Consider the following 144,179-nt stretch of genomic DNA (forward strand, 5'->3'; position numbering starts at 1 on the left):
GACCTGAGATACATATTGGGTTCGGATATTTACCGAGTATCGTGCCTTGATTCTTTCCTTCGCTATTCTGAAACATGGTAGTTCACAAGGAAAAGCTCGGGCATAATGCAAGGTACATATTTAGGACGTATGTAGTCAAGATAGAATTTGTCCCTCTTATTCGTTGAGAGTCAGATGTCTAAGGCCTGATAAAATTAAATCTAAAAGGGAGTGATCACTCTGTATCTCTTGGATTTAACATGACATCTAGGATGAAAGGATGTGATGAAAGATTCACCTATTCATATTTGAAATGGGAACTCGAAAGGGATGATGTTATTGAATGGCACTAAGTCATAACATATTGGGGGTGATGGACGGTTGTTAGGTGGTATCCATCACTTGCATTAATTTCTTATGTTTCTCGTGCAAGTGGGAGATTGAAGGTTTTTCGTATGCCCGAGAGACATATTAAATTAACATGGCTAATATGTTATGATCCAAGTCGGGTCATACCCAATAACAAGCTTACCGACACCTTAATCGTATTTAATCTTAATGAATGGATCATTAAATGAATACGCGACACTTGGATTTTAGAAAATCGATTTTCTAAAATATTATTACTTGAGCCGAAGTAATCGTGTTGTTAGACTAAATATTAAGACTGGTTATTGGACTTTAGACCATAATTAATATTTGGACAAAGACCGACACTTGTGGACATTGGACTATGAACTATTAATAGATGGGGGTATTGTCTAATCAAGTGACAACTCATTGGAGTCTGTCGAACCTATCTTCAAATTAATTAATCCAATAATTAATATTGATTATGGTTGTCCTATTTAGTGACGTTCATACGGAGTCTATTATAATCATTTAATTAATTATTTGAAGGTATTTCGTATGCCCGAGAGACATATTAAATTAACGTGGCTGACGTGTTATGATCCAAGTCGGGTCATACCCAATAACAAACTTACCAACACCTTATATGTATTTAATCTTAACGAATGGGTCGTTAAATAAATACGCGACACTTGAATTTTAGAAAATCGGTTTTCTAAAATATTATTACTTGAGATAAATTATTAGGATAATTTATATGATAAGCATTCAAATATTTACAAGTTTAAGTAAGTTATATTGTGATACATTTCATAATTGTTTTATAAAATGTAAGTAATAAAAGAGCATGACATGATATGTAACTAGTTTTATTAAATAATGCAAGTTACATAATTTTGTAACATATCCCCATGGGGGACGGTTTTGTGGAGACCAAGGGGGTCTCACCCATGCTCATTTTACTACTTTAATGTGGCACAATATCACATACACATGCTTAACATAGATACCCATTCTTTGACTCAAGTATTTTTTCCAAGACATGCATTCAAACATAACTACAACAAGAAACACACTCTCATGCTTGGTGAGCTGATTCTGGCCGAAATTTTCAGCTAGAGGAGAAGGTTCTTGAGCTTGTTTGAAAGCTTGTTTTCAAGTGATAATAAATCCTAACCATAGCATTAGGTGTTGGGTAAAAGTTTGGGGTATTTCTCCTTGAGGCTTCATTGTTTTGGAGCTTGCTTTCATCATCTTATTCCCTACTTGTTGCTGTCCAAATTCAGCTCAATACTCATCATTGTGAGGAGGTATAATCTTCTTCTTCACTCATTTTATATGTAAGCATGATTCAAGACTTGATATTTATATGGAATTTGACAAAATGCCTTTACAAATATACATGTTCTAATAATGCTTCCGCTTGTATTAACTATCTTAAAATTGGTTTTATGATTGTGCAAATTACATGAACATGTCATTTTGAACTTATTAAATTCCATCAATGGTATCTAGAGCCGAAGTCTATGGATTATGCTTCGTATATTGTCTTTAAAACCCACTATATTTGCATTCCATGTACATGCATGAATATGGAATGTAAAAATGTTCGGGTTTGGGTGGGTTTGGTAAGTTGGCCGAATTATTGGGGTTCCAAAAGGGTTTGGAACTTGTCATTTGGTCAATTTTATTCTATGTTGTTGTTCACAATCAATGCCTAGACCTTGTGTTTGTTTGGTTGTGTGTTTGAATGATTTGTATTATTCATTTGGTTTGTAAAATTAATTATTCATTTGGTATGTAATATTAATTTTGGCTATGTAATTTATTTTATATTTGGTATGTAAAATAGATTAGGTTGTATTTTCATTTTTTTTAGAAAAATGTATTAGGATATAATTTTGTAAAAATGAAGATAAAAGATGGTGTCAAAGGAAGAACACAAGAAGAATCTACTTGGATGCAAGATTAAGTGGGAGTGGTAAAATCTCCTACTTTGTGTTATGACCCATTACCCGGTGGCATTTTGTTTTCGGCTAAACAAAATGCTTACCAAAAGGCTTGATTGTGAACAAAATTGTTTTGCATGCATGTTGTGTTGTTTGATTATGGTTTGTATGTTTGGTTACTACAAGTTATCACACAAGTTTACAACAAGCACAACTACATTTAATTGGTTAAATTAATAATAGTTAACAACATGCAAAACGGAAAATTTAATTGGTTAAATTATTAACAAACATGAAATTTATCAAACCACAATTTAATCGGTTAAATTGTAATGGCTAAAAGGACATTAATAAGTGGTTATTAAGAACATGATGTATAAAATGGTTTATATCATGTAATTGGCTAAAATTACAAGACATGAAAATGGTTTTTCATAAGTACCATACACTAAATGCATGTTGGTGTATGGCATAAAAGTTTTCTCAAACTAGAATTAACGAAAACTCAAAATCCCTTTCACTAACAAGGTAAACAAGTTTAACGCCATCCTATTGTGTGACACTTAAAAGTATTAGGGAACTCATGATGGGATAAAGGTCACCTAACCGTTATGAGCAAACTAATATGATTAAGGTAAATTTCGCATGCTTGTGGGATAAAGGTCACCTAACCACATGTATGTTAAATTTACAAGTCTATACAAGTAGGACGACTTGATTTGGGAATCATGAACTTAGGGTCACCGAAGCATGAAGAACAAATAGGCGTTGATGGGATAAATATGCCATGCAAAAGGATTGCATGATCCCATACTCTAGAAGTTGCAAATGGATTGCAATTGTCATTTATTTGACTACCTAGCTAAATCAAATTGCGGGATAAAGGTCACCTAACTGAAATTTGGTTTACCGTTGGATTCTAGAATTTAATAATTCAATTTGATTTAAAGGGTATTGAATGTTAAATTAAAATCGATACTTAAACGAACTTTGTTAATTTTGTAGATGGCCACCAATAACAACAACAACATTCCTAACGCACCACTTAACCTAAACCACCTATCATTAAGGTCTCTCTTAGAGAAAGACAAACTCAACCATACAAACTTTATGGATTGGTTTCGCAATCTTCGGATTGTCCTCAAACAAGAGGATAAAATGTATGTGCTTGAGGACCCCATTCCCAATCAACCGGATGAGAATGATGTGGAGGCAATGGCCTCTTACGATAAGTATTGCCACGACTCCCTTCAAGTCTCATGCTTAATGCTTGGGACTATGATACCCGAACTCCAAAAGGATTTCGAACATCATAGTGCATACGACATGATAACGCAATTGAAGGAGATGTTCCTTCAACAAGCGCGTGTCGAACGCTTCGAAACGGTTCGAGCGCTACATGCTTGTCGTATGGACGATACCCAATCGGTTTCATCTTATGTACTTAAGATGAAAAGCCTTATTGATCGTGCTAACCGTCTTAACCTAAACATATCTAATGAGTTAGCCACCGATCTTATCCTTAACTCCCTATCAAAAAGGTTTGATCAATTTGTAATTAATTACAATATGAATGGGATGGATAAGAGCATAGGTGAGCTTCACGGTATGCTTAGAACGGCGGAAACTAGCATGGGTAAAAGGGCTTTACCCGTGTTAGCAATCGATCAAGGTGGGTCCAAAGGTAAGACCTCTAAGCCAAAGGTGGCTAAGAGAAAAGGACCCGCTTACCAAGGCAAAGGGAAGGGGAAGATGGTTACCCCAACCATCAACAAGGCTAAGAGGCAAAAGGTAGCCGAGAAGGCAAACCCCAAGGAAGACCCATGTTTCGGTTGCGGTGAAATGGGTCATTGGAAACGAAACTGTCCGATCTATCTTAAGGAGTTGAAGGATAAGAGGGATGCAGGGCAAACCTCAGGTAATATATATATGGTATATATAGAGCTAAGTATTACTTCTTCTAATACATGGGTATTAGACACTGGATGTGGAACTCATATTTGCAATTCTTTGCAGGGGTTCAAAAGAAGTGATCATAAGGCGGGAATATCAAGTCTCTATATGGGCAATGGTGCAAAGGTGCATGTTAAAGCTCAAGGAGATTTTATTTTAAAGCTTCCAAGCGGATTGGAACTTATTTTAGAAAATGTTTTGTATGCTCCGGATTTGTGTAGAAACATTATTTCTATTTCTCGCTTAAAACAATGTGGTTACGTTGTTAATTTTATTGATGATGATATTCATGTTTCTAAAGATAATGTATTCTATTTCAAGGCTTCGCCTTCAAATGGAATTTATGAATTGGTTCATGATGACACATCATCGAGCTCTATATACCACACTAGCACCAAGAAACTCAAAAGGGATTTGAGTGATTCCTACTTATGGCATTGTCGCCTTGGTCACATAAACAAGAACCGAATGCATACACTTCAAAAGAATGGACTCTTGAAATCAAATGAGATGGACTCGTTTGATGTGTGTGAATCTTGTTTACAAGGCAAAATGACTAAAGCACCTTTCAAAGGGACCTATGAAAGGGCTAAGGACTTATTGGGATTAATACATTCGGATGTATGTGGACCCTTTAAGCCCATAGCTAGGAATGGTGAAAGATACTTCGTTACTTTCATTGATGACTTTAGTCGTTTCGGATATGTCTACTTATTAAGACACAAGGACGAAACGTTTGAAGCATTCAAAGAATATCAAAACGAAGTACAAAATCAACTCAATAAGACAATTAAGGTACTTCGAACCGATAGAGGAGGTGAATACCTAAGCGATGCCTTCCAAGATCATCTTAGAAGTTGTGGGATTATCTCGCAACTTACTCCACCTGGGACACCACAGCTTAATGGTGTGTCCGAAAGGAGGAACCGAACCCTAATGGATATGGTTCGATCTATGATGGCTAGAAGCTCGTTACCTCTATCATTCTGGGGTTATTGTCTATGCTCAGCGGCTCGTATTTTAAATATGGCCCCAACCAAGAAAGTGGAACGAACACCTCATGAGATGTGGTTTGGAAAACCTCCATCTCTATCATACTTAAAGGTATGGGGATGTGAAGCTTACCCTAAGCGTTACGTCCCTAATAAGTTGAATGCTCGATCCACGAAGTGTATCTTCATAGGATATCCCAAGGATAATATGGGATACTATTTCTATGATCCTTCCGAGCAGAATGTATTTGTTGCTCGGAAGGCTGAATTCCTTGAAACTAAGTTCCTAATGGAAGGAAATAGTGAAAGGAAAATAGATCTTGAAGAGGTTCAAGATCAAGTAGATGATACACAATTGGTTGACACTAGCACTCAACATGAAAATGTTGATAGTGATCAAATGGATGATCAAAATACACAAGACATTCGTAGATCTGGTAGGATTAGCAATCCTCCTGAGAGATATGGGTTTCTCATAGATGGTTGCTATACGGTTGATTTGGATGAACCAACAAACTACCAAGATGCTTTATCAAGGATTGATAAAGATAAATGGCAGGAAGCCATGAACGCCGAGATGCAATCCATGTATGAAAACCAAGTGTGGGAACTTGTTGAGCAACCTCCTAGCTCTAAGCTAGTTGATTGCAAATGGCTTTTCAAAATGAAAACCGACATACATGGAAACTTGGATACATATAAAGCTAGACTTGTTGCAAAAGGTTTCACTCAAACTCAAGGGGTTGATTATGATGAAACTTTCTCGCCTGTGGCAATGCTAAAGTCTATTAGGATATTATTTGCCATTGCTGCTCACTACGACTATGAAATATGGCAAATGGATGTCAAAACCGCATTCCTAAATGGATATCTTATGGAAGATGTCTATATGGTCCAGCCTGAAGGTTTTGTTGATCCAAAATATCCTAAAAGTGTATGCAAGTTAAAGAAGTCAATCTACGGATTGAAACAAGCATCTAGAATGTGGAATCATCGTTTTAATGAGGAAGCCGAGAAATTTGGCTTCATTAAAAATGGTGATGAAGCTTGAGTATATAAGAAAGCTAGTGGGAGCACTATCATGTTCCTTGTACTATATGTGGATGATATATTATTATTTGGGAATGATATTACCACAATGCAAGGAGTCAAAACTTGGCTAAAGAGTTGCTTCTCCATTAAGGATCTTGGAGATGCACAATACATATTGGGGATAGGGATCTATAGGAATAGATCCAAGAGATTGATAGGTTTAAGTCAAAGTACATACATTGATAAAATCTTGAAAAGGTTCAAGATGGAAAACTCTAAGAGAGGTTTGGTACCTATTCAAAAGGGAACCGTTCTCAGTTCATCTCAGTGTCCTACCACGAAAGATGAACAAGAGAGAATGAAGAAAGTCCCATACGCATCTGCTATTGGGTCTATCATGTATGCAATGATATGTACTAGACCGGATGTGTCATGCGCTCTAAGCTTGACAAGTAGATACCAGAATAACCCAGGAAATAGTCATTGGATTGCTGTTAAAAGCATATTGAAATACCTTAGGAGGACTAAGGATATGTTTCTAATATATGGGTCTGGTGAGGAGGAACTCGCTGTAAAAGGTTACGTGGACGCGAGTTTTCAAACTGATCGAGATGACTCTCGATCACAATCCGGTTATGTCTTCATGTTAAATGGTGGTGCGGTCTCTTGGAAGAGTTCGAAACAGGAAGTTGTTGCGTTATCCACTACAGAGTCGGAGTACATTGCCGCCTCACTGGCAGCTCAGGAAGCTGCATGGATGAAGAAATTCATCGACGACTTAGGAGTGGTCCCTTCCATTCAGGACCCTCTTGAGATCTTTTGTGACAACGAGGGTGCGATTGCTCAAATCAAGGAACCTCGTGCTCATCAAAAGACTCGTCACATTGAGCGGAGATTCAACTACATCAGGGATGAGGTTGAAAAGGGAAAGATATGTATTCACAAAGTTCACACAGATCAAAATGTTGCGGATCCACTCACGAAGCTTTTACATGGGCCAAAACATGAGGGACATGTTTGTGCATTAGGGCTTCGATATTCTAGTGATTGGATATGATCTATTTTATGTATTGTACCGGAACGAAATTATTCAAACTCATTAATATAACTATGGTGTTAATTTATTTGAGTTATGTTCCTATTTTGCATATTTCATCCATGAATAAGCAACTATTCTAAATTTCCGTAGTCGATCACATTTGTGGGAACAAGTGTGAGGTTTAGACTATTATGAACTTGGATTGGTATACATTCATAGGTTGAATGTGGGGCAAGGTTGCAACCAAGGTTCATAGATATTTGTGGGAAACAAATATTGGAAGACCCGCTCTCAAGAATTACTGTATAGAGCCTTTGTGGTTGATCACATGTAATCTTGAGTAAAGGCGAATATCATCGTATCCTCTGACCTGAGATACATATTGGGTCCTAATATTCACCAAGTATTATGCCTTGATTCTTTCCTTCACTATTCTGGAATATGATAGTACATAAGGAAGAGCTCAGGTATAATACAAAGTGTGTATCTAGGACGTATGTAGTCAAGATGGAATTTGTCCCTCTTATTCGTTGAGAGTCAGATGTCTAAGGCCTGATAAAGTTAAATCTATAAGAGAGTGGTCACTCTGTATCTCTTGGATTTGACATGACATCTAGGATGAAAGGATATAATGAAAGATTCACCTAATCATGTTCGAGATGGAAACTCGAAAGGGATGATGTTATTGAATGGCACAAAGTCATAACATATCAGGGGTGATGGACGGTGTGTTAGGCTGTATCCATCACTTGCATTAATTTCTTATGTTTCTCGTGCAAGTGGGAGATTGAAGGTATTTCGTATGCCCGAGAGACATATTAAATTAACGTGGCTGACGTGTTATGATCCAAGTCGGGTCATACCCAATAACAAACTTACCAACACCTTATATGTATTTAATCTTAACGAATGGGTCGTTAAATAAATACGCGACACTTGAATTTTAGAAAATCGGTTTTCTAAAATATTATTACTTGAGATAAATTATTAGGATAATTTATATGATAAGCATTCAAATATTTACAAGTTTAAGTAAGTTATATTGTGATACATTTCATAATTGTTTTATAAAATGTAAGTAATAAAAGAGCATGACATGATATGTAACTAGTTTTATTAAATAATGCAAGTTACATAATTTTGTAACATATCCCCATGGGGGACGGTTTTGTGGAGACCAAGGGGGTCTCACCCATGCTCATTTTACTACTTTAATGTGGCACAATATCACATACACATGCTTAACATAGATACCCATGCTTTGACTCAAGTATTTTTTCCAAGACATGCATTCAAACATAACTACAACAAGAAACACACTCTCATGCTTGGTGAGCTGATTCTGGCCGAAATTTTCAGCTAGAGGAGAAGGTTCTTGAGCTTGTTTGAAAGCTTGTTTTCAAGTGATAATAAATCCTAACCATAGCATTAGGTGTTGGGTAAAAGTTTGGGGTATTTCTCCTTGAGGCTTCATTGTTTTGGAGCTTGCTTTCATCATCTTATTCCCTACTTGTTGCTGTCCAAATTCAGCTCAATACTCATCATTGTGAGGAGGTATAATCTTCTTCTTCACTCATTTTATATGTAAGCATGATTCAAGACTTGATATTTATATGGAATTTGACAAAATGCCTTTACAAATATACATGTTCTAATAATGCTTCCGCTTGTATTAACTATCTTAAAATTGGTTTTATGATTGTGCAAATTACATGAACATGTCATTTTGAACTTATTAAATTCCATCATTATTCAGGTTGGGTAATTGATTATTCAAACTGATCAAGTGGGTAAATTAATATTCATATCTAATTAAAATAGGGTTGGATTACATATAGTGATAACTGATGTAATTGTTGACAGAAGTGATAACTGCGTCACATTTTAAATCCTTAATTAGTTGGAATATTTGATTTCGGGTATAAGGGTAATTTGACGAGGACACTCGCACTTTATATTTATGACCGATGGACTATTATGGACAAAAACTAGATAGACGTATCAAATAAACCAGAACAAAGGACAATTAACCCAGGGTAATAAATTAAAAACAAAACGTCAAACATCATGATTACGGAAGTTTAAATAAGCATAATACTTTTATTTCGTATTTCATCACTATTTTATTTACCGTCATTTTATTTATCGCAATTTATTTTATTGTCATTTATCTTTACGCAAAATATAAAAATTGACAAATCGGTTGTTAAATGGTAAAACCCCCCGCTCCTTTTATAATAATAATAATAATACTGTATATATATATATACAAACTTATAATTTAAAATATATAAATTTATGTTTTTATAGACACCTAGAAGCTCCATGTGGAACGAACTGGACTTACTAAAAACTACACTACTCTACGATTAGGTACACTGCCTATAAGTGTGTAGCAAGGTTTAGGTATATCCCTTTTGTAATAAATAAATAAAACTTGTGTAAATTGTAGCGTAATTAATAGTATTTCATATTCATTTTAATATATATTCGTATACCCCTCGCTTTGCACATCAAGTTTTTGGCACCGCTGCCGGGGAGCTGTGGTTAAAGTTAAAACATAAAAAAAAAAATTTAATATATTTTTATTTTTAGTATTTATAATTTAAGTTTTGTAAATATAAAAAGTAAAATAAAAAAATAATCGGGCCTAGTACTGTAGCAGCCCAAAAAAATCCGGCCTGGGAACCGAATCCATGCGAACGTGTTAGGACCACGAAGTTGTATAGTGTTAATGTGAAATAAACTTAATTGAAGGTTCCTTAGAAGAGGGCTATATAAGGAACCTAAGTAGTCCTAATTAGATAGCCATTGCATTGTAACTAAGTTCTAGAAGCTGTGGAATGTAATTGTACCGATTCTCTCTAATACCGAGTCTCATGCTTACATACTGAATCTCTCTTTATCTTATCATTTCTCTCAATCTCAACATGATCTGACCTATCATTTGGTATCAGAGCTTCCAGGAAGTGATTCTACATCACTATATCGATCCAGAGATTGTATATTACAGAATCTGAATACTCTCGGTATTTTGAATCACATTCGGTATTATCGAATTTGATAATCTGACGTTCAGATTCTTATGATAAGTTCAGCGAAGGTGCATTAGGTATTTTAGAAAGAGTTTCGATCATCATTACAGCTTTTTAACTTCAATTATGGAGAATCAAGTTGATTTTTAGAGTTTGTGGCTAAAACTATCGGTATTGCTTAATTCAAGCTTAATTCTGGATTTTTGTGAAGATTTAAGGTTTCAGTTGTGTTCGTGAGGTGTTAAATCACATTTCTGACGGTTCAATTTCTTCAATTCATCAAGTTTTGAAGATTTGATCAACACTCGGTATCGTAACTGTCATACCGAGTCTGCTTCATTACTTAAATTCATCTTAAGTGTTGCAGATTGTGGTGTGATTGTGATTCTATCACATTCGGTTTGATTATACGTAGCTACTTGGTGTGATTTGAGAAAGGATTCTATCATATTTCTAAGTTTTAAACTTAGACTCGGTATTGTCAACTGCTACAGTTGACATTCGGTATCCTATACTTTCGGTATCTTTGATATTTTGTGTGATACTAACGTGTTTCCTTGTGCAGCAAGGTTACAGAATCTAATTCAAAAGGATTGAATTGAGTTTGAACTTCAAATTCATACAGAATCTTACTACCGAATCAAATACAGAATCTGAGTTTCTGTATCACTTAATCCATTGTTTTAAGTGGTTACAGGCTACAATTCTTGTGATTACCGAATCTATACTGAATCTGGGTGTGTCTCTTGTATTTCTGATCAGTTTCTTTTACAGAATCTGATATATAGAATCTTTACCGAATCTGCTACAGTACCGAATCTGCTACAGTACCGAATCTGCTACAGTACCGAATCTGACACAGAATCTGACATTCTGATCAGATTGTTGTGATTTTTCATCTTAGATTTGTGTAATACAGAATCTTTACCGAATCTACCTCATTTTCAAGATGTCTACTCAAGATACTTTGATCATTGGATCAGATTCCCGTCCTCCAGTGTTGTTTGATGGAAAGTACACTCAGTGGCTTCACCGTATCACTCAGTACATAGACTATAAGGGTGAGAAATCAAAGTACATTTGGGCTTCTCTGAGTGATGGTCCAGTTGTTGATTATCATCCGGATACTGGTATGCCAATTCCAGTCTATGAACTTTCTGGTGATAAGCGTGAGAGAGCTCAGGGTGACATAGAGGCAAAGAATATTGTTATGTAAGCTATCCCGTATGAATTGTTTAAAAATGTTGATAGCAACACAACAGCAAAAGATATATGGGATGAGATCAAACGACAGCAAGAAGGTTATGACATGTCAGACGTTACTAAATTGAATAAGGCTCTGGGATTCTATGAAGATTTCAAGCAGGAAACTGATGAACCACTCAAGGATACCTATCATCGTTTCAATGGTGTTCTCAATGAGTTGAAAAGGTGCAAGATCATAAAAGTAAATGCTGAAGTCAACATGAAGTTTCTCAAAAAGCTCAATGCTGATTGGCTTCCTTATGGAACCATTGTTCGATCTACTAAAGAGATTGACAAGTTGACTATTCATGAGCTTGTTGGAGTTCTTATGCATTACCAACCTGAAGTGTCTAAACTTCAAGAAGGAAGGAAAGAGTCTTCTCCGGGCGATCCACTTGCCCTAATTGCCAAAAAGAAGAGCAAATCGTTGACGTCTTCCAAAAGCTTGTCCAAGAAAGTGCTTGTAGAAGAATCAACCGATTCGGAAGATTTGAATCTTTCTGATGTTGATGATTCTCACCTTGAATTAGTCAAGATGGCAGCCATGTTCAAAAAAGCCTTGAACAAACACAAGTTTAAAGGCAAATCAAGCAATCAACGCAAAAACTCGTCATCTTCCTCGTACTACAAGAAAGCTGATCAATCTAAACAACAACGTGCTGATGATTCCAAGAAGGAAGATTCAATTTGTTTCAATTGTGGCAAAGCTGGTCATTACTCTCGTGAGTGCAAGATGCCTAAGAAGAAGGACGCAGCTTACTACAAGAAGAAAATGTTGATGGCTAAGATTGTGGAAACTGGGGGAGAGCTAAAACCGGTTGATGATACTTGGTTTAACTGGACTGACGATTCAGATTCAGAGGTGGAACATGCAAATGTTTGCAAGGTGACAAAGCTCATCAAAGCTAAGGAAGCAATGGAGAATTTTGACTCAACATTCGATGATGATGAGGTACAATCAACTAAAATCTCACCTGATTTTATAAAAATGCAAAATGACTTGATGAAGAATCTGGTCTCAATGTCAAAAGAAGTCAAAGGCTTAAAATCTGAAAACAAGGTTTTAAAAGATAAAATCAAAATGAATGAGACCAGACCTTCCTCATCCAAATTGCAAACGGATGTGCAACAATTGACTCTCCAACTCAACTCTACGGAAACTGAGTTGGAAGATCTAAAAAAGACAATTCATTCAATTAAAGTTGAAAGAACTGATTATCGTTTAAAATCGGAACGACTTGCAGAAAAAGTTCAATTTTTAGAAAAAGATCTTTTTGATTTGAAAAACCAACATGAACCCACACTTTCAAAACTAAACAAGAAAATCGTTCAATTGGAAAACACCATAATTGAAAAGAACACTGAAATTTCTTTATTGTCAAAAGAATCTTTTCAAATGAAAGCTCAACTTGCTCGATATGAGGAAAAACTCTATCGAACAGAGCAATCCAAAGCTATCATGGATATGGAACTTTCAAAACAAACGATTTTCATGAATAGACCAAAAACGATTCATGGTGAAAAGTGGGGGTTGGGTTACGAAGATCCGAAAATTTTGGAAGATGCTTCCAAAAAGATTCCAGGATTATATGATTCTGATTATTTACAAGCCGGTTTACCATCACATTTTGTACATGCTTCTGATGCTGATTTTGATGATATTATTGTAAATCATAAATCTAGGAAATACCATCAAATTAGCTTAATGTATGAAAAAATCAATGCTAAGATAGGTAAATCGAATCCTGATTTCTTGAAAAATCTAGTTGAAACTGAAAAAAACATGCAACGTGAAGATTATGTGCCTAAGCATAGACTGGTTTATATCCCAACACTCATGCTAGAGAAATACATTTTAATGCTTGAGAATGAAGTGTTTAACAAACCTAGTTCTAGCATTACTGCAATAGATGAGGTGTTTGATGAACCAATTTTTGATGTGAAACTAATTCTGCCAACTTTACCTGCATGTCCAGATGATGTTTTCTGTGAAGACCTAGCACATGAACTAACTGTCTTCTTTGAGACAGATTCTCTAGGTCAAAATTCTTTAGATGAAAAAGTAGAACCTCAGGATGAACCGAACATTGAACCTTTGATAGATTTTGAAAGTCAACTTGATCCTTTGCATGATTATTACTTGCATTTGCCTGCTGTACGTAATTTGAATCGTATAGTAGCTCAACTTGAACAGGAGAATATTGACTTGCAACTTAAGTGCCAATCATTAGAACAAATGCTTGCTTTGTGTGATAAATTTCCTTCACTGCCTAAGAAAGAATGTACTTATGCTTTTAAGGAGGGTGAAGTGATAGTTTCTGCTGAAGAATTATGTCTTGAGATTAAAAGCTTAAAACAAAAGATAATTCAAATGAAACAGGCTAACACACTTAAGCAAACATCTAATGTTGCAACTAATGTGCTTGAATGTACTGGTGGGATTACTAAGAAGGGGAAGGGAACAACAACATCTAAGGATGTAAAACTCATTACTATTCTTAAAAATCCTCTACGTTCTCAATTTGGCAATCGTGGTTCAAAAGTTGTTTCTACAACTCAGTATATTGTTAAAAAGGTTCATTCTCCAAATGGTTCTGTGTTAACTGAAAAGATTCCTATGATTACTATGACAAAAACTTCAAAAGCGAGTCTTTTAAAGAAATCAGTTAAGTCCACAACACACACAAGTTCTAAACCTGATTTAAGTGAGTATGATGCAAAAGAACGTACAATCAAATTGGAAATTCTGCAAAATTAGTCATCTCATGTGTCAACTGAAAAGTTTGAACGTCTAACTAACAAAGGTGTTTCTCGTGTCACAGGTCATAATCCAAACTTGAATTACAAATCTGTATGGGTTCCTAAGTCCACGACTAAGAAAGTAGCAACCAAACCAAAGCAATCTGCTAATCGGCCTAGGAAATCATCTCATGTTATTCAATTTTCGTCTGTGAACAAAACATCTACTTGGAATAAATTGTGTGTTAAGACTTCTGATAACAATGTAAAGATTGATATTGCCTATGATGCTTCATGTAATGTGGTTTTAAATGATGCTTTATTGTCTAAACTGCATGATGTTTTACGTGATTATTTCATCATTGATCCAAAGTTTGTTGTTAATCAAAAGTTTATTGCTGGTACTAACCAAAAAGGACCCAAGAAACTTTGGGTACCTAAACTCTAGGGAATTTACATTTACAGGGTTTCGACGTCTGTGTTTGGTATATCGATTCCGGTTGTTCTCGACACAAGACGGGCGATAAATCCTTGCTTGTCAACTTCATTGTCAAATTCCTAGGAACGGTTACATTCGGAAATGATGAGATTGCAGCAATAACGGGTTTCATATGTTGAGGGTTTGGGGTGCAGTTTATTTAGTGTAAGCCAATTCTGCGATGGAGATCTCAAAATTTTGTTTGAACGTCGACAATGCTCGGTGCAATCCACCGAAAAGGAATGATCTTCTTGTTGGTAAACGTTGTGCTTCACTATATGCTATTGACCTCAATGATGCACCATCACATGCAACCATGTGTTTGGCCACTCGTTCTACCAAAGAAAATTCATGGTTATGGCATAATCGGATGTCACACCTGAATTACAAGGGTATCAATCGATTAGTCTCTAAAGATTTAATTGATGGTATTCCAACCTTTCAATATGATAAGCATCATGTGTGTCGATCATGTGTGATGGGTAAGCTGAAACAGACTAATCATCCGCTTAAGAAAAACCCCAGTACTTCATCGTCTTTGCAATTATTGCATATGGATTTATGTGGACCCATGCATATTTCTAGCCTCGGTGGCAAGAAACATGTGCTTGTCATTGTTGATGACTAAACCCGATTTACATGGATTTTTCTTTTGCAAACTAAGTCAGAAACCCTCGCCATTATCATTGAATTCATTAAAAAGATTCAACGCTCTTTTAACAAACATGTTAAGAGCATCAGAACTGATAATGGGATGGAATTTAAGAATGACCCGCTTGATAGTTATTTCAAAGACCAAGGCATTGAACATCAGTTCTCTGCTGCTCGGACCCCCCAACAAAATGGAGTAGTCGAATGACGTAATCGTACGTTGTGCGAAGCAGCACGAACGATGCTTGCATACTCCAAATTACCTCCAAAAATGTGGGGGGAGGCCATTTCAACTGCATGCTATACCCAAAATCGTTGTATTGTAAACAAATGTTTTGATAAAACTCCATATGAGTTATTATATGGTAGACGCCCGAATGTCAAATATTTTCGTGTTTTTGGTTGTATATGCTATGTTCTTAACGATTTTGACAGCCCCAGAAAGTTTGATCCTCATGGTGATCAGGCCATATTTCTTGGTTATTCCTCGAACAAAGTTGCTTATCATGTTTATCATAAGCGGACAAAGATGATTAAAGAGAGCATTAACGTCAAGTTCGATGAATTTTCGGGAATGGCTTTTGAACAACTCAGTTCAAAACCCGATCCTAACCTGGCTACTACTTCTTCCGCGCAAAACTCAATTTTCTCGAAGAAGGGTGTTCCTACGGTTACATCAGAGGAACTGGATATCTTGTTTGATAGTCTTTATACTCCTCAACGGGATTCAAATGTTCAAGCCGTACCGGTTACACCATCACAGTCAACTACTGTGGAGACTCTTCAAAGTCTTTTTGATGAAGATTCAACACCAACTAATTCACCTGTTGCTTCTTCATCCTCCCTCCAACCTCCTGTTATTGATAATCTTGAACAAGATCAAGATTCATCATTTGATACAACTCCAGCTGTTTCTCCAGATACTCTATTGAATCCATTAGATACTGTTACATCAGATCAAGCAGATCAAGGCTCAACGTCAACAACGGTTGATGTTCCGATAGATACAATTGATGTACAATCTCTTCCACACACCCGATGGACTAAAAGTCATCCAATAGTTCTTATTATTGGTGACGCATCTGCTCCAGTTTCAACTCGAAGGGCTACTCAGAATATGTGTCTATTCACAGCCTTTCTTAGTAAGATTGAACCAACAACGGCTGCTCAAGCTTTACTAGATCCATACTTGGTAGGTGCAATGCAAGACGAGATCAGTCAATTTGAACGATTGAAAGTATGGCGATTAGTTCCAAGACCAACGGGTCAACGACCAATAGAGGTTAAGTGGATTTTCAAGAACAAGAAGGATTCTGATGGAATTGTGGTTCGAAATAAGGCACGTCTTGTGGCTAAAGGATATCGACAACAAGAGGGCATTGATTATGACAAAATGTTTGCTCCGGTTGCTAGGATTGAGGCAATTCGTCTTTTCCTTGCATTTGCTTCTCATATGAAGTTCACGGTGTTTCAAATGGATGTCAAAACTGCTTTTCTGAATGGTTATCTTCAAGAGGAAGTCTATGTTGATCAACCAGAAGGCTTTGTCGATCCCATTCATCCAAACCACGTTTACTACTTAGAGAAAGCTTTATACGGTCTGAAGCAAGCACCGCGTGCATGGTACGAGACCTTAACAAAGTATTTGCTGGACAATGGCTTCTGTTGTGGAACGATTGATACAACATTATTCATCCGTAAAAACCACGGTCACATTCTCTTGGTTCAAATTTACGTTGATGATATTATTTTTGGTTCCACGTCCCCGGCCTTATGCAAAGAATTTGGTGACCTTATGGCCAGCAAATTCGAAATGAGCATGCTTGACCAGTTAACTTTCTTCTTGGGGTTACAAGTAAAACAATTACCAAATGGGATTTTTATCAGTCAAACAAAGTATATCAATGATATGCTAAAACGTTTTAAAATGACTGCTTTAAAACCAATGACAACCCCAATGAGGACTTTACTGGATGCTGATACTAATGGGGAACCCTTTGATATTACGCTTTATCGAAGCATGGTTGGTTCTTTAATGTATCTGACTGCGAGTCGACCAGACATTACACTTGCCGTAACTGTCTGTGCCCGCTTTCAGTCCAACCCTAAGAAATCTCACTCCAAAGCGGTTGTTAGGATTTTTCAATACCTTAAAGGTACACCTAACCTTGGGATCTGGTATCCTCATGGATCCGATTTCAATCTCACTGCTTATACTGATGCAGATCATGGTGGTTGCCATGTTGATAGAAAGAGCACATCTGGATCAATTCAGATGTTGGGGAATAGACTAGTTGGTTGGTCATCCAAAAAGCAGAACTGTGTGTCTTTATCAACAGCTGAGTCTGAGTACATTGCTGCTGCTCACTGTTGTTCACAAGTTTTGTGGATGCAAACTCAACTCTTGGACTATGGCTTTAAGATTTCTAAGACCACGATCTATTGTGATTCACAAAGTGCTATTGCAATAACAAGCAACGCATTTCAGCATTCTAAAACTAAACACATAGATATTCATTATCATTTCATTAAGGACCATGTAGAGAAAGGGGATATAGAGTTATACTTTGTGCCTACTAAAGTGCAATTAGCTGACATGTTCACTAAACCTTTAGATGAACTTAGGCTTAATTTCTTGATCAAAGAGATTGGCATGGTAGAGTATAGTGCTTGATATTCCTTAGATCTGTTGGAACTTATTTTTTGGGATCTTGTGTTTAGGGGGAGTAGATACTTTCTAGGGGGAGCCACTAAGTTTCAGTGCTTTAGATAATTTTTCTTTAAGGGACTTCCTTTAGATTAATGATAACTTCCTAGATATATTTGTTCAATGGTTACGCAAGGGGGAGGTAACTCATTGATATCCTATTTCAAGAGGGAGTTAATTCATTTTCTTGGGAATATAATCAAAATGCTGATTTACTTTCTTGTATATCACATTTTGAGGGGGAGAAAACGGGAGAAAATGAGAAAATAATTCAAAAATATTGTTTTTTTCAAAAGTGAATTCAAAATTTCTTTGTTTTTATCTGAAATAATTCACTATGGCTTGTATACATCTCAGTATGCAACCCGTGTCAACAATTGGTATCACTGAAGATTTGTATTTTGTATAAAATTCAAAGTTCTTTTAAGTACAAATCTTATTTTGAAAAATTCATAAAAATTGGAAAAGATAAAATCCAAAAATATTTAAATTTTACTGATTAAATGCTATTTTTAGCATTTTACCGAATCTGACAACCAACAGTACAGATTCGGTAAGTTCAAAGTTTTCAGAAATTGTCTCAGAATTGTTTTTCATGAAAAGATTGAAATGGATTTCAAGAGGAAAAATCAATTTGTCAAAATTTGGAGTTAAATTGTTAAAGTTTTGAATAATTGGACTGTATTCGGTATTTTAGGCCCATTCTGTAAAGCCCATTCGGTATTTTACTTTCGGTATCTATAAAAGGAGAGTCAAAGTCAAACATTACTCTCTTACTGTTATTAATCACCTACCGAGTCTGTTGATTATACCGAATCTGCCTAATTCTACCGAGTCCGTCATTCTATTTCTTCAAATTCTTGGTAATTGTTCATTTTAATCAATGTTTAAGATATATAATTGTAGATCTGAGATAATTAAGATTTTATCAACCAGAAAAGATCAAAATAACTGGATTATGACCTTTAATTTTTGAAATCTTGTTGATTATACCGAGTCTGATTCGATATCAATTAATCTTTGATTAAACTTAATTGATTTGGAAAATCAACATGAAATCTTGTCTAATCTGAGTTAAATTGACTGATCTATTATTTGACCGAGTCTGATTACATGTTTAATTACTTATTTGATGAATTCTGTATCTACCGAATGTGTTCTTATCCTGATACCGAGTTTGTTCATACAATTAACATGTTAATATACTTGTAATTGAATGGTTAATTGGTCACGGTTGTGATATTACTTGATATATGATAGAATATGCATGTTTGAGTGACTTTCTGTTAATTGTTGAAGTTACCGAATATGGTTTTCTTTCTTGATACCGAGTCTGAAATTTGGTACCTTGAAATTTTCTGATTTTTATCTTCAAACACTTAACATGTTTATTCTATATCTTTCTGATATGAAAACTCAAGCTTATTTGGTTACAGAATCGAAAATTTCCATAACTACTGAATCTGCTTGAAATGTGTTTAAAAATTGACTAAGTGTTGTTCTGAGTCCTTGTGTTATATAATTGACTTTGCATGATGATTTTGTACTAAGATGAATATCATATGAATGTCATGGTTGTCAATTATTTGTTCATATTTGAGAATAAAAGACTTTTATATTCTTGAAAAATCATAAAAATCTTAAAATTTAAAAATATAAAAAGGATTTCAAAGGCAAATAAGAATAGAGATATATGTTTTTTGTTAAATATCTTGTGTTCTTCTATTTCTTATTTATACAGCTAAATGGTGAACAATCACTTCATCAACTCTGAAACCAGCATACCCTGCAACTACTGGATAGCAATTCTAGAGAGGCACACACTGTGGCCTGCTCTCAATACTACTGCCAGTGTAGCTGTAACAGATCTGGAGTTACTTAACAGAACAATTAGGTTTGTGGAAGCTACACAACCAACTACTGAAAATCCAGAGGGAACACAAGCTCGTTTTGAATTTCAACTAAGAGGAGTTCAAGGGAGGAGGAGTTTCACTAAAGCTGATTTCAGGAGGGTCTTCAGATTTCCTCTTGTACAGAATGCTCCTGCTTTTCCTGCTACTCAGCAAATGATGACTTCTGTCTTTGATCTTGGTTATGTTGGAGCTACCAACGTTCCACCAGCTAAGTTTCAGAAGAAATATCTGCACTCAAGGTGGTATGTGATCTTCTCAATCATCAACAGATGCTTGCTGATGACAAGGAGTGGATCTGATAGCTTGACTGTGCCAATGCTGAAAGTATTCTACTCTTTCATAAGAGTAGAGGCTCCTGACTATGCTGAGCTTTTATGGGATCTGGTTCAAGCTCAAGTTGATAAGCCAAAGGGTTCATACATCCATTGTGAAAGGTTTTTCTGTATCTTTATCCATGATGCTATAAATGCTTGCAGAAATGCAAATATATTTGTACCAGGTACACATGGATTACAGATGAAAAGGTTTGGAGAGCTGAAGATGAACACCCCTATGGTGTCTGATAATCAATCCACTGCGCCAATTCCAAATTGGCTAGTGAGGCTAGCTGAACCCCAAGACACTCGTATGCGTTCTTATTTTCAGGCTGTAGGAATACCTCTTCCGAACCCGGTACAATAAGAACAAGTTGAACCTGCCGTGGTTCCAGCCCCAGAGGTTGTAGAGGAACATGTAGTTCAACCATCCGGGCCAGCTAATCCTCCACTTAGGGTGAACCTCAAACGATCTAGGGTAGCACACCAAGTTCAACCCGTGAGGATCAGGGAACCTAGTCGAACTAGGATTGAACCAACCCTTTCCACAACACCCGAAGTAAGCAGTGACACTTCAGCAACAGCATGTGAATCATCTCCTGAACATTCACCTAAGAGAACTCGATACATGCCTGATGAGATGATTCAGACTCCGCCAACCCAACGAGTAACTAGATCTAGGGCTTCGACACCCATCGTCCACCAAACACTTACTCCAACCATTGGTGATACGGACCAAGACCAAGAGCCAATTAGGTCACCCTCACCTATCTCCGTATCACATCCAAGAATAACAGTAAGCCCTACGCTAAATGAAGCGCAAGCTTCGGTAGGCAAGAGATCTAAACGCACGGATGGTAAAAAGACCACTAAGCCCATCCAATCTAAACAGGACTTAATAATAAATCCTACAAAGCAAGGTGCTTCGGCATCTAAGGAAGTAAAACCTTCCTCTGCAGTAAAGTCTGCGTTGACTCAATCGATTAAGGAAACTCAATCATTGAAGTCCAGAACGGCCGAAGGGGAGCCGAAAAATATTGAAAAGGCACCCTGCGTATCGGCTGGAAATCCTCCTGTACCTCAACGTACAACAGGGTCTCGAGGTCCGGCTTATCTTGATGAGGAAGATCTGTCGCGTCCCATGGAAACGAGTCAACATGACAATCCTTCGGGATATTTATCAGACTTCTAGCAGACTGTTCCCTTGGTTCATGAAAGTGATCCATTGGTTCAAACCACTTCTCTTCCGGATTCTGAATCTCAGGGTCTGGAGGAAGAGTCTTTAACTGAAAGAGATGTGCCACCTCATGGTATATCAATGATTTTAGGAGTCGGGGATAGCAATATCTCTGTGAGAACTAAACTAATGGGTAGTCCTGCTACTTTGGCAGAGTCCCATGAGACCAAAGTCATGGAGGCGGATGCTTCGAAAGAAACTTTGCCGTTGACAACTCCGGTTGTTACCCAACCTCCATCAGAAGGGGATATCACGAATCTGACTAGTAGTATGTATAGCCCTACATATAAGAATAATACCGCATAATAATCCTTACCTACCCTCACGGCAACTCAAACAGTTCCACCAACGTCGCCTTCAACAGTTGCTGCTGATGCTGCTTTTGTTCATGGTTACACTGTTGTTTCACCAACTAGGTCACCTTCTCGAAGTTTAAATAGATATGGATTACAGTATCTCTCTGAAAATGAGGTGGAGGAGTTCTATCTTGCTGAGTTTGCTAAACGAACTGATCTTGATGAAGTTCGCGAAACTATGATAATTTATCTTGAGCAAGCAAGGATAGTGTATCCTTTATCTCCATGCAAGTCACCTGGACCAATTCACATGACTGATCATGATGATTTCGTTCCCGACAATCTTCATGAGGGGGAGAATAGACAAGGTGGTTATCGGTCCAGTGTTTTTCAAAGATCAACTTATGAAGCTGGTACATCCAGTCAACAGAAGGAAAAAGATGTTGTTGATATATCTGATTCCAGTGATGAAATTGAAGAAATTCAGTGTGAAAGTTTTCTAAATGAATCGGAAAGTCAGAGAGAGGGTGATTCAGGAATGTTAATGACTATGGATTTAGCTGATCAATCAGAGAAAAAGTTAACTCAAGAGGACAATCAAAACTTTGACAACATTGAAGATATTTTTAAGGGGTCATCAAGTGTCGCCAATGAATTCAATGATCATCAATTTGTTAATTTGACATCTCCAACTGACGAATTTGGAATACACTTCGAAAAGGAGATTTTCTCTAATGGCAAAGAAGATACCACGACTCCTCCCGATTTGAATGTTCCTTTTCAAATTGCAGAGATTGTTCTTGAATGTGATGCTAATTACCAACTGAGTGAGGATGAAGAGAAAGATATTCTTCGTTCACCATTCATTGAACAACAAGCATATAGAATTTATGGTGATTCTGATCTCGTCCTTTCTACATCAATGAGTGTTCTGGGTGCATGGAAATTTCATAAGAAACCAGAATATCTCAAAGCTTATCTGAGTGTTCGTGACAAATTCAAATTGAAGAATAAAGAGAAACTTCAAATTCAGCGGAGTTCAGAGATTAAAAGCATAAATAAGATTTTGATGATTAATAAAGATGGAGTGAAGATGCCATTGTTTTAAGTTACAAGAATGGATGATGAGGATTACCAATTCTCAGAAGCGGATTTTGATAAACTGAAGATGGATGACATTATTTTCATTTACAACTATCTGATTAACTTGAATGAATCTGCAACAATTTATCATGCTACTGCAATGAAGGCAGTCTACAGGTTTATTCTTGATTCAATGAGATGGATGTCAGTTCATGATTTTCAGTTGGGATTGGAATCTGGACACAAAAAGCTCGAAATCAAACCACCAAATCAAGTGATTGAAGAGCTAAGATACATGTCCTTACTTGAAGTGAGCGACTGTCCATATGGATTTGTATTTGTCAATTCTCACTATACAAAGATCTTCATCAGAGTCTCAGATTTCAGAAGATACTCAGACAGAACGTTGATGTATGCTTTCAAGTACATGAGATGGAGATTGATCAATAACTGCTATTCAACTGAAGATATTGAGATTGTCAAATACATTCTCACAAGATTAAAAAGTCGTCTCAAAACAAGAGTGAACATACGAAGATATGAGAATCTCAAGGGATTCAAATCCAAAGTTCACTTCAGAGGAACAAAGTTCCTTTAGATTACAAAATAGGATTATGTTGTAAAGTTCACATTTAACACTAAGGGGGAGATTGTTAGGACCCCGAAGTTGTATAGTGTTAATGTGAAATAAGCTTAATTGAAGGTTCCTTAGAAGAGGGCTATATAAGTAACCTAAGTAGTCCTAATTAGATAGTCATTGCATTGTAACTGAGTTCTAGAAGCTGTGGAATGTAATTGTACCGATTCTCTCTAATACCGAGTCTCATGCTTACATACCGAATCTCTCTTTATCTTATCATTTCTCTCAATCTCAACATGATCTGACCTATCAGAACGCATGGAACTCTAACATAAACCTCATGCGATCGCATGAGGTGATGTGACTGGTCTGAATCCTCGGTCGGACGAATTAGGGTTAGATTTAATTAATAATTATTATTAATTAATTAGATTTAGGGTTAATTAATATATTAATTAATTTAGTTTTTACTTTTAATTAGTAATTTAAGTTTATTTAGTTTTATTAATTATATAAAATTAATACTTTTATAAATAAACAAAATAATATTTTTATAAAAATTACATTTTTATAAATTTAGTTTTATTTTTATATTTTGTATCTTTTTATCCGTTTAAATTAGTAATTTTTATAATTATCGTTCGTAATTAGTTTTAGGTTAGTTTTTACCGTAGATATTTTTATATTTCTAGATTTCTAAGTTTTGCCGTAAAATCCCTTAAGTGCTTTTTCTTTAGATTTAAGAGTTTAGGCGCTTTAGAATTTTGCGACGCCATTTTAAGATTCTATATTTTAGTACATTTTTAAGTAATTGTCGTTTTCTGTTTAGAATTGCATTTTAAGTTGTATTTCCTTTAGGCGCAACTTTTTAGATTTAGTTTTTAGACCTTTTGTTTTTCGACGTTTAGTTTTCAACTTTTTGTTTTTCGACACGCTATTTCTTTTTCATTTGTACGCTCTAGTTTTTAGGACTAAGATTTTTCTTTGTTTTCTTTAAATTTCGGCGAAAAATTATTTTAAGCAATTAAATTAATAGACATCCAAATTTTCTGGTTCATAGTAATAGTTGAATTTGTTAGTGGCGAGTTGTGGACTTCCGATTTAAAGGGTCCAGGCTACCTGCTGCATCTTTTGGCTATTCGAAACGTTGGCAAAATCAAAAAAGTCTATTAATTTGATAACTTATATAATTTTTATCTTTATAACTAATAGGATATTCAGTGAATGCACCGAGCGAAACGTTGACCACCTTTCATACGTTCACCACCTGTAACTCGATCAAGACATCTTACCAATATTGCCGCCATTGATTTTTCTTTAGAATCATCATCTAGTCGAACAAGTACTCCAATTCAAATTTCTGATAATCCATTTTTTGGACCCGACTTCATAATTGAGAACCCGGAGGATATTCAGGGACAATTCCAAGATCCTGAACCACAATTTATTCAAACGGAGTTTGTCGAGGAAGGAACCATTAAATCGGAATCTTCTAGTGATTCGGATTCAACTATTAAAAATATGGAAGATCTAGAACCTCAAACTATGGAAGACCGAATGAGAGCCACACGTACGGGCCAAGGTTATGCCATTAATCAACCAGATATTAATGCACCAAATTTTGAAATCAAAGAACAAATCCTACACATGGTTACTAATCAATGCCAATTCGGTGGTACAGCAAAAGAAGATCCAAACGAACATCTTCGAACCTTTGCTAGAATTTGTACTCTATTTAAAATTCTAGAAATTGAGGATGAAACGATCTATCTTATGTTGTTCCCTTGGACTTTAATTGGGGAAGCTGAAGATTGGTTAGAATCATTATCCGAAGGAGCGATTGATACATGGGATGTCTTAGTGGAGAAATTTCTTCAAAGATTCTTTCTGGCATCTAAAGCCGTGAGACTTCAAATAGTTCAAATATTCTATAAAGGCGTCAACGTCGCTACAAGAAAAGACATCGACACAGCCGCTGGTGGTTCCATTATGAAGAAAACCGCTACCGAAGCTCACAAGATTATCAATAAAACAGCCTCCCACTCACATGAGTGGCATAAAGAGAAAGATATCTTACATTCATCTAAAGCAGCTAGATCCTATTCTAGCCATGACTTAGATTCCGTTTCCGCAAAAATAGATGCTTTCGAAAGACGAATGGAAAAGATGACTAAAGATATTCATGCAATACAAATCAGTTGTGAGAAATGCGGTGGACCACACTTAACGAAAGATTGTAATGTTGAGCAAACGATGGAACAATGTGAGAATGTTTCCTACATAAACCAAAGGCAGGGAAATAATTATCAAAATAATTATCAACCGCCAAGGCAAAACCTCAATCGAAATCAAAACATTCTTTACAATCCAAATGGACCCAACAATAACTCGAATAACCAACCAACTCAAAACAACACTTTCAATCAACAAAGGCCAGGCTTATATAAACCACCACAACAAACCGAAGAGAAAAAGTCAAATCTGGAAGAAATGGTATTAAAGCTAGTTGAATCTCAAAAACAATTTGTTGCATCTCAAACCCAAATGAATGAGAGGTTTGATCAGTCATTTAGAACTCAACAAGCTTCCATTTTAAATCTAGAAAAATAAGTAGATACTCTAGCAGGCCTGATAAGTGAAAGGAAACAAGGAAAGCTACCAAGTAAAACTGAAGTACATCCTTGAAATGAGTATGTTAACATGTTTTCAACAAATTCTGAAAAACCAAAAATAAAAGAGGAGAAGATTTTAGATATGAGTGACGATGAAGAAATCACACTACCACCAGGTTTTGAAAAAACAATGTATGCACCATACAGACCACCTATTCCGTTTCCAATGAAAGTTGAATATGAGGAAGGAATAGGTAATAAAGTTAGTGTTGGTGATACCTCGAGAAGGAAGAGGAAGAATAAGCAAGAACAAGAAACTAAAGCTGTAAAAATAAAACCATTAAATATAGTTCCACCGGAATTTCCACCCAAGTCGGGTGATCTGGGTGAATTTATTGTTCCTTGTTGACTTAGTGATTGTGTCATGTATAATGCACTAGCAGATTTAGGTGCAAGTGTGAGTATTATGCCTCTTTCATTATATAAGAAATTAGGTGTAGGTAGGTTAAGTCTAACAAAAATGAGTGTTCGATTCTTTGACCAAACCATTAGACACCCAGTTGGAATTGCTGACAACCTACCCATTCAAGTAGGTAATTTAACCTTTCTAGTCAAATTTGTTGTCATAGACATAGAAGAGGACTCAAACTTGCCTCTACTTTTAGGTCGACCATTCTTAGCGTCCACCAAGGTGTTAATTGATGTAAGAGAAGGTAGAATGAAACTTAATGATGGTGAAAAATCGATCACCTTTGTGAGTCGAAAATCTAAATCTCCACCAACCAAAACTGTTGAACCAATAACTCCAATGGTAGTGCTTAACAATGATAAAACGCCTAAGTGTGGGGAAGATGAAATAACACCTAATGATGACCTGATAACAAAGAACCCCATTATTGATACGAAATTAGATTACCTCGTTATTAATAGTTCAATGAAGAAGCTTTATAAATGACTTCACGATGCTAGGATTAAGGGAAACTTTAAGTTATGTAACCGATTAGTATCCAATCTGTCATCCAAAGGAAAAGAGAAATTAGTTGATTTTGTGAAGATTACAAAAGAAACTGACCAATGGCTTAAAACAAAAATCACAGATATGCAAGTTGATAATGGTCCAATGGAAGTTGACGATGAAGTTAATCACAATTTCGACACCACAGCTAACTAAGTGTGGGGAGATTCAAAAATTTTAAATATAATTTCATGCTATCTAAAAGTTAGATATTCTTTTTTCGTGTAGTTTCCGAGAATGGAATCCGATTGGTCTTTTCTACTAGCAGACCCTAAAGAACAAGTCTTCTCCCCCCATTCTGAATTTTTTGATTTTAGGTTTTACAAGATGAAGCATATGATATCAACCATGGTTTAATAAGCTTCAAAGGTAAGTTTTTATTTATTTTATGCTTTTAACCTTTTGTTTTTAAAACGCTAAAATGTCGCTATAAAGCATTAAATTGATATTCATTAAAAATAGGTATAATAAATTGAAATTACTAATATCAAGACAAAAATTTAATCCATCACTGCGAAATTTACCGTTTATTCATAAGGTATAAATATCTTTAATCAACTAAAAGTATTTCAAAAATTCGTCAGGAGTAAAATTAGGTAATATAGCCGAAATTACTTTACCCAAAAGAGGGACGTATATTTTTGTTAATATTTGATTGATTAAAGTGGGATAAAAGACCAAAAAGATTTTTATTTATATTTTTTCTTGCTTTTATAATTAATATATTACTATTTTATTTTAAATGTATTTTAAATATAAAATTATAAAATTAATGTATATAAATTTTAATGATATTTATACTAAATTAATATGCATTTTAAATTTAAGTTGTGTGTATTTAAAAACAAAATTTACTTTATTTCATTAAATTAAAAATTTGATTTCTAAAATTCGTCATGAGTTAAACACTAGGTCTTGAACCGAAATTGCTTTACCCGAGGGAGGGGCGAAAAATTTTGTTATCATTATTTTTAATTTTATTGATATAAAGTATGCCAAAAACATTAAAAAAACCAAAAAATCTTTACTTTTAAAACAATAAAACGACAATTTTTTGAATTTTATCGAGGGACGAACTAGGTGAACGTACCGAAACTACCTCATCCTAAAAAGAAAACAAAATTTTAAAAAATTATTAATCATTTTAATTGTTTTAATAAGTATGGATTTATAAAATAAAAAATAGGGCTCCGCGATCGCGGAGCTCTGAGAGGGAAACTCTCCGCGATCGCAGAGAGACCAAATTCCAGACCAGTTATGAACTGGTCGACAGCAGGCCACTCTTCCCCATTCTCTTTATTTTCTGTGAAATAATACATCAAAACAAACACACAAAACCCGATTTTACATCGTTTTTCACCAAATTTCTCACTAAAATCATGTTTGGAAGGTATCTACCAAGGAGTTTTTCAAGGAGAAGGGTAAATTTCTACACAATACACTCTTTAATTCGAATTTATAGTGTTCTTGAGCATATTTTTACCTAATTTAATTTTGATAATTTCTAGCTTAATTGTGCTTAAATTTTTTGTATATTATGCTTGTATAGCCTAGATTGATGCTATTTAACATGATTAGAAGCCTTAAACTTCAAATTTTTAACAATCTAGGGTTAGTGTTCTTGAGCAAATTTAGGGCTTTTTGATATAAACGGGTTATGGCAAATTTTTGTTGTTAGTTCATGCTTAATTAAGTAGTGTAACATGTTTAGGTTGCTAAATGATCCTAACTTTGATCCTAAACATGATTTTTTTTGCAAGATTGTTGACTTTTTAAGTCAAAAATGCATGAACTTGATTAATTTGATATGAATGCCATTTGGAACTCGTTTAATTGCTATAATGATTATTTTTGACATGTTTTAGAAGTTGAATGCTTATGAACATTGTATACATTTTCATATATGCTTATTTGAAAAAGTGTAGAATTGTTAAAATTATGAAAATGTGTATAAGTTTAATATTGTGTAAACATGTCATTATGATTATTTTGATTTATGATTTTGCTAATACTAATGCATATTTGGATGCACAAATATTGTGTTTAATGTGTTTTGCAGGCTGAAAGGGTTGAATCTTCATCCGTGGCCTAGGCTTATAATGCTCCTCCTAAAAATGCAGACGAGCTGCAGATCAACAACCAATACAGACAACATCAACCGCATCCATTCATTCCATTGACAAACATAAACGAGGCAAATTTGAAACGATCCATCCATATTACTATAAACATAGTACATTATTCATTGGTCCCATAGCGAGGTATTTGACCTCTATATGAAACGTTTTTAGAAAATATTGCATTCGTTTCATAAAAAAAACACACCATTATTATACATAATGCATGTTTTAAACAAGTGGGTGATTATTTAAGGAATAATCCCCATATTACATCGGTTTACAAATACTACATGAAATGTCCCGTTCTTATTGATTAAAAACGTTCCATATTAATTGATTTCGTTGCGAGGTTTTGACCTCTATATGAGACGTTTTTCAAAGACTGCATTCATTTTAAAACAAACCATAACCTTTATTTCATCAATAAAGGTTTAAAAAGCTTTACGTAGATTATCAAATAATGATAATCTAAAATATCCTGTTTACACACGACCATTACATAATGGTTTACAATACAAATATGTTACAACAAAATAAGTTTCTTGAATGCAGTTTTTACACAATATCATAAAAGCATGGACTCCAAATCTCATCCTTATTTAAGTATGCGACAGCGGAAGCTCTTAATAATCACCTGAGAATAAACATGCTTAAAACGTCAACAAAAATGTTGGTGAGTTATAGGTTTAACCTATATATATCAAATCATAATAATAGACCACAAGATTTCATATTTCAATACACATCCCATACATAGAGATAAAAATCATTCATATGGTGAACACCTGGTAACCGACATTAACAAGATGCATATATAAGAATATCCCCATCATTCCGGGACACCCTTCGGATATGATATAAATTTCGAAGTACTAAAGCATCCGGTACTTTGGATGGGGCTTGTTGGGCCCGATAGATCTATCTTTAGGATTCGCGTCAATTAGGGTGTCTGTTCCCTAATTCTTAGATTACCAGACTTAATAAAAAGGGGCATATTCGATTTCGATAATTCAACTATAGAATGTAGTTTCACGTACTTGTGTCTATTTTGTAAATAATTTATAAAACCTGCATGTATTCTCATCCCAAAAATATTAGATTTTAAAAGTGGGACTATAACTCACTTTCACAGATTTTTACTTCGTCGGGAAGTAAGACTTGGCCACTGGTTGATTCACGAACCTATAACAATATATACATATATATCAAAGTATGTTCAAAATATATTTACAACACTTTTAATAAATTTTGATGTTTTAAGTTTATTAAGTCAGCTGTCCTCGTTAGTAACCTACAACTAGTTGTCCACAGTTAGATGTACAGAAATCAATCGATAAATATTATCTTGAATCAATCCACGACCCAGTGTATACGTATCTCAGTATTGATCACAACTCAAACTATATATATTTTGGAATCAACCTCAACCCTGTATAGCTAACTCCAACATTCACATATAGAGTGTCTAAGGTTGTTCCGAAATATATATAGATGTGTCGACATGATAGGTCGAAACATTGTATATGTGTCTATGGTATCTCAAGATTACATAATATACAATACAAGTTGATTAAGTTATGGTTGGAATAGATTTGTTACCAATTTTCACGTAGCTAAAATGAGAAAAATTATCCAATCTTGTTTTACCCATAACTTCTTCATTTTAAATCCGTTTTGAGTGAATCAAATTGCTATGGTTTCATATTGAACTCTATTTTATGAATCTAAACAGAAAAGTATAGGTTTATAGTCGGAAAAATAAGTTACAAGTCGTTTTTGTAAAGGTAGTCATTTCAGTCGAAAGAACGACGTCTAGATGACCATTTTAGAAAACATACTTCCACTTTGAGTTTAACCATAATTTTTGGATATAGTTTCATGTTCATAATAAAAATCATTTTCTCAGAATAACAACTTTTAAATCAAAGTTTATCATAGTTTTTAATTAACTAACCCAAAACAGCCCGCGGTGTTACTACGACGGCGTAAATCCGGTTTTACGGTGTTTTTCGTGTTTCCAGGTTTTAAATCATTAAGTTAGCATATCATATAGATATAGAACATGTGTTTAGTTGATTTTAAAAGTCAAGTTAGAAGGATTAACTTTTGTTTGCGAACAAGTTTAGAATTAACTAAACTATGTTCTAGTGATTACAAGTTTAAACCTTCGAATAAGATAGCTTTATATGTATGAATCAAATGATGTTATGAACATCATTACTACCTTAAGTTCCTTGGATAAACCTACTAGAAAAGAGAAAAATGGATCTAGCTTCAATGGATCCTTGGATGGCTCGAAGTTCTTGAAGCAAAATCATGACACGAAAACAAGTTCAAGTAAGATCATCACTTGAAATAAGATTGTTATAGTTATAGAAATTGAACCAAAGTTTGAATATGATTATTAACTTGTATTAGAATGATAACCTACTGTAAGAAACAAAGATTTCTTGAGGTTGGATGATCACCTTACAAGATTGGAAGTGAGCTAGCAAACTTGAAAGTATTCTTGATTTTATGAAACTAGAACTTTTGGAATTTATGAAGAACACTTAGAACTTGAAGATAGAACTTGAGAGAGATCAATTAGATGAAGAAAATTGAAGAATGAAAATGTTTGTAGGTGTTTTTGATCGTTGGTGTATGGATTAGATATAAAGGATATGTAATTTTGTTTTCATGTAAATAAGTCATAAATGATTACTCATATTTTTGTAATTTTATGAGATATTTCATGCTAGTTGCCAAATGATGGTTCCCACATGTGTTAGGTGACTCACATGGGCTGCTAAGAGCTGATCATTGGAGTGTATATACCAATAGTACATACATCTAAAAGCTGTGTATTGTACGAGTACGAATACGGGTGCATACGAGTAGAATTGTTGATGAAACTGAACGAGGATGTAATTGTAAGCATTTTTGTTAAGTAGAAGTATTTTGATAAGTGTCTTGAAGTCTTTCAAAAGTGTATTAATACATATTAAAACACTACATGTATATACATTTTAACTGAGTCGTTAAGTCATCGTTAGTCGTTACATGTAAATGTTGTTTTAAAACCTTTAGGTTAACGATATTGTTAAATGTTGTTAACCCAATGTTTATAATATCAAAAGAGATTTTAAATTATTATATTATCATGATATTATGATGTACGAATATCTCTTAATATGATATATATACATTAAATGTCGTTACAACGATAATCGTTACATATATGTCTCGTTTCAAAATCATTAAGTTAGTAGTCTTGTTTTTACATATGTAGTTCATTGTTAATATACTTAATGATATGTTTACTTATCATAATATCATGTTAACTATATATATAACCATATATATGTCATCATATAGTTTTTACAAGTTTTAACGTTCGTGAATCACCGGTCAACTTGGGTGGTCAATTGTCTATATGAAACCTATTTCAATTAATCAAGTCTTAACAAGTTTGATTACTTAACATGTTGGAAAAAATTAATCATGTAAATACCAATCTCAATTAATATATATAAACATGGAAAAGTTCGGGTCACTACAGTACCTACCCGTTAAATAAATTTCATCCCGAAATTTTAAGCTGTTGAAGGTGTTGACGAATCTTCTGGAAATAGATGCGGGTATTTCTTCTTCATCTGATCTTCACGCTCCCAGGTGAACTCGGGTCCTCTATGAGCATTCCATCAAACCTTAACAATTGGTATCTTGTTTTGCTTAAGTCTTTTAACCTCACGATCCATTATTTCGACGGGTTCTTCGATGAATTGAAGTTTTTCGTTGATTTGGATTTCATCTAACAGAATAGTGAGATCTTCTTTAGCAAAACATTTCTTCAAATTCGAGACGTGGAAAGTATTATGTACAGCCGCGAGTTGTTGAGGTAACTCAAGTCGGTAAGCTACTGGTCCGACACAATCAATAATCTTGAATGGTCCAATATACCTTGGATTTAATTTCCCTCGTTTACCAAATTGAACAACGCCTTTCCAAGGTGCAACTTTAAGCATGACCATCTCTCCAATTTCAAATTCTATATCTTTTCTTTTAATGTCAGCGTAGCTCTTTTGTCGACTTTGGGCGGTTTTCAACCGTTGTTGAATTTGGATGATCTTCTCGGTAGTTTCTTGTATAATCTCCGGACCCGTAATCTGTCTATCCCCCACTTCACTCCAACAAATCGGAGACCTGCACTTTCTACCATAAAGTGCTTCAAACGGCACCATCTCAATGCTTGAATGGTAGCTGTTGTTGTAGGAAAATTTTGCTAATGGTAGATGTCGATCCCAACTATTTCCGAAATCAATAACACATGCTCGTAGCATGTCTTCAAGCGTTTGTATCGTCCTTTCACTCTGCCCATCAGTTTGTGGATGATAGGTAGTACTCATGTCTAGACGAGTTCCTAATGCTTGCTGTAATGTCTGCCAGAATCTTGAAATAAATCTGCCATCCCTATCAGAGATAATAGAGATTGGTATTCCATGTCTGGAGATGACTTCCTTCAAATACAGTCGTGCTAACTTCTCCATCTTGTCATCTTCTCTTATTGGCAAGAAGTGTGCTGATTTGGTGAGACGATCAACTATTACCCAAATAGTATCAAAACCACTTGCAGTCCTTGGCAATTTAGTGATGAAATCCATGGTAATGTTTTCCCATTTCCATTCCGGGATTTCGGGTTGTTGAAGTAGACCTGATGGTTTCTGATGCTCAGCTTTGACCTTAGAACACGTCAAACATTCTCCTACGTATTTAGCAACATCGGCTTTCATACCCGGCCACCAAAAATGTTTCTTGAGATCCTTGTACATCTTCCCCGTTACAGGATGTATTGAGTATCTGGTCTTATGAGCTTCTCTAAGTACCATTTCTCTCATATCTCCAAATTTTGGTACCCAAATCCTTTCAGCCCTATACCGGGTTCCATCTTCCCGAATCTTAAGATGTTTCTCCGATCCTTTGGGTATTTCATCCTTTAAATTTCCCTCTTTTAAAACTCCTTGTTGCGCCTCCTTTATTTGAGTAGTAAGGTTATTATGAATCATTATATTCATAGATTTTACTCGAATGGGTTCTCTGTCCTTCCTGCTCAAGGCATCGGCTACCACATTTGCCTTCCCCGGGTGGTAACGAATCTCAAAGTCGTAATCATTCAATAATTCAATCCACCTACGCTGCCTCATATTTAGTTGTTTCTGATTAAATATGTGTTGAAGACTTTTGTGGTCGGTATATATAATACTTTTGACCCCATATAAGTAGTGCATCCAAGTCTTTAATGCAAAAACAACCGCACCTAATTCCAAATCATGCGTCGTATAATTTTGTTCGTGAATCTTCAATTGTCTAGACGCATAAGCAATCACCTTCGTTCGTTGCATTAATACACAACCAAGACCTTGCTTTGATGCGTCACAATAAATCACAAAATCATCATTCCCTTCAGGCAATGACAATATAGGTGCCGTAGTTAGCTTTTTCTTCAATAACTGAAACGCTTTCTCTTGTTCATCATTCCATTCAAATTTCTTCCCTTTATGCGTTAATGCAGTCAAGGGTTTTGCTATTCTGGAAAAGTCTTGGATGAACCTTCTGTAGTAACCAGCTAGTCCTAAAAACTGGCGTATGTGTTTCGGAGTTTTCAGGGTTTCCCACTTTTCAACAGTTTCTATCTTTGTCGGATCCACCTTAATACCTTCTTTGTTCACTATGTGACCGAGGAATTGAACTTCTTCCAACCAAAATGCACACTTTGAAAACTTAGCGTACAATTCTTCCTTCCTCAATACTTCTAACACCTTTCTCAAATGTTCACCGTGTTCTTGGTCATTCTTTGAGTAAATAAGTATGTCATCAATGAAAACAATGACAAACTTGTCAAGGTATGGTCCACACACTCGGTTCATAAGGTCCATGAACACAGCTGGTGCATTAGTTAAACCAAACGGCATGACCATAAACTCGTAATGACCGTAACGTGTTCTGAAAGCAGTCTTTGGAATATCATCTTCTTTCACCCGCATTTGATGATACCCGAAACGTAAGTCAATCTTTGAATAAACAGACGAGCCTTGTAGTTGATCAAATAAGTCGTCGATTCTTGGTAGTGGGTAGCGGTTTGTTGATGGTAAGTTTGTTCAACTCTCGGTAGTCGATACACAACCTGAATGTACCATCTTTCTTCTTGACAAACAAAACAGGAGCTCCCCACGGTGATGTGCTTGGTCGAATGAAACCACGCTCTAAAAGTTCTTGTAATTGGCTTTGCAGTTCTTTCATCTCGTTGGGTGCGAGTCTGTAAGGAGCACGAGCTATTGGTGCAGCTCCTGGTACAAGATCTATTTGAAATTCAACGGATCGATGTGGGGGTAATCCCGGTAATTCTTTCGGAAATACATCGGGAAATTCTTTTGCGACGGGAACATCATTGATGCTCTTTTCTTCAGTTTGTACTTTCTCGACGTGTGCTAGAACAGCATAGCAACCTTTTCTTATTAGTTTTTGTGCCTTCAAATTACTAATAAGATGTAGCTTAATGTTGCCCTTTTCTCCGTACACCATTAAGGGTTTTCCTTTTTCTCGTATAATGCGAAATGCATTTTTGTAACAAACGATCTCTGCTTTCACTTCTTTCAACCAGTCCATACCGATTATCACATCAAAACTCCCTAACTCTACTGGTATCAAATCAATCTTAAATGTTTCGCTAACCAGTTTAATTTCTCGATTCCGACATATATTATCTGCTGAAATTAATTTACCATTTGCTAATTCGAGTAAAAATTTACTATCCAAAGGCGTCAATGGACAACTTAATTTAGCACAAAAATCTCTACTCATATGGCTTCTATCTGCACCCGAATCAAATAAAACGTAATCAGATTTATTGTCAATAAGAAACGTACCCGTAACAAGCTCCGGGTCTTCCTGTGCCTCTGCCGCATTAATATTGAAAACTCTTCCGCGGCCTTGTCCATTCGTGTTCTCCTGGTTCGGGCAATTTCTAATAATGTGGCCCGGTTTTCCACATTTATAACAAACTACATTGGCATAACTTGCTCCGACACTACTTGCTCCGCCATTACTCGTTCCGACACCATTTGTTCCTTTCGTTCTATTAACCCCTGGTCCGTAGACCTCACACTTTGCCGCGCTATGACCATTTCTTTTACACTTGTTGCAAAATTTGGTGCAGAACCACGAGTGATACTTTTCACACCTTTGGCATAGCTGCTTCTGATTGTTCTTGTTGTTGTGGTTATTATTGTTGTTGGGATGATTGTTGTAGTTGCTGTTGTTGTTGTTGTTGTTGTTGGGCCGTTTGTTGTAGTTGCGATTGATGTTGCGATTGTTGGGATAATTGTTGCGATTATTGTTGTAATTGCTGTTGTTGTTGTATTGGTGATTCTTATCACCGTTTTCCTCCCACTTTCTTTTGACTTGCTTCACATTGGCCTCTTCAGCAGTCTGTTCTTTAATTCTTTCTTCAATCTGGTTCACTAGTTTGTGAGCCATTCTACATGCCTGTTGTATGGAGGCAGGCTCGTGTGAACTTATATCTTCTTGGATTCTTTTCGGTAATCCTTTCACAAACGCGTCGATCTTCTCTTCCTCATCTTCGAATGCTCCCGGACACAATAGGCACAATTCTGTGAATCGTCTTTCGTACGTGGTAATATCAAATCCTTGGGTTCGTAACCCTCTAAGTTCTGTCTTGAGCTTATTGACCTCGGTTCTGGGACGGTACTTCTCGTTCATCAAGTGCTTGAATGCTGACCACGGTAGTGCGTAAGCATCATCTTGTCCCACTTGCACTAGATAGGTATTCCACCATGTTAACGCAGAACCTGTGAAGGTATGCGTAGCGTACTTCACTTTGTCCTATTCAGTACACTTACTTATGGCAAACACCGATTCAATCTTCTCGGTCCACCGTTTCAATCCGATCGGTCCTTCGATTCCATCAAATTCCAAAGGTTTGCAGGCAGTGAATTCTTTGTAGGTGCATCCTACACGATTTCCTGTACTGCCAGATCCAAGGTTATTGTTGGTATGTAGCGCAGCCTGTACTGCGGCTATGTTTGAAGCTAGAAAAGTACGGAATTCCTCTTCATTCATATTCACGGTGTGTCGAGTAGTTGGTGCCATTTCCTTCAAAATAGTCAAATGGAACAAGTTAATCATACAGAATATTAAGAGTAGTTAATAGTATTTCGTAGCATAATATGAACTCATTTATAAAAGCTTTTTCTTCATATTAGCATTTTATAAGTTTAAATTCGGGTAGTACCTACCCGTTAAGTTCATACTTAGTAGCTAATATACAATTCAACTACTACAATTCTATATGAAAAACTGATTATAATAATATTTCACGTTCAAACTTTTACACAATATTTTACAAACTTACAATACCGCTTATTTTACATATAGCATGAAATATAGCGCACAATAAATTTGATACAAGATGGTTGTGAAGATAATTCTAGCTAGTACACAAGTCGTTCAGCAAAGGCAATAAAGACACGTAATTCATACGTCCAGAAACAAGTCATGCATTCTGGTTTTACTAGGATTACTTCCCATCCTTGGTCTTGTGGAACATAACCATTATGGCCGTTGATAAAACAGCGTGTTGTAACATCGTCAAAGGGACGAGGGTTATGTAATGTCCAACAGTCCAGTAACAATCTAAAAACCTCATTTCTTACCCCAATTACCGACTCCGTCACTTGTGGGAACGTTCTGTTTAATAGTTGTAGCCCGATGTTCTTGTTCTCACTTTGGTGAGAAGCGAACATTACTAATCCGTAAGCATAACATGCTTCTTTATGTTGCATGTTAGCCGCTTTTTCTAAATCACGAAGTCCTATATTCGGATATACTGAGTCAAAATAATTTCTTAACCCGTTGCGTAAAATAGCATTTGGGTTCCCCGCAATATATGCGTCAAAGTAAACACATCGTAACTTATGGATTTCCCAATGTGATATCCCCCATCTTTCGAACGAAAGCCTTTTATAAACCAAGGCATTCTTGGAACGTTCTTCGAATGTCTTACAAACTGATCTCGCCTTAAATAGTTGTGCCGAAGAATTCTGACCGACTCTAGACAAGATTTCATCAATCATGTCTCTGGGTAGGTCTCTTAAAATATTGGGTTGTCTATCCATTTTGTGTTTTTATACTGTAAAATAGACAAGAGTTAGATTCATAAAAAAAATACTTATTAATACAAGCAATTTTTACATATATCATAAAGCATAAGCTCACTATATTACATATATTACACCACACGAATACAACTATCTTATTCCGACTCGCTTGTTTCTTCTTCTTCGGTTTTGGATCGTTTTGCCAAGTTTCAAGGGATATATGATGTTCCCCTAATACGAGCCGTCGTTGTCCACATTGGTTTAGAAAAACCTGGTGGTTTAGAGGTTCCCGGGTCATTGTTACAACTTAAGGACTTCGGGGGTTGACGATACATATAAAGTTCATCGGGGCTGGAATTAGATTTCTGTATTTTTATGCCCTTTCTCTTATTATTTTCTTTTGCCTTTTTAAATTCAGTTGGGGTAATTTCTATAACATCATCGGAATTTTCGTCGGAATCCGATTCATCGGAGAATTGGTAATCCTCCCAATATTTTGCTTCCTTGGCGGAAACACCATTGACCATAATTAACCTTGGTCGGTTGGTTGAGGATTTTTTTTTACTTAACCGTTTTATTATTTCCCCCACCGGTTCTATTTCTTCATCCGGTTCCGATTCTTCTTCCGGTTCCGATTCTTCTTCCGGTTCCGACTCTTCTTCCGGTTCCTCTTCGGGAACTTGTGAATCAGTCCACGAATCATTCCAATTTACATTTGACTCTTCATTATTATTAGGTGAGTCAATGGAACTTGTTCTAGAGGTAGACATCTATCACATAATATCAAACGCGTTAAGAGATTAATATATCACATAATATTCATATGTTAAAAATATATAGTTTCCAACAAAATTTGTTAAGCAATCATTTTTCAAGTAAACACGGTCGAAGTCCAGACTCACTAATGCATCCTAATAATCTCGATAAGACACACTAATGCAAAATTCTGGTTCTCTAAGACCAACGCTCGGATACCAACTGAAATGTCCCGTTCTTATTGATTAAAAACGTTCCATATTAATTAATTTCGTTGCGAGGTTTTGACCTCTATATGAGACGTTTTTCAAAGACTGCATTCATTTTAAAATAAACCATAACCTTTATTTCATCAATAAAGGTTTAAAAAGCTTTACGTAGATTATCAAATAATGATAATCTAAAATATCCTGTTTACACACGACCATTACATAATGGTTTACAATACAAATATGTTACAACAAAATAAGTTTCTTGAATGCAGTTTTTACACAATATCATACAAGCATGGACTCCAAATCTCGTACTTATTTAAGTATGCGACAGCGGAAGCTCTTAATAATCACCTGAGAATAAACATGCTTAAAACATCAACAAAAATGTTGGTGAGTTATAGGTTTAACCTATATATATCAAATCATAATAATAGACCACAAGATTTCATATTTTAATACACATCCCATACATAGAGATAAAAATCATTCATATGGTGAACACCTGGTAACCAATATTAACAAGATGCATATATAAGAATATCCCCATCATTCCGGGACACCCTTCGGATATGATATAAATTTCGAAGTACTAAAGCATCCGGTACTTTGGATGGGGCTTGTTGGGCCCGATAGATCTATCTTTAGGATTCGCGTCAATTAGGGTGTCTGTTCCCTAATTCTTAGATTACCAGACTTAATAAAAAGGGGCATATTCGATTTTGATAATTCAACCATAGAATGTAGTTTCACGTACTTGTGTCTATTTTGTAAATCATTTATAAAACCTGCATGTATTCTCATCCCAAAAATATTAGATTTTAAAAGTGGGACTATAACTCACTTTCACAGATTTTTACTTCGTCGGGAAGTAAGACTTGGCCACTGGTTGATTCACGAACCTATAACAATATATACATATATATCAAAGTATGTTCAAAATATATTTACAACACTTTTAATATATTTTGATGTTTTAAGTTTATTAAGTCAGCTGTCCTCGTTAGTAACCTACAACTAGTTGTCCACAGTTAGATGTACAGAAATAAATCGATAAATATTATCTTGAATCAATCCATGACCCAGTGTATACGTATCTCAGTATTGATCACAACTCAAACTATATATATTTTGGAATCAACCTCAACCCTGTATAGCTAACTCCAACATTCACATATAGAGTGTCTATGGTTGTTCCGAAATATATATAGATGTGTCGACATGATAGGTCGAAACATTGTATACGTGTCTATGGTATCTCAAGATTACATAATATACAATACAAGTTGATTAAGTTATGGTTGGAATAGATTTGTTACCAATTTTCACGTAGCTAAAATGAGAAAAATTATCCAATCTTGTTTTACCCATAACTTCTTCATTTTAAATCCGTTTTGAGTGAATCAAATTGCTATGGTTTCATATTGAACTCTATTTTATGAATCTAAACATAAAAGTATAGGTTTATAGTCGGAAAAATAAGTTACAAGTCGTTTTTGTAAAGGTAGTCATTTCAGTCGAAAGAACGACGTCTAGATGACCATTTTAGAAAACATACTTCCACTTTGAGTTTAACCATAATTTTTGGATATAGTTTCATGTTCATAATAAAAATCATTTTCTCAGAATAAAAACTTTTAAATCAAAGTTTATCATAGTTTTTAATTAACTAACCCAAAACAGCCCGCGGTGTTACTACGACGGCGTAAATCCGGTTTTACGGTGTTTTTCGTGTTTCCAGGTTTTAAATCATTAAGTTAGCATATCATATAGATATAGAACATGTGTTTAGTTGATTTTAAAAGTCAAGTTAGAAGGATTAACTTTTGTTTGTGAACAAGTTTAGAATTAACTAAACTATGTTCTAGTGATTACAAGTTTAAACCTTCGAATAAGATAGCTTTATATGTATGAATCGAATGATGTTATGAACATCATTACTACCTTAAGTTCCTTGGATAAACCTACTAGAAAAGAGAAAAATGGATCTAGCTTCAATGGATCCTTGGATGGCTCGAAGTTCTTGAAGCAAAATCATGACACGAAAACAAGTTCAAGTAAGATCATCACTTGAAATAAGATTGTTATAGTTATAGAAATTGAACCAAAGTTTGAATATGATTATTACCTTGTATTAGAATGATAACCTACTGTAAGAAACAAAGATTTCTTGAGGTTGGATGATCACCTTACAAGATTGGAAGTGAGCTAGCAAACTTGAAAGTATTCTTGATTTTATGAAACTAGAACTTTTGGAATTTATGAAGAACACTTAGAACTTGAAGATAGAACTTGAGAGAGATCAATTAGATGAAGAAAATTGAAGAATGAAAGTGTTTGTAGGTGTTTTTGGTCGTTGGTGTATGGATTAGATATAAAGGATATGTAATTTTGTTTTCATGTAAATAAGTCATGAATGATTACTCATATTTTTATAATTTTATGAGATATTTCATGCTAGTTGCCAAATGATGGTTCCCACATGTGTTAGGTGACTCACATGGGCTGCTAAGAGCTAATCATTGGAGTGTATATACCAATAGTACATACATCTAAAAGCTGTGTATTGTACGAGTACGAATACGGGTGCATACGAGTAGAATTGTTGATGAAACTGAACGAGGATGTAATTGTAAGCATTTTTGTTAAGTAGAAGTATTTTGATAAGTGTCTTGAAGTCTTTCAAAAGTGTATGAATACATATTAAAACACTACATGTATATACATTTTAACTGAGTCGTTAAGTCATCGTTAGTCGTTACATGTAAATATTGTTTTGAAACCTTTAGGTTAACGATATTGTTAAATGTTGTTAACCCAATGTTTATAATATCAAAAGAGATTTTAAATTATTATATTATCATGATATTATGATGTACGAATATCTCTTAATATGATATATATACATTAAATGTCGTTACAATGATAATCGTTACATATATGTCTCGTTTCAAAATCATTAAGTTAGTAGTCTTGTTTTTACATATGTAGTTCATTGTTAATATACTTAATGATATGTTTACTTATCATAATATCATGTTAACTATATATATAACCATATATATGTCATCATATAGTTTTTACAAGTTTTAACGTTCGTGAATCACCGGTCAACTTGGGTGGTCAATTGTCTATATGAAACCTATTTCAATTAATCAAGTCTTAACAAGTTTGATTGCTTAGCATGTTGGAAACATTTAATCATGTAAATACCAATCTCAATTAATATATATAAACATGGAAAAGTTCGGGTCACTACACTACACACGTGCCATAACAGTCGAATATATTACATGGTAAAGGTTTTATTGAATGCAACACTTCATTTAAACAAAAGCATGAGACTCCATGCACAGCTTGCTCAGATAATGCAACAGCGGAAGACTTTCTTAAGGACCTGAGAATAAACATGCTTAAACAGTCAACACAAAGGTTGGTGAGATATATAGGTTTAAAGCTAGCATCGATATAAATATAGACCACAAGATTTCATAGTTATAAACATTTCAATAAAGATATTCTATAAGTTGTTGAGTGCTTCGGTAATCATACTTAACCAATAATGTGGCATATTCCCTTTATTATGAAATCTCCCTACACTGTACCAAGTGTAGTAAAAATGAAGTACTATGCAACCGTTTACGAGACTAGAGCGACTAGCCCGGTTGAGGTTGTCAAACCCGATAGATCTATCAATAGGATTCGCGCTTACATGTTCTTACAACATGTAAATATTAGTTACCAAGCTATTAGGGAAGATATGCAAGGTGGTACAACTCAACATAGAATATATTTTAAGTACTTGTGTCCATAGCGTAAAACATAAAATGCATGTATTCTCATCCCAAAATATTATTAAAGTTTAAAAATGGGACTATATACTCACGGTAGTAAAAGTATATTAATAATAAGTTTTCAACTTATTAAAAATATGGCCGTCATCCTTGGATTCACGAACCTATAACAATAATAATGATTCAGATAATAATACGACATATGAATAAACTATAGCAAGTTCATAGAATACTTATATATTAATTTTTAATATTTTCATGTTAGAAGTCCTTTGTTAGTTGTCCTTTGTTAGTAGTCCTTTGTTAGTAGTCCAAATATAGTCCAATAGTCTAATAGTCCAATAGTCCAACAGTCTAATAATCGGTATGTATATATAATCTTAGAATTACCCCACGGCGTATTGTATACGTATTGTTATAGACTCTATCATGACCCATGGTACGTGTATTGTCTTAGAATTAACCCAGACGTATTGTGTACATGGTGTCTTTCGATTTATCCGAACGTATTGTATACGTATTGTCATGGAACGTACCAAGATTATTATATATATACAATCTCGGAATTAACCAAGATTATCATATTTTTTTATACTAATTATAACATGTCCAAATATATATAGGATATAGGAAAAGTTAGCAAGGATATGGTTAATATAGTTTTTATAAGATAAATTTCGTCCATATAAAGTTAATTTTAGCAGATTTTGTTTTGCTCTCCAAATATTCATTACAACTCCGTTTAAAGTGAATCAAATGTGTATGGTTTCCTTAAGAAGTTAATTTTTCAAAATCAATTCTAAAAGTTCAGCCTAAGTATTAATTTTTAGAGTTTTACCCTCTTTTTATGCCGGTGGTCAGATTTGGAAGAATCCCGGCATCCACCCGATATATGATTTTTGATAAAATACTTCCACTTTGTATAAAATAATGAAAAATTTACTGAAATTATTATTTACATATATTAACATATTTCCAAAGTCTTAGCCTCAAACTCAAAGTCTAAGATAGGTTTTTAATTCCCAGCCCAAAACAGCCCGCTTTTTACCGAATGGAGATTAAACGATATATGTTAAGTTTCAAGGTGTTCTTCATATGTAAAAGCTATAAGTTCTTATATTAACTTAATATAACATCATAATACATGTAAATAAGTGTTATTAGAGTAAAGTTAGAAAGATTAGATTAGTTTTTCAAACAAGTTTAGAATCAACTATACTATGTTCTAGTTTATAAACTCTTATATAGATAGCTATAAACATATGTATTGAACAAGAGTTGAAGTAGAGTTTTTACCTCAAGTTTAGAATGTAAAGTTGCTAGAAAGAAGTAGTAGAACAAAAAAAATGAGAGAGTTCTTGCAAGTGTGTGTGAAAATTGTAAGTAAAATTTGGAAAATGAATGTGTAAAAATGAGTTAGAAATGGTGCTTATTTATAGGCTCATAAATTTGGTTTTTAGTGAAAAATATCTAAGATAAGTTAAAAACCATTAGGTCATGCATGACATAATACATCAATAATTGTAGATTACTATTCATATATACCAATAGTAAATACTTCTAGAAGCTGTGTATAATACGCGTATAAAGATCGTATAAATACGTAATTGTAGATTTCTATTGATATATACCAATAGTAAATACTTTTAGAAGCTGCGTATAATACGCGTATAAATACTGTATAAATACTATATAAATACTGTATAAATAGCTTATAAATACCGTATAAATACCGTATAAATATGAGTAGAATTCTTGAGAAAAATGAACGAAAATATGAATATAGCTATCCCTTATCTGTATTTGTATATTATTAAGTGTATTCAATACTTTTAAAGATGTATTTATACTCATAATACATTATATGTAAATACATTTTAACATAAGTTAATTACGTCGTTTAAAAAGTAACATATATATTGTCTGAAAACTCTTTAAATTAATAGTATGAAAATGTATATATAATACCTTGTTAATATACTTAATGAGATATTTAATTATCATATTTTCAAGTTATATATATATATATATATATATATATATATATATATATATATATATATATATATATATATATATATATATATATATATATATATATATAATTAATACAAGTTATGACGTTCGTGAATCGTAGGAATAAAAGGGTAGTCAAATGCTTATATAAAATCTTTCCAGAGGTTCAAGACTTATTAAAATTCATTGTTTATCAAGTCAGAAATATTAAATCATCTAAATAGTATAATCAAGTAGTCGGAAAAATCCGGGTCATCACAGCACCTACCCGTTAAAGAAATTTCATCCCGAAATTTGAAGTAGTACCTATTCAATGGGCGGTGTTTGTAAACAGATGTGGATACTTCTGTTTCATCTGGTCCTCTCTTTCCCAAGTGAACTCGGGACCTCTTCGAGCATTCCAACGAACCTTAACTATAGTTATGTTGCTTTGCTTGATCTTTTTGACTTCACGGTCCATGATTTCGACAGGTTCTTCTATAAAATGCAGTTTCTCGTCGATTTGGATTTCTTCAAGAGGAACAGTGAGGTCTTCTTTTGCAAGGCATTTCCTTAGGTTTGAGACGTGAAAGGTATTGTGTACTCCAGCAAGTTGTTGTGGTAGCTTAAGTCTATAAGCCACTGGTCCAATACGTTTGATGATCTTCAATGGTCCTACGTAGCTTGGGTTCAGTTTACCCCTCTTACAGCATATCACACCTTTCCAAGGTGACACCTTTAACATAACCATGTCATCAACCTGAAATTCCAATGGCTTCCTTCGAACATCGGCATAGCTCTTTTGACGACTTTGGGCGGTCTTTAATCTCTCCTTGATTTGCACAATCTTTTCTGTAGTCTCCTGTATGATCTCGGGACCAGTTAGTTGTCGGTATCCTACTTCATTCCAACAGATGGGGGATCTACACTTTCTTCCATAAAGTGCTTCAAATGGTGCAGCTTTAATACTCGTATGGTAACTGTTATTATACGAGAATTCTGCTAATGGTAGATATTTATCCCATCCGCTTCTGAAATCGACCACACATACTCTAAGCATGTCTTCAAGAGTCTGTATGGTCCTTTCACTTTGTCCATCGGTTTGCGGATGATATGTGGTGCTTATATCTAAACGAGTTCCTAGGGCCTCCTGTAGTGATTTCCAGAACCTTGATGTAAACCTACTGTCACAGTCGGATATAATGGAGATAGGTACTCCATGTCTAGAAACAACTTCTTTTAAGTATAGTCGTGCCAATTTCTCCATCCCATCCTTCTCCTTCATAGGTAGGAAATGTGCGGACTTGGTGAGACGATTGACAATTACCCAAATGGTGTCATAACCCCATGTAGTCGTTGGTAGCTTCGTGATAAAATCCATTGTAATACATTCCCACTTCCATTCTGGGATTTCTGGTTGTTGAAGCAGACCAGACGGTTTCTGATGTTCCGCCTTGACTTTGGAGCAAGTCAAACATTCTCCGATGTACGTTGTAATATCAGCTTTCAAATTTGACCACCAAAAGTGTGCCTTAAGATCTTGATACATCTTTCCTACTCCGGGATGTATCGAGTATCTTGTTTTATGTGCTTCGTCTAGTACCGATTTCCTTAAGCCTTTAAACTTCGGTACCAAATGCGTCCAGCAAAATATCGGGTTCCGTCTTCCGGTGTAACAAGCTACTTATCAAACCCTTTAAGCATCTCATTTCCAATGTTTTCTTCAGAAAGAGCTCCTTATTGAGCCTCCTTAATTTGGGTGGTGAGGTTCATACGAATCTTCATATTCATTGCTCGTACTCGAATTGGCTCTCTTTCCTTCCTGCTTAAAGCATCTGCTACTAAATTTGCTTTCCCGGGATGATAAAGAATTTCACAATCATAGTCGTTTATCAGCTCAATCCACCTACGTTGCCTCATGTTCAGTTGTTTTTGGTTGAAGATATGTTGAAGGCTTTTATGATCGGTATACACAGTACATTTAACCCCGTACAAGTAGTGTCTCCAAATCTTTAATGCAAACACCACTGCTCCCAATTCTAGATCATGAGTAGTATAATTTTGTTCATGAATCTTTAGTTGTCGGGATGCATATGCAATAACCTTCTTTCATTGCATGAGGACACAACCAAAACCTTGTCGCGAAGCGTCACAATAAATTACAAAATCATCGCTTCCTTCAGGTAACGATAGAATAGGCGATGTAGTCAACTTCTTCTTCAATAATTGAAGTGCGGCTTCCTGCTCAGAAGTCCATTCGTACTTCTTCCCTTTGTGTGTTAATGCTGTCAATGGTTTGGCTATCCGGGAAAAATCTTGAATAAACCTTCTGTAATAGTCAGCAAGACCTAAAAATTGGCGTATTTACGTTGGAGTCTTTGGGATCTCCCACTTTTCAATAGCTTCAATCTTGGGTGGATCGACCTGAATTCCTTCACTTATGACATTATGACCAAGGAACTGTACTTCCTTCAGCCAAAAGGCGCACTTGGAAAACTTTACGTATAACTGTTCTTTCTTTAATAGTTCCAGCACCAACCTTAAATGTTGTTCATGTTCTGTTTCATTCTTAGAATAAATAAGAATGTCATCAATAAAGATGATAACAAACGTATCTAAGTACGAACTGAATACCCTATTCATGAGGTCCATGAATACAGCTGGTGCGTTGGTCAACCCGAACGGCATGACCAAAAATTCATAATGACCGTAGCGTGTCCGAAATGCGGTTTTTGGAATATCTTCATCTTTAACTTGCAACTGATGATAACCCGATCTTAGATCGATCTTGGAGTAAACACGTGATACTTGCAGCTGATCAAACAAGCCGTCAATTCTCGGTAATGGGTACCGATTCTTGATAGTTACTTGTTTAGTTCACGGTAATCTATACACATGCGGAAGGATCCATCTTTCTTCTTAATGAATAAAATCGGAGCACCCCACTGTGAAGTGCTCGGTCGAATGAATCCACGGTCCAGTAGTTCTTTTAACTGGCTTTGTAACTCTTTCATCTCAGACGGTGCAAGTCTGTATAGAGCACGAGCCACTAGTGCAGCTCCTGGTACTAGATCAATTTGAAATTCTACAGATGTAAATGGAGGTAATCTCGGTAACTCTTCCGGAAAGACTTCAGGAAAATCTCTTGCCACAGGCACATCATTGATGATCTTCTCTTTCTCCTTCATTTTGACTTTATTAACATGTGCTAAGATAGCATAGCACCCTTTATTCAAGCACTTTTGGGCTTGCAAACAGCTAATGAGTTTTAGCTTTGAGTTACCCTTCTCTCCATAAATCATTACTGGCGTTTTATTCTTACGAGGAATGCGAATTGCCTTCTTGGCACACACAACTTCAGCTCCTATTTTAGACATCCAGTCCATGCCGACTATTACATCAAAACTTCCTAATTCTACGGGTATCAAATCAATTTTAAACGTTTCTCCAGCTAAATTTATTTTACAATCACGGCAAATTTTATCGGCATTAATTAGTTTACCATTAGCTAACTCAATCATGTACTTAGCATCTAGAGGTAATGATGAACAATTTAATTTAGCGTAAAAGTCTCTACACATGTAACTTCTATCGGCACCAGTATCAAATATAATAGATGCTGATAAGTTATTAATGGTAAACGTATCCGTAACAAGCTCCAGGTCTTCATATGCCTCTCTAGCATTAATATTAAACACTCTTCCACGTGCAGGTCCATTATTCTTCTCTGGATTCGGGCACTGGCTCTTAATATGACCCTGTTTCCCACACCCAAAACAAGTAACAGTGGCCATGGCAGTTCTATTTGTATTGGTGGCAGGAATCTTGGTGCGATTTGTATTTGTAACGGGAACCCTACAATCTTCAGCAAGATGACCCCTTCGATCAAAATTGTTGCAAACCACATTACAAAAACCAGAGTGATGTTTGTGGCATCTGTTACATAAGGGATTTCTGAAATGTCCCGTTCTTATTGATTAAAAACGTTCCATATTAATTGATTTCGTTGCGAGGTTTTGACCTCTATATGAGACGTTTTTCAAAGACTGCATTCATTTTTAAACAAACCATAACCTTTATTTCATCAATAAAGGTTTAAAAAGCTTTACGTAGATTATCAAATAATGATAATCTAAAATATTCTGTTTACACACGACCATTACATAATGGTTTACAATACAAATATGTTACAACAAAATAAGTTTCTTGAATGCAGTTTTTACACAATATCATACAAGCATGGACTCCAAATCTTGTCCTTATTTAAGTATGCGACAGCGGAAGCTCTTAATAATCACCTGAGAATAAACATGCTTAAAACGTCAACAAAAATGTTGGTGAGTTATAGGTTTAACCTATATATATCAAATCGTAACAATAGACCACAAGATTTCATATTTCAATACACATCCCATACATAGAGATAAAAAATCATTCATATGGTGAACACCTGGTAACCGACAATAACAAGATGCATATATAAGAATATCCCCATCATTCCGGGACACCCTTCGGATATGATATAAATTTCGAAGTACTAAAGCATCCGGTACTTTGGATGGGGTTTGTTAGGCCCAATAGATCTATCTTTAGGATTCGCGTCAATTAGGGTGTCTGTTCCCTAATTCTTAGATTACCAGACTTAATAAAAAGGGGCATATTCGATTTCGATAATTCAACCATAGAATGTAGTTTCACGTACTTGTGTCTATTTTGTAAATCATTTATAAAACCTGCATGTATTCTCATCCCAAAAATATTAGATTTTAAAAGTGGGACTATAACTCACTTTCACAGATTTTTACTTCGTCGGGAAGTAAGACTTGGCCACTGGTTGATTCACGAACCTATAACAATATATACATATATATCAAAGTATGTTCAAAATATATTTACAACACTTTTAATATATTTTGATGTTTTAAGTTTATTAAGTCAGCTGTCCTCGTTAGTAACCTACAACTAGTTGTCCACAGTTAGATGTACAGAAATAAATCGATAAATATTATCTTGAATCAATCCACGACCCAGTGTATACGTATCTCAGTATTGATCACAACTCAAACTATATATATTTTGGAATCAACCTCAACCCTGTATAGCTAACTCCAACATTCACATATAGAGTGTCTATGGTTGTTCCGAAATATATATAGATGTGTCGACATGATAGGTCGAAACATTGTATACGTGTCTATGGTATCTCAAGATTACATAATATATAATACAAGTTGATTAAGTTATGGTTGGAATAGATTTGTTACCAATTTTCACGTAGCTAAAATGAGAAAAATTATCCAATCTTGTTTTACCCATAACTTCTTCATTTTAAATCCGTTTTGAGTGAATCAAATTGCTATGGTTTCATATTGAACTCTATTTTATGAATCTAAACAAAAAAAGTATAGGTTTCTAGTCGGAAAAATAAGTTACAAGTCGTTTTTGTAAAGGTAGTCATTTCAGTCGAAAGAACGACGTCTAGATGACCATTTTAGAAAACATACTTCCACTTTGAGTTTAACCATAATTTTTGGATATAGTTTCATGTTCATAATAAAAATCATTTTCTCAGAATAACAACTCTTAAATCAAAGTTTATCATAGTTTTTAATTAACTAACCCAAAACAGCCCGCGGTGTTACTACGACGGCGTAAATCCGGTTTTACGGTGTTTTTTCGTGTTTCCAGGTTTTAAATCATTAAGTTAGCATATCATATAGATATAGAACATGTGTTTAGTTGATTTTAAAAGTCAAGTTAGAAGGATTAACTTTTGTTTGCGAACAAGTTTAGAATTAACTAAACTATGTTCTAGTGATTACAAGTTTAAACCTTCGAATAAGATAGCTTTATATGTATGAATTGAATGATGTTATGAACATCATTACTACCTTAAGTTCCTTGGATGAACCTACTGGAAAAGAGAAAAATGGATCTAGCTTCAATGGATCCTTGGATGGCTCAAAGTTCTTGAAGCAAAATCATGACACGAAAACAAGTTCAAGTAAGATCATCACTTGAAATAAGATTGTTATAGTTATAGAAATTGAACCAAAGTTTAAATATGATTATTACCTTGTATTAGAATGATAACCTACTGTAAGAAACAAAGATTTCTTGAGGTTGGATGATCACCTTACAAGATTGGAAGTGAGCTAGCAAACTTGAAAGTATTCTTGATTTTATGAAACTAGAACTTTTGGAATTTATGAAGAACACTTAGAACTTGAAGATAGAACTTGAGAGAGTTTAATTAGATGAAGAAAATTGAAGAATGAAAGTGTTTGTAGGTGTTTTTGGTCGTTGGTGTATGGATTAGATATAAAGGATATGTAATTTTGTTTTCATGTAAATAAGTCATGAATGATTACTCATATTTTTGTAATCTTATGAGATATTTCATGCTAGTTGCCAAATGATGGTTCCCACATGTGTTAGGTGACTCACATGAGCTGCTAAGAGCTGATCATTGGAGTGTATATACCAATAGTACATACATCTAAAAGATGTGTATTGTACGAGTACGAATACGGGTGCATACGAGTAGAATTGTTGATGAAACTGAACGAGAATGTAATTGTAAGCATTTTTGTTAAGTAGAAGTATTTTGATAAGTGTATTGAAGTCTTTCAAAAGTGTATAAATACATATTAAAACACTACATGTATATACATTTTAACTGAGTCGTTAAGTCATCGTTAGTCGTTACATGTAAGTGTTGTTTTGAAACCTTTAGGTTAACGATCTTGTTAAATGTTGTTAACCCAATGTTTATAATATCAAAAGAGATTTTAAATTATTATATTATCATGATATTATGATGTACGAATATCTCTTAATATGATATATATACATTAAATGTCGTTACAACGATAAACGTTACATATATGTCTCGTTTCAAAATCATTAAGTTAGTAGTCTTGTTTTTACATATGTAGTTCATTGTTAATATAATTAATGATATGTTTACTTATCATAATATCATGTTAACTATGTATATAACCATATATATGTCATCATATAGTTTTTTTTTTACAAGTTTTAACGTTCGTGAATCACCGGTCAACTTGGGTGGTCAATTGTCTATATGAAACCTATTTCAATTAATCAAGTCTTAACAAGTTTGATTGCTTAACATGTTGGAAACATTTAATCATGTAAACATCAATCTCAATTAATATATATAAACATGGAAAAGTTCGGGTCACTACAGTACCTACCCGTTAAATAAATTTCGTCCCGAAATTTTAAGCTGTTGAAGGTGTTGACGAATCTTCTGAAAATAGATGCGGGTATTTCTTCTTCATCTGATCTTCACGCTCCCAGGTGAACTCGGGTCCTCTACGAGCATTCCATCGAACCTTAACAATTGGTATCTTGTTTTGCTTAAGTCTTTTAACCTCACGATCCATTATTTCGACGGGTTCTTCGATGAATTGGAGTTTTTCGTTGATTTGGATTTCATCTAACGGAATAGTGAGATCTTCTTTAGCAAAACATTTCTTCAAATTCGAGACGTGGAAAGTGTTATGTACAGCCGCGAGTTGTTGAGGTAACTCAAGTCGGTAAGCTACTGGTCCGACACGATCAACAATCTTGAATGGTCCAATATACCTTGGATTTAATTTCCCTCGTTTACCAAATCGAACAACGCCTTTCCAAGGTGAAACTTTAAGCATGACCATCTCTCCAATTTCAAATTCTATATCTTTTCTTTTAATGTCAGCGTAGCTCTTTTGTCGACTTTGGGCGGTTTTCAACCGTTGTTGAATTTGGATGATCTTCTCGGTAGTTTCTTGTATAATCTCCGGACCCGTAATCTGTCTATCCCCCACCTCACTCTAACAAATCGGAGACCTGCACTTTCTACCATAAAGTGCTTCAAACGGCGCCATCTCAATGCTTGAATGGTAGCTGTTGTTGTAGGAAAATTCTGCTAACGGTAGATGTCGATCCCAACTGTTTCCGAAATCAATAACACATGCTCGTAGCATGTCTTCAAGCGTTTGTATCGTCCTTTCACTCTGCCCATCAGTTTGTGGATGATAGGCAGTACTCATGTCTAGACGAGTTCCTAATGCTTGCTGTAATGTCTGCCAGAATCTTGAAATAAATCTGCCATCCCTATCAGAGATAATAGAGATTGGTATTCCATGTCTGGAGACGACTTCCTTCAAATACAGTCGTGCTAACTTCTCCATCTTGTCATCTTCTCTTATTGGTAGGAAGTGTGCTGATTTGGTGAGACGATCAACTATTACCCAAATAGTATCAAAACCACTTGCAGTCCTTGGCAATTTAGTGATGAAATCCATGGTAATGTTTTCCCATTTCCATTCCGGGATTTCGGGTTGTTGAAGTAGACCTGATGGTTTTTGATGCTCAGCTTTGACCTTAGAACACGTCAAACATTCTCCTACGTATTTAGCAACATCGGCTTTCATACCCGGCCACCAAAAATGTTTCTTGAGATCCTTGTACATCTTCCCCGTTCCAGGATGTATTGAGTATCTGGTTTTATGAGCTTCTCTAAGTACCATTTCTCTCATATCTCCAAATTTTGGTACCCAAATCCTTTCAGCCCTATACCGGGTTCCGTCTTCCCGAATATTAAGATGCTTCTCCGATCCTTTGGGTATTTCATCCTTTAAATTTCCCTCTTTTAAAACTCCTTGTTGCGCCTCCTTTATTTGAGTAGTAATGTTATTATGAATCATTATATTCATAGATTTTACTCGAATGGGTTCTCTATCCTTCCTGCTCAAGGCATCGGCTACCACATTTGCCTTCCCCGGGTGGTAACGAATCTCAAAATCGTAATCATTCAATAATTCAATCCACCTACGCTGCCTCATATTCAGTTGTTTCTGATTAAATATGTGTTGAAGACTTTTGTGGTCGGTATATATAATACTTTTGACCCCATATAAGTAGTGCCTCCAAGTCTTTAATGCAAAAACAACCGCGCCTAATTCCAAATCATGCGTCGTATAATTTTGTTCGTGAATCTTCAATTGTCTAGACGCATAAGCAATCACCTTCGTTCGTTGCATTAATACACAACCGAGACCTTGCTTTGATGCGTCACAATAAATCACAAAATCATCATTCCCTTCAGGCAATGACAATATAGGTGCCGTAGTTAGCTTTTTCTTCAATAACTGAAAGGCTTTCTCTTGTTCATCATTCCATTCAAATTTCTTCCCTTTATGCGTTAATGCAGTCAAGGGTTTTGCTATTCTGGAAAAGTCTTGGATGAACCTTCTGTAGTAACCAGCTAGTCCTAAAAACTGGCGTATGTGTTTCGGAGTTTTCGGGGTTTCCCACTTTTCAACAGTTTCTATCTTTGCCGGATCCACCTTAATACCTTCTTTGTTCACTATGTGACCGAGGAATTGAACTTCTTCCAACCAAAATGCACACTTTGAAAACTTAGCGTACAATTCTTCCTTCCTCAATACTTCTAACACCTTTCTCAAATGTTCACCGTGTTCTTGGTCATTCTTTGAGTAAATAAGTATGTCATCAATGAAAACAATGACAAACTTGTCAAGGTATGGTCCACACACTCGGTTCATAAGGTCCATGAACACAGCTGGTGCATTAGTTAAACCAAACGGCATGACCATAAACTCGTAATGACCGTAACGTGTTCTGAAAGCAGTCTTTGGAATATCATCTTCTTTCACCCGCATTTGATGATACCCGGAACGTAAGTCAATCTTTGAATAAACAGACGAGCCTTGTAGTTGATCAAATAAGTCGTCGATTCTCGGTAGTGGGTAGCGGTTCTTGATGGTAAGTTTGTTCAACTCTCGGTAGTCGATACACAACCTGAATGTACCATCTTTCTTCTTGACAAACAAAACAGGAGCTCCCCACGGTGATGTGCTTGGTCGAATGAAACCACGCTCTAAAAGTTCTTGTAATTGGCTTTGCAGTTCTTTCATCTCGCTGGGTGCGAGTCTGTAAGGAGCACGAGCTATTGGTGCAGCTCCTGGTACAAGATCTATTTGAAATTCAACGGATCGATGTGGGGGTAATCCCGGTAATTCTTTCGGAAATACATCGGGAAATTCTTTTGCAATGGGAACATCATTGATGCTCTTTTCTTCAGTTTGTACTTTCTCGACGTGTGCTAGAACAGCATAGCAACCTTTTCTTATTAGTTTTTGTGCCTTCAAATTACTAATAAGATGTAGCTTTGTGTTGCCCTTTTCTCCGTACACCATTAAGGGTTTTCCTTTTTCTCGTATAATGCGAATTGCATTTTTGTAACAAACGATCTCCGTTTTCACTTCTTTCAACCAGTCCATACCGATTATCACATCAAAACTCCCTAACTCTACTGGTATCAAATCAATCTTAAATGTTTCGCTAACCAGTTTAATTTCTCGATTTCGACATATATTATCTGCTGAAATTAATTTACCATTTGCTAATTCGAGTAAAAATTTACTATCCAAAGGCGTCAATGGACAACTTAATTTAGCACAAAAATCTCTACTCATATAGCTTCTATCCGCACCCGAATCAAATAAAACGTAAGCAGATTTATTGTCAATAAGAAACGTACCCGTAACAAGCTCCGGGTCTTCCTGTGCCTCTACCGCATTAATATTGAAAACTCTTCCACGGCCTTGTCCATTCGTGTTCTCCTGGTTCGGGCAATTTCTAATAATGTGGCCTGGTTTTCCACATTTATAACAAACTACATTGGCATAACTTGCTCCGACACTACTTGCTCCGCCATTACTCGTTCCGACACCATTTGTTCCTTTCGTTCTATTAACCCCTGGTCCGTAGACCTCACACTTCGCCGCGCTATGACCATTTCTTTTACACTTGTTGCAAAATTTGGTGCAGAACCCCGAGTGATTCTTTTCACACCTTTGGCATAGTTGCTTCTGATTGTTGTTGTTGTTGCGGTTATTATTGTTGTTGGGATGATTGTTGTAGTTGCTGTTGTTGTTGTTGTTGTTGTTGGGCCGTTTGTTGTAGTTGCGATTGATGTTGCGATTGTTGGGATAATTGTTGCGATTATTGTTGTAATTGCTGTTGTTGTTGTATTGGTGATTCTTATCACCATTTTCCTCCCACTTTCTTTTGACTTGCTTCACATTGGCCTCTTCAGCAGTCTGTTCTTTAATTCTTTCTTCAATCTGGTTCACTAGTTTGTGAGCCATTCTACATGCATGTTGTATGGAGGCGGGCTCGTGTGAACTTATATCTTCTTGGATTCTTTCCGGTAATCCTTTCACAAACGCGTCGATCTTCTCTTCCTCATCTTCGAATGCTCCCGGACACAATAGGCACAATTCTGTGAATCGTCTTTCGTACGTGGTAATATCAAATCCTTTGGTTCGTAACCCTCTAAGTTCTGTCTTGAGCTTATTGACCTCGGTTCTGGGACGGTACTTCTCGTTCATCAAGTGCTTGAATGCTGACCACGGTAGTGCGTACGCATCATCTTGTCCCACTTGCTCTAGATAGGTATTCCACCATGTTAACGCAGAACCTGTGAAGGTATGCGTAGCGTACTTCACTTTGTCCTCTTCAGTACACTTACTTATGGCAAACACCGATTCAACCTTCTCGGTCCACCGTTTCAATCCGATCGGTCCTTCGGTTCCATCAAATTCCAAAGGTTTGCAGGCAGTGAATTCTTTGTAGGTGCATCCTACACGATTTCCTGTACTGCTAGATCCAAGGTTATTGTTGGTATGTAGCGCAGCCTGTACTGCGGCTATGTTTGAAGCTAGAAAAGTACGGAATTCCTCTTCATTCATATTCACGGTGTGTCGAGTAGTCGGTGCCATTTCCTTCAAAATAGTTAAATGGAACAAGTTAATCATACAGAATATTAAGAGTAGTTAATAGTATTTCGTAGCATAATATGAACTCATTTATAAAAGCTTTTTCTTCATATTAGCGTTTTATAAGTTTAAATTCGGGTAGTACCTACCCGTTAAGTTCATACTTAGTAGCTAATATACAATTCAACTACTACAATTCTATATGAAAAACTGATTATAATAATATTTCGCGTTCAAACTTTTATACAATATTTTACAAACTTACAATACCGCTTATTTTACATAAAGCATGAAATATAGCACACAATAACTTTAATACAAGATAGTTGTGAAGACAATTCTAGCTAGTACACAAGTCGTTCAGCAAAGGCAATAAAGACACGTAATTCATACGTCCAGAAACAAGTCATGCATTCTGGTTTTACTAGGACTACTTCCCATCCTTGGTCTTGTGCAACATAACCGTTATGGCCGTTGATAAGACAGCGTGTTGTAACGTCATCAAAGGGACGAGGGTTACGTAATGTCCAACAGTCCCGTAATAATCTAAAAACCTCATTTCTTACCCCAATTACCGACTCCGTCACTTGTGGAAACGTTTTGTTTAATAGTTGTAGCCCGATGTTCTTGTTCTCACTTTGGTGAGAAGCGAACATTACTAATCCGTAAGCATAACATGCTTCTTTATGTTGCATGTTAGCCGCTTTTTCTAAATCACGAAGTCCAATATTCGGATATATTGAGTCAAAATAATTTCTTAACCCGTTGCGTAAAATAGCATTTGGGTTCCCCGCAATATATGCGTCAAAGTAAACACATCGTAACTTATGGGTTTCCCAATGTGATATCCCCCATCTTTCAAACGAAAGTCTCTTATAAACCAAGACATTCTTGGAACGTTCTTCGAATGTCTTACAAACTGATCTCGCCTTAAATAGTTGTGCCGAAGAATTCTGGCCGACTCTAGACAAGATTTCATCAATCATGTCTCCGGGTAGGTCTCTTAAAATATTGGGTTGTCTATCCATTTTGTGTTTTTAAACTGTAAAATAGACAAGAGTTAGATTCATAAAAAAAAATACTTATTAATACAAGCAATTTTTACATATATCATAAAGCATAAGAACACTATATTCCATATATTACACCACACGAATACAACTATCTTATTCCGACTCGCTCGTTTCTTCTTCTTCGGTTTTGGTTCGTTTTGCCAAGTTTCTAGGGATATATGATGTTCCCCTAATACGAGCCGTCGTTGTCCACATTGGTTTAGAAAAACCTGGTGGTTTAGAGGTTCCCGGGTCATTGTTACAACTTAAGGACTTCGGGGGTTGACGATACATATAAAGTTCATCGGGGTTGGAATTAGATTTCTCTATTTTTATGCCCTTTCCCTTATTATTTTCTTTTGCCTTTTTAAATTCAGTTGGGGTAATTTCTATAACATCATCGGAATTCTCGTCGGAATCCGATTCATCGGAGAATTGGTAATCCTCCCAATATTTTGCTTCCTTGGCGGAAACACCATTGACCATAATTAACTTTGGTCGGTTGGTTGAGGATTTTCTTTTACTTAACCGTTTTATTATTTCCCCCACCGGTTCTATTTCTTCATCCGGTTCCGATTCTTCTTCCGGTTCCGATTCTTCTTCCGGTTCCGACTCTTCTTCCGGTTCCTCTTCGGGAACTTGTGAATCAGTCCACAAATCATTCCAATTTACATTTGACTCTTCATTATTATTAGGTGAGTCAATGGGACTTGTTCTAGAGGTAGACATCTATCACATAATATCAAACACGTTAAGAGATTAATATATCACATAATATTCATATGTTAAAAATATATAGTTTCCAACAAAAATGTTAAGCAATCATTTTTAAAGAAAACACGGTCGAAGTCCAGACTCACTAATGCATCCTAACAAACTCGATAAGACACACTAATGCAAATTTTCTGGTTCTCTAAGACCAACGCTCGGATACCAACTGAAATGTCCCGTTCTTATTGATTAAAAACGTTCCATATTAATTGATTTCGTTGCGAGGTTTTGACCTCTATATGAGACGTTTTTCAAAGACTGCATTCATTTTTAAACAAACCATAACCTTTATTTCATCAATAAAGGTTTAAAAAGCTTTACGTAGATTATCAAATAATGATAATCTAAAATATTCTGTTTACACACGACCATTACATAATGGTTTACAATACAAATATGTTACAACAAAATAAGTTTCTTGAATGCAGTTTTTACACAATATCATACAAGCATGGACTCCAAATCTTGTCCTTATTTAAGTATGCGACAGCGGAAGCTCTTAATAATCACCTGAGAATAAACATGCTTAAAACGTCAACAAAAATGTTGGTGAGTTATAGGTTTAACCTATATATATCAAATCGTAACAATAGACCACAAGATTTCATATTTCAATACACATCCCATACATAGAGATAAAAAATCATTCATATGGTGAACACCTGGTAACCGACAATAACAAGATGCATATATAAGAATATCCCCATCATTCCGGGACACCCTTCGGATATGATATAAATTTCGAAGTACTAAAGCATCCGGTACTTTGGATGGGGTTTGTTAGGCCCAATAGATCTATCTTTAGGATTCGCGTCAATTAGGGTGTCTGTTCCCTAATTCTTAGATTACCAGACTTAATAAAAAGGGGCATATTCGATTTCGATAATTCAACCATAGAATGTAGTTTCACGTACTTGTGTCTATTTTGTAAATCATTTATAAAACCTGCATGTATTCTCATCCCAAAAATATTAGATTTTAAAAGTGGGACTATAACTCACTTTCACAGATTTTTACTTCGTCGGGAAGTAAGACTTGGCCACTGGTTGATTCACGAACCTATAACAATATATACATATATATCAAAGTATGTTCAAAATATATTTACAACACTTTTAATATATTTTGATGTTTTAAGTTTATTAAGTCAGCTGTCCTCGTTAGTAACCTACAACTAGTTGTCCACAGTTAGATGTACAGAAATAAATCGATAAATATTATCTTGAATCAATCCACGACCCAGTGTATACGTATCTCAGTATTGATCACAACTCAAACTATATATATTTTGGAATCAACCTCAACCCTGTATAGCTAACTCCAACATTCACATATAGAGTGTCTATGGTTGTTCCGAAATATATATAGATGTGTCGACATGATAGGTCGAAACATTGTATACGTGTCTATGGTATCTCAAGATTACATAATATATAATACAAGTTGATTAAGTTATGGTTGGAATAGATTTGTTACCAATTTTCACGTAGCTAAAATGAGAAAAATTATCCAATCTTGTTTTACCCATAACTTCTTCATTTTAAATCCGTTTTGAGTGAATCAAATTGCTATGGTTTCATATTGAACTCTATTTTATGAATCTAAACAAAAAAAGTATAGGTTTCTAGTCGGAAAAATAAGTTACAAGTCGTTTTTGTAAAGGTAGTCATTTCAGTCGAAAGAACGACGTCTAGATGACCATTTTAGAAAACATACTTCCACTTTGAGTTTAACCATAATTTTTGGATATAGTTTCATGTTCATAATAAAAATCATTTTCTCAGAATAACAACTCTTAAATCAAAGTTTATCATAGTTTTTAATTAACTAACCCAAAACAGCCCGCGGTGTTACTACGACGGCGTAAATCCGGTTTTACGGTGTTTTTTCGTGTTTCCAGGTTTTAAATCATTAAGTTAGCATATCATATAGATATAGAACATGTGTTTAGTTGATTTTAAAAGTCAAGTTAGAAGGATTAACTTTTGTTTGCGAACAAGTTTAGAATTAACTAAACTATGTTCTAGTGATTACAAGTTTAAACCTTCGAATAAGATAGCTTTATATGTATGAATCGAATGATGTTATGAACATCATTACTACCTTAAGTTCCTTGGATGAACCTACTGGAAAAGAGAAAAATGGATCTAGCTTCAATGGATCCTTGGATGGCTCAAAGTTCTTGAAGCAAAATCATGACACGAAAACAAGTTCAAGTAAGATCATCACTTGAAATAAGATTGTTATAGTTATAGAAATTGAACCAAAGTTTGAATATGATTATTACCTTGTATTAGAATGATAACCTACTGTAAGAAACAAAGATTTCTTGAGGTTGGATGATCACCTTACAAGATTGGAAGTGAGCTAGCAAACTTGAAAGTATTCTTGATTTTATGAAACTAGAACTTTTGGAATTTATGAAGAACACTTAGAACTTGAAGATAGAACTTGAGAGAGTTTAATTAGATGAAGAAAATTGAAGAATGAAAGTGTTTGTAGGTGTTTTTGGTCGTTGGTGTATGGATTAGATATAAAGGATATGTAATTTTGTTTTCATGTAAATAAGTCATGAATGATTACTCATATTTTTGTAATCTTATGAGATATTTCATGCTAGTTGCCAAATGATGGTTCCCACATGTGTTAGGTGACTCACATGGGCTGCTAAGAGCTGATCATTGGAGTGTATATACCAATAGTACATACATCTAAAAGCTGTGTATTGTACGAGTACGAATAAGGGTGCATACGAGTAGAATTGTTGATGAAACTGAACGAGAATGTAATTGTAAGCATTTTTGTTAAGTAGAAGTATTTTGATAAGTGTATTGAAGTCTTTTAAAAGTGTATAAATACATATTAAAACACTACATGTATATACATTTTAACTGAGTCGTTAAGTCATCGTTAGTCGTTACATGTAAGTGTTGTTTTGAAACCTTTAGGTTAACGATCTTGTTAAATGTTGTTAACCCAATGTTTATAATATCAAAAGAGATTTTAAATTATTATATTATCATGATATTATGATGTACGAATATCTCTTAATATGATATATATACATTAAATGTCGTTACAACGATAAACGTTACATATATGTCTCGTTTCAAAATCATTAAGTTAGTAGTCTTGTTTTTACATATGTAGTTCATTGTTAATATAATTAATGATATGTTTACTTATCATAATATCATGTTAACTATATATATAACCATATATATGTCATCATATAGTTTTTTTTTTACAAGTTTTAACGTTCGTGAATCACCGGTCAACTTGGGTGGTCAATTGTCTATATGAAACCTATTTCAATTAATCAAGTCTTAACAAGTTTGATTGCTTAACATGTTGGAAACATTTAATCATGTAAACATCAATCTCAATTAATATATATAAACATGGAAAAGTTCGGGTCACTACAATTTCGTCCTTTGTAACCCGAGCTTGAACCACTACTCGCACCTTGCGTAGTTTCCTGTTTCTTGAGAGATTGTTGTTGGTTACCTCGATCACGGTTTCCATCCCACTTTCTTTTGTTATTCGATACCTTGACATCGGTATTTGATGCGTTCTTATCCAGAATAATCTGATCCATTATCTCGTTTGCCATGGTGATAGCTTCATGAATTGTCTTAGGTTTGGATGATGTAACATTGGCCTTGATGTTTTTCGGTAGGCCATCCTTGTACAATTCAATCTTTCGCTCTTCAGTTGGTACCAATTCAGGACATAACAAGGCTAATTCCATGAATCGCCTATTATAGTTGGTAATTTCCGTGCTGACAACTTTCAGATTACGTAACTCGGCTTCCATCTTCCTAACCTCATTCCTTGGGCAGTATTTGCTGATTAGCATATTTTTCAAATCCTCCCAAGGAGTATCATATGCTACATCGCCCCCTACAGCTTTTACATAGTTTTTCCATCATGTAAGTGCACCATCTTGTAATGTGCATGAAGCATACTTTGTCCTATCCCCTTCCGCACAACCACTAATTTTAAATACGGACTCGAGCTTTTCGAACCATCGGGTTAAACCGACTGGTCCTTCTGTTCCGCTGAATGATGAAGGTTTGCAACCTTGAAATGCAGTGACCCGAACTTTTCCATGTTTATATATATTAATTGAGATTGATATTTACATGATTAAATGTTTCCAACATGTTAAGCAATCAAATTTGTTAAGACTTGATTAATTGAAATTTGTTTCATATAGACAATTGACCACCCAAGTTGACCGGTGATTCACGAACGTTAAAACTTGTAAAAACTATATGATGACATATATATGGATATACATATAGTTAACATGATACTATGATAAGTAAACATATCATTAAGTATATTAACAATGAACCACATATGTAAAAACAAGACTACTAACTTAATGATTTTTAAACGAGACATATATGTAACGATTATCGTTGTAAAGACATTTAATGTATATATATCATATTAAGAGATATTCATACATGATAATATCATGATAATATAATAATTTAAAATCTCATTTGATATTATAAACATTGGGTTAACAACATTTAACAAGATCGTTAACCTAAAGGTTTCAAAACAACACTTACATGTAACGACTAACGATGACTTAACGACTCAGTTAAAATGTATATACATGTAGTGTTTTAATATGTATTTATACACTTTTGAAAGAATTCATACACTTATCAAAATACTTCTACTTAACAAAAATGCTTACAATTACATCCTCGTTCAGTTTCATCAACAATTCTACTCGTATGCACCCGTATTCGTACTCGTACAATACACAGCTTTTAGATGTATGTACTATTTGTATATACACTCCAATGATCAGCTCTTAGCAGCCCATGTGAGTCACCTAACACATGTGGGAACCATCATTTGGCAACCAGCATGAAATATCTCATAAAATTACAAAAATATGAGTAATCATTCATGACTTATTTACATGAAAACAAAATTACATATCCTTTATATCTAATCCATACACCAACGACCAAAAACACCTACAAACACTTTCATTCTTCAATTTTCTTCATCTAATTGATCTCTCTCAAGTTCTATCTTCAAGTTCTAAGTGTTCTTCATATATTCTACAAGTTCTAGTTACATAAAATCAAGAATACTTTCAAGTTTGCAAGCTCACTTCCAATCTTGTAAGGTGATCATCCAACCTCAAGAAATCTTTGTTTCTTACAGTAGGTTATCATTCTAATACAAGGTAATAATCATATTCAAACTTTGGTTCAATTTCTATAACTATAACAATCTTATTTCAAGTGATGATCTTACTTGAACTTGTTTTCGTGTCATGATTCTGCTTCAAGAACTTCGAGCCATCCAAGGATCCGTTGAAGCTAGATCCATTTTTCTCTTTTCCAGTAGGTTTATCCAAGGAACTTAAGGTAGTAATGATGTTCATAACATCATTCGATTCATGCATATAAAGCTATCTTATTCGAAGGTTTAAACTTGTAATCACTAGAACATAGTTTAGTTAATTCTAAACTTGTTCGCAAACAAAAATTAATCCTTCTAACTTGACTTTTAAAATCAACTAAACACATGTTCTATATCTATATGATATGCTAACTTAATGATTTAAAACCTGGAAACACGAAAAAGACCGTAAAACCGGATTTACTCCGTCGCAGTAACACCGCGGGCTATTTTGGGTTAGTTAATTAAAAACTATGATAAACTTTGATTTAAAAGTTGTTATTCTGAGAAAATGATTTTTATTATGAACATGAAACTATATCCAAAAATTATGGTTAAACTCAAAGTGGAAGTATGTTTTATAAAATGGTCATCTAGACGTCGTTCTTTCGACTAAAATGATTACCTTTACAAACACGACTTGTAACTTATTTTTCCGACTATAAACCTATACTTTTTCTGTTTAGATTCATAAAATAGAGTTCAATATGAAACCATAGCAATTTGATTCACTCAAAACGGATTTAAAATGAAGAAGTTATGGGTAAAACAAGATTGGATAATTTTTCTCATTTTAGCTACGTGAAAATTGGTAACAAATCTATTCCAACCATAACTTAATCAACTTGTATTGTATATTATGTAATCTTGAGATACCATAGACACGTATACAATGTTTCGACCTATCATGTCGACACATCTATATATATTTCGGAACAACCATAGTCACTCTATATGTGAATGTTGGAGTTAGGTATACAGGGTTGAGGTTGATTCCAAAATATATATAGTTTGAGTTGTGATCAATACTGAGATACGTATACACTGGGTCGTGGATTGATTCAAGATAATATTTATCGATTTATTTCTGTATATCTAACTGTGGACAACTAGTTGTAGGTTACTAACGAGGACAGCTGACTTAATAAACTTAAAACATCAAAATATATTAAAAGTGTTGTAAATATATTTTGAACATACTTTGATATATATGTATATATTGTTATAGGTTCGTGAATCAACCAGTGGCCAAGTCTTACTTCCCGACGAAGTAAAAATCTGTGAAAGTGAGTTATAGTACCACTTTTAAAATCTAATATTTTTGGGATGAGAATACATGCAGGTTTTATAAATGATTTACAAAATAGACACAAGTACGTGAAACTACATTCTATGGTTGAATTATCGAAATCGAATATGCCCTTTTTATTAAGTCTGGTAATCTAAGAATTAGGGAACAGACACCCTAATTGACGTGAATCCTAAAGATAGATCTATTGGTCCCAACAAGCCCCATCCAAAGTACCAGATGCTTTAGTACTTCGAAATTTATATCATATCCGAAAGGTGTCCCGGAATGATGGGGATATTCTTATATATGCATCTTGTTAATGTCGGTTACCAGGTGTTCACCATATGAATGATTTTTATCTCTATGTATGGGATGTGTATTGAAATATGAAATCTTGTGGTCTATTATTATGATTTGATATATAGGTTAAACCTATAACTCACCAACATTTTTGTTGACGTTTTAAGCATGTTTATTCTCAGGTGATTATTAAGAGCTTCCGCTATCGCATACTTAAATAAGGAAGAGATTTGGAGTCCATGCTTGTATGATATTGTGTAAAAACTGCATTCAAGAAACTTATTTTGTTGTAACATATTTGTATTGTAAACCATTATGTAATGGTCGTGTGTAAACAGGATATTTTAGATTATCATTATTTGATAATCTACGTAAAGCTTTTTAAACCTTTATTTATGAAATAAAGGTTATGGTTTGTTTTAAAAATGAATGCAGTCTTTGAAAAACGTCTCATATAGAGGTCAAAACCTCGCAACGAAATCAATTAATATGGAACGTTTTTAATCAATAAGAACGGGACATTTCAGTTGGTATCCGAGCGTTGGTCTTAGAGAACCAGAATTTTGCATTAATGTGTCTTATCGAGTTTGTTAGGATGCATTAGTGAGTCTGGACTTCGACCGTGTTGGAAACTATATATTTTTAACATGTGAATATTATGTGATATATTAATCTCTTAACTCGTTTGATATTATGTGATAGATGTCTACCTCTAGAACAAGTCCCATTGACTCACCTAATAATAATGAAGAGTCAAATGTAAATTGGAATGATTCATTGACTGATTCACAAGTTCCCGAAGAGGAACCGGAAGAAGAGTCGGAACCGGAAGAAGAATCGGAACCGGAAGAAGAATCGGAACCGGAAGAAGAATCGGAACCGGATGAAGAAATAGAACCGGTGGGGGAAATAATAAAAAGGTTAAGTAAAAGAAAATCCTCAACCAACCGACCAAGGTTAATTATGGTCAATGGTGTTTCCGCCAAGGAAGCAAAATATTGGGAGGATTACCAATTCTCCGATGAATCGGATTCTGACGAGAATTCTGATGATGTTATAGAAATTACCCCAACTGAATTTAAAAAGGCAAAAGAAAATAATAAGGGAAAGGGCATAAAAATAGAGAAATCTAATTCCAACCCCGATGAACTTTATATGTATCGTCAACCCCCGAAGCCCTTAAGTTGTAACAATGACCCGGGAACCTCTAAACCACCAGGTTTTTCTAAACCAATGTGGATAACGACGGCTCGTATTAGGGGAACATCATATATCCCTAGAAACTTGGCAAAACGAACCAAAACCGAAGAAGAATAAACAAGCGAGTCGGAATAAGATAGTTGTATTCGTGTGGTGTAATATAAGTAATATAGTGTGTTTATGCTTTATGATATATGTAAAAATTGCTTGTATTAATAAGTATTTTTTTTATTTATGAATCTAACTCTTGTCTATTTTACAGTATAAAAACACAAAATGGATAGACAACCCAATATTTTAAGAGACCTACCCGGAGACATGATTGATGAAATCTTGTCTAGAGTCGGTCAGAATTCTTCGGCACAACTATTTAAGGCGAGATCAGTTTGTAAGACATTCGAAGAACGTTCCAAGAATGCCTTGGTTTATAAAAGGCTTTCGTTAGAAAGATGGGGGATATCACATTGGGAAATCCATAAGTTACGATGTGTTTACTTTGACGCATATATTGCGGGGAACCCAAAATGTTATTTTACACAATGGGTTAAGAAATTATTTTGACTCAATATATCCGAATATTGGACTTCGTGATTTAGAAAAAGCTGCTAACATGCAACATAAAGAAGCATGTTATGTTTACGGATTAGTAATGTTCGCTTCTCACCAAAGTGAGAACAAGAACATCGGGCTACAACTATTAAACAAAACGTTCCCACAAGTGACGGAGTCGGTAATTGGGGTAAGAAATGAGGTTTTTAGATTGTTACGGGACTGTTGGACATTACGTAACCCTCGTCCCTTTGACGACGTTACAACACGCTGTCTTATCAACGGCCATAACGGTTATGTTCTACAAGACCAAGGATGGGAAGTAGTCCTAGTAAAACCAGAATGCATGACTTGTTTCTGGACGTATGAATTACGTGTCTTTATTGCCTTTGCTGAACGACTTGTGTACTAGCTAGAATTATCTTCACAACTATCTTGTATCAAAGTTATTGTGTGCTATATTTCATGCTTTATGTAAAATAAGCGGTATTGTAAGTTTGTAAAATATTGTATAAAAGTTTGAACGCGAAATATTATTATAATCAGTTTTTCATATAGAATTGTAGTAGTTGAATTGTATATTAGCTACTAAGTATGAACTTAACGGGTAGGTACTACCCGAATTAAAACTTATAAAACGCTAATATGAAGAAAAAGCTTTTATAAATGAGTTCATATTATGCTACGAAATACTATCAACTACTCTTAATATTCTGTATGATTAACTTGTTCCATTTGACTATTTTGAAGGAAATGGCACCGACTACTCGACACACCGTGAATATGAATGAAGAGGAATTCCGTACTTTTCTAGCTTCAAACATAGCCGCAGTACAGGCTGCGCTACATACCAACAATAACCTTGGATCTAGCAGTACAGGAAATCGTGTAGGATGCACCTACAAAGAATTCACTGCCTGCAAACCTTTGGAATTTGATGGAACCGAAGGACCGATCGGATTGAAACGGTGGACCGAGAAGGTCGAATCGGTGTTTGCCATAAGTAAGTGTACTTAAGAGGACAAAGTGAAGTACGCTACGCAAACCTTCACAGGTTCTGCGTTAACATGGTGGAATACCTATCTAGAGCAAGTGGGACAAGACGATGCGTACGCACTACCGTGGTCAGCATTCAAGCACTTGATCAACGAGAAGTACCGTCCCAGAACCGAGGTCAATAAGCTCAAGACAGAACTTAGAGGGTTACGAACCCAAGGATTTGATATTACCACGTACGAAAGACGATTCACAGAATTGTGCCTATTGTGTCCGGGAGCATTCGAAGATGAGGAAGAGAAGATCGACGCGTTTGTGAAAGGATTACCGGAAAGAATCCAAGAAGATATAAGTTCACACGAGCCCGCCTCCATACAACAGGCATGTAGAATGGCTCACAAACTAGTAACCAGATTGAAGAAAGAATTAAAGAACAGACTGCTGAAGAGGCCAATGTGAAGCAAGTCAAAAGAAAGTGGGAGGAAAACGTGATAAGAATCACCAATACAACAACAACAGCAATTACAACAATAATCGCAACAATTATCCCAACAATCGCAACATCAATCGCAACTACAATAAACGACCCAACAATAACAACAATAACAACAACAACAACAACAGCAACTACAACAATCATCCCAACAACAATAATAACCGCAACAACAACAACAATCAGAAGCAGCTATGCCAAAGGTGTGAAAAGTATCACTCGGGGTTCTGCACCAAATTTTGCAACAAGTGTAAAAGAAATGGTCATAGCGCGGCGAAGTGTGAGGTCTACGGACCAGGGGTTAATAGAACGAAAGGAACAAATGGTGTCGGAACGAGTAATGGCGGAGCAAGTAGTGTCGGAGCAAGTTATGCCAATGTAGTTTGTTATAAATGTGGAAAACCGGGCCACATTATTAGAAATTGCCCGAACCAGGAGAACACGAATGGACAAGGCCGCGGAAGAGTTTTCAATATTAATGCGGCAGAGGCACAAGAAGACCCGGAGCTTGTTACGGGTACGTTTCTTATTGACAATAAATCTGCTTACGTTTTATTTGATTCGGGTGCGAATAGAAGCTATATGAGTAGAGATTTTTGTGCTAAATTAAGTTGTCCATTGACGCCTTTGGATAGTAAATTTTTACTCGAATTAGCAAATGGTAAATTAATTTCAGCAGATAATATATGTCGGAATCGAGAAATTAAACTGGTTAGCGAAACATTTAAGATTGATTTGATACCAGTAGAGTTAGGGAGTTTTGATGTGATAATCGGTATGGACTGGTTGAAAGAAGTGAAAGCAGAGATCGTTTGTTACAAAAATGCAATTCGCATTATACGAGAAAAAGGAAAACCCTTAATGGTGTACGGAGAAAAGGGCAACACGAAGCTACATCTTATTAGTAATTTAAAGGCACAAAAACTAATAAGAAAAGGTTGCTATGCTGTTCTAGCACACGTCGAGAAAGTACAAACTGAAGAAAAGAGCATCAATGATGTTCCCGTCGCAAAAGAATTTCCCGATGTATTTCCGAAAGAATTACCGGGACTACCTCCACATCGATCTGTTGAATTTCAAATAGATCTTGTACCAGGAGCTGCACCAATAGCTCGTGCTCCTTATAGACTCGCACCCAGCGAGATGAAAGAACTGCAAAGCCAACTGCAAGAACTATTAGAACGTGGTTTCATTCGACCAAGCACATCACCATGTGGAGCTCCTGTTTTGTTTGTCAAGAAGAAGGATGGTACATTTAGGTTGTGTATTGATTATAGAGAGTTGAACAAACTTACCATCAAAAACCGTTATCCACTGCCGAGAATTGACGACTTATTTGATCAACTACAAGGCTCGTCGGTTTATTCGAAGATCGATTTACGTTCTGGATATCATCAAATGCGAGTAAAGGAGGATGATATTCCAAAAACTGCTTTTAGGACGCGTTATGGTCATTACGAGTTTATGGTTATGCCGTTTGGATTGACTAACGCACCAGCTGTGTTCATGGACCTTATGAACCGAGTGTGTGGACCATACCTTGACAAGTTTGTCATTGTTTTCATTGATGACATACTTATTTACTCAAAGAATGACCAAGAACACGGTGAACATTTGAGAAAGGTGTTAGAAGTATTGAGGAAGGAAGAATTGTACGCTAAGTTTTCAAAGTGTGCATTTTGGTTGGAAGAAGTTCAATTCCTCGGTCACATAGTGAACAAAGAAGGTATTAAGGTGGATCCAGCAAAGATAGAAACTGTTGAAAAGTGGAAAACCCCGAAAACTCCGAAACACATACGCCAGTTTTTAGGACTAGCTGGTTACTACAGAAGGTTCATCCAAGACTTTTCCAGAATAGCAAAACCCTTGACTGCATTAACGCATAAAGGGAAGAAATTTGAATGGAATGATGAACAAGAGAAAGCGTTTCAGTTATTGAAGAAAAAGCTAACTACGGCACCTATATTGTCATTGCCTGAAGGGAATGATGATTTTTTGATTTATTGTGACGCATCAAAGCAAGGTCTCGGTTGTGTATTAATGCAACGAACGAAGGTGATTGCTTACGCGTCTAGACAATTGAAGATTCACGAACAAAATTATACGACGCATGATTTGGAATTAGGCGCGGTTGTTTTTGCATTAAAGACTTGGAGGCACTACTTATATGGGGTCAAAAGTATTATATATGCCGACCACAAAAGTCTTCAACACATATTTAATCAGAAACAACTGAATATGCGGCAGCGTAGGTGGATTGAATTATTGAATGATTACAATTTTGAGATTCGTTACCACCCGGGGAAGGCAAATGTGGTAGCCGAAGCCTTAAGCAGGAAGGACAGAGAACCCATTCGAGTAAAATCTATGAATATAATGATTCATAATAACCTTACTACTCAAATAAAGGAGGCGCAACAAGGAGTTTTAAAAGGGGGAAATTTAAAGGATGAAATACCCAAAGGATCGGAGAAGCATCTTAATATTCGGGAAGACGGAACCCGGTATAGGGCTGAAAGGATTTGGGTACCAAAATTTGGAGATATGAGAGAAATGGTACTTAGAGAAGCTCATAAAACCAGATACTCAATACATCCTGGAACGGGGAAGATGTACAAGGATCTCAAGAAACATTTTTGGTGGCCGGGTATGAAAGCTGATGTTGCTAAATACGTAGGAGAATGTTTGACGTGTTCTAAGGTCAAAGCTGAGCATCAGAAACCATCAGGTCTACTTCAACAACCCGAAATCCCGGAATGGAAATGGGAAAAAATTACCATGGATTTCATCACTAAATTGCCAAGGACTGCAAGTGGTTTTGATACTATTTGGGTAATAGTTGATCGTCTCACCAAATCAGCACACTTCCTGCCAATAAGAGAAGATGAAAATATGGAGAAGTTAGCACGACTGTATTTGAAGGAAGTCGTCTCCAGACATGGAATACCAATCTCTATTATCTCTGATAGGGATGGCAGATTTATTTCAAGATTCTGGCAGACATTACAGCAAGCATTAGGAACTCGTCTAAACATGAATACTACCTATCATCCACAAACTGATGGGCTGAGCGAAAGGACAATACAAACGCTTGAAGACATGCTACGAGCATGTGTTATTGATTTCGGAAACAGTTGGGATCGACATCTACCGTTAGCATAATTTTCCTACAACAACAGCTACCATTCAAGCATTGAGATGGCGCCGTTTGAAGCACTTTATGGTAGAAAGTGCAGGTCTCCGATTTGTTGGAGTGAAGTGGGGGATAGACAGATTACGGGTCCGGAGATTATACAAGAAACTACCGAGAAGATCATCCAAATTCAACAACGGTTGAAAACCGCATAAAGTCGACAAAAGAGCTACGCTGACATTAAAAGAAAAGATATAGAATTTGAAATTGGAGAGATGGTCATGCTTAAAGTTGCACCTTGGAAAGGCATTGTTCGATTTGGTAAACGAGGGAAATTAAATCCAAGGTATATTGGACCATTCAAGATTATTGATCGTGTCGGACCAGTAGCTTACCGACTTGAGTTACCTCAACAACTCGCGGATGTACATAACACTTTACACGTCTTGAATTTGAAGAAATGTTTTACTAAAGAAGATCTCACTATTCCGTTAGATGAAATCCAAATCAACAAAAAACTTCAATTCATCGAAGAACCCGTCGAAATAATGGATCGTGAGGTTAAAAGACTTAAGCAAAACAAGATACCAATTGTAAAGGTTCGATGGAATGCTCGTAGAGGACCCAAGTTCACCTGGGAGCGTGAAGATTAGATGAAGATAAAATACCCTCATCTATTTCCAGAAGATTCGTCAACACCTTCAACAGCTTAAAATTTCGGGACGAAATTTATTTAACGGGTAGGTACTGTAGTGACCCGAACTTTTCCATGTTTATATATATTAATTGAGATTGATATTTACATGATTAAATGTTTCCAACATGTTAAGCAATCAAATTTGTTAAGACTTGATTAATTGAAATTTGTTTCATATAGACAATTGACCACCCAAGTTGACCGGTGATTCACGAACGTTAAAACTTGTAAAAACTATATGATGACATATATATGGATAAATATATAGTTAACATGATACTATGATAAGTAAACATATCATTAAGTATATTAACAATGAACTACATATGTAAAAACAAGACTACTAACTTAATGATTTTTAAACGAGACATATATGTAACGATTATCGTTGTAAAGACATTTAATGTATATATATCATATTAAGAGATATTCATACATGATAATATCATGATAATATAATAATTTAAAATCTCATTTGATATTATAAACATTGGGTTAACAACATTTAACAAGATCGTTAACCTAAAGGTTTCAAAACAACACTTACATGTAACGACTAACGATGACTTAACGACTCAGTTAAAATGTATATACATGTAGTGTTTTAATATTTATTTATACACTTTTGAAAGACTTCAATACACTTATCAAAATACTTCTACTTAACAAAAATGCTTACAATTACATCCTCGTTCAGTTTCATCAACAATTCTACTCGTATGCACCCGTATTTGTACTCGTACAATACACAGCTTTTAGATGTATATACTATTGGTATATATACTCCAATGATCAGCTCTTAGCAGCCCATGTGAGTCACCTAACACATGTGGGAACCATCATTTGACAACTAGCATGAAGTATCTCATAAAATTACAAAAATATGAGTAATCATTCATGACTTATTTACATGAAAACAAAATTACATATCCTTTATATCTAATCCATACACCAACGACCAAAAACACCTACAAACACTTTCATTCTTTAATTTTCTTCATCTAATTGATCTCTCTCAAGTTCTATCTTCAAGTTCTAAGTGTTCTTCATATATTCTATAAGTTCTAGTTACATAAAATCAAGAATACTTTCAAGTTTGCTAGCTCACTTCCAATCTTGTAAGGTGATCATCCAACCTCAAGAAATCTTTGTTTGTTACAGTAGGTTATCATTCTAATACAAGGTAATAATCATATTCAAACTTTGGTTCAATTTCTATAACTATAACAATCTTATTTCAAGTGATGATCTTACCTGAACTTGTTTTCGTGTCATGATTCTGCTTCAAGAACTTCGAGCCATCCAAGGATCCGTTGAAGCTAGATCCATTTTTCTCTTTTCCAGTAGGTTTATCCAAGGAACTTAAGGTAGTAATGATGTTCATAACATCATTCGATTCATACATATAAAGCTATCTTATTCGAAGGTTTAAACTTGTAATCACTAGAACATAGTTTAGTTAATTCTAAACTTGTTCGCAAACAAAAGTTAATCCTTCTAACTTGACTTTTAAAATCAACTAAACACATGTTCTATATCTATATGATATGCTAACTTAATGATTTAAAACCTGGAAACACGAAAAACACCGTAAAACCGGATTTACGCCGTCGCAGTAACACCGCGGGCTGTTTTGGGTTAGTTAATTAAAAACTATGATAAACTTTAATTTAAAAGTTGTTATTCTGAGAAAATGATTTTTATTATGAACATGAAACTATATCCAAAAATTATGGTTAAACTCAAAGTGGAAGTATGTTTTCTAAAATGGTCATCTAGACGTCGTTCTTTCGACTGAAATGACTACCTTTACAAAAACGACTTGTAACTTATTTTTATGACAATAAACCTATACTTTTTCTATTTAGATTCATAAAATAGAGTTCAATATGAAACCATAGCAATTTGATTCACTCAAAAGGGATTTAAAATGAAGAAGTTATGGGTAAAACAAAATTGGATAATTTTTCTCATTTTAGCTACGTGAAAATTGGTAACAAATCTATTCCAACCATAACTTAATCAACTTGTATTGTATATTATGTAATCTTGAGATACCATAGACACGTATACAATGTTTCGACCTATCATGTCGATACATCTATATATATTTCGGAACAACCATAGACACTCTATATGTGAATGTTGGAGTTAGCTATACAGGGTTGAGGTTGATTCCAAAATATATATAGTTTGAGTTGTGATCAATACTGAGATACGTATACACTGGGTCGTGGATTGATTCAAGATAATATTTATCGATTTATTTCTGTACATCTAACTGTGGACAACTAGTTGTAGGTTACTAACGAGGACAGCTGACTTAATAAACTTAAAACATCAAAATATATTAAAAGTGTTATAAATATATTTTGAACATACTTTGATATATATGTATATATTGTTATAGGTTCGTGAATCAACCAGTGGCCAAGTCTTACTTCCCGACGAAGTAAAAATCTGTGAAAGTGAGTTATAGTCCCACTTTTAAAATCTAATATTTTTGGGATGAGAATACATGCAGGTTTTATAAATGATTTACAAAATAGACACAAGTACGTGAAACTACATTCTATGGTTGAATTATCAAAATCGAATATGCCCTTTTTATTAAGTCTGGTAATCTAAGAATTAGGGAACAGACACCCTAATTGACGCGAATCCTAAAGATAGATCTATTGGGCCCAACAAGCCCCATCCAAAGTACCGGATGCTTTAGTACTTCGAAATTTATATCATATCCGAAGGGTGTCCCGGAATGATGGGGATATTCTTATATATGCATCTTGTTAATGTCGGTTACCAGGTGTTCACTATATGAATGATTTTTATCTCTATGTATGGGATGTGTATTGAAATATGAAATCTTGTGGTCTATTATTATGATTTGATATATAGGTTAAACCTATAACTCACCAACATTTTTGTTGACGTTTTAAGCATGTTTATTCTCAGGTGATTATTAAGAGCTTCCGCTGTCGCATACTTAAATAAGGACGAGATTTGGAGTCCATGCTTGTATGATATTGTGTAAAAACTGCATTCAAGAAACTTATTTTGTTGTAACATATTTGTATTGTAAACCATTATGTAATGGTCGTGTGTAAACAGGATATTTTAGATTATCATTATTTGATAATCTATGTAAAGCTTTTTAAACCTTTATTTATGAAATAAAGGTTATGGTTTGTTTTAAAAATGAATGCAGTCTTTGAAAAACGTCTCATATAGAGGTCAAAACCTCGCAACGAAATCAATTAATATGGAACGTTTTTAATCAATAAGAACGGGACATTTCATGAAATGCTTTATATGTGCATCCAACACGAGGGTTTGTGTTGTTTGCTGGTGTTCTTGCAGCTTCGACCCAAAGTATTCGGTCGTTTACGCGTTGGTTGATAAGTTCCTCAATTTCTTGCTCCGTCATTCGATTTAATCGAGCCATGTTTCTTCAATAAACATATAAGATAATTAATCACATAGAATATTATAGATGTAGCAAGTAATTAATGGTACATCGTGGCATATTAATAATATGAACCAATTATTATAAAAGCATTTTCTTCTTATTAGCATTTTATAATTATTTCTAGGGTATTACCTACCCGTTAAAGTTCATACTTAATAGCTTAGTACAATAACTAACTACTACCATCCAAATAATATTCTATCATGAAAAACTAATGCATTATGGTACAACGATACAATACCACTTATTCACATAAGTTTATTTTACATAAAACATATGTAGGATAAAGTAAAGCACACTAAATAATATTATACAATGCGTGAAGTGATGTCGTAGCGAAAATGGTTTTAAAAATGGCGGGGCCACTTGTTATCAGGTACTGGCATAACGCTTATTCGAGCGGTATATTTATATCTTGGTTGGGGTTCTGAGGTACTTGATACCTCAATAGATTTGGTAAGACAAAGATGATTAGGGGTAGAAATGTGAGGAGCACTTTGTACAACAAATGCTTTATTAATTTCCGGATTTGAAAATTTTGGTTTGGTGACTACAGCTTCCTTTCCATTTTTAAATTCTTTCTCAGTAATCTCTTTTACTTCTTCCTCCTCCTCAGGATCGTTTTCGGGTTCTTTTACTTCTGGTTCTTCCGGAAATTGTGAATCTTCCCAGAATGTGTCCTCTTTCGGGTCTTCATCATCATCAGACAAATTGATGGTCGATACTTTTGCTGAAGATTTGGACTCGATTTCGGAGTCGCTGAAAGTGAATACTAATTCGAAGCTAGATGCAGACATCTATCACATAATAACTAGTGAGTTAGTAATATACCACATAACATTTACATGTTAAAATATTCAATTTTCGACCAAAAATGATAAGCACTGGTTTTCAAAACAGACGCGGTCAAAGTCCAGACTCAATAATGCATCCTTACAAACACCGGTTAGACACACTAATGCAATTCCTTGTTCGCTAAGACCTCTGCTCTGATACCAACTGAAACGACCCGTCCATATTACTATAAACGCAGTACATTATTCATTGGTCCCATAGCGAGGTATTTGACCTCTATATGATACGTGTTTAGAAAATATTCCATTCGTTTCTTAAAAAAAAACACACCATTATTATACATAATGCATGTTTTAAACAAGTGGGCGATTATTTAAGGAATAATTCCCATATTACATCGGTTTACAAATACTACACACGTGCCATAACATTCGAATATATTACATGGCAAAGGTTTTATTGAATGCAACACTTCATTTAAACAAAAGCATGAGACTGCACGCACAGCTTGCTCAGATAATGCAACAGCGGAAGACTTTCTTAAGGACCTGAGAATAAACATGCTTAAACAGTCAACACAAAGGTTGGTGAGATATATAGGTTTAAAGCTAGCATCGATATAAATATAGACCACAAGATTTCATAGTTATAAACATTTCAATAAAGATATTCTATAAGTTGTTGAGCGCTTCGGTAATCATACTTAACAAATAATGTGGCATATTCCCTTTATTATGAAATCTCCCTAAACTATACCAAGTGTAGTAAAAACGAAGTACTATGCAACCGTTTACGATACTAGAGCGACTAGCCCGGTTGGGGTTGTCAAACCCGATAGATTTATCAATAGGATTCGCGCTTACATGTTCTTACAACATGTAAATATTAGTTACCAAGCTATTAGAGAAGATATGCAAGGTGGTACAACTCAACGTAGAATATATTTTAAGTACTTGTGTCCATAGCGTAAAACATAAAATGCATGTATTCTCATCCCAAAATATTATTAAAGTTTAAAAATGGGACTATATACTCATCGTAGTAAAAGTATATTAATAATAAGTTTTCAACTTATTAAAAATATGGCCGTCGTCCTTGGATTCACGAACCTATAACAATAATAATGATTCAGATAATAATACGACATATGAATAAAATAAAGCAAGTTCATAGAATACTTATATATTAATTTTTAACATTTTCATGTTAGAAGTCCTTTGTTAGTATTCCTTTGTTAGTAGTCCAAATATAGTCCAATAGTCCAATAGTCCAATAGTCCAATAGTCCAACATTCCAATAATCGGTATGTATATATAATCTTAGAATTACCCCACGGCATATTGTATACGTATTGTTATAGACTCAATCATGGCCCATGGTATGTGTATTGTCTTAGAATTAACCCAGACGTATTGTGTACATGGTGTCTTTCGATTTATCCGAACGTATTGTATACGTATTGTCATGGAACGTACCAAGATTATTATATATATACAATCTCGGAATTAACCAAGATTATCATATTGTGTTATACTAATGATAACATGTCCAAATATATATAGTATATAGGAAAAGTTATCAAGGATATGGTTAATATAGTTTTTATAAGATAAATTTTGTCCATATGAAGTTAATTTTAGCAGATTTTGTTTTGCTCGCCAAATATTCATTACAACTCCGTTTAAAGTGAATCAAATTGCTATGGATTCCTTAAGAAGTTAATTTTTCAAAACCAATTCAAAAATTTAAGCCTAAGTAGTAATTTTTAGAGTTTTACCCTCTTTTTGTGCCGGTGGTCAGATTTGGAAGAATCCCGGCATCCACCCGATATATGATTTTTGATAAAATACTTCCACTATGTCTAAAATCATGAAAAAATTACTGGAAATCTTATTTACATATATTAAAATATTTCCAAAGTCTTAGCCTCGAACTCAAAGTCTAAGATAGGTTTTTAATTCCCAACCCAAAACAGTCTGCTTTTTACCGAATGGAGATTAAACGATATATGTTAAGTTTCAAGGTGTTCTTCATATGTACAAGTCATAAGTTGTGACGACCCGTCCTAATCCTCCTGGACGAAGTCATCAACATTTGGTCCCATTGCGATGATCGACTCCAAATAATGTCCTTAAAATGAGCAAATGCACAGCGGAAGTCTTAATTCATACCTGAGAATAAACATGCTTAAAAGTGTCAACCAAAAGGTTGGTGAGTTCATAGGTTTATCATAACAATCATTTCAATATCTTAATAGACCACAAGATTTCATAATCATAAATATTTTAATAAAGATATTCTAAGTGGTTGAGCTCTTGGTAACCATACTTAACATTTAATCAACGTCGCATATTCCCTTTATTATGAAATCTCACTACACTGTACCAGGTGTAGTCACAAAACGAAGTACTGTGCAACCATTGAATACTGGTCGTCCAGTCCGGTTGGGGTTGTCAGGCCCGATAGATCTATCAACAGGATTCGCGTTTACAATACCCATGTAAATATTAGTTACCAAGCTACAGGGAAATATGCCAGTGGTACAACTCAACGTAGAATATATTTTTAAGTACTTGTGTCTATTTTGTAAACATTTATAAAAGCAGTGCATGTATTCTCAGCCTAAAAATATATATGGCAAAAGCAATTAAAAAGGGAGCAAATGAATCTCACCATACTGTATTTTGTAGTAAAAATACATATGACGTCATTTAACAAGAGTAGGGTTGACCTCGAATTCACGAACCTATATCAGTTATATATCTATTAACACATATAATTGTAATCGAGTAAATTTATATATATGCTTGTTATATTATATGTTATTTAGTTAAATTTAATATATTTAATTTATATATTTTATATAACTAAAATTTATATTTATCTTTCTTTATAACAGGTTATTAATAAAAGTTTATACTTGAATTATAATCTTTCTATCAATATAATTATAATTATATCTATAATTTTGTTCATCATGCTTTAAATAATAATAATAATAATAATAATAATAATAATAATAATAATAATAATAATAATAATAATAATAATAATATTAACGAAAATAATAATAATAATATAGATGATAAGATATATACCCTCGTAGTCATAATCGTATATCGCCATTGTTATCATCATCGAACGTCTCATTAACATAATCGTTTTCATCTTTTACTAAAATCATAATGAGCATCATCATTCAAGTATCATCATGACTTTCACTACATAACCATCATTGATTATTCACGGAATCAACTTAAGTTATATTATGGATCTCGGCCTAATTGATAATTAGATCATGACAACACAAATGACTTAGATTCATACGGCCCAACACAAGCTAATTAGAAGTTCAAATAGCTAGCCCAATAACTAAATAAGACTTGGCCCAACACTTAAATTATTTACGGCCCAAGTTCCAAACAGAAATCCAACTCGATTGATTTTGTAGTTGTGGGTTCGTTTGCAAAATAAAAACAAACACATCATCTTCAACTTTACAGCTCCTCTTTCCCTTTTATCATTTATAACGTAACAACCGACAGTTTTTTTTACATCAATCATCTTTCCTGTGTAATCATCTCGTTGTGGTAGTGCAAACATAATAATCGAAGCATACCCGTCGTTGAAACAGGAACAGTAACATAAAAGTTCACGGAAATTGCAGCTTTGTTTTGGGTGGTTTGCAGGTTGAAACATAATAGGAAAACATGATAGTAGCGATGATTGCAGTGGTGGTTTCAGCAAAAACAAAAAGGAAAATAGGGGAGAGAGAGAGAGAGTGTGTGTGGTTATGAGGGTGGCGGACATGGTGGTTGAAGTGGTGGTCTATGAGCTGCTGAAATAGCAAGAAAATATGGTGGTGGTGGATGTGTTTGATCAGAAACGAAACAGAAAGTAGGCCAGCAGACTGTAACAGTTTAATGGTGGTTCACGACCAACATTAGAAATTATAGGGAGGGATATGGAGGATGGTGGTGGCGGTTGTGGGTGTGGTTGGTTCCCGGTGGTTTATCATGGTAATGGTGGGTTCATGGCGATCGTGAGGGTGCTGTAACAGGAGCAGTTTTCTAAATCAAACAAAAACATTAATAGGGTAACGGGTTTGATGGTGATTGTCATAGTAACAATGGGTTGATCACTATCAACAACTATTCGAATGAGGCTGAACAGAAACGTTTACATAGCATGTCCTTTGGTGTTTTAATGGTGGTTTCTGCCTCGGTTAAGAAAAGAGAAAGGAAGGAGGTGGTTCTTGGTGTTGTTCGAAAATAGACACAAAAGAGGGCAGTCTGGAGTGATGTTCTCGAGTGGGTTTAACCATGGTGACTAAGGTGTTCTCGGATAGAATTGGAACCAGGAAAAGATACCATGGTGATGGGTTTAAATGAGGAAGAATAAGGGTGGTGTTCAAGAGTGGTGGTAATGGTTTTTAAAAAAAAATAGATGAAGGTAATGGAGTTCTCTTAGAAAAGTTCGAAGGTGGTGATATTGAAGATGAAAGTTGTGGTTCTTATAAATCGAAGAGGGTTTGTAAATTTTGTTGGTGACTTGCTTCGGTTGAGGTATTTCAACAAAGATGACGGGTGGTGATGTTAACATTTTTAGGATTAAACACACTAATTGTAGCAAGAATGAATGATAGCTGTATCCACTTCACAACTTTACTTTTTGATTAATATTATTTCCTATCATTATCACCATAAACTTTTATCATGTGCCACATGCCCAAAAGGATAAAATAGCATACAGGGAATTTAGAAACAGAACAAAAAGGCAGTTTAAAAGTGGGGTTTAATTCTTGTACGTGTAAGTATGCATATGTCTCAAGAATATATATGCATATATAATAATGAGATGGTGGATGATGATTGTCATCTAATATGTCAGTATATATATATAGAGAGAGTTTATAGATATTTGTGTGCATATGACGAGATATATATAAAGGATATGATTATGTGAATAAACAAAAGAAATTTGATTTGTAACAAGTGGGGTTAGGTTGGTAAGAGAAGAAGAAAGGAGGATAACTGATTTTAGGTGTGGTCAATGGTTTCATGGCCGTTTTTAGAATATAAATTTGAAGTGAGTCATGAGAAGATAACAATAAATTGGTATGTAGTACTTGGCATTTTCCAATTCAGTAAAAATTGATACAAGTAATGTGAGAAGTGCTATTAAAACTTAACAATAGGTAGTAAATATATATTTAACAAACCTATAATATACATAACCTATAATATTATATTAACATGTTTCAAGTTATTATATATACATATATTTATATATATATATATATATATATATATATATATATACATACACATACATTTATTTACAATTAATTGTTCGTGAATCATCGAAAATGGTCGAAGGTCAACTGAATATAAGAAACAGTTCAAAATTTTTGAGACTCAACATTACAGACTTTGCTTATCGTGTCGAAAATATATAAAGATCAAGTTTAAATTTGGTCAAAAATTCCCGGGTCGTCACAGTACCTACCCGTTAAAGAAATTTCGTCCCGAAATTTGAGTGAGGTGGTCATGGTTAACAATAAAAATGTTTTCATGACGAATATGAATTGATAAATAGAGTTTTATCATTATTGATTAATATAGATAAAACGATTTGATTATGTGAAACGTACGAGTGAAGCTGTCACAAAAGATTGAGATAGAGATTTAACTTTTGACGTAGTCATGGTGGATTTACGGAATTCTAGGAATTTAAGGAAATCATCTATTCAGAAAGAAAATGTAATCGCACGATTTTATTAGTAATTTGTTGGAATTACTGAAGAACAGAAATATCAAAGGAAATATTTCCGTGATATGTTTAGAGATTAAGTAGAATGAAAGAGTCGTGTAACATGGCACATGTTGACGTTATAATCTGTAAATCATCACGTCCCATTAGAAATTTAGCATGACTTATTGTAATATAATCACGTTGGCCAAGTGTCATTATATTATACTAATCCATGCTTCAATTCCCAACACTTCTCCACACTCCATTCATAATTCATACTTATAATTTTACAGAAGTTTTCGATATAATGGAATACTGAAAACACGAAGAGGTAGATAATTTCGGACAGGAATATTTATGAAAATATCCTCAAAAATATCAAAGATATTTTATGACGATATTTTGGAATTCCTAAGTTCGAGGGTTGATAAAGAAAATTTTCCGCAAGGATTTAGAATAAGTAGGAGCAAGATATTCGTTTAAAGGTTTTAGTAGATACTGAATCATGGGGATTCGTTGAGTACAGGCCTAGTCTTTGTGATTTGTTCACAATCTCCTTCATGGTTTGCTTAATTCGTTTTTCAGTACCAAATTTTCTATCGAGCGTTCCCAACACTCCATTCTTTTATCATCACTTTTGGTCATTAAGACTATTTACTACATGCTGCTTTGTCAGCATTTTCAAAGTTAACGGATCTGGATCATTGGTTATCAATTCGGGGTGTTTTCAGGAGAATTGCATTTTGAGATGATTAAACGCTGATGGTAGTATGGTGGAATATAAAAGGTTCTCTAGTAACAATAAATAAGCACGTATATATTATAATATGGTTGTTTTGAACGGAAAGTCGAAGTTGACTTGCTGAAGCTGTGACAAAATTGGCTACTTTGGAAAGGGATTGCAAAGCGATTTTCGGTAGTAACATCGCCAAAGGAGCTAGCGCAGATACGTGTTAAACCTTTACTCAGGTTCCAAGAGTTTTTCAGGTGCATAACTATATTCATAGATCTTCTTTTCCGTAGATGAAGTGCAGTTGGTTCCTCTTCTCGATTGAGGTGTTTTCAAGAATCATGAAAGATTTGAACGCGGATTGTAATTGTCGAGGTATAAATGAGGTTTAAGATGAAATCAAGTGGCAAACTTGAAGAATTGTTTAGTTTCATATATTATAATCAATATTTTAATTCATTTTAATTGTCCAAAGTTAGCAGTTCAATAGTCCAATTGTCCAATAGTCCAATATATTCATATATAATTTAATATATAATATTCGAATTAATTAATACGTATCGTGACCCGTGTACCGGTCTCAGTATTGATCACAACTCAAACCATATATATATTTTGAAATCAACCTCAACCCTGTATAGCCAACTCCAACATTCACATATAGAGTGTCTATGGTTGTTCCTAAACATATATATAGATGGGTCGATATGATAGGTCGAAACCTTGTATACGTGTCCCGTTATTTAAAGTGCGTAAAATAAATAACAAAAATTAAATGACGATAAATAAAGTGCGTAAAGTAAATAATAGAAATTAAATGACGATAAATAAAATTGCGAGAATGTAAATTGCGATAAATAAATTGCAATAAATAAAATGTAATCTGTTAGCTAGGAACAGTTAGTTGGAACAGTTAGCGTGAATTCTTAACAAAATTTTTCACATAGTTAATTTGTTTGTTTCTAACAAATTTTATTTTGTCAAATGTTTTCTTTATTATGCCACTTGTTGGATTCTGAGAAGTCAAAATTCAAATATGAAATTGAATGAAAATGGTTATTTTGTGGTGAACGGGTTCGTATATCTATGGATGTAAGTAGGATAGTAAATGATCGTTGAATCAGATTCGAAGAATGTACAGTGTAACTTATTAATGTGAAATCTAAATATTCCTCGGGTATTACCTGAAATGTCCCGTTCTTATTGATTAAAAACGTTCCATATTAATTGATTTCGTTGCGAGGTTTTGACCTCTATATGAGACGTTTTTCAAAGACTGCATTCATTTTTAAAACAAACCATAACCTTTATTTCATAGATAAAGGTTTTAAAAAGCTTTACGTAGATTATCAAATAATGATAATCTAAAATATCCTGTTTACACACGACCATTACATAATGGTTTATAATACAAATATGTTACAACAAAATAAGTTTCTTGAATGCAGTTTTTACACAATATCATACAAGTATGGACTCCAAATCTCGTCCTTATTTAAGTATGTGACAGCGGAAGCTCTTAATAATCACCTGAGAATAAACATGCTTAAAACGTCAACAAAATTGTTGGTGAGTTATAGGTTTAACCTATATATATCAAATCATAATAATAGACCACAAGATTTCATATTTCAATACACATCCCATACATAGAGATAAAAATCATTCATATGGTGAACACCTGGTAACCGACATTAACAAGATGCATATATAAGAATATCCCCATCATTCCGGGACACCCTTCGGATATGATATAAATTTCGAAGTACTAAAGCATCCGGTACTTTGGATGGGGCTTGTTGGGCCCGATAGATCTATCTTTAGGATTCGCGTCAATTAGGGTGTCTGTTCCCTAATTCTTAGATTACCAGACTTAATAAAAAGGGGCATATTCGATTTCGATAATTCAACCATAGAATGTAGTTTCACGTACTTGTGTCTATTTTGTAAATCATTTATAAAACCTGCATGTATTCTCATCCCAAAAATATTAGATTTTAAAAGTGGGACTATAACTCACTTTCACAGATTTTTACTTCGTCGGGAAGTAAGACTTGGCCACTGGTTGATTCACGAACCTATAACAATATATACATATATATCAAAGTATGTTCAAAATATATTTACAACACTTTTAATATATTTTGATGTTTTAAGTTTATTAAGTCAGCTGTCCTCGTTAGTAACCTACAACTAGTTGTCCACAGTTAGATGTACAGAAATAAATCGATAAATATTATCTTGAATCAATCCACGACCCAGTGTATACGTATCTCAGTATTGATCACAACTCAAACTATATATATTTTGGAATCAACCTCAACCCTGTATAGCTAACTCCAACATTCACATATAGAGTGTCTATGGTTGTTCCGAAATATATATAGATGTGTCGACATGATAGGTCGAAACATTGTATACGTGTCTATGGTATCTCAAGATTACATAATATACAATACAAGTTGATTAAGTTATGGTTGGAATAGATTTGTTAACAATTTTCACGTAGCTAAAATGAGAAAAATTATCCAATCTTGTTTTACCCATAACTTCTTCATTTTAAATCCGTTTTGAGTGAATCAAATTGCTATGGTTTCATATTGAACTCTATTTTATGAATCTAAACAGAAAATTATAGGTTTATAGTCGGAAAAAATAAGTTACAAGTCGTTTTTGTAAAGGTAGTCATTTCAGTCGAAAGAACGACGTCTAGATGACCATTTTAGAAAACATACTTCCACTTTGAGTTTAACCATAATTTTTGGATATAGTTTCATGTTCATAATAAAAATTATTTTCTATGAATAACAACTTTTAAATCAAAGTTTATCATAGTTTTTAATTAACTAACCCAAAACAGCCCGCGGTGTTACTACGACGGCGTAAATCCGGTTTTACGGTGTTTTTCGTGTTTCCAGGTTTTAAATCATTAAGTTAGCATATCATATAGATATAGAACATGTGTTTAGTTGATTTTAAAAGTCAAGTTAGAAGGATTAACTTTTGTTTGCGAACAAGTTTAGAATTAACTAAACTATGTTCTAGTGATTACAAGTTTAAACCTTCGAATAAGATAGCTTTATATGTATGAATCAAATGATGTTATGAACATCATTACTACCTTAAGTTCCTTGGATAAACCTACTGGAAAAGAGAAAAATGGATCTAGCTTCAATGGATCCTTGGATGGCTCGAAGTTCTTGAAGCAGAATCATGACACGAAAACAAGTTCAAGTAAGATCATCACTTGAAATAAGATTGTTATAGTTATAGAAATTGAACCAAAGTTTGAATATGATTATTACCTTGTATTAGAATGATAACCTACTGTAAGAAACAAAGATTTCTTAAGGTGGGATGATCACCTTACAAGATTGGAAGTGAGCTAGCAAACTTGAAAGTATTCTTGATTTTATGAAACTAGAACTTTTGGAATTTATGAAGAACACTTAGAACTTGAAGATAAAACTTGAGAGAGATCAATTAGATGAAGAAAATTGAAGAATGAAAGTGTTTGTAGGTGTTTTTGGTCGTTGGTGTATGGATTAGATATAAAGGATATGTAATCTTATGAGATATTTCATGCTAGTTGCCAAATGATGGTTCCCACATGTGTTAGGTGACTCACATGGGCTGCTAAGAGCTGATCATTGGAGTGTATATACCAATAGTACATACATCTAAAAGCTGTGTATCGTACGAGTACGAATACGGGTGCATACGAGTAGAATTGTTGATGAAACTGAACGAGGATGTAATTGTAAGCATTTTTGTTAAGTAGAAGTATTTTGATAAGTGTATTGAAGTCTTTCAAAAGTGTATAAATACATAATAAAACACTACATGTATATACATTTTAACTGAATCGTTAAGTCATCGTTAGTCGTTACATGTAAGTGTTGTTTTGAAACCTTTAGGTTAACGATCTTGTTAAATGTTGTTAACCCAATGTTTATAATATCAAATGAGATTTTAAATTATTATATTATCATGATATTATCATGTATGAATATCTCTTAATATGATATATATACATTAAATGTCTTTACAACGATAATCGTTACATATATGTCTCGTTTAAAAATCATTAAGTTAGTAGTCTTGTTTTTACATATGTAGTTCATTGTTAATATACTTAATGATATGTTTACTTATCATAGTATCATGTTAACTATATATATATATCCATATATATGTCATCATATAATTTTTACAAGTTTTAACGTTCGTGAATCACCGGTCAACTTGGGTGGTCAATTGTCTATATGAAACATATTTCAATTAATCAAGTCTTAACAAGTTTGATTGCTTAACATGTTGGAAACATTTAATCATGTAAATATCAATCTCAATTAATATATATAAACATGGAAAAGTTCGGGTCACTACAGTACCTACCCGTTAAATAAATTTCGTCCCGAAATTTTAAGCTGTTGAAGGTGTTGACGAATCTTCTAGAAATAGATGCGGGTATTTCTTCTTCATCTGATCTTCACGCTCCCAGGTGAACTCAGGTCCTCTACGAGCATTCCATCGAACCTTAACAATGGGTATCTTGTTTTGCTTAAGTCTTTTAACCTCACGATCCATTATTTCGACGGGTTCTTCGATGAATTGAAGTTTTTCGTTGATTTGGATTTCATCTAATGGAATAGTGAGATCTTCTTTAGCAAAACATTTCTTCAAATTCGAGACGTGGAAAGTGTTATGTACAGCTGCGAGTTGTTGAGGTAACTCAAGTCGGTAAGCTACTGGTCCGACACGATCAATAATCTTGAATGGTCCAATATACCTTGGATTTAATTTCCCTCGTTTACCAAATCGAACAACGCCTTTCCAAGGTGCAACTTTAAGCATGACCATCTCTCCAATTTCAAATTCTATATCTTTTCTTTTAATGTCAGCGTAGCTCTTTTGTCGACTTTGGGCGGTTTTCAACCGTTGTTGAATTTGGATGATCTTCTCGGTAGTTTCTTGTATAATCTCCGGACCCGTAATCTGTCTATCCCCCACTTCACTCCAACAAATCGGAGACCTGCACTTTCTATCAAAAAGTGCTTCAAACGGCGCCATCTCAATGCTTGAATGGTAGCTGTTGTTGTAGGAAAATTCTGCTAATGGTAGATGTCGATCCCAACTGTTTCCGAAATCAATAACACATGCTCGTAGCATGTCTTCAAGCGTTTGTATCGTCCTTTCGCTCTGCCCATCAGTTTGTGGATGATAGGCAGTACTCATGTCTAGACGAGTTCCTAATGCTTGCTGTAATGTCTGCCTGAATCTTGAAATAAATCTGCCATCCCTATCAGAGATAATAGAGATTGGTATTCCATGTCTGGAGACGACTTCCTTCAAATACAGTCGTGCTAACTTCTCCATCTTGTCATCTTCTCTTATTGGCAGGAAGTGTGCTGATTTGGTGAGACGATCAACTATTACCCAAATAGTATCAAAACCACTTGCAGTCCTTGGCAATTTAGTGATGAAATCCATGGTAATGTTTTCCCATTTCCATTCTGGGATTTCGGGTTGTTGAAGTAGACCTGATGGTTTCTGATGCTCAGCTTTGAACTTAGAACACGTCAAACATTCTCCTACGTATTTAGCAACATCGGCTTTCATACCCGGCCACCAAAAATGTTTCTTGAGATCCTTGTACATCTTCCCCGTTCCAGGATGTATTGAGTATCTGGTTTTATGAGCTTCTCTAAGTACCATTTCTCTCATATCTCCAAATTTTGGTACCCAAATCCTTTCAGCCCTATACCGGGTTCCGTCTTCCCGAATATTAAGATGCTTCTCCGATCCTTTGGGTATTTCATCCTTTAAATTTCCCTCTTTTAAAACTCCTTGTTGCGCCTCCTTTATTTGAGTAGTAAGGTTATTATGAATCATTATATTCATAGATTTTACTCGAATGGGTTCTCTGTCCTTCCTGCTCAAGGCATCGGCTACCACATTTGCCTTCCCCGGGTGGTAACGAATCTCAAAGTCGTAATCATTCAACAATTCAATCCACCTACGCTGCCTCATATTCAGTTGTTTCTGATTAAATATGTGTTGAAGACTTTTGTGGTCGGTATATATAATACTTTTGACCCCATATAAGTAGTGCCTCCAAGTCTTTAATGCAAAAACAACCGCGCCTAATTCCAAATCATGCGTCGTATAATTTTGCTCGTGAATCTTCAATTGTCTAGACGCATAAGCAATCACCTTCGTTCGTTGCATTAATACACAACCGAGACCTTGCTTTGATGCGTCACAATAAATCACAAAATCATCATTCCATTCAGGCAATGACAATATAGGTGCCGTAGTTAGCTTTTTCTTCAACAACTGAAACGCTTTCTCTTGTTCATCCTTCCATTCAAATTTCTTCCCTTTATGCGTTAATGCAGTCAAGGGTTTTGCTATTCTGGAAAAGTCTTGGATGAACCTTCTGTAGTAACCAGCTAGTCCTAAAAACTGGCGTATGTGTTTCGGAGTTTTCGGGGTTTCCCACTTTTCAACAGTTTCTATCTTTGCCGGATCCACCTTAATACCTTCTTTGTTCACTATGTGACCGAGGAATTGAACTTCTTCCAACCAAAATGCACACTTTGAAAACTTAGCGTACAATTCTTCCTTCCTCAATACTTCTAACACCTTTCTCAAATGTTCACCGTGTTCTTGGTCATTCTTTGAGTAAATAAGTATGTCATCAATGAAAACAATGACAAACTTGTCAAGGTATGGTCCACACACTCAATTCATAAGGTCCATGAACACAGCTGGTGCATTACTTAAACCAAATGGCATGACCATAAACTCGTAATGACCGTAACGTGTTCTGAAAGCAGTCTTTGGAATATCATCTTCTTTCACCCGCATTTGATGATACCCGGAACGTAAGTCAATCTTTGAATAAACAGACGAGCCTTGTAGTTGATCAAATAAGTCATCGATTCTCGGTAGTGGGTAGCGGTTCTTGATGGTAAGTTTGTTCAACTCTCGGTAGTCGATACACAACCTGAATGTACCATCTTTCTTCTTGACAAACAAAACAGGAGCTCTCCACGGTGATGTGCTTGGTCGAATGAAACCACGCTCTAAAAGTTCTTGTAATTGGCTTTGCAGTTCTTTCATCTCGCTGGGTGCGAGTCTGTAAGGAGCACGAGCTATTGGTGCAGCTCCTGGTACAAGATCTATTTGAAATTCAACGGATCGATGTGGGGGTAATCCCGGTAATTCTTTCAGAAATACATCGGGAAATTCTTTTGCAATGGGAACATCATTGATGCTCTTTTCTTCAGTTTGTACTTTCTCGACGTGTGCTAGAACAGCATAGCAACCCTTTCTTATTAGTTTTTGTGCCTTCAAATTACTAATAAGATGTAGCTTCGTGTTGCCCTTTTCTCCGTACACCATTAAGGGTTTTCCTTTTTCTCGTATAATGCGAATTGCATTTTTGTAACAAACAATCTCTGGTTTCACTTCTTTCAACCAGTCCATACCGATTATCACATCAAAACTCCCTAACTCTACTGGTATCAAATCAATCTTAAATGTTTCGCTAACCAGTTTAATTTCTCGATTCCGACATATATTATCTGCTGAAATTAATTTACCATTTGCTAATTCGAGTAAAAATTTACTATCCAAAGGCGTCAATGGACAACTTAATTTAGCACAAAAATCTCTACTCATGTAGCTTCTATCCGCACCCGAATCAAATAAAACGTAAGCAGATTTATTGTCAATAAGAAACGTACCCGTAACAAGCTCCGGGTCTTCCTGTGCCTCTGCCGCATTAATATTGAAAACTCTTCCGCGGCCTTGTCCATTCGTGTTCTCCTGGTTCGGGCAATTTCTAATAATGTGGCCCGGTTTTCCACATTTATAACAAACTACATTGGCATAACTTGCTCCGACACTACTTGCTCCGCCATTACTCGTTCCGACACCATTTGTTCCTTTCGTTCTATTAACCCCTGGTCCGTAGACCTCACACTTCGCCGCGTTATGACCATTTCTTTTACACTTGTTGCAAAATTTGGTGCAGAACCCCGAGTGATACTTTTCACACCTTTGGCATAGCTGCTTCTGATTGTTGTTGTTGTTGCGGTTATTATTGTTGTTGGGATGATTGTTGTAGTTGCTGTTGCTGTTGTTGTTGTTGTTATTGTTGGGCCGTTTGTTGTAGTTGCGATTGATGTTGCGATTGTTGGGATAATTGTTGCGATTATTGTTGTAATTGCTGTTGTTGTTGTATTGGTGATTCTTATCACCGTTTTCCTCCCACTTTCTTTTGACTTGCTTCACATTGGCCTCTTCAGCAGTCTGTTCTTTAATTCTTTCTTCAATCTGGTTCACTAGTTTGTGAGCCATTCTACATGCCTGTTGTATAGAGGCGGGCTCGTGTGAACTTATATCTTCTTGGATTCTTTCCGGTAATCCTTTTACAAATGCGTCGATCTTCTCTTCCTCATCTTCGAATGCTCCCGGACACAATAGGCACAATTCTGTGAATCGTCTTCCGTACGTGGTAATATCAAATCCTTGGGTTCGTAACCCTCTAAGTTCTGTCTTGAGCTTATTGACCTCTGTTCTGGGACGGTACTTCTCGTTCATCAAGTGCTTGAATGCTGACCACGGTATTGCGTACGCATCGTCTTGTCCCACTTGCTCTAGATAGGTATTCCACCATGTTAACGCAGAACCTGTGAAGGTATGCGTAGCGTACTTCACTTTGTCCTCTTCAGTACACTTACTTATGGCAAACACCGATTCGACCTTCTCGGTCCACCGTTTCAATCCGATCGGTCCTTCGGTTCCATCAAATTCCAAAGGTTTGCAGGCAGTGAATTCTTTGTAGGTGCATCCTACACGATTTCCTGTACTGCTAGATCCAAGGTTATTGTTGGTATGTAGCGCAGCCTGTACTGCGGCTATGTTTGAAGCTAGAAAAGTACGGAATTCCTCTTCATTCATATTCACGGTGTGTCGAGTAGTCGGTGCCATTTCCTTCAAAATAGTTAAATGGAACAAGTTAATCATACAGAATATTAAGAGTAGTTAATAGTATTTCGTAGCATAATATGAACTCATTTATAAAAGTTTTTTCTTCATATTAGCGTTTTATAAGTTTAAATTCGGGTAGTACCTACCCGTTAAGTTCATACTTAGTAGCTAATATACAATTCAACTACTACAATTCTATATGAAAAACTGATTATAATAATATTTCGCGTTCAAACTTTTATACAATATTTTACAAACTTACAATACCGCTTATTTTACATAAAGCATGAAATATAGCACACAATAACTTTGATACAAGATGGTTGTGAAGATAATTCTAGCTAGTACACAAGTCGTTCAGCAAAGGCAATAAAGACACGTAATTCATACATCCAGAAACAAGTCATGCATTCTGGTTTTACTAGGATTACTTCCCATCCTTGGTCTTGTGGAACATAACCGTTATGGCCGTTGATAAGACAGCGTGTTGTAACGTCGTCAAAGGGACGAGGGTTACGTAATGTCCAACAGTCCCGTAATAATCTAAAAACCTCATTTCTTACCCCAATTACCGACTCCGTCACTTGTGGGAACGTTTTGTTTAATAGTTGTAGCCCGATGTTCTTGTTCTCACTTTGGTGAGAAGCGAACATTACTAATCCGTAAGCATAACATGCTTCTTTATGTTGCATGCTAGCCGCTTTTTCTAAATCACGAAGTCCAATATTCGGATATATTGAGTCAAAATAATTTCTTAACCCGTTGCGTAAAATAGCATTTGGGTTCCCCGCAATATATGCGTCAAAGTAAACACATCGTAACTTATGGGTTTCCCAATGTGATATCCCCCATCTTTCAAACGAAAGTCTCTTATAAACCAAGACATTCTTGGAACGTTCTTCGAATGTCTTACAAACTGATCTCTCCTTAAATAGTTGTGCCGAGGAATTATTGCCGACTCTAGACAAGATTTCATCAATCATGTCTCCGGGTAGGTCTCTTAAAATTTTGGGTTGTCTATCCATTTTGTGTTTTTATACTGTAAAATAGACAAGAGTTAGATTCATAAAAAAATACTTATTAATACAAGCAATTTTTACATATATCGTAAAGCATAAGCACACTATATTACATATATTACACCACACGAATACAACTATCTTATTCCGACTCGCTTGTTTCTTTTTCTTCAGTTTTGGTTCGTTTTGCCAAGTTTCTAGGGATATATGATGTTCCCCTAATACGAGCCGTTATTTTCCACATTGGTTTAGAAAAACCTGGTGGTTTAGAGGTTCCCGGGTCATTGTTACAACTTAAGGACTTCGGGGGTTGACGATACATATAAAGTTCATCGGAGTTGGAATTAGATTTCTCTATTTTTATGCCCTTTCCCTTATTATTTTCTTTTGCCTTTTTAAATTCAGTTGGGGTAATTTCTATAACATCATCGGAATTCTCGTCGGAATCCGATTCATCGGAGAATTGGTAATCCTCCCAATATTTTGCTTCCTTGGCGGAAACACCATTGACCATAATTAACCTTGGTCGGTTGGTTGAGGATTTTCTTTTACTTAACCGTTTTATTATTTCCCCCACCGGTTCTATTTCTTCATCCGGTTCCGATTCTTCTTCCAGTTCCGATTCTTCTTCCGGTTCCGACTCTTCTTCCGGTTCCTCTTCGGGAACTTGTGAATCAGTCCACGAATCATTCCAATTTACATTTGACCCTTCATTATTATTAGGTGAGTCAATGGGACTTGTTCTAGAGGTAGACATCTATCACATAATATCAAATGCATTAAAAGATTAATATATCACATAATATTCACATGTTAAAAATATATAGTTTCCAACAAAATTTGTTAAGCAATCATTTTTCAAGTAAACACGGTCGAAGTCCAGACTCACTAATGCATCCTAACAAACTCGATAAGACACACTAATGCAAAATTCTGGTTCTCTAAGACCAACGCTCGGATACCAACTGAAATGTCCCGTTCTTATTGATTAAAAACGTTCCATATTAATTGATTTCGTTGCGAGGTTTTGACCTCTATATGAGACGTTTTTCAAAGACTGCATTCATTTTTAAAACAAACCATAACCTTTATTTCATAGATAAAGGTTTTAAAAAGCTTTACGTAGATTATCAAATAATGATAATCTAAAATATCCTGTTTACACACGACCATTACATAATGGTTTACAATACAAATATGTTACAACAAAATAAGTTTCTTGAATGCAGTTTTTACACAATATCATACAAGCATGGACTCCAAATCTCGTCCTTATTTAAGTATGCGACAGCGGAAGCTCTTAATAATCACCTGAGAATAAACATGCTTAAAACATCAACAAAATTGTTGGTGAGTTATAGGTTTAACCTATATATATCAAATCATAATAATAGACCACAAGATTTCATATTTCAATACACATCCCATACATAGAGATAAAAATCATTCATATGGTGAACACCTGGTAACCGACATTAACAAGATGCATATATAAGAATATCCCCATCATTCCGGGACACCCTTCGGATATGATATAAATTTCGAAGTACTAAAGCATCCGGTACTTTGGATGGGGCTTGTTGGGCCCGATAGATCTATCTTTAGGATTCACGTCAATTAGGGTGTCTGTTCCCTAATTCTTAGATTACCAGACTTAATAAAAAGGGGCATATTCAATTTCGATAATTCAACCATAGAATGTAGTTTCACGTACTTGTGTCTATTTTGTAAATCATTTATAAAACCTGCATGTATTCTCATCCCAAAAATGTTAGATTTTAAAAGTGGGACTATAACTCACTTTCACAGATTTTTACTTCGTCGGGAAGTAAGACTTGGCCACTGGTTGATTCACGAACCTATAACAATATATACATATATATCAAAGTATGTTCAAAATATATTTACAACACTTTTAATATATTTTGATGTTTTAAGTTTATTAAGTCAGCTGTCCTCGTTAGTAACCTACAACTAGTTGTCCACAGTTAGATGTACAGAAATAAATCGATAAATATTATCTTGAATCAATCCACGACCCAGTGTATACGTATCTCAGTATTGATCACAACTCAAACTATATATATTTTGGAATCAACCTCAACCCTGTATAGCTAACTCCAACATTCACATATAGAGTGTCTATGGTTGTTCCGAAATATATATAGATGTGTCGACATGATAGGTCGAAACATTGTATACGTGTCTATGGTATCTCAAGATTACATAATATACAATACAAGTTGATTAAGTTATGGTTGGAATAGATTTGTTAACAATTTTCACGTAGCTAAAATGAGAAAAATTATCCAATCTTGTTTTACCCATAACTTCTTCATTTTAAATCCGTTTTGAGTGAATCAAATTGCTATGGTTTCATATTGAACTCTATTTTATGAATCTAAACAGAAAAGTATAGGTTTATAGTCGGAAAAAATAAGTTACAAGTCGTTTTTGTAAAGGTAGTCATTTCAGTCGAAAGAACGACGTCTAGATGACCATTTTAGAAAACATACTTCCACTTTGAGTTTAACCATAATTTTTGGATATAGTTTCATGTTCATAATAAAAATCATTTTCTCTGAATAACAACTTTTAAATCAAAGTTTATCATAGTTTTTAATTAACTAACCCAAAACAGCCCGCGGTGTTACTACGACGGCGTAAATCCGGTTTTACGGTGTTTTTCGTGTTTTCAGGTTTTAAATCATTAAGTTAGCATATCATATAGATATAAAACATGTGTTTAGTTTATTTTAAAAGTCAAGTTAGAAGGATTAACTTTTGTTTGCGAACAAGTTTAGAATTAACTAAACTATGTTCTAGTGATTACAAGTTTAAACCTTCGAATAAGATAGCTTTATATGTATGAATCGAATGATGTTATGAACATCATTACTACCTTAAGTTCCTTGGATAAACCTACTGGAAAAGAGAAAAATGGATCTAGCTTCAATGGATCCTTGGATGGCTCGAAGTTCTTGAAGCAGAATCATGACACGAAAACAAGTTCAAGTAAGATCATCACTTGAAATAAGATTGTTATAGTTATAGAAATTGAACCAAAGTTTGAATATGATTATTACCTTGTATTAGAATGATAACCTACTGTAAGAAACAAAGATTTCTTAAGGTTGGATGATCACCTTACAAGATTGGAAGTGAGCTAGCAAACTTGAAAGTATTCTTGATTTTATGAAACTAGAACTTTTGGAATTTATGAAGAACACTTAGAACTTGAAGATAAAACTTGAGAGAGATCAATTAGATGAAGAAAATTGAAGAATGAAAGTGTTTGTAGGTGTTTTTGGTCGTTGGTGTATGGATTAGATATAAAGGATATGTAATTTTGTTTTCATGTAAATAAGTCATGAATGATTACTCATATTTTTGTAATTTTATGAGATATTTCATGCTAGTTGCCAAATGATGGTTCCCACATGTGTTAGGTGACTCACATGGGCTGCTAAGAGCTGATCATTGGAGTGTATATACCAATAGTACATACATCTAAAAGCTGTGTATTGTACGAGTACAAATACGGGTGCATACGAGTAGAATTGTTGATGAAACTGAACGAGGATGTAATTGTAAGCATTTTTGTTAAGTAGAAGTATTTTGATAAGTGTATTGAAGTCTTTCAAAAGTGTATAAATACATAATAAAACACTACATGTATATACATTTTAACTGAGTCGTTAAGTCATCGTTAGTCGTTACATGTAAGTGTTGTTTTGAAACCTTTAGGTTAACGATCTTGTTAAATGTTGTTAACCCAATGTTTATAATATCAAATGAGATTTTAAATTATTATATTATCATGATATTATCATGTATGAATATCTCTTAATATGATATATATACATTAAATGTCTTTACAACGATAATCGTTACATATATGTCTCGTTTAAAAATCATTAAGTTAGTAGTCTTGTTTTTAAATATGTAGTTCATTGTTAATATACTTAATGATATGTTTACTTATCATAGTATCATGTTAACTATATATATATATATATATCCATATATATGTCATCATATAATTTTTACAAGTTTTAACGTTCGTGAATCACCGGTCAACTTGGGTGGTCAATTGTCTATATGAAACATATTTCAATTAATCAAGTCTTAACAAGTTTGATTGCTTAACATGTTGGAAACATTTAATCATGTAAATATCAATCTCAATTAATATATATAAACATGGAAAAGTTCGGGTCACTACATTACCTACCCGTTAAATTATTTTCACCATTAACAGTTTGTACGAATGAATTTTTAATTACAATTTTTATGAAAACATATATACATATATATTTTTCTTCAGATATAATCATGGATTTAATGAGTGAATAAGATATTAAGCTCATATGATTTTCGGTTTGAGCTAGAATATGTAATCTCTAAAACTATTAGGAACCACATATTCTTCGCAGAATATCAATGAAGTTAAGGATCAATACTTCATCCTTCATTGTTGTTGGTACTCCTTGGTATATATGGTGCGTATGATGTTGATGTTTGTGGTAAAGATTTTGATATTGAGATGTGGGATGCAGATATTGATGTTGGTGATGATGGTACTGGTTATGCTACTGGTGCTGCTGCTGGTGTTTGTAACCTTCGCACCATATTCTCTAAAGCCACTACTCGAGAGCGAAGCTCGTTGACTTCTTCTATTATACCGGGGTGACTGTCGGTTCGGACGAGTGGATAAATAAGATCTAGAATTTGGTATAGTATATGATTGTGACGAGATACTCGGAAAATGAGAGAGAAAATGGTGTTTCGGACAGGTTCGCCGGTAAGTGCTTCAGGTTCTTCACCCAGAGGTGAATTCGGTTGGTGGAAGGGATCACCTTCTTCATGCCTCCAATGATTAAGTAGGCTACGAACCCATCCCCAATTCATCCAGAATTGGTGATGACTAACTGGTTGATCCATTCCGGTTACACTGTCTTCGGAGCTTGAGTCGAAGTCCATATCGAAATAGCTGTGGGAATCTAAGGAATTTGAACTAGTTGCGAGTTCCGTCTTGTACGGTTAGATAAAGGATTTTTCGATATGAGATGATTTTTGGATATCGGTTGATATTCTAATTACATAGAATACATGTATATATTACAGAAGATCCCGTAAATTGCGGAGGAAATTAAGGAAACGTGTCAGATAAAGTCTACAGTAACAGATACGATAAGATATGAATTTATCTGTACACTATCTATCAAATAAGTGCAGGAAGTCGTGTCTAGACTTAGGAATGATAAGCATGAAATTTTCCACTAGAAATGATAAACAATACTTATAATATGCAGCTAAGGTCGAAGTCCAGACTTGCTAATGCATCCTAACAACTATCAGTTAGACACACTAATGCAATACCTGATTCGCTAGGACCAACGCTCTGATACCACCTGTGACGACCCGTCCTAATCCTCCTGGACGAAGTCATCAACATTTGGTCCCATTGCGATGATCGACTCCAAATAATGTCCTTAAAATGAGAAAATGCACAGCGGAAGTCTTAATTCATACCTGAGAATAAACATGCTTAAAAGTGTCAACCAAAAGGTTGGTGAGTTCATAGGTTTATCATAACAATCATTTCAATATCTTAATAGACCACAAGATTTCATAATCATAAATATTTTAATAAAGATATTCTAAGTGGTTGAGCTCTTGGTAACCATACTTAACATTTAATCAACGTCGCATATTCCCTTTATTATGAAATCTCACTACACTGTACCAGGTGTAGTCACGAAACGAAGTACTGTGCAACCGTTGAATACTGGTCGTCCAGTCCGGTTGGGGTTGTCAGGCCCGATAGATCTATCAACAGGATTCGCGTTTACAATACCCATGTAAATATTAGTTACCGAGCTACAGGGAAATATGCCAGTGGTACAACTCAACGTAGAATATATTTTTAAGTACTTGTGTCTATTTTGTAAACATTTATAAAAGCAGTGCATGTATTCTTAGCCTAAAAATATATATTGCAAAAGCAATTAAAAAGGGAGCAAATGAAACTCACTATACTGTATTTTGTAGTAAAAATACATATGACGTCATTTAACAAGAGTAGGGTTGACCTCGGATTCACGAACCTATATCAGTTATATATCTATTAACACATATAATTGTAATCGAGTAAATTTATATATATGCTTGTTATATTATATGTTATTTAGTTAAATTTAATATATTTAATTTATATATTTTATATAACTAATATTTATCTTTCTTTATAACAGGTTATTAATAAAAGTTTATACTTGAATTATAATCTTTCTATGAATATAATTATAATTATATCTATAATTTTGTTCATCATGCTTTAAATAATAATAATAATAATAATATACCCTCGTAGTCATAATCGTATATCGTCATTGTTATCATCATCGAACGTCTCATTAACATAATCGTTTTCATCTTTTACTAAAATCATAATGAGCATCATCATTCAAGTATCATCATGACTTTCACTACATAACCATCATTGATTATTCACGGAATCAACTTAAGTTATATTATGGATCTCGGCCTAATTGATAATTAGATCATGACAACACAAATGACTTAGATTCATACGGCCCAACACAAGCTAATTAGAAGTCCAAATAGCTAGCCCAATAAGTAAATAAGACTCGGCCCAACACTTAAATTATTTACGGCCCAAGTTCCAAACAGAAATCCAACTCGATTGATTTTGTAGTTGTGGGTTCGTTTGCAAAATAAAAACAAACACATCATCTTCAACTTTACAGCTCCTCTTTCCCTTTTATCATTTATAACGTAACAACCGACAGTTTTTTTTTACATCAATCATCTTTCCTGTGTAATCATCTCGTTGTGGTAGTGCAAACATAATAATCGAAGCATACCCGTCGTTGAAACAGGAACAGTAACATAAAAGTTCACGGAAATTGCAGCTTTGTTTTGGGTGGTTTGCAGGTGGAAACATAACAGGAAAACATGATAGTAGCGATGATTGCAGTGGTGGTTTCAGCAAAAACAAAAAGGAAAATAAGGGAGAGAGAGAGTGTGTGTGGTTAAGAGGGTGGCGGACATGGTGGTTGAAGTGGTGGTCTATGAGCTGCTGAAATAGCAAGAAAATATGGTGGTGGTAGCTGTGTTTGATCAGAAAAGAAACAGAAAGTAGGCCAGCAGACTGTAACAGTTTAATGGTGGTTCACGACCAACATTAGAAATTATAGGGGAGGGATATGGAGGATGGTGGTGGCGGTTGTGGGTGTGGTTGGTTCCCGGTGGTTTATGATGGTAATGGTGGGTTCATGGCGATCGTGAGGGTGCTGTAACAGGAGCAGTTTTCTAAATCAAACAAAAACATTAATAGGGTAACGGGTTTGATGGTGATTGTCACAGTAACAATGGGTTGATCACTATCAACAACTATTCGAATGAGGCTGAACAGAAACATTTACATAGCATGTCCTTTGGTGTTTTAATGGTGGTTTCTGCCTCGGTCAAGAAAAGAGAAAGGAAGGAGGTGGTTCTTGGTGTTGTTCGAAAATAGACACAAAAGAGGGCAGTCTGGAGTGATGTTCTCGAGTGGGTTTAACCATGGTGACTAAGGTGTTCTCGGATAGAATTGGAACCAGGAAAAGATACCATGGTGATGGGTTTAAATGAGGAAGAATAAGGGTGGTGTTCAAGAGTGGTGGTAATGGTTTTAAAAAAAAAAATAGATGAAGGTAATGGAGTTCTCTTAGAAAAGTTCGAAGGTGGTGATATTGAAGATGAAAGTTGTGGTTCTTATAAATCGAAGAGGGTTTGTAAATTTTGTTGGTGACTTGCTTCGGTTGAGGTATTTCAACAAAGATGACGGGTGGTGATGTTAACATTTTTAGGATTAAACACACTAATTGTAGCAAGAATGAATGATAGCTGTATCCACTTCACAACTTTACTTTTTGATTAATATTATTTCCTATCATTATCACCATATACTTTTATCATGTGCCACATGCCCAAAAGGATAAAATAGCATACAGAGAATTTAGAAACAGAACAAAAAGGCAGTTTAAAAGTGGGGTTTAATTCTTGTACGTGTAAGTATGCATATGTCTCAAGAATATATATGCATATATAATAATGAGATGGTGGATGATGATTGTCATCTAATATGTCAGTATATATATATATATAGAGAGAGTTTATAGATATTTGTGTACATATGACGAGATATATATAAAGGATATGATTATGTGAATAAACAAAAGAAATATGATTTGTAACAAGTGGGGTTAGGTTGGTAAGAGAAGAAGAAAGGAGGATAACTAATTTTAGGTGTGGTCAATGGTTTCATGGCCGTTTTTAGAATATAAATTTGAAGTGAGTCATGAGAAGATAACAATAAATTGGTATGTAGTACTTGGCATCTTCCAATTCAGTAAAAATTGATACAAGTAATGTGAGAAGTGCTATTAAAACTTAACAATAGGTAGTAAATATATATTTAACAAACCTATAATATACATAACCTATAATATTATATTAACATGTTTCAAGTTATTATATATATATATATATATATATATATATATATACATACACATACATTTATTTACAATTAATTGTTCGTGAATCATCGGAAATGGTCGAAGGTCAACTGAATATAAGAAACAGTTCAAAATTTTTGAGACTCAACATTACAGACTTTGCTTATCGTGTCAAAAACATATAAAGATCAAGTTTAAATTTGGTCGAAAATTCCCGGGTCGTCACATAAGTTCTTATATTAACTTAATATAACATCATAATACATGTAAATTAGTCTTATTAGAGTTAAGTTAGAAAGATTAGATTAGTTTTTCAAACAAGTTTAGAATCAACTAAACTATGTTCTAGTTTATAAACTCTTATATAGATAGCTATAAACATATGTATTGAACAAGAGTTGAAGTAGAGTTTTTACTTCAAGTTTAGAATGTAAAGTTGCTAGAAAGAAGTAGTAGAACAAAAAAATGAGAGAGTTCTTGCAAGTGTGTGTGAAAATTGTAAGTAAAATTTGGAAAATGAATGTGTAAAAATCAGTTAGAAATGGTGCTTATTTATAGGCTCATAAATTTTGTTTTTAGTGAAAAATATCTAAGATAAGTTAAAAACCATTAGGTCATGCATGACATAATACATCAATAATTGTAGATTACTATTCGTATATACCAATAGTAAATACTTCTAGAAATTGCGTATAATACGCGTATAAATACCGTATAAATACGTAATTGTAGATTTCTATTGGTATATACCAATAGCAAATACTTCTAGAAGTTGCGTATAATACGCGTATAAATACTGTATAAATACCGTATAAATATTGTATAAATACGAGTAGAATTCTTGAGAAAAATGAATGAAAATATGAATATAGCTATCCCTTATCTGTATTTGTATATTATTAAGTGTATTCAATACTTTTAAAGATGTATTTATACTCATAATATATTGTATGTAAATACATTTTAACATAAGTTAATTACGTCGTTTAAAAAGTAATATATATATATTGTCTGAAAACTCTTTAAATTAATAGTATGAAAATGTATATATAATACCTTGTTAATATACTTAATGAGATATTTAATTATCATATTTTCAAGTTATATATATATATATATATATATATATATATATATATATATATATATATATATATATATATATATATATATATATATATATATAATACAAGTTATGACGTTCGTGAATCATAGGAATAAAAGGGTAGTCAAATGCTTATATAAAACTCTTTCCGGAGGTTCAAGACTTATTAAAATTCATTGTTTATCAAGTCGGAAATATTAAATCATGTAAATAGTATAATCAAGTAGTCGGAAAAATCCGGGTCATCACAAATTTACACCCTAATTTAAGATTTGACAGATTTTGGATAAAATATCCAAAATTTCAGAGGAACTTAAGCATTCTTTATCCTAAAGATGTTGAAGAGCCCAGGGTGATAGATTGGGATCCATTAGAGATAGTGGGATTGACCGAACCAATAAGAGAGTTACTTTACCAAAGGTATGGTAATTCTACATTTAATGATTGGGAACGTTTATTCATCATACCTAGGCCTGTATATAAGGAATGGTGTGTTGAATTATTAAGTACTATAGAAATAAATGATCAGGTAGATAGTTTAACAGATCAGAGTTTTATTAGATTTTTGTTGGCGGTCTGATGCGTCGTATGTCTCTGTTAGAAATGGCTTGGGCTTTGTGCATATATACGCCTGAGGAACTAGCATCTTATGATTGTAGACAGTTAATAATTAACGGTAGAAAGGTTGATGAAAAATTTGATATGAGTGGATTATGGAGTAGAACTGAGAGTGATTCATAGATTTATAGCTAACTCGATTACACAACGAGGTAAAAATAAAGATAAGGTAAATAAAAATAATCTATTTTACCTCATGTGTATTAGAGACCCGAACATGAACTAGCTAACACAAAAAATCTTTACAACATATAGCATGGAGAGGTGCAAAGGCTGCATCTCATCTAAACCGGATTAAAGAAACGAAGTCGGGTTGTGTAACCACGTATGCCACTCGAACTTTTTTCCCCCTCGATCTATTGGATATCCAATCGAATGAAATGACTTGCATCAGAAATTGACCATAAAATTCTGCCTACAAGTTCTCCACATCAAAGCACTCTCCGCAATTCCCTTGTCCCGAAAAAAGTCGAGTTGACTACTCAAAAAGTTATTTTTTAAAGTTAATAATTTTTAAAATAATTTATTATTATGACTTGCTAGTTGGAAAAAGTTTACTACTCAAAAAGACAAATTTGAGTTATGGTACCCAAGTATGAGTATAAATGTGATCACTATGCAAATTAAGTTGTCCATCCATTTTTCAATGTGAGTATTCAAGAAAAGTTCGAGTTGATCTGAAAGTTAAAATGATGTTTAGAGGGTTGAGTTATGAGCCGACTAACATTGTTTCTAGTCTTGTTATGTATCCTTTTCAAAATCAAATATGGGGTACTATAAATAAATTGGTCACATTGTTGTTGTATACTATGTTTGGCAAGAGAAGAATAACTTAATATCGAGAGATAAAAAGAAAACACGGAATGTGATGATCTAGGAAACATTTTAGCATGTCAGATTATAAATTTCGTACTTTAAAGTGAAAAAGTAAATGTTGTAATAAGGGATGCTGAAGTGTAAAGTGGGTGAATATGAAGTTTTCAATTTGATATGATTGAGTTGCCAACTTAATTGTGTGTCATTAAAGATGTGACAACTATTAAGTCAATTGAATTGAGTGTAGTTTTGTTGGATGGTAGATTATTGGTTGCTTTTTGTAGCTTGGTTGTATTTGGTTTGGATTGTATTTATCATCTGTGACTTACTTTGTATCTAGTAGTTTTTTTCTATTAATATATAAGTTTTCTTGTTTGGTTGAATAGATTAATATTATTTTAAATATTCAAATCATGGTTATTATAATATACGAACTCTTCGTCATTAAAAATTATATAATTAACGTAAATAAGCAATATTATAGCTTAATTAATAAACTATAACTTGAGGTCTCGACTTAAAAAAATACAGCTTAATTAATTTAAATTTATAAATTATTTTACCTTTCACAAAATAAAACAGTTCTATATTTAGGAAAATATAATTACAGATTATCAAATCGTGTATATACAAATCAAACATATAAAGTCTAAAGTTGTGTTATTAATACGAACCAAGTAATATGAACAACAAACGCTTGTTCACATAATAAGAAAATATGATAACAGTATGGTAAATTCAGAAAACTGAAACAAAAATTATTATTCGATGCCCTCTGAGGTTTACATGCCTTATATTTATAATAAATTAAAAGGAATTAGAAAAGGAAACAAACTCCTAAAATAACTACTAAACTTAAGGAACAAGAGATATAATTAATTAAATCTCCTAAAATATATAAATTCTGGCAGCATGATCTTTTTTAAAATCAGACCCAACCCAAATTACTAATCTGGTTCCTATTCATATTTAGTCCCACATCAGTCTCCTCCACTTGAAAAGAACTCGTCCTCGAGTTATTCGGGTATAATGGAACACTGGCTTCATTGTAGTGTGAAAAATCTGCACCCTTTCGAGCTAGTAGGACTCTGCGGTCAACAAGGGTTGTAACATTATCTTCTTCTGTTCCATTTGGCCTGCACATCCCATTGAACTCATCATCGTATTCTACTTCCTCATCCTCTCCGATATGTTGGGTGTAATTGACTGACCTACGTTGCGGGCAGTTATTTGACTTGTGTCCGGTCTGATTACACCTATAGCACTTGTCGTTGCCTGCCCAACTATAAGTATTTATGATGGGCTTCTTTCCTGATTCCTTTTCAGGAATATCATTATTTATCGCGCTGACTTCAGGTGTTGTGGTACTGATATATATATATATATATATATATATATATATATATATATATATATATATATATATATATATATATATATATATATATATATATATATATATATATATATATATATATATATATATATATATATAAAATACAAGTTACGACGTTCGTGAATCGTAGGAATAAAAGGGTAGTCAAATGCTTATATAAAACTCTTTCCGGAGGTTCAAGACTTATTAAAATTCATTGTTTATCAAGTCGGAAATATTAAATCATGTAAATAGTATAATCAAGTAGTCGGAAAAATCCGGGTCATCACAAATTTACACCCTAATTTAAGATTTGACAGATTTTGGATAAAATATCCAAAATTTCAGAGGAACTTTAGCATTCTTTATCCTAAAGATGTTGAAGAGCCCAGGGTGATAGATTGGGATCCATTAGAGATAGTGGGATTGGCCGAACCAATAAGAGAGTTACTTTACCAAAGGTATGGTAATTCTACATTTAATGATTGGGAACGTTTATTCATCATACCTAGGCCTGTATATAAGGAATTATTAAGTACTATAGAAATAAATGATCAGGTAGATAGTTTAACAGATCAGAGTTTTATTAGATTTTTGTTGGCGGTCTGATGCGTTGTATGTCTCTGTTAGAAATGGCTCGGGCTTTGTGCATATATACGCCTGAGGAACTAGCATCTTATGATTGTAGACAGTTAATAATTAACGGTAGAAAGGTTGATGAAAAATTTGATATGAGTGGATTATGGAGTAGAACTGAGAGTGATTCATAGATTTATAGCTAACTCGATTACACAATGAGGTAAAAATAAAGATAAGGTAAATGAAAATAATCTATTTTACCTCGTGGGGGTCATTACTCTTATACCGATATTGATAGAGCTGAACTGAGAGTGATTCATAGATTTATAGCTAACTCGATTACACAACGAGGTAAAAATAAAGATAAGGTAAATGAAAATAATCTATTTTACCTCATGTGTATTAGAGACCCACAGAGCTTTGTGAACATACCTTATTGTGTGGGTTATTACTTATCGGAAATGGTAAGGGGTATGCGACATCATAGTATAATAGGAGGTGGTATTTTTATTACCTTAATTGCTGAGTATCTCAATGTGGATAGAACTCGGGGGGGGGGGGGGGGGGGGGGGGTAGTGACCCGAACTTTTCCATGTTTATATATATTAAATGAAATTAATATTTACATGATTAAGTGTTTCCAACATGTTAAGCAATCAAACTTATTAAGACTTGATTAATTGGAATAGGTTTCATATAGACAAATGACCACCCAAGTTGACCGGTGATTCACGAACGTTAAAACTTGTAAAAACTATACGATGACATATATATGGTTATATATATAGTTAACATGATTTTATTATAAGTATGTATCTCATTGGTATTTTAACAATGAGTTATATACATAAAAATGAGACTATTAAATTAAGAAACTCGAAAACGATATATATAACGATTATCGTTATAACGTCTTACTAGGTACATATGAATCATATTAAGATATTGATATACTTGGTTAATTATGTTAAATGATAAGTAAATATATCATTAAGTGTATTAACAATGAACTACATATGTAAAAATAAGACTACTAACTTAATGATTTTGAAACGAGACATATATGTAACGATTATCGTTGTAACGACATTTAATGTATATAGATCATATTAAGAGATATTCGTACATCATAATATCATGATAATATAATAATTTAAAATCTCATTTGATATTATAAACATTGGGTTGACAACATTTAACAAGATCGTTAACCTAAATGTTTCAAAACAACATTTACATGTAACGACTAACGATGACTTAACGACTCAGTTAAAATGTATATACATGTAGTGTTTTAATATGTATTCATACACTTTTGAAAGACTTCAAGACACTTATCAAAATACTTCTACTTAACAAAAATGCTTACAATTACATCCTTGTTCAGTTTCATCAACAAATCTACTCGTATGCACCCATATTCGTACTCGTACAATACACAGCTTTTAGATGTATGTACTATTGGTATATACACTCCAATGATCAGCTCTTAGCAGCCCATGTGAGTCACCTAACACATGTGGGAACCATCATTTGACAACTAGCATGAAATATATCATAAAATTACAAAAATATGAGTAATCATTCATGACTTATTTACATGAAAACAAAATTACATATCCTTTATATCTAATCCATACACCAACGACCAAAAACACCTACAAACACAAGGTAATAATTCCAAAAGTTCTATCTTCAAGTTTTATCTTCATCTAATTGATCTCTCCCAAGTTCTATCTTCAAGTTCTAAGTGTTCTTCATAAATTCCAAAAGTTCTAGTTTCATAAAATCAAGAATACTTCCAAGATTGCAAGTTTACTTCCAAGTTTTCTAAATCCATTCCAAGTAATCATCCAAGATCAAGAAACCTTTGTTACTTATAGTAGGTTATCTTTCTAATACAAGGTAATAATCATATTCAAACTTTAATTCAATTTCTATAACTATAACAATCTTATTTCGAGTGGAAATCTTACTTGAAATTGTTTTCGTGTCATGATTCTGCTTCAAGAACTTTCAAGCCATCCAAGGATCCTTTGAAGCTAGATCCATTTTTCTCATTTCCAGTAGGTTTATCCAAGGAACTTGAGGTAGTAATGATGTTCATAACATCATTCGATTCATACATAAAAAAATTGTCTTATTCAACGTTATAAACTTGTAATCACTAGAACATAGTTTAGTTAATTCTAAACTTGTTCGCAAATAAAGTTAATCCTTCTAACTAGACTTTTAAAATCAACTAAACACATGTTATATATCTATATTATATGCTAACTTAATGATTTAAAACCCGGAAACACGATAAACACCATAAAACTGGATATACGCCGTCGTAGTAAAACCGGGGGCTGTTTTGGTTGAGATAATTAAAAGCTAAGAAGAACTTTGATTTAAAAGCTATACTTTTGGAAAAATGATTTTTCTTATGAACATGAAACTATATCCAAAAATCATGGTTAAACTCAAAGTGAAAGTATGTTTTTCAAAATGGTCATCAAGATGTCGTTCTTTCGACGGAAATGACTACCTCTTTCAAAAACAACTTGTAACTTGTTTTTCCGACTATAAACTTATACTTTTTCTATTAAGATTCATAAATTTAATTTCAATACGAAACCATGGCCACAGGAATCACTCAAAACGGATTAGAAACGAAGAAATGGCGAGTAAAACAAGATTGATAAAAACTACTCATTTTACCTACGTGAAAGTTAGTAATAAATCTATTCCAACCATAACCTAATCAACTTATATTGTATATTATGTAATCTTGAGATACCATAGACACGTATACAATGTTTCGACCTATCATGTCGACCCATCTAAATATATATTGCGGAACAACCATAGACACTCTATATGTGAATGTTGGAGTTAGCTATACAGGGTTGAGGTTGATTCCAAAATATATATATATATATATATATATATATATATATATATATATATATATATATATATATATATATATATATATATATATATATATATACGTATACACTAGGTCATGGATTGATTCAAGATAATATTTATCGATTTATTTCTGTACATCTAACTGTGGACAACTAGTTGTAGGTTACTAACGAGGACAGCTGACTTAATAAACTTAAAACATCAAAATGTATTAAAAGTATTGTAAATATATTTTGAACATACTTTGATATATATGTATATATTGTTATAGGTTCGTGAATCAACCAGTGGCCAAGTCTTACTTCCCGACGAAGTAAAAATCTATGAAAGTGAGTTATAGTCCCACTTTTAAAATCTAATATTTTTGGGATGAGAATACATGCAGGTTTTATAAATGATTTACAAAATAGACACAAGTACGTGAAACTACATTCCAGTGTTGAATTATCGAAATCGAATATGCCCCTTTTTATTAAGTCTGGTAATCTAAGAATTAGGGAACAGACACCCTAATTGACGCGAATCCTAAAGATAGATCTATTGGGCCTAACAAACCCCATCCAAAGTACCGGATGGTTTAGTACTTCGAAATTTATATCATATCCGAAGGGTGTCCCGGAATGATGGGGATATTCTTACATATGCATCTTGTTAATGTCGGTTACCAGGTGTTCACCATATGAATGATTTTTATCTCTATGTATGGGATGTGTATTGAAATATGAAATCTTGTGGTCTATTGTTACGATTTGATATATATAGGTTAAACCTATAACTCACCAACATTTTTGTTGACGTTTAAAGCATGTTTATTCTCAGGTGAATACTAAGAGCTTCCGCTATTGCATACTAAAATAAGGACAAGATTTTGTCCATGTTTGTATGATATTGTGTAAAAACTGCATTCAAGAAACTGATTTTGATGTAACATATTTGTATTGTACACCATTATGTAATGGTCGTGTGTAAACAGGATATTTTAGATTATCATTATTTGATAATCTACGTAAAGCTTTTTAAACCTTTATTTATGAAATAAAGGTTATGGTTTGTTTAAAAATGAATGCAGTCTTTGAAAAAACGTCTCATATAGAGGTCAAAACCTCGCAACGAAATCAATTAATATGGAACGTTTTTAATCAATAAGAATGGGACATTTCAGTTGGTATCCGAGCGTTGGTCTTAGAGAACCAGAATTTTGCATTAGTGTGTCTTATCGAGTTTGTTAGGATGCATTAGTGAGTCTGGACTTCGACCGTGTTTACTTGAAAAATGATTGCTTAACAAATTTTGTTGGAAACTATATATTTTTAACATGTGAATATTATGTGATATATTAATCTCTTAACGTGTTTGATATTATGTGATAGATGTCTACCTCTAATACAAGTCCCATTGACTCACCTAATAATAATGAAGAGTCAAATGTAATTTGGAATGATTCGTGGACTGATTCACAAGTTCCCGAAGAGGAACCGGAAGAAGAATCGGAACCGGAAGAAGAATCGGAACCGGAGGCGGAGGAACTGGAAGAAGAAATAGAACCGGTGAGGAAAATAATAAAATGGTTAAGTAAAAGGAAATTCTCAACCAACCGACCAAGGTTAATTATGGTCAATGGTGTTTCCGCCAAGGAAGCAAAATATTGGGAGGATTACCAATTCTCCGATGAATCGGATCCCGACGAGGATTCCGATGATGTTATAGAAATTACCCCAACTGAATTTAAAAAGGCAAAAGAGAACAATAAGGGAAAGGGCATAAAAATAGAGAAATCTGATTCCAACCCCGATGAACTTTATATGTATCGTCAACACCCGTATTTCTTAAGTTGTAACAATAAACCGGGAACCTCTAAACCACCAGGTTTTTCTAGACCAATGTGGAAAACGACGGCTCGTATTAGGGGAACATCATATATCCCTAAAAACTTAGCAAAAAGAACCAAGTTCGAAAAAGAAGAAACGAGTGAGTCGGAATAAGATAGTTGTATTTGTGCGGTGTAATATATGTAATATAGTGTGCTTATGCTTTACGATATATGTAAAAATTGCTTGTATTAATAAGTATCTTTTATGAATCTAACTCTTGTCTATTTTACAGTATAAAAACACAAAATGGATAGACAACCCAATATTTTAGAAGACTTACCCAGAGACATGATTGATGAAATCTTGTCTAGAGTTGGTCAGAATTCCTCGGCACAACTATCTATGGCAAAATCAGTTTGTAAGACATTCGAAGAACGTTCCAAGAATGCCTTGGTTTATAAAAGGCTTTCGTTTAAAAGATGGGGGATATCACATTGGGAAACCCATAAGTTAAGATGTGTTTACTTTGACGCATATATTGCGGGGAACCCAAATGCTATTTTACGCAACGGGTTAAGAAATTATTTTGACTCAATGTATCCGAATATAGGACTTCATGATTTAGAAAAAGCGGCTAACATGCAACATAAAGAAGCATGTTATGCTTACAGGTTAGTAATGTTCGCTTCTCACCAAAGTGACAAAAAGAACATCAGGCTACAACTATTAAACAAAACGTTCCCACAAATGACGGAGTCGGTAATTGGGGTAAGAAATGAGGTTTTTAGGTTATTACGAGACTGTTGGTCATTACGTAACCTTCGTCCTTTTGACGACGTTGACGACGTTACAACACGTTGTCATACTATCGGTCACAACGGTTACATTCCACAAGACCAAGGATGGGAAGTGGTATTAGTAAAACCAGAATGCATGACTTGTTTCTGGACGTATGAATTACGTGTCTTTATTGCCTTTGCTGAACGCCTTATTTATTAACTAGAATTATCTTCGCAACTACTTTGTATCAAAGTTTTATGTGCTATATTTCATGCTATATGTAAAATAGCGGTATTGTAAGTTTGCAAGTTATTGTATAAAGGTTTGAATATGATGTATATTTTTTTGTGATTAGTTTTTCATATAGAATTGTAGTAGTTGAAATGGTATGTTAGCTACTAAGTATGAACTTAACGGGTAGGTACTACCCGAATTAAAGAGTATAAAACACTAATATGAAGAAAGAGCTTTTATAAATAAGTTCATATTACGCTACGAAATACTATTGACTACTCTTGATATTCTATACGATTAACTCGTTTCATTTGACTATTTTGAAGGAAATGGCACCGACTACTCGACACACCTTGAATATGAGTGAAGAGGAATTTCGTGCCTTTCTTGCTTCAAACATAGCCGCAGTACAGGCCGCGGTACATACCAACAATAACCTTGGATCTAGCAGTACAGGAAATTGTGTAGGATGCACCTATAAAGAATTCACTGCCTGCAAACCTTTGGAATTTGATGGAACTGAAGGACCGATCGGATTGAAACGGTGGACCGAGAAGGTCGAATCGGTGTTTGCCATAAGTAAGTGTACTGAAGAGGACAAAGTGAAGTACGCTACGCATACCTTCACAGGTTCTACGTTAACATGGTGGAATAGCTATCTAGAGCAAGTGGGACAAGATGATGCTTACACACTACCGTGGTCAGCATTCAAGCACTTGATGAACGAGAAGTACCGTCCCAGAACCGAGGTTAATAAGTTCAAGACAGAACTTAGAGGGTTACGAACCCAAGGATTTGATATTACCACGTACGAAAGACGATTCACAGAATTATGCCTATTGTGTCCGGGAGCGTTCGAAGATGAAGAAGAGAAGATCGACGCGTTTGTAAAAGGATTACCGGAAAGAATCCAAGAAGATATAAGTTCACACGAGCCCGCCTCCATACAACAGGCATGTAGAATGGCTCACAAACTAGTGAACCAGATTGAAGAAAGACTTAAAGAACATACTGCTGAAGAGGCCAATGTGAAGCAAGTTAAAAGAAAGTGGGAGGAAAACGGTGATAAGAATCACCAATACAACAACAACAGCAATTACAACAATAATCGCAACAACTATCCTAACAATCGCAACATCAATCGCAACTACAACAAACAGCCCAACAACAACAACAACAACAACAACAACAGCAGCAACTACAACAATCATCTTAACAACAATAATAACCGCAACAACAACAACAATCAGAAGCAGCTATGCCAAAGGTGTGAAAAGTATCACTCGGGGTTCTGCACCAAATTTTGCAACAAGTGTAAAAGAAATGGTCATAGCGCGGCGAAGTGTGAGGTCTACAGACCAGGGGTTAACAGAACGAAAGGAACAAATGGTGTTAGAACGAGTAATGGCGGAGCAAGTAGTGTCGGAGCAAGTTATGCCAATGTAGTTTGTTATAAATGTAGAAAATCGGGCCACATTATTAGAAATTTCCCGAACCAGGAGAACACGAATGGACAAGGCCGCGGAAGAGTTTTCAATATTAATGCGGCAGAGGCACAGGAAGACCCGGAGCTTGTTACGGGTACGTTTCTTATTGACAATAAATCTGCTTACGTTTTATTTGATTTGGGTGCGGATAGAAGCTATATGAGTAGAGATTTTTGTGCTAAATTAAGTTGTCCATTGACGCCTTTGGATAGTAAATTTTTACTCGAATTAGCAAATGGTAAATTAATTTCAGCAGATAATATATGTCGGAATCGAGAAATTAAACTTGTTAGCGAAACATTTAAGATTGACTTGATACCAGTAGAGTTAGGGAGTTTTGATGTGATAATCGGTATGGACTGGTTGAAAGAAGTGAAAGCAGAGATCGTTTGTTACAAAAATGCAATTCGCATTATACGAGAAAAAGGAAAACCCTTAATGGTGTACGGAGAAAAGGGCAACACGAAGCTACATCTTATTAGTAATTTGAAGGCACAAAAACTAATAATAAGAGGTTGCTATGCTGTTCTAGCACACGTCGAGAAAGTACAAACTGAAGAAAAGAGCATCAATGATGTTCCCGTCATATAATAATTTCTCGATGTATTTCCGAAAGAATTACCGGGATTACTCCCACATCGATCCGTTGAATTTCAAATAGATCTTGTACCAGGAGCTATACTAATAGCTCGTGCTTCATACAGACTCGCACCCAGCGAGATGAAAGAACTGCAAAGCCAATTACAAGAACTTTTAGAGCGTGGTTTCATTCGACCAAGCACATCACCGTGGGGGGCTCCTGTTTTGTTTGTCAAGAAGAAAGATGGTACATTCAGGTTGTGTATCAACTACCGAGAGTCGAACAAACTTACCATCAAGAACCGCTACCGACTACCGAGAATCGATGACTTATTTGATCAACTACAAGGCTCTTCTGTTTATTCAAAGATTGACTTACGTTCTGGGTATCATCAAATGCGGGTGAAAGAAGATGATATTCCAAAGACTGCTTTTAGAACACGTTACGGTCATTACGAGTTTATGGTCATGCCGTTTGGTTTAACTAATGCACCAGCTGTGTTCATGGACCTTATGAACATAGTGTGTGGACCATACCTTGACAAGTTTGTCATTGTTTTCATTGATGACATACTTATTTACTCAAAGAATGACCAAGAACACGGTGAACATTTGAGAAAGGTGTTAGAAGTATTGAGGAAGGAAGAATTGTACGCTAAATTTTCAAAGTGTGCATTTTGGTTGGAAGAAGTTCAATTCCTCGGTCACATAGTGAACAAAGAAGGTATTAAGGTGGATCCGGCAAAGATAGAAACTGTTGAAAAGTGGGAAACCCCGAAAACTCCAAAACACATACGCCAGTTTTTAGGACTAGCTGGTTACTATAGACGGTTCATCCAAGACTTTTCCAGAATAGCAAAACCCTTGACTGCATTAACGCATAAAGGGAAGAAATTTGAATGGAAGGATGAACAAGAGAAAGCGTTTCAGTTATTGAAGAAAAAGCTAACTACGGCACCTATATTGTCATTTTCTGAAGGGAATGATGATTTTGTGATTTATTGTGACGCATCAAAGCAAGGTCTCGGTTGTGTATTAATGCAACAAACGAAGGGGATTGCTTATGCATCTAGACAATTGAAGATTCACGAACAAAAGTATACGACGCATGATTTGGAATTAGGCGCGGTTGTTTTTGCATTAAAGACTTGGAGGCACTACTTATATGGGGTCAAAAGTATTATATATTCCGACCACAAAAGTCTTCAACACATATTTAATCAGAAACAACTGAATATGAGGTAGTGTAGGTGGATTGAATTGTTGAATGATTACGAGTTTGAGATTCGTTACCACCCGGGGAAGGCAAATGTGGTAGCCGACGCCTTGAGCAGGAAGGACAGAGAACCCATTCGAGAAAAATCTATGAATATAATGATTCACAATAACCTTACTACTCACATAAAGGAGGCGCAACAAGGAGTTTTAAAAGAGGGAAATTTAAAGGATGAAATTCCCAAAGGATCGGAGAAGCATCTTAATATTCAGGAAGACGGAACCCGGTATAGGGCTGAAAGGATTTGGGTACCAAAATTTGGAGATATGAGATAAATGGTACTTAGAGAAGCTCATAAAACCAGATACTCAATACATCCTGGAACGGGGAAGATGTACAAGGATCTCAAGAAACATTTTTGGTGGCCGGGTATGAAAGCCGATGTTGCTAAATACGTAGGAGAATGTTTGACGTGTTCTAAGGTCAAAGCTGAGCATCAGAAACTATCAGGTCTACTTCAACAACCCGAAATCCCGGAATGGAAATGGGAAAACATTACCATGGATTTCATCACTAAATTGCCAAGGACTGCAAGTGGTTTTGATACTATTTGGGTAATAGTTGATCGTCTCACCAAATCAGCACACTTCCTGCCAATAAGAGAAGATGACAAGATGGATAAGTTAGCACGACTGTATTTGGAGGAAGTCGTCTCCAGACATGGAATACCAATCTCTATTATCTCTGATAGGGATGACAGATTTATTTCAAGATTCTGGCAGACATTACAGCAAGCATTAGAAACTCGTCTAGACATGAGTACTGCCTATCATCCACAAACTGATGGGCAGAGCAAAAGGACGATACAAATGCTTGAAGACATGCTACGAGCATGTGTTATTGATTTCGGAAACAGTTGGGATCGACACCTACCGTTAGCAGAATTTTCCTACAACAACAGTTATCATTCTAGTATTGAGATGGCGCCGTTTGAGGCACTTTATGGTAGAAAGTGCAGGTCTCCGATTTGTTGGAATGAAGTGGGGGATAGACAGATTATGGGTCCGGAGATAATACAAGAAACTACCGAGAAAATCATCCAAATTCAACAAAGATTGAAAACCGCCCAGAGTCGACAAAAGAGCTACGCGGACAGTAAAATAAAAGATATAGAGTTTGAAATTGGAGAAATGGTCATGCTTAAGGTTTCACCTTAGAAAGGCGTTGTTCGATTTGGTAAACGGGGGAAACTAAATCCAAGGTACATTGGACCATTCAAGGTTATAGATCGTGTCGGACCAGTAGCTTACCAACTAGAGCTACCTCAACAACTCGCGGCTGTACATAACACTTTCCACATCTCAAATTTGAAGAAATGTTTTGCTAAAGAAGATCTCACTATTCTGTTGGAAGAAATCCAAATCAATGAAAAACTTCAATTCATTGAAGAACCCGTCGAAATAATGGATCGTGAGGTTAAGAGACTTAAACAAAACAAGATACCGATTGTTAAGGTTCGATGGAATGCTCATAGATTGTAGTGACCCGAACTTTTCCATGTTTATATATATTAATTGAGATTGATATTTACATGATTAAATGTTTCCAACATATTAAGCAATCAAACTTGTTAAGACTTGATTAATTGAAATAGGTTTCATATAGACAATTGACTACCCAAGTTGACCGGTGATTCACGAACGTTAAAACTTGTAAAAACTATATGATGACATATATATGGTTATATATATAGTTAACATGATATTATGATAAGTAAACATATCATTAAGTATATTAACAATGAACTACATATGTAAAAATAAGACTACTAACTTAATGATTTTGAAACGAGACATATATGTAACGATTATCGTTGTAACGACATTTAATGTATATATATCATATTAAGAGATATTTGTACATCATAATATCATGATAATATAATAATTTAAAATCTCTTTTGATATTATAAACATTGGGTTAACAACATTTAACAAGATCGTTAACCTAAAGGTTTCAAAACAACATTTACATGTAACGACTAACGATGACTTAACGACTCAGTTAAAATGTATATACATGTAGTGTTTTAATATGTATTCATACACTTTTGAAAGACTTCAAGACACTTATCAAAATACTTCTACTTAACAAAAATGCTTACAATTACATCCTCGTTCAGTTTCATCAACAATTCTACTCGTATGCACCCGTATTCGTACTCGTACAATACACAGCTTTTAGATGTATGTACTATTGGTATATACACTCCAATGATCAGCTCTTAGCAGCCCATGTGAGTCACCTAACACATGTGGGAACCATCATTTGGAAACTAGCATGAAATATCTCATAAAATTACAAAAATATGAGTAATCATTCATGACTTATTTACATGAAAACAAAATTACATATCCTTTATATCTAATCCATACACCAACGACCAAAAACACCTACAAACACTTTCATTCTTCAATTTTCTTCATCTAATTGATCTCTCTCAAGTTCTATCTTCAAGTTCTAAGTGTTCTTCATAAATTCCAAAAGTTCTAGTTTCATAAAATCAAGAATACTTTCAAGTTTGCTAGCTCACTTCCAATCTTGTAAGGTGATCATCCAACCTCAAGAAATCTTTGTTTATTACAGTAAGTTATCATTCTAATACAAGGTAATAATCATATTCAAACTTTGGTTCAATTTCTATAACTATAACAATCTTATTTCAAGTGATGATCTTACTTGAACTTGTTTTCGTGTCATGATTCTGCTTCAAGAACTTCGAGCCATCCAAGGATCCATTGAAGCTAGATCTATTTTTCTATTTTCCAGTAGGTTTATCCAAGGAACTTAAGGTAGTAATGATGTTCATAACATCATTCGATTCATACATATAAAGCTATCTTATTCGAAGGTTTAAACTTGTAATCACTAGAACATAGTTTAGTTAATTCTAAACTTGTTCGCAAACAAAAGTTAATCCTTCTAACTTGACTTTTAAAATCAACTAAACACATGTTCTATATCTGTATGATATGCTAACTTAATTATTTAAAACCTGGAAACATGAAAAACACCGTAAAACCGGATTTACGCCGTCGTAGTAACACCGCGGGCTGTTTTGGGTTAGTTAATTAAAAACTATGATAAACTTTGATTTAAAAGTTGTTATTCTGAGAAAATGATTTTTATTATGAACATGAAACTATATCCAAAAATTATGGTTAAACTCAAAGTGGAAGTATGTTTTCTAAAATGGTCATCTAGACGTCGTTCTTTCGACTGAAATGACTACCTTTACAAAAACGACTTGTAACTTATTTTTCTGACTATAAACCTATACTTTTTCTGTTTAGATTCATAAAATAGAGTTCAATATGAAACCATAGCAATTTGATTCACTCAAAACGGATTTAAAATGAAGAAGTTTTGGGTAAAACAAGATTGGATAATTTTTCTCATTTTAGCTACGTGAAAATTGGTAACAAATCTATTCCAACCATAACTTAATCAACTTGTATTGTATATTATGTAATCTTGAGATACCATAGACACGTATACAATGTTTTGACCTATCATGTCGACACATCTATATATATTTCGGAACAACCATAGACACTCTATATGTGAATGTTGGAGTTAGCTATACAGGGTTGAGGTTGATTCCAAAATATATATAGTTTGAGTTATGATCAATACTGAGATACGTATACACTGGGTCGTGGATTGATTCAAGATAATATTTATCGATTTATTTCTGTACATCTAACTGTGGACAACTAGTTGTAGGTTACTAACGAGGACAGCTGACTTAAGAAACTTAAAACATCAAAATATATTAAAAGTGTTGTAAATATATTTTGAACATACTTTGATATATATGTATATATTGTTATAGGTTCGTGAATCAACCAGTGGCCAAGTCTTACTTCCCGACGAAGTAAAAATCTGTGAAAGTGAGTTATAGTCCCACTTTTAAAATCTAATATTTTTGGGATGAGAATACATGCAGGTTTTATAAATGATTTACAAAATAGACACAAGTACGTGAAACTACATTCTATGGTTGAATTATCGAAATCGAATATGCCCCTTTTTATTAAGTCTGGTAATCTAAGAATTAGGGAACAGACACCCTAATTGACGCGAATCCTAAAGATAGATCTATTGGGTCTAACAAACCCCATCCAAAGTACCGGATGCTTTAGTACTTCGAAATTTATATCATATCCGAAGGGTGTCCCGGAATGATGGGGATATTCTTATATATGCATCTTGTTAATGTCGGTTACCAGGTGTTCACCATATGAATGATTTTTATCTCTATGTATGGGATGTGTATTGAAATATGAAATCTTGTGGTCTATTATTATGATTTGATATATATAGGTTAAACCTATAACTCACCAACATTTTTGTTGACGTTTTAAGCATGTTTATTCTCAGGTGATTACTAAGAGCTTCCGCTGTCGCATACTTAAATAAGGACGAGATTTGGAGTCCATGCTTGTATGATATTGTGTAAAAACTGCATTCAAGAAACTTATTTTGTTGTAACATATTTGTATTGTAAACCATTATGTAATGGTCGTGTGTAAACAGGATATTTTAGATTATCATTATTTGATAATCTACGTAAAGCTTTTTAAACCTTTATTGATGAAATAAAGGTTATGGTTTGTTTTAAAATGAATGCAGTCTTTGAAAAACGTCTCATATAGAGGTCAAAACCTCGCAACGAAATCAATTAATATGGAACGTTTTTAATCAATAAGAACGGGACATTTCATAGATGACCCGAGTTCACCTGGGAGCGTGAAGATCAGATGAAGAAGAAATACCCGCATTTATTTCTAGAAGATTCGTCAACACTTTCAACAGCTTAAAATTTCGGGACGAAATTTATTTAACGGGTAGGTACTGTAGTGACCCGAACTTTTCCATGTTTATATATATTAAATGAAATTAATATTTACATGATTAAGTGTTTCCAACATGTTAAGCAACCAAACTTATTAAGACTTGATTAATTGGAATAGGTTTCATATAGACAAATGACAACCCAAGTTGACCGGTGATTCACGAACGTTAAAACTTGTAAAAACTATACGATGACATATATATGGTTATATATATAGTTAACATGATTTTATTATAAGTATATATCTCATTAGGTATTTTAACAATGAGTTATATACATAAAAATGAGACTATTAAATTAAGAAACTCGAAAACGATATATATAACGATTATCGTTATAACGTCTTACTAGGTACATATGAATCATATTAAGATATTGATACACTTTGTTAATTATGTTAAATGATAAGTAAATATATCATTAAGTGTATTAACAATGAACTACATATGTAAAAATAAGACTACTAACTTAATGATTTTGAAACGAGACATATATGTAACGATTATCGTTGTAACGACATTTAATGTATATAGATCATATTAAGAGATATTCGTACATAATAATATCATGATAATATAATAATTTAAAATCTAATTTGATATTATAAACATTGGGTTACCAACATCTAACAAGATCGTTAACCTAAAGGTTTCAAAACAACATTTACATGTAACGACTAACGATGACTTAACGGCTCAGTTAAAATGTATATACATGTAGTGTTTTAATATGTATTCATACACTTTTGAAAGACTTCAAGACACTTATCAAAATACTTATACTTAACAAAAATGCTTACAATTACATCCTCGTTCAGTTTCATCAACAAATCTACTCGTATGCACCCGTATTCGTACTCGTACAATACACAGCTTTTAGATGTATGTACTATTGGTATATACATTCCAATGATCAGCTCTTAGCAGCCCATGTGAGTCACCTAACACATGTGGGAACCATCATTTGGCAACTAGCATGAAATATCTCATAAAATTACAAAAATATGAGTAATCATTCATGACTTATTTACATGAAAACAAAATTACATATCCTTTATATCTAATTCATACACCAACGACCAAAAACACCTAAAAATAATTTCATTCTTCAATTTTCTTCATCTAATTGATCTCTCTCAAGTTCTATCTTCAAGTTCTAAGTGTTCTTCATAAATTCCAAAAGTTCTAGTTTCATAAAATCAAGAATACTTCCAAGATTGCAAGTTTACTTCCAAGTTTTCTAAATCCATTCCAAGTAATCATCTAAGATCAAGAAACCTTTGTTACTTACAGTAGGTTATCTTTCTAATACAAGGTAATAATCATATTCAAACTTTAATTCAATTTCTATAACTATAACAATCTTATTTCGAGTGGAAATCTTACTTGAAATTGTTTTCGTGTCATGATTCTGCTTCAAGAACTTTCAAGCCATCCAAGGATCCTTTGAAGCTAGATCCATTTTTCTCATTTCCAGTAGGTTCATCCAAGGAACTTGAGGTAGTAATGATGTTCATAACATCATTCGATTCATACATAAAAAAGCTGTCTTATTCAACGTTATAAACTTGTAATCACTAGAACATAGTTTAGTTAATTCTAAACTTGTTCGCAAATAAAGTTAATCCTTCTAACTAGACTTTTAAAATTAACTAAACACATGTTCTATATCTATATGATATGCTAACTTAATGATTTAAAACCCGAAAATGAAATGTCCCGTTCTTATTGATTAAAAACGTTCCATATTAATTGATTTCGTTGCGAGGTTTTGACCTCTATATGAGACGTTTTTCAAAGACTGCATTCATTTTAAAACAAACCATAACCTTTATTTCATCAATAAAGGTTTAAAAAGCTTTACGTAGATTATCAAATAATGATAATCTAAAATATCCTGTTTACACACGACCATTACATAATGGTTTACAATACAAATATGTTACAACAAAATAAGTTTCTAGAATGCAGTTTTTACACAATATCATACAAGCATGGACTCCAAATCTCGTCCTTATTTAAGTATGCGACAGCGGAAGCTCTTAATAATCACCTGAGAATAAACATGCTTAAAACGTCAACAAAAATGTTGGTGAGTTATAGGTTTAACCTATATATATCAAATCATAATAATAGACCACAAGATTTCATATTTCAATACACATCCCATACATAGAGATAAAAATCATTCATATGGTGAACACCTGGTAACCGACATTAACAAGATGCATATATAAGAATATCCCCATCATTCCGGGACACCCTTCGGATATGATATAAATTTCGAAGTACTAAAGCATCCGGTACTTTGGATGGGGCTTGTTGGGCCCGATAGATCTATCTTTAGGATTCGCGTCAATTAGGGTGTCTGTTCCCTAATTCTTAGATTACCAGACTTAATAAAAAGGGGCATATTCGATTTCGATAATTCAACCATAGAATGTAGTTTCACGTACTTGTGTCTATTTTGTAAATCATTTATAAAACCTGCATGTATTCTCATCCCAAAAATATTAGATTTTAAAAGTGGGACTATAACTCACTTTCACAGATTTTTTTACTTCGTCGGGAAGTAAGACTTGGCCACTGGTTGATTCACGAACCTATAACAATATATACATATATATCAAAGTATGTTCAAAATATATTTACAACACTTTTAATATATTTTGATGTTTTAAGTTTATTAAGTCAGCTGTCCTCGTTAGTAACCTACAACTAGTTGTCCACAGTTAGATGTACAGAAATAAATCGATAAATATTATCTTGAATCAATCCACGACCCAGTGTATACGTATCTCAGTATTGATCACAACTCAAACTATATATATTTTGGAATCAACCTCAACCCTGTATAGCTAACTCCAACATTCACATATAGAGTGTCTATGGTTGTTCCGAAATATATATAGATGTGTCGACATGATAGGTCGAAACATTGTATACGTGTCTATGGTATCTCAAGATTACATAATATACAATACAAGTTGATTAAGTTATGGTTGGAATAGATTTGTTACCAATTTTCACGTAGCTAAAATGAGAAAAATTATCCAATCTTGTTTTACCCATAACTTCTTCATTTTAAATCCGTTTTGAGTGAATCAAATTGCTATGGTTTCATATTGAACTCTATTTTATGAATTTAAACAGAAAAAGTATAGGTTTATAGTCGGAAAAATAAGTTACAAGTCGTTTTTGTAAAGGTAGTCATTTCAGTCGAAAGAACGACGTCTAGATGACCATTTTAGAAAACATACTTCCACTTTGAGTTTAACCATAATTTTTGGATATAGTTTCATGTTCATAATAAAAATCATTTTCTCAGAATAACAACTTTTAAATCAAAGTTTATCATAGTTTTTAATTAACTAACCCAAAACAGCCCGCGGTGTTACTACGACGGCGTAAATCCGGTTTTACGGTGTTTTTCGTGTTTCCAGGTTTTAAATCATTAAGTTAGCATATCATATAGATATAGAACATGTGTTTAGTTGATTTTAAAAGTCAAGTTAGAAGGATTAACTTTTGTTTGCGAACAAGTTTAGAATTAACTAAACTATGTTCTAGTGATTACAAGTTTAAACCTTCGAATAAGATAGCTTTATATGTATGACTCGAATGATGTTATGAACATCATTACTACCTTAAGTTCCTTGGATAAACCTACTGGAAAAGAGAAAAATGGATCTAGCTTCAATGGATCCTTGGATGGCTCGAAGTTCTTGAAGCAGAATCATGACACGAAAACAAGTACAAGTAAGATCATCACTTGAAATAAGATTGTTATAGTTATAGAAATTGAACCAAAGTTTGAATATGATTATTACCTTGTATTAGAATGATAACCTACTGTAAGAAATAAAATTTCTTGAGGTTGGATGATCACCTTACAAGATTGGAAGTGAGCTAGCAAACTTGAAAGTATTCTTGATTTTATGAAACTAGAACTTTTGGAATTTATGAAGAACACTTAGAACTTGAAGATAGAACTTGAGAGAGATCAATTAGATGAAGAAAATTGAATAATGAAAGTGTTTGTAGGTGTTTTTGGTCGTTGGTGTATGGATTAGATATAAAGGATATGTAATTTTGTTTTCATGTAAATAAGTCATGAATGATTACTCATATTTTTGTAATTTTATGAGATATTTCATGCTAGTTTCCAAATGATGGTTCCCACATGTGTTAGGTGACTCACATGGGCTGCTAAGAGCTGATCATTGGAGTGTATATACCAATAGTACATACATCTAAAAGCTGTGTATTGTACGAGTACGAATACGGGTGCATACGAGTAGAATTGTTGATGAAACTGAACGAGGATGTAATTGTAAGCATTTTTGTTAAGTAGAAGTATTTTGATAAGTGTCTTGAAGTCTTTCAAAAGTGTATGAATACATATTAAAACATTACATGTATATACATTTTAACTGAGTCGTTAAGTCATCGTTAGTCGTTACATGTAAATGTTGTTTTGAAACCTTTAGGTTAACGATCTTGTTAAATGTTGTTAACCCAATGTTTATAATATCAAAAGAGATTTTAAATTATTATATTATCATGATATTATGATGTACTAATATCTCTTAATATGATATATATACATTAAATGTCGTTACAACGATAATCGTTACATATATGTCTCGTTTCAAAATCATTAAGTTAGTAGTCTTGTTTTTACATATGTAGTTTATTGTTAATATACTTAATGATATGTTTACTTATCATAATATCATGTTAACTATATATATAACCATATATATGTCATCATATAGTTTTTACAAGTTTTAACGTTCGTGAATCACCGGTCAACTTGGGTGGTCAATTGTCTATATGAAACATATTTCAATTAATCAAGTCTTAACAAGTTTGATTGCTTAACATGTTGGAAACATTTAATCATGTAAATATCAATCTCAATTAATATATATAAACATGGAAAAGTTCGGGTCACTACAGTACCTACCCGTTAAATAAATTTCGTCCCGAAATTTTAAGTTGTTGAAGGTGTTGACGAATCTTCTGGAAATAGATGCGGGTATTTCTTCTTCATCTGATCTTCACGCTCCCAGGTGAACTCGGGTCCTATACGAGCATTCCATCGAACCTTAACAATTGGTATCTTGTTTTGCTTAAGTCTTTTAACCTCACGATCCATTATTTCGATGGGTTCTTCGATGAATTGGAGTTTTTCATTGAGTTGGATTTCATCTAGCGGAATAGTGAGATCTTCTTTAGCAAAACATTTCTTCAAATTCGAGACGTGGAAAGTGTTATGTACAGCCGCGAGTTGTTGAGGTAACTCAAGTCGGTAAGCTACTGGTCCGACACGATCAATAATCTTGAATGGTCCAATATACCTTGGATTTAATTTCCCTCGTTTACCAAATCGAACAACGCCTTTCCAAGGTGCAACTTTAAGCATGACCATCTCTCCAATTTCAAATTCTATATCTTTTCTTTTAATGTCAGCGTAGCTCTTTTGTCGACTTTGGGCGGTTTTCAATCGTTGTTGAATTTGAATGATCTTCTCGGTAGTTTCTTGTATAATCTCCGGACCCGTAATCTGTCTATCCCCCACTTCACTCCAACAAATCGGAGACCTGCACTTTCTACCATAAAGTGCTTCAAACGGCTCCATCTCAATGCTTGAATGGTAGCTGTTGTTGTAGGAAAATTCTGCTAACGGTAGATGTCGATCCCAACTATTTCTGAAATCAATAACACATGCTCGTAGCATGTCTTCAAGCGTTTGTATCATCCTTTCGCTCTGCCCATCAGTTTGTGGATGATAGGCAGTACTCATGTCTAGACGAGTTCCTAATGCTTGCTGTAATGTCTGCCAGAATCTTGAAATAAATCTGCCATCCCTATCCGAGATAATAGAGATTGCTATTCCATGTCTGGAGACGACTTCCTTCAAATACAGTCGTGCTAACTTCTCCATCTTGTCATCTTCTCTTATTGGCAGGAACTGTGCTGATTTGGTGAGACGATCAACTATTACCCAAATAGTATCAAAACCACTTGCAGTCCTTGGCAATTTAGTGATGAAATCCATGGTAATGTTTTCCCATTTCCATTCTGGGATTTCGGGTTGTTGAAGTAGACCTGATGGTTTCTGATGCTCAGCTTTGACCTTAGAACACGTCAAACATTCTCCTACGTATTTAGCAACATCGGCTTTCATACCCGGCCACCAAAAATGTTTCTTGAGATCCTTGTACATCTTCCCCGTTCCAGGATGTATTGAGTATCTGGTTTTATGAGCTTCTCTAAGTACCATTTCTCTCATATCTCCAAATTTTGGTACCCAAATCCTTTCAGCCCTATACCGGGTTCCGTCTTCCCGAATATTAAGATGCTTCTCCGATCCTTTGGGTATTTCATCCTTTAAATTTCCCTCTTTTAAAACTCCTTGTTGCGCCTCCTTTATTTGAGTAGTAAGGTTATTATGAATCATTATATTCATAGATTTTACTCGAATGGGTTCTCTGTCCTTCCTGCTCAAGGCATCGGCTACCACATTTGCCTTCCCCGGGTGGTAACGAATCTCAAAGTCGTAATCATTCAATAATTCAATCCACCTACCCTGCCTCATATTCAGTTGTTTCTGATTAAATATGTGTTGAAGACTTTTGTGGTCGGTATATATAATACTTTTGACCCCATATAAGTAGTGCCTCCAAGTCTTTAATGCAAAAACAACCGCGCCTAATTCCAAATCATGCGTCGTATAATTTTGTTCGTGAATCTTCAATTGTCTAGACGCATAAGCAATCACCTTCGTTCGTTGCATTAATACACAACCGAGACCTTGCTTTGATGCGTCACAATAAATCACAAAATCATCATTCCCTTCAGGCAATGACAATATAGGTGCCGTAGTTAGCTTTTTCTTCAATAACTGAAACACTTTCTCTTGTTCATCATTCCATTCAAATTTCTTCCCTTTATGCGTTAATGCAGTCAAGGGTTTTGCTATTCTGGAAAAGTCTTGGATGAACCTTCTGAAGTAACCAGCTAGTCCTAAAAACTGGCGTATGTGTTTCGGAGTTTTCGGGGTTTCCCACTTTTCAACAGTTTCTATCTTTGCCGGATCCACCTTAATACCTTCTTTGTTCACTATGTGACCGAGGAATTGAACTTCTTCCAACCAAAATGCACACTTTGAAAACTTAGCGTACAATTCTTCCTTCCTCAATACTTCTAACACCTTTCTCAAATGTTCACCGTGTTCTTGGTCATTCTTTGAGTAAATAAGTATGTCATCAATGAAAAAAATGACAAACTTGTCAAGGTATGGTCCACACACTCGGTTCATAAGGTCCATGAACACAGCTGGTGCATTAGTTAAACCAAACGGCATGACCATAAACTCGTAATGACCGTAACGTGTTCTGAAAGCAGTCTTTGGAATATCATCTTCTTTCACCCGCATTTGATGATACCCGGAACGTAAGTCAATCTTTGAATAAACAGACGAGCCTTGTAGTTGATCAAATAAGTCGTCGATTCTCGGTAGTGGGTAGCGGTTCTTGATGGTAAGTTTGTTCAACTCTCGGTAGTCGATACACAACCTGAATGTACCATCTTTCTTCTTGACAAACAAAACAGGAGCTCCCCACGGTGATGTGTTTGGTTGAATGAAACCATGCTCTAAAAGTTCTTGTAATTGGCTTTGCAGTTCTTTCATCTCGCTGGGTGCGAGTCTGTAAGGAGCACGAGCTATTGGTGCAGCTCCTGGTATAAGATCTATTTGAAATTCAACGGATCGATGTGGGGGTAATCCCGGTAATTCTTTCGGAAATACATCGGGAAATTCTTTTGCAATGGGAACATCATTGATGCTCTTTTCTTCAGTTTGTACTTTCTCGACGTGTGCTAGAACAGCATAGCAACCTTTTCTTATTAGTTTTTGTGCCTTCAAATTACTAATAAGATGTAGCTTCGTGTTGCCCTTTTCTCCGTACACCATTAAGGGTTTTCCTTTTTCTCGTATAATGCGAATTGCATTTTTGTAAGAAACGATCTCTGCTTTCACTTCTTTCAACCAGTCCATACCGATTATCACATCAAAACTCCCAAACTCTACTGGTATCAAGTCAATCTTAAATGTTTCGCTAACCAGTTTAATTTCTCGATTCCGACATATATTATCTGGTGAAATTAATTTACCATTTGCTAATTCGAGTAAAAATTTACTATCCAAAGGCGTCAATGGACAACTTAATTTAGCACAAAAATCTCTACTCATATAGCTTCTATCCGCACCCGAATCAAATAAAACGTAAGCAGATTTATTGTCAATAAGAAACGTACCCGTAACAAGCTCCGGGTCTTCCTGTGCCTCTGCCGCATTAATATTGAAAACTCTTCCGCGGCCTTGTCCATTTGTGTTCTCCTGGTTCGGGCAATTTCTAATAATGTGGCCCGGTTTTCCACATTTATAACAAACTACATTGGCATAACTTGCTCCGACACTACTTGCTCTGCCATTACTCGTTCCGACACCATTTGTTCCTTTCGTTCTATTAACCCCTGGTCCGTAGACCTCACACTTCGCCGCGCTATGACCATTTCTTTTACACTTGTTGCAAAATTTGGTGCAGAACCCCGAGTGATTCTTTTCACACCTTTGGCATAGCTGCTTCTGATTGTTGTTGTTGTTGCGGTTATTATTGTTGTTGGGATGATTGTTGTAGTTGCTGCTGTTGTTGTTGTTGTTGTTGTTGTTGTTGGGCCGTTTGTTGTAGTTGCAATTGATGTTGCGATTGTTGGGATAATTGTTGCGATTATTGTTGTAATTGCTGTTGTTGTTGTATTGGTGATTCTTATCACCGTTTTCCTCCCACTTTCTTTTGACTTGCTTCACATTGGCCTCTTCAGCAGTTTGTTCTTTAATTCTTTTTTCAATCTGGTTCACTAGTTTGTGAGCCATTCTACATGCCTGTTGTATGGAGGCGGGCTCGTGTGAACTTATATATTCTTGGATTCTTTCCGGTAATCCTTTCACAAACGCGTCGATCTTCTCTTCCTCATCTTCGAATGCTCCCGGACACAATAGGCACAATTCTGTGAATCGTCTTTCGTACGTGGTAATATCAAATCCTTGGGTTCGTAACCCTCTAAGTTCTGTCTTGAGCTTATTGACCTCGGTTCTGGGACGGTACTTCTTGTTCATCAAGTGCTTGAATGCTGACCACGGTAGTGCGTAAGCATCATCTTGTCCCACTTGCTCTAGATAGGTATTCCACCATGTTAATGCAGAACCTGTGAAGGTATGCGTAGCGTACTTCACTTTGTGCTCTTCAGTACACTTACTTATGGCAAACACCAATTCGACCTTCTCGGTCCACCGTTTCAATCCGATCGGTCCTTCGGTTCCATCAAATTCCAAAGGTTTGCAGGCAGTGAATTCTTTGTAGGTGCATCCTACACGATTTCCTGTACTGCCAGATCCAAGGTTATTGTTGGTATGTAGCGCAGCCTGTACTGCGGCTATGTTTGAAGCTAGAAAAGTACGGAATTCCTCTTCATTCATATTCACGGTGTGTCGAGTAGTCGGTGCCATTTCCTTCAAAATAGTCAAATGGAACAAGTTAATCATACAGAATATTAAGAGTAGTTAATAGTATTTCGTAGCATAATATGAACTCATTTATAAAAGCTTTTTCTTCATATTAACATTTTATAAGTTTAAATTCGGGTAGTACCTACCCGTTAAGTTCATACTTAGTAGCTAATATACAATTCAACTACTACAATCCTATATGAAAAACTGATTATAATAATATTTCGCGTTCAAACTTTTACACAATATTTTACAAACTTACAATACCGCTTATTTTACATATAGCATGAAATATAGCACACAATAAATTTGATACAAGATGGTTGTGAAGATAATTCTAGCTAGTACACAAGTCGTACAGCAAAGGCAATAAAGACACGTAATTCATACGTCCAGAAACAAGTCATGCATTCTGGTTTTACTAGGATTACTTCCCATCCTTGGTCTTGTGGAACATAATAGTTATGGCCGTTGATAAGACAGCGTGTTGTAACGTCGTCAAAGGGACGAGGGTTACGTAATGTCCAACAGTCCCGTAACAATCTAAAAACCTCATTTCTTACCCTAATTACCGACTCCGTCACTTGTGGAAACGTTTTGTTTAATAGTTGTAGCCCGATGTTCTTGTTCTCACTTTGGTGAGAAGCGAACATTACTAATCCATAAGCATAACATGCTTCTTTATGTTTCATGTTAGCCGCTTTTTCTAAATCACGAAGTCCAATATTCGGATATATTGAGTCAAAATAATTTCTTAACCCATTGCGTAAAATAGCATTTGGGTTCCCCGCAATATATGCGTCAAAGTAAATACATCGTAACTTATGGATTTCCCAATGTGATATCCCCCATCTTTCGAACGAAAGCCTTTTATAAACCAAGGCATTCTTGGAACGTTCTTCGAATGTCTTACAAACTGATCTCGCCTTAAATAGTTGTGCCTAAGAATTCTGACCGACTCTAGACAAGATTTCATCAATCATGTCTCCGGGTAGGTCTCTTAAAATATTGGGTTGTCTATCCATTTTGTGTTTTTATACTGTAAAATAGACAAGAGTTAGATTCATAAAAAAAATACTTATTAATACAAGCAATTTTTACATATATCATAAAGCATAAGCACACTATATTACATATATTGCACCACACGAATACAACTATCTTATTCCGACTCGCTTGTTTCTTCTTCTTCGGTTTTGGTTCGTTTTGCCAAGTTTCTAGGGATATATGATGTTCCCCTAATACGAACCGTCGTTTTCCACATTGGTTTAGAAAAACCTGGTGGTTTAGAGGTTCCCGGGTCATTGTTATAACTTAAGGACTTCGGGGGTTGACGATACATATAAAGTTCATCGGGGTTGGAATTAGATTTCTTTATTTTTATGCCCTTTCCCTTATTATTTTCTTTTGCCTTTTTAAATTCAGTTGGGGTAATTTCTATAACATCATCGGAATTCTCGTCGGAATCCGATTCATCGGAGAATTGGTAATCCTCCCAATATTTTGCTTCCTTGGCGGAAACACCATTGACCATAATTAACCTTGGTCAGTTGGTTGAGGATTTTCTTTTACTTAACCGTTTTATTATTTCCCCCACCGGTTCCGATTCTTCTTCCGGTTCCGATTCTTCTTCCGGTTCCGATTCTTCTTCCGGTTCCGACTCTTCTTCCGGTTCCTCTTCGGGAACTTGTGAATCAGTCCACGAATCATTCCAATTTACATTTGACTCTTCATTATTATTAGGTGAGTCAATGGGACTTGTTCTAGAGGTAGACATCTATCACATAATATCAAACGCGTTAATAGATTAATATATCACATAATATTCACATGTTAAAAATATATAGTTTCCAACAAAATTTGTTAAGCAATCATTTTTCAAGTAAACACGGTCGAAGTCCAGACTCACTAATGCATCCTAACAAACTCGATAAGACACACTAATGCAAAATTCTGGTTCTCTAAGACCAACGCTCGGATACCAACTGAAATGTCCCGTTCTTATTGATTAAAAACGTTCCATATTAATTGATTTCGTTGCGAGGTTTTGACCTCTATATGAGACGTTTTTCAAAGACTGCATTCATTTTAAAACAAACCATAACCTTTATTTCATCAATAAAGGTTTAAAAAGCTTTACGTAGATTATCAAATAATGATAATCTAAAATATCCTGTTTACACACGACCATTACATAATGGTTTACAATACAAATATGTTACAACAAAATAAGTTTCTAGAATACAGTTTTTACACAATATCATACAAGCATGGACTCCAAATCTCGTCCTTATTTAAGTATGCGACAGCGGAAGCTCTTAATAATCACCTGAGAATAAACATGCTTAAAACGTCAACAAAAATGTTGGTGAGTTATAGGTTTAACCTATATATATCAAATCATAATAATAGACCACAAGATTTCATATTTCAATTCACATCCCATACATAGAGATAAAAATCATTCATATGGTGAACACCTGGTAACCGACATTAACAAGATGCATATATAAGAATATCCCCATCATTCCGGGACACCCTTCGGATATGATATAAATTTCGAAGTACTAAAGCATCCGGTACTTTGGATGGGGCTTGTTGGGCCCGATAGATCTATCTTTAGGATTCGCGTCAATTAGGGTGTCTGTTCCCTAATTCTTAGATTACCAGACTTAATAAAAAGGGGCATATTCGATTTCGATAATTCAACCATAGAATGTAGTTTCACATACTTGTGTCTATTTTGTAAATCATTTATAAAACCTGCATGTATTCTCATCCCAAAAATATTAGATTTTAAAAGTGGGACTATAACTCACTTTCACAGATTTTTTTACTTCGTCGGGAAGTAAGACTTAGCCACTGGTTGATTCACGAACCTATAACAATATATACATATATATCAAAGTATGTTCAAAATATATTTACAACACTTTTAATATATTTTGAAGTTTTAAGTTTATTAAGTCAGCTGTCCTCGTTAGTAACCTACAACTAGTTGTCCACAGTTAGATGTACAGAAATAAATCGATAAATATTATCTTGAATCAATCCACGACCCAGTGTATACATATCTCAGTATTGATCACAACTCAAACTATATATATTTTGGAATCAACCTCAACCCTGTATAGCTAACTCCAACATTCACATATAGAGTGTCTATGGTTGTTCCGAAATATATATAGATGTGTCGACATGATAGGTCGAAACATTGTATACGTGTCTATGGTATCTCAAGATTACATAATATACAATACAAGTTGATTAAGTTATGGTTGGAATAGATTTGTTACCAATTTTCACGTAGCTAAAATGAGAAAAATTATCCAATCTTGTTTTACCCATAACTTCTTCATTTTAAATCCGTTTTGAGTGAATCAAATTGCTATGGTTTCATATTGAACTCTATTTTATGAATTTAAACAGAAAAAGTATAGGTTTATAGTCGGAAAAATAAGTTACAAGTCGTTTTTGTAAAGGTAGTCATTTCAGTCGAAAGAACGACGTCTAGATGACCATTTTAGAAAACATACTTCCACTTTGAGTTTAACCATAATTTTTGGATATAGTTTCATGTTCATAATAAAAATCATTTTCTCTGAATAAAAACTTTTAAATCAAAGTTTATCATAGTTTTTAATTAACTAACCCAAAACAGCCCGCGGTGTTACTACGACGGCGTAAATCCGGTTTTACGATGTTTTTCGTGTTTCCAGGTTTTAAATCATTAAGTTAGCATATCATATAGATATAGAACATGTGTTTAGTTGATTTTAAAAGTCAAGTTAGAAGGATTAACTTTTGTTTGCGAACAAGTTTAGAATTAACTAAACTATGTTCTAGTGATTACAAGTTTAAACCTTCGAATAAGATAGCTTTATATGTATGAATCGAATGATGTTATGAACATCATTACTACCTTAAGTTCCTTGGATAAACCTACAGGAAAAGGGAAAAATGGATCTAGCTTCAATGGATCCTTGGATGGCTCGAAGTTCTTGAAGCAGAATCATGACACGAAAACAAGTACAAGTAAGATCATCACTTGAAATAAGATTGTTATAGTTATAGAAATTGAACCAAAGTTTGAATATGATTATTACCTTGTATTAGAATGATAACCTACTGTAAGAAATAAAGATTTCTTGAGGTTGGATGATCAGCTTACAAGATTGGAAGTGAGCTAGCAAACTTGAAAGTATTCTTGATTTTATGAAACTAGAACTTTTGGAATTTATGAAGAACACTTAGAACTTGAAGATAGAACTTGAGAGAGATCAATTATATGAAGAAAATTGAAGAATGAAAGTGTTTGTAGGTGTTTTTGGTCGTTGGTGTATGGATTAGATATAAAGGATATGTAATTTTGTTTTCATGTAAATAAGTCATGAATGATTACTCATATTTTTGTAATTTTATGAGATATTTCATGCTAGTTGCCAAATGATGGTTCCCACACGTGTTAGGTGACTCACATGGGCTGCTAAGAGCTGATCATTGGAGTGTATATACCAATAGTACATACATCTAAAAGCTGTGTATTGTACGAGTACGAATACGGGTGCATACGAGTAGAATTGTTGATGAAACTGAACGAGGATGTAATTGTAAGCATTTTTGTTAAGTAGAAGTATTTTGATAAGTGTCTTGAAGTATTTCAAAAGTGTATGAATACATATTAAAACATTACATGTATATACATTTTAACTGAGTCGTTAAGTCATCGTTAGTCGTTACATGTAAATGTTGTTTTGAAACCTTTAGGTTAACGATCTTGTTAAATATTGTTAACCCAATGTTTATAATATCAAAAGAGATTTTAAATTATTATATTATCATGATATTATGATGTACTAATATCTCTTAATATGATATATATACATTAAATGTCGTTACAACGATAATCGTTACATATATGTCTCGTTTCAAAATCATTAAGTTAGTAGTCTTGTTTTTACATATGTAGTTCATTGTTAATATACTTAATGATATGTTTACTTATCATAATATCATGTTAACTATATATATAACCATATATATGTCATCATATAGTTTTTACAAGTTTTAACGTTCGTGAATCACCGGTCAACTTGGGTGGTCAATTGTCTATATGAAACATATTTCAATTAATCAAGTCTTAACAAGTTTGATTGCTTAACATGTTGGAAACATTTAATCATGTAAATATCAATCTCAATTAATATATATAAACATGGAAAAGTTCGGGTCACTACAGAAAACACGATAAACACCATAAAACTGGATATACGCCGTCGCAGTAAAACCGGGGGCTGTTTTGGTTGAGATAATTAAAAGCTAAGAAGAACTTTGATTTAAAATCTATACTTTTGGAAAAATGATTTTTCTTATGCACATGAAACTATATCCAAAAATCATGGTTAAACTCAAAGTGAAAGTATGTTTTTCAAAATGGTCATCAAGATGTCGTTCTTTCGACGGAAATGACTACCTCTTTCAAAAACAACTTGTAACTTGTATTTCTGACTATAAACTTATACATTTTCTATTTAGATTCATAAATTTAAGTTCAATACGAAACCATGGCCACTGGAATCACTCAAAACGGATTACAAACGAAGAAATGGCGAGTAAAACAAGATTGATAAAAACTACTCATTTTACCTACGTGAAAGCTAGTAATAAATCTATTCCAACCATAACCTAATCAACATATATTGTATATTATGTAATCTTGAGATACCATAGACACGTATACAATGTTTCGACCTATCATGTCGACCCATCTATATATATATTGCGGAACAACCATGGACACTCTATATGTGAATGTTGGAGTTAGCTATACAGGGTTGAGGTTGATTCCAAAATATATATATATAGTTTGAGTTGTGATCAATACTGAGATACGTATACACTGGGTCGTGAATTGATTCAAGATAATATTTATCGATTTATTTCTGTACATCTAACTGTGGACAACTAGTTGTAGGTTACTAACGAGGACAGCTGACTTAATAAACTTAAAACATCAAAATGTATTAAAAGTATTGTAAATATATTTTGAACATACTTTGATATATATGTATATATTGTTATAGGTTCTTGAATCAACCAGTGGCCAAGTCTTACATCCCGACGAAGTAAAAATCTGTGAAAGTGAGTTATAGTCCCACTTTTAAAAATCTAATATTTTTGGGATGAGAATACATGCAGGTTTTATAAATGATTTACAAAATAGACACAAGTACGTGAAACTACATTCTATGGTTGAATTATCGAAATCGAATATGCCCCTTTTTATTAAGTCTGGTAATCTAAGAATTAGGGAAAAGACACCCTAATTGACGCGAATCCTAAAGATAGATCTATTGGGCCTAACAAACCCCATCGAAAGTACCGGATGCTTTAGTACTTCAAAATTTATATCATATCCGAAGGGTGTCCCGGAATGATGGGGATATTCTTATATATGCATCTTGTTAATGTCGGTTACCAGGTGTTCACCATATGAATGATTTTTATATCTATGTATGGGATGTGTATTGAAATATGAAATCTTGTGGTCTATTGTTATGATTTGATATATATAGGTTAAACCTATAACTCACCAACATTTTTGTTGACGTTTAAAGCATGTTTATTCTCAGGTGAATACTAAGAGCTTCCGCTATTGCATACTAAAATAAGGACAAGATTTGGAGTCCATGTTTGTATGATATTGTGTAAAAACTGCATTCAAGAAACTGATTTCGATGTAACATATTTGTATTGTAAACCATTATGTAATGGTCGTGTGTAAACAGGATATTTTAGATTATCATTATTTGATAATCTACGTAAAGCTTTTTAAACCTTTATTTATGAAATAAAGGTTATGGTTTGTTTTAAAAAATGAATGCAGTCTTTGAAAAAACGTCTCATATAGAGGTCAAAACCTCGCAACGAAATCAATTAATATAGAACGTTTTTAATCAATAAGAACGGGACATTTCAGGGGGGGGGGAATTAGAAGAAATACCCGAATCCCACGAGAGAATTGATTTACGCGTATATACTGGTGCAAAGATTTTATTGAAAAGACGTAACGCTGCACTACCTGAAACGACCCGTCCATATTACTATAAACGAGGTACGTTATTCATTGATCTCAATAACGAGGTATTTGACCTCTATATGATACATTTTATAAAATATTGCATTCTTATTTCATAACGACCAAACCTTTCATATATAAATAAAAGTTTTAAACATGTGGGCGATCATTTGAGAAATGATCCCCGAATACATAAGTTTTGGAATATTACAACGTGGACATAATAGCCAAATATATTACATGACAAAGATAACGTTTATTAGAATGCAACTTTCTTTAAACACAAGCATGAATGACGCCATGCAACACCATGAGCAAGAAATCAGCGAAAAACTTTTAAAGACCTGAGAATAAACATGCTTAAACTGTCAACACAAAGGTTGGTGAGATATAGGTTTTAAAGCCAGCATAAGATATAATAATAGACCACAAGATTTCATGTTATAAACGTTTCTGCAAAGATATTCTATATGTTGTTGAGCGCCCAGTAACTATACTTAACAGATGTTTTCCGTGCATATTCCCTTTTCAAAGTTATATCTACACCGTACCAAGTGTAGTAAAACGAAGTACTAAACACCCTTTATGAACTAGTGCTAACTAGCCCGAGTGGGGTTGTCAAACCCAATAGATCTATCAATAGGATTCGCGCTTACGTGTTAACCACATGTAACAAATAGTTACCAGACTATTAGGGATATATACAAATGTACAACTCAACGTAGAATATATATTTAAGTACTTGTGTCTATTTCAAAAAACAAAAGATGCATGTTTTCTCATCCCAAAATATTGAAGAGTTTAAAAATGGGACTATATACTCACTGTCGTAAAAGTATAGTTTTAACAAGTTTCCAACTTATTAAAATACAGCCGACATCCTTGGATTCACAAACCTAAAACAATAATAACGATTCAGATAATAATACATGTGAACAAAATTAATATAGCAAGTTCATAGAATACTTATATAATAATTTTTAACATTTTATGTTAGTAGTCCTTTGTTAGTAGTCCAAAATAGTCCGAAAAGTCCAAAATAGTCCGAAAAGTCCAACAGTCCAATAATCGGTATATATATATATATAATCTTAGAATTACCCCACGACGTATTGTGTACATATTGTCTTGCATCAATCCAGAGACGTATTGACTTAGGATTTATCAAAACGTATTGTATACGTATTGTCATGGAACGTACCAAGATTATTATATATAAACAAGCTCGAAATCAACCAAGATTATAATATTTTGTTATACTAATGATATGGGCAAGGTTATGGTTAATATAGTTTTTAAGGTGTTCTTCATATGTACAAGTTATAAGTTCTTATAATATCTTAATATAACATTATAATACATATAAATAAGTATTATTAGAGTTAAGTTAGAAAGATTAGATTAGTTTTCCAAATAAGTTTAAAATTAACTAAACTATGTTCTAGTAGTTATTAGTTATGAATTCTTATATATATAGCTATAATCATATGAATTGAACAAGAGTTTTGGTAAGGCTAATACGTTGATTTAAGAAAGGTAAGTAGTTGAATATGAAGAGGATTTCTAGAGCTTGAAAGACTCCTTGAGTTGGTGCTTAAAGATAACCAAACTTGGAAGCAAAACTTGAATCAAAGTAAGTGTTCTTGATTGTTTCTTATATGATGATTATAGATTGCTTTTGAAGCCAAAAGATGAAGAAAATGCTTTTGGATGATCTAGTATAAAGATGGGAGTATATTGAGAGAGAATTTAGAGAGTATGAATGAGAAAATGGAATGGAAAAATGGGTCTATGCATAAAAACATTTTTAGGGTATATATAGACAACTTATGTTGTCTTTTTTTGATTAATATCAAGTATAAGTTAAATTGATGATGTCATGCATGACATAATAAGATTGATAATGTCATGCATGACATAATATATCAATCATGCAGATTTCTATTGGTATATACCAATAGTAAATACTTCCAGAAGCTGCGTATAATACGCGTATAAATACTGTATAAATACGAGTAGAATTCTTGAGGACAATGAACGGAAATACGAATATAGCTATCCCTTATCTGTATTTGTATATTACTAAGTGTATTTATACTCATTGTATGTAAATACATTTTAACATAATACATTGTATAGAAATACATTTTAACATAAGTTAATTTCGTTGTTTAAAAAGTAACATATATACTGTTCGAAAACTCTTTAAGTTAGTAGTATGAAAATGTATATATAATACCTTGTTAATATACCTAATGAGATATTTAATTATAATATTTTCAAGTTAAATATATATATATATATATATATATATATATATATATATATATATATATATATATATATATATATATATATATATATATATATATACATATATGTACATATATATAATTAATACAAGTTATGACGTTCGTGAATCGTAGGAATAAAAGGGTGACCAAAAACTTGTGTAAGACTCTTTCCGGGGGTTCAAGACTTATTAAAATTCATTGCTTATCAAGTCAGAATTATTAAATCATGTAGATAGTATAATCAAGTAGTCGGAAAATTCCGAGTCGTCACAGTACCTACCCGTTAAAGAAATTTTGTCCCGAAATTTAAAGTAGTACCTATTCAACGTATGATATCAGTAAACAGATGTGGGTACTTCTGCTTCATCTGATCTTCTTGTTCCCAAGTGAACTCGGGTCCTCTCCGAGCGTTCCATCGAACTCTAACAATCGGTATGTTGCTTTGCTTGAGTCGCTTGACTTCCCGGTTCATAATTTCGACCGGTTCTTAGATAAAATGTAACTTTTCATCGATTTGGATTTCTTCGAGTGGAATAGTGAGGTCTTCTTTTGCAAGGCATTTCTTCAGGTTTGAAACATGAAAGGTGTTATGTACCCCAGCAAGTTGTTGAGGTAATTCAAGTCGATAGGCCACCGGTCCAATGCGTTCGATGATTTTAAACGGCCCCACATACCTTGGGTTAAGTTTACCCCTCTTGCCAAAGCGTATCACACCTTTCCAAGGTGAAACTTTTAACATAACCATGTCACCAACCTGAAATTCCAATGGCTTTCTTCGAACATCAGCGTAGCTCTTTTGGCGACTTTGAGCGGTTCTCAATCTCTCCTTGATTTGCACAATCTTTTCGGTAGTCTCATGTATGATCTCAGGACCAGTAAGTTGTCTGTCACCTACATCGTTCCAACAGATAGGGGATCTACACTTTCCTCCATAAAGTGCTTCGAATGGTGCAGCATTAATGCTCATGTGATAACTATTGTTATACGAGAATTCTGCCAATGGTAAATATTAATCCCATCCGTTTCCAAAATCGATCACACATGCTCTAAGCATGTCTTCAAGAGTCTGAATGGTCCTTTCGCTTTGCTTATCGGTTTGAGGATGATATGTAGTGCTCATATCCAGACGAGTTCCTAGAGCTTCATGTAGTGATTGCCAGAACCTTGACGTAAACCTACTGTCGCGATCGGATATAATGGAGATAGGTACTCCATGTATTGAAACGACTTCCTTCATGTATAATTGTACCAATTTCTCTATCTTATCCATTTCCTTCATAGGCAGGAAATGTGCAGATTTGGTGAGACGATCGACAATTACCCAGATGGTGTCATAACCCCATGCAGTCTTTGGTAGCTTCGTGATGAAATCCATGGTAATACATTCCCATTTTCATTCTGGGATTTCTGGTTGTTGAAGCAACCCTGATGGTTTCTGGTGTTCCGCCTTAACTTTGGAGCAAGTTAAGCACTCCCCTATATATGTTGCAATATCTGCCTTTAAATTAGGCCACCAAAAATGTGCCTTAAGATCTTGAAACATCTTTCTAGCTCCGGGATGTATCGAGTATCTCGTCTTATACGCCTTGTCCAAAACCAATTTTCTTAACCCTTTAAACCTTGGTACCCAAATGCGTCCATTAAAATCCTGGGTTCCATCTTCTCGTATATCAAGTTGCTTATCTAAACCTTTGAGCATCTCATTTCCAAATTTTTCTTCAGTAAGAGCTCCTCGTTGAGCCTCTTTTATTTGTGAGGTGAGGTTCGTACGAATTTTCATATTCATTGCTCGTACTCAAATCGGTTCTCTTTCTTTCCTGCTTAAAGCGCCAGCTACTACATTTGCTTTCCCGGGATGATAACGAATTTCACAATCATAGTCGTTTATTAGCTCAACCCACCGTCGTTGCCTCATATTCAATTGTTTTTGATCGAATATGTGTTGAAGACTTTTATGATCAGTGTACACTCTACATTTGACCCATATAAGTAGTGTCTCCACATTTTCAATGCAAAAACAACCGTTCCTAACTCCAAATCATGTGTCGTATAATTCCGTTCATGAGTTTTCAACTGTCGAGAAGCGTAAGCAATAACCTTTGTTCGTTGCATGATAACACAACTAAAACCTTGTCGCGATGTGTCACAATAAATTACGAAGTCTTCATTTCCTTCAGGTAATGATAAAATAGGCGTCGAAGTTAGTTTCTTTTTCAATAGCTGAAATGCAGTTTCCTGCTCGGAGGTCCATTCATACTTCTTCCCTTTGTGTGTTAACGCGGTTAATGGTTTGGCTATTCGGGAAAAATCTTGAATAAACCTTCTATAATAACCAGCTAAGCCCAAAAATTGGCGTATCTGTGTCAGAGTCTTTGGGGTTTCCCATTTTTCAATGGCTTCGACCTTCACGAGATCAACCTTAATTCCTTGACTGCTAACGATGTGACCAAGGAATTGTACTTCCTTCAACCAAAATGTGCACTTAGAAAATTTGCCATATAACTGTTCTTTTCTTAACAGTTCTAGCACCAACCTTAAAGGTTGCTCGTGTTCTTGCTCATTCTTGGAGTAAATAAGGATGTCATCAATAAAGGCGATAACAAATTTATCTAAATATGGACTATATACTCGATTCATGAGGTCCATTAATACAGCGGGTGTGTTTGTCAACCCGAACGGCATGACCAAAAATTCATAGTGACCGTAGCGTGTTCTAAATACGGTCTTCGGAATATCTTCTTCTTTTACTCGCAACTGATGGTAACCCGATCTTAGGTTAATTTTTTAGTAAACACATGATCCTTGCGGCTGATCAAACAAGTCATTAATTCTCTGCAATGGGTACCGATTCTTGATAGTTAGCTTGTTTAACTCGCGGTAGTCTATACACATTCAGAAAGATCCGTCTTTCTTCTTAACGAACAGGATCGGAGCTCCCCATGGTGAAGTACTCGGTCAAAAAATCCACGATCTAGCAATTCCTGCAACTGACTTTGTAGTTCTTTCATTTCAGATGGTGCAAGTCTATACGGAGCATGAGCCACCGGTGCAGCTCCCGGTACTAGGTCTATTCGAAATTCTACAGATCTATGCGGAGGTAATCCCGGAAATTCTTCTGGAAATACTTCGGGAAAATCTCTTACCACAAGTATGTCACTAATGCTATTCTCCTTCGTGTTGATCTTCTTCACATGTGCTAAGATAGCATAGCATCCCTTCTTTATGCACTTTTAGGCCTTCAAACAGCTAATAAAGTTTAGCTTATGATTATCCTTTTCTCTGAACACCATCAATGGTTTCCCGTTTACGCGGGGAAAACGAATCATCTTTTTATAACAAACAACTTCCACTCTCATCTTAGACATCCAATCCATACCAATAATTACATCAAAACTCCCCAACTCAACAGGTATCAAATCAATTACAAATGTCTCACTAGTTAATTTAAGCTTACGTTTATGACAGATTTTATCAGCTTTAACTAGTTTACCATTTGCTAATTCTACAATACATTTATCCTCCAGGGGCACTAAGGGGCAATTTAGTTTAGAGCAAAATTCTTTACTTATGTAACTTCTATCGGCACCAGTATCAAATAAAATATAGGCAGGTAATTCATCGATAGTAAACATACCCGTAACAAGCTCCGGGTCTTCTCGTGCATCGTTAGCATTTATATTAAATGCTCTTCCACGGACTGTACCATATTCACTCTTTTGGTTCGGGCACTTGTTCTTGTAATGGCCCTTTTTTCCGCACCCATAACAAACAACAGCTTCAAGAGCGGCTTTATTAACATCTGTGAGAGGAAACCTACAATTTTGAATATGATGCCCTACTTTGTTGCAATTTTTACACACCACCGTGCAATTTCCAAAGTGGTGTCTCTTGCATTTCTGGCATTGGGGTTGTTTCCCCTGGTAGGTATTCTGGTTTCTCTCGTTACTCACAACCTGCGAGACTTCCTGCTTCTTGTTGTGGTGTTGATAGTTGTGATTCTTATCACGATTTTCGTTCTTCCTCTTGTGGTCATTTATTTTGGACTCAGCAGCCACCTTTTCCTTGTTTCGTTCTTTGATTTGGTCCATTAACTTATGGGCCATCTTTCTTGCTTCGTACATTGTTGTTGGATTAGATGCGCTTACATTTTCTTGGATTATCTCAGGTAATCCTTTCACAAACTGTTCAACTTTTGCTTCTTCATCTTCAAATACTCCAGGACACATTAACGCTAGCTCTGTGAACCGTTGCTCATAGGCAGTGATGTTATCACCCTTGGTGCACAATTCCCTCAACTCTGTTTTAAATTTATTCATCTCGTTCCGGGGGTGATAATGCTCACACAGCAAGTGTTTAAATGCTGCCCATGGTAGGGCGTAAGCAGTATTCTCCCCCACGTTTGCTAGGTAGGTATTTAAAGCGTTATTTTTGAAAGTATGAGTAACGTATTTTACGCAGTCTTCTTCTGCACAATTACTTATAGCAAAAACAGCTTCTACTTTTTCAATCCAACGCTTTAGTACAACTGGACCTTCCGTTCCTTCAAATTCATGGGGTTTACAACTCATGAATGTTTTGCAGGAACATCCTACACGGTTTTCTGCTGTACCATGATGAGTTCCACTGCTAGACTCTGAATGGTTGTTTTTGTTAAGTGCAGCCAATACTTCAGTTACATTTGCAGTAAGAAAACTACGAAAATCTTCCTCGCTCATGTTCATGTGCTGTTTGGTAACTGGAGTCATTTCC

This window comes from Rutidosis leptorrhynchoides, chromosome 11 (assembly GCF_046630445.1).
Source record: "Rutidosis leptorrhynchoides isolate AG116_Rl617_1_P2 chromosome 11, CSIRO_AGI_Rlap_v1, whole genome shotgun sequence".
NCBI lineage: Eukaryota > Viridiplantae > Streptophyta > Magnoliopsida > Asterales > Asteraceae > Rutidosis > Rutidosis leptorrhynchoides.